At 38.1% G+C, this 144,179-nt stretch overlaps 1 protein-coding gene, 1 non-coding gene and 2 pseudogenes across 3 annotated transcripts; 2 read left to right on the top strand and 2 right to left on the bottom strand.

Annotated features, from left to right (window-relative positions):
• Positions 1 to 28,387: 28,387 nt before the first annotated feature.
• Positions 28,388 to 132,548, bottom strand: RAB28 (RAB28, member RAS oncogene family). Of its 2 annotated transcripts, XM_025998359.2 has the most exons (8): positions 132,238 to 132,542; positions 127,532 to 127,628; positions 122,114 to 122,202; positions 109,129 to 109,258; positions 50,964 to 51,067; positions 45,670 to 45,747; positions 30,590 to 30,684; positions 28,388 to 29,332 (listed from the first exon to the last, which is right to left on the bottom strand). In XM_025998359.2, exons 1-7 carry the CDS (start codon positions 132,310 to 132,312, stop codon positions 30,595 to 30,597), a joined length of 663 nt encoding a protein of 220 aa, XP_025854144.1. In that variant the 5' UTR covers positions 132,313 to 132,542; the 3' UTR covers positions 28,388 to 29,332; positions 30,590 to 30,594. The 2 variants fall into 2 exon arrangements, with proteins under 2 accessions (XP_025854144.1, XP_025854137.1); XM_025998352.2 differs by lacking the exon at positions 30,590 to 30,684 and having other exon boundaries at positions 132,238 to 132,548.
• Positions 64,716 to 67,473, bottom strand: LOC112918536 (secretory carrier-associated membrane protein 3 pseudogene; annotated as a pseudogene).
• Positions 75,438 to 75,775, top strand: LOC112919869 (DNA-directed RNA polymerases I, II, and III subunit RPABC4 pseudogene; annotated as a pseudogene).
• Positions 114,198 to 114,314, top strand: LOC112923569 (small nucleolar RNA SNORA25). The gene has a single exon (XR_003235708.1). It is a non-coding gene; the product is annotated as a small nucleolar RNA SNORA25 (small nucleolar RNA).
• Positions 132,549 to 144,179: the final 11,631 nt, after the last annotated feature.

The raw sequence follows: 144,179 nt of genomic DNA, 5'->3' as shown, positions 1-144,179 counted from the left end.
GATGAAAAATGAAGGTGGAGGTGAGGGCTCAGAAGGTGGAGGTGAGGGCAGTTTGAAACAGAGTGTTCACTCACAGTGAATCCCACTGACCAGACAGCATTTGAACATAGGGAGTAGCCCAAGCCCAGTGGAGCATCTGAAATTCTTCCTTTTGGGGGCTCAGCCCTCTCTTCCTCAAATCCTTAAGAATCACTTCTGTCTTCCAAGCACCACCACCAACCAAGACTTTGTTGAGCTCCAGCTTCAGGAATTTACATTAACAAAACAATATCCTGGGTTGTTTTGTTTTGTTCTTAGCATTCTAAACATAAAAGTATGTTATAATAGTAAACAATCTCTTCTAAATCCAACAGCCACTGCCCAGAAATTCCGTTAGACTCTGTCTCCAAATAACTGCCTTTTGGAATCAATATGCACAGCAGGTAGTATTCTTTGGGCTTCTGTCTTTTTGAAAACTCTGAATTTTCACATCCGCTCTCACTCACAGACATTTTTGCACGTGCCTGGCCTTTTTAGTAGCAGTCAAGGAATAGTCTGAAAGATACCCGGCAGGTATTTCACAGAGGAAGGAAAATCTATTCTAACAGAACCACTGGGAGAGCTGAAGAAGTGAGCACCAGGGAGGGCTTCCCCCAGCTCTCCCATTCACTACTAGCTTTGAGAGGATCCGAAGTTGAAGGAGTGAAGGAATGATCATGGATGACAACCGAGGGCAGCGAAGAGGTCATTCGAGGGTGACACCTGAGGCCACCACGATGCCTCTTGTTGACCCACACATTTGCCCAGGGCTGCCAGAGAAGCAAAGGCATTGATTTGGCCTCTTCATCTTGTAAGTCACGCTTTAGTGCCTGTTGTTGATGACAAAATCTAATCGCGAAGCTTGCTGCAAGGAACTCTGGGAAGTGTCATCCCAAGCCCCAGGCCCTGTGATTTAGGGCTGAGCCTGAAATCTTCACCCTAGGTGGGAGGCAGTGGTGCTTACCTTGACGGGAGAGTCTCCTGAACAGTCAATTCACCATGATTTCAACCGACAGATGTAACTCATGTTGATAGCTCTTCCCCACTTGGAGAGGCTCACTTGAGCATCTCAAGCAGAGGAGAGCCTCATCTCCTGCGCCTCCTGAGCCTGACAGGTGACCTGAGAGGAGGCAGCAGGTAGAGTTCTCCCAAAGGCGGAGCTTAGTTTCCTGGAGGGAGGGCTACCGATCCAGTACAGGTCCCCCTCCAACAAGAGAGCTGAGCAGGACACCCCCTGCCCCCTTCCTCCCCCTGCACCCCCACTGTCCTTGCAGCTCCATCACCCCACCCCATCCCACCTGACTTCCCATACAGAAAGCCCTGGAGTTTAATATCCCTCTCAATACACCCAGATAAGCCATCAGAAAGAGCTTCTGTTGAGCATTAACATATCAATGGAAGCTCCTGTCCTTGGGCACCACCTATGCAAAACATTGTCTAATTTCCATTCTCCTGGGTAGATGTTTTTTATCAATCCAAGGGGAGATTACTCCCCTCTTTAGAATGGCCCCAAATATTCCTTCTTGTAATTTCAAAAAGGAAGACAAAACACGTTGAGCATTCCTATAATTCTGGAAAAGTGTTGAGCACCCCACCCCTCCCCATGCAGGACTTAGTGGGGTTTCCAGGCACCTAGACTGAGGGAAGTAGTGGTTGTTCAGGGAGATCTCCCCGCAGGAAGTTGCTCCTGAGTTCCCAGAGAAGGGAACTGTGGAGATCTCTGGGGAATGACAGTAGTCGCAGGCAGTCAGGCTATAACAAAATCACATGGTGTGCAAATTACATCTTACAAAGAACACAACTGTTTTATTGATTCCAAGTAAATTGACAATGACCTTATCAGTATAATGTGCAGATGAAGTGAAGCCAGACACAATATGTCTCCTTAATAAGGACCCGAAGTCACAAACACATTTACACTGCAGAGTGAGTACTCAAAGCACACCTGTGTGTGAATGAAGCAGAACATGTTCCTGGGTAAAAAACAAATGTCCTATCTCCTTGAGTTAGGCCAGGAGCGTGTTTAGTAGGAATAGGCCATAATATGGCCTTTGCGCTTAAAAATGCCTGAAGTTCTTAAACTTTTCGATCACAGATCCCTTGAGAATGTGTGAACAGCAACCTATGCTCCCGGTGCTTTCCTGGCCCCCTCCTTCTGGTGCCTTTGTGGACCTCCTCCCCCCCTGTGGTTCAGTGAGACAGTCAATATCACTGTGTACAGATAGGGTGCAAAAGGGCGACCCAGGCTGATCAACCAGAGTGGCTCAAGGCCCTAGCCCAGAAAGTGGTGAAGGCATATCTACATGACCCGTGCAGAAGGGATTGAGAGTCACTCTTACCGCCTGGAATACTAATCTGGGAGGGGTGAGCATGGAGTGGTTGATGGCTTTTCTGTCTACCAAGTGGAAAGAACCCCAAATCAGGATGAAGTGACAGGCAAGCTGAGTTGAGAGGTGGAAAAAGAGAAACAGAATAACCATATCCAGCCATTCTGGAAGCTATTAGTGCCCTGGGTATGAGCCCATGAAAAATAAGCCCATAAATTACCTTTATGTTCAAGGTTTCTGTCTTATACAACCAAGAGAGTCCAGGATAAACAGATCCTCTCCCTAAAGAAAACACACACACCTACCCGTGCATAAAATAATTCATATAATATCAGAGACTGAAGTCCTTCCAAGGACCCTAGGTAGAGAGCCCTGCCCACCCCGTTCTCTAGATGGTCTTAGAGTAGAGCTGATTTTACCATCAAAACCTTCTTCCTCTGCATCAAGTTTCTGTTCCATGTTAAAATGTTAGACCCTGGAAAGGTAAATACCACGAGTCATTACTAGTCAGTAACAACCATTTACAAACAGTTCAAGGATAATAACTATGATTCAGGACTACCCACATAGACTTATTTGGCCACAGATGATGGACAAGTGACATTTGGCTCTTAGGATTTGAGTTCAAGCAAGTCATTTTCCCCATTCGAGTGGTTTCCCTATTTATATAATGAAAAGTCTGGACGTGTGTCCAAAAGTCCTTTCACTAACGGATCTGTTAAATTAGCCACAAGTGCTTCTTCCATCTTTGATTATAATGCCATTTAAAGCCAGGTCAAAAAAGGAAACATTTCTTCAAGGAGCCCAGCACTTTGCCTTCCCCCATCCATGAGTCCCAATGTTACACAGCTAGCTTTGGGTTCTTCTCCCTCAGAGTTGTTTATTAAAATAGTACACAGAGGAGCCTAGCAGAATAATCAGTGCATCCCGTTACCCTTTAATGGCTGTTCTTTTAGTTATTTTAGGAAGACTCTAAACTCAATTAAATTCTCAGTGATCTCCCTGGGAGGATTGGGAAATGAATGTAGTAGTCGGCATATATTTATATACTTAAAAAGAGAAAAAAACAAAACAAACAAACAAACAAAAAACAGAGCAAAATATTTTAAGATACAATGCCCAAATATGTGGAATATTCTCATTGGAAGGATAAAATTTAGACCTTGCAATTTGAAACATGGAAGTGTCTTTGTGTTAAAATCATCTCCAGAAAAAATGAGCAGATGAATCACTGTAGCTGAAATATAGTGTCTTTCTCCTCAAAATAATATCCTGGGGGACTCCTGGGTGGCTCAGCGGTTGAGCATTTGCCTTTGGCTCAGGGTGTGATCCCGGAGTCCCAGGATCAAGTCCCACATTGGGCTTCCTGCATGGAGCCTGCTTCTCTCTCTGCCTATGTCTCTGCCTCTCTCTCTGTGTCTCTCATGAATAAATAGATAAAATATTTAATATATATATATATACTGGATCCTATTCTGAGCCTCATCTGTGCCCACCCTGAGGTTTATTCACAACTGGCAATGATGGAGGAACAATGGGGCCCCAACAGGAAATATATATATATATATATATACACCTATAAATATATGTAGGCTTCTAGCCCAGCATGGAGCCCAACATGGGAACCTGAACTCATGACCCCAAGATCAAGACCCAAGCTGAGATCAAGAGTCAGATCCTTAACGGACTGACCCACCAGGTGCCCCACAGACAGGATATGTTTTAATAAGGTAGAGAGATAAGAGTATCTTGGTAGAGAAAAGGTCACCCTATGAGTTTCTGTACACAAGTTTGACCAGAAAGCAATGTATTTGTATCTGCGGGTGAGTCTAGGTACAGCTCATGTTGTCAATTAGACAGCCCATAGGTCCTATACTCAGGGCTCCGGCCAGATTGGGGTAAGGGAGGCTGCCACGGAAAAGTAAATCCAAGTCGGAAGAATGGGACAGGTTCAGGACAAGGTACCTGCAACCTTGATGCCAAGAGCAGATGCACCAGCTGGACCTGGTGTGTTTGAGGCCAGTTTCAGCAGTCTTGCGCAGGCACTTGTAGGCATCTGCAGCCCTCCTGCAAGCTTCAACAAGCACTACCCAGAAGATGTACGGCTCTAAAAACCAAAAGCAACAGAGGAACAAGCTAAAGCTGAAGCCACACAACACCAAAAGAACAAGTTCCCAGAGGACACAAGATGTAGCCGCTTCTTGGGGTTTTCTGGAAGACTCTGAGGGGCACTTAGAGGCTAGAGTTTCTTCTTACTCCACTCTCACTCCCCCTCGCCCCTGACAGTAAGGCAGACTTGCTTTAATTTTTTTTACATTCCATGGCATTTTATTCAGAGAGCCACCTTATTTTCCCCCAAGATGGCATAGGCAGCAGAAGTGCCAATAAAGTAGGCCAAATGGAGCTTTGCCCAACAGCGGTCAAAAGACAATTAGAACATGGAAATCTTGGGTCGGGTTCTACCATTTCGGGCCCTCTGTCCACATCAACATTATAGAGTAAACAGACCAGCTGCCAGATTTCTAATTCTCCTCTCTCTGGATTCCCTTAGTTCTAAAACAATCCCACATCATCTTCATGGATAGCTTTTAACTGAACTTCCCAGTGATTACCAAGGTGACAAAATGAGATTGGAATATTCCAGACACAAAGTGATGTAGGTGAAACTTTAAAATCTTGACCTAAAATGACGGAAGGGTGGGCAGGCCTGTTTACTGGTGGGTGAATACTCAAAATGTCACGTTTATCACTGTACCCTGGTCTGTTATTCACGAATCTATACTGTATAGAACCTGACAACAAGAAGTAAACAACCTGGTTAAAAATGAGACAAAAGACACTAATTGACATTTCTCCAAAGATGAGCAAATGGGCAATAAGCACATGAGAAGATACTCAAAATCACTCATCTTTAGGGTAATAGAAGTCAAAACCACAATGAGACACTACTTCACAGGTGGATGAATGGATAAACAAAATTGCATATACAGCGGAATATGAGGTGGCCATAAAAAAAGGAACGACACCCTGACATATACTGTAACATGGATGAATCTTGACAGGAAATAAAACAAGTATGAAAGGACAAATATTGCCTGCTCTACCCAGAGTGGCCACGTTCACAGAAATAAGACAGTGGAATGGTATGGAATGGCGTCTGCAGGCAGTGAGGAAGAAGGAGCATGAAGAACTATTGCTTAATGGGAACAGAGTTTCTGTTTGGGAAGCTGGGTAAGTTCTGGAGATGGATGGTGGTGATGGTTGAACAACAGTATGAATATACTTAATGCCACTGAACTGTACGCTTAAAAGTGATTAAAATGGTAAATGTTACGTCATATATATTTTACCACAATTTTTTTTTTTAAAGAGCGTGTACTTTCCACACTTTTCACATGTCTTTGAACAATGATCATGTATCCAAGTTGAGAGTCTGGATCTGCTGGCCCCACACCATTTGTTAAGATGGATGCCCTGTCACCAAGACATGCCTTAAATCACCCGGATGAATAAAGGTTACCCTCCAAAGGCTCCCATTGGCAGCCGTGAATAAGTGGATTCACAAGATCCTGTGCAACCCAGGCTACCACCACGTGGCAGAGAACCGGAAGGGACAAAGAAAAATGGGAGGTGAGGGTCAAAGGGGTGGGCCCGGGCCGTCTCCAGCGGCTGACGGGGCCAGCAGAGGCCTGGGGCTGGCTCCAGGGGAGCCCGGGATCCTGGGCCAGCTCCTAGCCTGCTCAGCTGCAGCTGGAATTTGCCGGCTTCATTTATGCAGCACATGCGGTTTACAAAAGGGAGAAGCAGCAGCAAAAAAACCACACCACTCCGTATGCATATGAAGCCCTTGTTTAGAGAGTCTCAAAAGGGAAGTTCATAGTCTATAATATCTCTTCCCTGAAATTCCTTCCGGGCCTCCTCCAACCTCAGCACCATATAGAGACATCAAGTGTTTACCCAGATCGCCTCCTGCTTCCTGTGGCTTCTCAGGCCTCCAGCCCTAGGATGCCAAGAGCTGATTTGCTACCCCGACTCTTGCTTGCCCGCTCTTTTCATCTTCACATTTCTTTTTATTTCACCTGTTTGCCCAAAAGACTGGGGAAGAACGTAGACACGGAAAGGTTAGCAAAATAGGCATGATCTGGACTGCGGGGGGGGGGGGGGGGGGAGGAGAAAAAATACTTAAACTATAAAAAACACAGCTGCGGTAGCCTCACTTCAGAGAGGCATTGTCACATTAGCTGTCTTCATCAAAATGAAGAAGCCTAGACGTTTCTAAGTGAAACGAAGCTTTCGAAGGTGGTAAATCCTGACGTTTCTTACCTTGTAAAAGGGATACTGAGTGACAGAGTCGTGTTCCAACTTCCGGTGCTTACCTGCTGGAGATTTACCTGAGTGACACCACAAGACCACTTTCTCTCAGGTTCTACCCTCTTTGCAGTGGCTAAATTGGGGATTAAAAAGTCTCCCAGTTACAAACTTTTCTAAGACATATTTCCTGTCATGTGGAAAAATTCAGGTACTGTGGTAAAGCCAGTGAGGAGCCATTGTGTCCTCTTGTACCGTGCAGTCCTTCCCCCTGAGAGGTAAATCTACTCTCCATGTCACTGTATCCAACTATGAGACGCCTGTGGCTACCTAATCCCTTGCCTACTGACTCATCCCATTACAGTGTCTAAACAACTGAAAAATGGATGGAAGTGCCATGTGGGATAAATTTTCCCCACAAACGATTAATGGTGGATCGTTGGCAGCAACTGGCCATAATGCTACACCCTATTACCACCTCCCTGATTTGAAGAGAATAGTGGTAAACTTCTCACCCACCCTGGGTAAGACACAAAAGTGAGCCCAGAAACTCACCTCATTGTCTTTTACATGCCAAGAGATTGGCGAGAAACCTGAAGCAACCCCACACAGGAAGAAAGAGAAGAGAGAATAAAGAAAAGGAAAGGCAAGCAAGGAAGTAAGCTTGAAAATGACCTTTCAATTAGTAAACCCACCTAATACTAATTTAGGATAGCAGCCTATTTAAAAAATAATAATAATTACATTGAGTCAAATAGCAGACTTCTGGATGGACCTGCTTGGCTATTTGTTAATTATTTCCCAATGTGGTAGACACTGTTGGTTGATTGACCCAAGTGCCATTTCCAGGTGCTACTTCCTTATTTATGTTTTACATGTTGTTCTTAAAGCTAAAACTTGACCTTTTGGACTATCCTGTACTTGGGTTGGCTTTGTGACAGTTCAGCTCTGAACTGGAAGGTAGGAAAAAGCCTATGGAGAAGATGCCTGTGGTGGGCAGGATGACAGCCCCCAAAGCCACTCATGTCCTAGTCTTTGGAACTTGTGAATGCTACCTTCTCTGTCTCAAAGGGACTTTGCAGATGGGATGAAGGTAAGGATCTTGAGATGGGGAGATTATTCTGCATTATCCAGTAGGCCTAATGTTACCACAAGGTCCTCATAAGTGAAAGAGGAGGGCAGGGGAGTCAGGGAAGGAGATGTGACAAGAGAAGAGTAAGAGCAATGTGAGGAGAAAGTGACCCACCTGGCCATTGCTGGCTTTGAACACAGAATGGGACCACAAGCCAAGGAACACTGTAGCTTCTAGAGCTGGGAAAGGATTCTCCCCTAGAGCCTCCACAAAAGAACACAGCCCTGCTGACCCCTCAACCATAGCCTGGTGAGAATCATTAAGGACTTCTGACCTCCAGAACTATAAGAGAATAATTTTTAAAAGATTTTATTTATTTATTTATTCATGAGAGACACATAGAGAGGGAGAGAGGCAGAGACACAGGCAGAGGGAGAAGCAGGCTCCATGCAGGGAGCCTGACGTGGGACTCGACCCCGGGACTCCAGGATCACACCCTGGGCTGAAGGCGGCACTAAACCGCTGAGCCACCCGGGGTGCCCTAAGAGAGTAAATTTGTGTTGGTTTTAGCCACTGTTGCTTTTGTGTGAAACTTGTGATAATTTGTTACAGCGGCCAATTGCAAACCATACAGTGTCTCTTCCCAAATAAAGACATGCCACCCTTTTTCTCCTACCCCCTTCTTGCTGCACTGGGATGTGAATATGGAGTCTGGAGGGATAGCAGCCATCTTGCAACCTTGCAGCAACACCCATGAGGATGAAGGGACCATACTCAAGATGGCAGAGCAAAAAGAGTCTGGGTCCCTGATAACTTCACTGAGCCACCAGCCCTAAGCTACCCATCCCTGAATTTCTTATCACATGAGAGAAATAAAACATGAGCGTTTAAGTCACTAGAGTAGGACTTGTGCAGGGGTGTGCTGCAGCTGACTGAACCAGCTCCTGAGAGAGAATTGTTAAATTTTCAGAAACTTAGTGGGCCAAATTCAGACATTATTAAAAAGTAAGTTATGTAAACTTACACTCAAATGATTAAAAAGTAATAAACTCAAATAAACTCAAAACTCATCAATTCCAAATATTTTCCAAATTTTGCTATATCTATGCTCACGAGGCTATAGAAATGAATTATATCTGAATGTGGGGATAGCATATATCTCTTGACTCCATACTACATGATAGTACGCTCTACCAGATACTATATATCTTCCCCACCTCCACATTTGGTGACATCACAATGGGAGCTTGAAATCAGCCCTGGTGGGAGTATTTCCACCATGAAAATCAGCAAAAACTACAAATCAGCATTTTATTTTTCCCCAGAGAGTCACTTGTTAATCATTTACTGGCTCGCCACTGGTTTATGTGTTCTGCAGCCAAATATATTTCTAATTGATGCATCCCTAATGGTTTTTCATGCTACTTGTAGTAGGATAAAAGCCTCAACTTGTCAACTCAAATTACACTTGTAGGAAACTGAGTTCTCCTAGTTTCTGTCTTAAGTGAACATTTAGGTACTAGGTGCTATGTGGTCGGCAGACTCTCTTTCTTATTCTACCTCACAAAATCCTTCCTATATTCCTGAAAGGTAAATATGCAAAACCCATTTCACACATGAGTATACCAAAGCTCAGGGGGAAGAGGGGCTTGCCAAAGTCCAGCCAGTAGGGGCCAAGATAAGACGTGAACACCCTTCCATCTGACCCAGAAATCTGTACTCGTTCTCCAGCAACATGATGCATTTTGAACATGGCAGGCACTGAATAAATACTTGTGAAGTTATTGAGACAAATATTAACTATTTATTCCAGATAGTTAGGGACCCAAGATATTGAGCTCATGTGCCAGGCGGCTTTCACACCATATGTGCAAAAGACGTTGGCACCAAGCTACTTTTCCTGAACATCAAAGAGAGCTCTGAAACTCTTATGGTTAGAAGATTGAGTTTCATGAAAGTATTAAATTTATGTTTTTTCGAACAGCATCACTGGGGGAGGGACCGTGGTTACAACTCTCTCATCTTGAAATAGACACAGAGCAATTTCCTCCATTGCTGGTTGTCAGCCTGGCTCCCAATCGTTGCCCCCAGAATTGGCAGAATTTCAATGACTCTAAAATTAATCTGCAGGGCAGAGAGTTTGTCCAGAGCCTTGAAATTCTGGGAGCTTTGCTGTGGTCAAAAAATGGGTGCCTAAAATGGGAAGTCAGGAGGTCAAAGGTGAAATCCCAATTCTGGGCCCAACTGGGAACTTTGGATAATCTTGTGGACACGTTTCTCCCCTGCTTTCATGACGAGAGACGGCACAAATTATTCTGAACTAGAGTGACCGGTTCCTAACAAAGAATTTCTAGGTACATACACGGGATTTTTACAATTAATTTGTTCAACATTTGTTTGAATTCCTCAGGAAGACAGACATGTGAACAGATAAACAGTGTTGATGTATATAGTGGAAAAGACATGTACAGGCTGCTAGGATTGTACACAACCTGGGGTGACCAAGCCCATGACACGAGGAGGAGACCAGGCAAGGCTTTCTGGGATGATGAAGCCTGAGGTTAGATTTAAAGAAAAAATTGAACTGGAGCAGTAAGACACGAGTATAATGGATTTCAAGTAAAGGGAGGAATGTCTCTACTAAGCAATTATGACTGTTAGACTACAAGAAGTTCAGTGTTATAAAGCATGGAGTGTAAGACACAGAGTGGCAGAAAAATAGCTAAAGGGCCAAGCAAGGGCCGGGATGCCCTTGGATGTCTCCAGTAGGATAGGGAACTTGGATATCACAGGAGAGTACTTAAAGTGTATCCCATATGCAACAGGAAGCCATCAGAAGTTTCAACCAGGGGATGATTCAGCCATATTTGTGGTTGGGAACATCCTAAAGGCCCCCAAGTCCATTAAAAGGCAATTTCAGCAGCACCAGTCAGTTAAGCAATCGATTCTTTATTTCAGCTCAGGTCATGACCTCAGGGTTATGAATTCAAGCCCTCTGTGCTAAGGGCAGAGCCTGCTTAAGATCCCTTCTCTCTCTCTTACCACCCCCCCCCCCCCCACACACACACACTATTTCTCTCTCTTAAAGATAAAAAGAATGAAAGAAAGGTAACTGCAAAAGAATAAATAGGAGATGAGACCCAAGGATAGGGCTACAGTGGGAGGGGAAATGGTCAGTGTATAGATTCTGAAACATTCATTGACAGAGTCTTCAGGATCTAGAGATTGAGGTTAGCACTAGTAGTCTGGGATAAGCCCTGAGTCTCTGCCTTGGTCACCTAGCTGGGGTAGCTGGGGGTAATACCAGTAACTAAGCACAGTCATGGGAGCTGGTCTGGGCAGGAGAGGAGTCATAGAATGTGTGTGCATCATCCAAGGGGAAACATCCAACAGCAAATGGACATATAATTTTCAGAAGCCATACCTTCTCCATTTTTGAAGCCAATCTAGTGCAAATCCCAGCACACATAAAGCTCTTGACAGGTATTTGTAAATTCTAAGGTGGAAGCCTGAACAAGGCTTAGAAGAATGGTTCAAGGCGATAACAGAGGTTAGCAACTACTGGGAGTGGTTGAAACTGAAAATGAATGAAATGGCAAAGAAAAACAGTCTCTAAAGTGAGAGGATAAGACAGCCCAGAATGAGATCCTTGGGAGCACCAACATGAGAAATGGGTGAGACAGCCCAGCACAAGGGGATGGAGACCAAGGTACAGAGAGATTGGAGACAGGTGAAGACAGCAATGTCATGAAAGCCAAGGAAGTCAGGTGGAGCAGTAGGGTCCTAAAAATGCACACAAAGAAAGGTCCACAGGAGCCATCTGAGGATCTCTGCAAGAGCAATCTCAGTAGAATAAAGGAGACAGAAGCAAGAATACCCTGGGATGTAACATGGGGGTGAGGAGCGGGAGACTAGGTGGGATCATAGGTGGACTCAAGGTCAAGGGGGGGATGTTTTAGGACAGGAGAGCCTTACACATGGCTCGCAGGGTTAAAGGGTTAAAAATACAGGCGAGAGATGGGATCATCCACCCTCTAAGATGCCACGGGAGGTTCCCAGGGAGGAGACTGGCAACAGATGTGGAAAGGACTGGTGCTGTGGCTTCCTCTGAGATAGTACCTAGAAGACACAGGTAGGCAGTGATTCCTTTGCAAGAACAGAGGACAGAAACGGCATCATTTACATAGCTTAAAAGCTGGGGAAATCCTCTGTGTCCAAAAAGAGGGAAATGGTGGTATATCTACCCAATAAAATATTTTATATTCATAAAAATAATAGTTACAAGACTATATGACCATATTAAAAAAGAGTTATAAAGTGATGCTAAACAAAAAAGATGAATGATTACCAATTCAAGAGTTAAAATTCTCTTCATAAGAAACTTCAGAAAAGGGGTATCTGGGTGGCTCAGTGGTTGAGCAACTGCCTTTGGCTCGGGGTTTGATCCCAGAGTCCGGGGATCGAGTCCCACATCGGGCTCCCTGCAGGGAACCTGCTTCTCCCTCTGCCTCTGTCTCTGCCTCTCTCTGTGTGTCTCTCATGAATAAATAAATAAAATAGGTTTTTTTTAAAAAAGGAACCAGAAAGATTTCTAAATGATTTATTATCAACTGTGATCATGTTACTGTGTAGAGATTTTGCAGGTGCTTGCTTCTTAGTACTATGCTTTTTATTTTTTACAAGTTTGTTGAATTTATTTTGAAAATTTTTTAAAATAATAAGACTTACTTGACAAGTTTTTCCTAGGTGATAATTCCCTCCCTTCCACATTAATGTCTCCAAGAATCAGAGCTCCAGACAGCATTTCCCTCAGCTAGAAATCTTTCTCCCATTCTTCACATTACACGTGATGGGACCATCCATCTGCCTCCTAATTTACTCCCCTTTTCCTTCGCTGCCCTTCTGCTGGAGAATCTGAAGACTGCCTCTGCCATGAACACAAGGCTTTCAGTTGCTATGTCCAAAGAGCTGCATCCAAACCACAGGAAAGCTTCTGTCCTCACCCATGGGGCAGGTGCAGAGGTGCCAGCCAGCCCTGAAGTTAGCACGTGTTCCATTGGATACTTTGCCAAAGGTCTCACCTAATTCTACAAATATAATTGAGTCAGGGACTTTACAGGGAGAAGCCAGGGGCTGGAGGGAGACAGACCTGGGTTAGAATCTCTGTGCCCTCTTCTTACTAGAATAAGTCACAAAACTGGAGCTTCAGTTTTGACAAATGTAAAATGGGGGTAATGAAACCTGCCTTGCTGACTTTGCAGAATCATGGGGCACTTGGGTGGCTCAGCCATTTGAGCATCTGACTCTTGGTTTTGGCTCAGGTCATGATCTCATGGGTGTGAAATAAAGCCCCATATTAGGCTCCACCCTCAGCACAGAGTCTGCTTGGGCTTCTCTCCCTCCCCCTCTCCCTCTTCCTCCCTTTTTGCTCCTCTCCCTACTCACATGTTCTCTCTCTCTTTCTAAAATAAACAAATTTTTAGAAAAACAATTATATGTATATACTTATTATATCTATATGTGATAACATCTATATCTAAATGTCTATATTAGAATTTAGATATTTAGACTTTAGAATTTCACAGCCTGGGGTTTGTATTTCCACGTGGTCATTTACAAACTGTCTGAGACCGTGAGCAAGTTACTTAACCGCCAATGACTGAGGACAAGACAGGATAACAAGGGGAGTCTCTGTGGATGCTGGTGAGGATAAATGGTAGTAAAGACCAAAAGAAACAGCACCTTAAAAATCTTCCAGAATTTGACTGTAAGCCTCGGCAAAGGCAGAACACACCATTCAAATGTACAAGGGGCTTGAGACAAAAGTTAAGTTTGTTGTAGAAAAATAAGGGTATATATCTGGCTCCGTAGAGCTCGTGCACTGAACACTGCATGGTTAACTTGTGTGGAAAGGTGGCAGTAGGCTTAGCTGCAAGGGTGGGAGAAGGGCAGCAAGACAAGTCCATGTCCCATTCCTGATCTAATACTCACATTTTACGAAGCAGTCAGTGGAAGTCCAGACAGATGAAGCAAATTGTTCTTAATCACATAGCAAACTAGAATTTAGGTCTCTAAATCTCAGGCTCACATTGCCTCCCAAAATAGCTTGTTATGGTTTTACCAAAAGCAATAGAATGGGAATGTGATGCCTTAAGTTGGACTGAACCAAAGCACTGAGGCTGAGCCATTTCCCCAAACTGCAATTGCTTGAAGGAGGAGTCATTATGGGAAAGGCAAAGCCAACAGTTCCTTAGTTATGCCTGAGGACACATAACCAGTGCACCCAAACTGATTGACCTGAGAGATTTTCACCTACAGAGTATACGAACATCAGGGTTTGCTGAAGCAGTGACAGTCCAGGCCTGTGGGTATCAACTCATGGCTTCAGCTCTACAGCCACTCCCATATCCTTCAGCAGCATTCATTCTTAAGGCAGGATTGCCTGTGAGGATCTCTGCCAGTGGGGCTCTCTTGAACCTTCAATCCAAGTGACATGGGGTCATTTTCTATCTAAATTATTGTGTTTGTTGCTTAAGATTACTTTGGCTGCAAGTAAATGAAGTTTACCTTAAGTAAGCCTGTGAGTTTCTTGTAAGGATACTGAGTCTCACTCAAGGACAGACAGGTCTTTGGACTCTAGGATTTGGAAACCAGGGGTCTGAATGCCATCAAAAACTCTGTTTCCATCTTTCATTTCTAAGCCACATTCCATTTCTAAATTCAGTAATCCTAGAGAAGGAACTCACTGGTCCGTTTGGGTCAAGAACCCACCCTGAGTTGACCAAGGAGGCAAGAGAGGGTGAGGTGCAATTAAATGTTCCAGTTTCTGCTTTCATTTAAGGATGAGCTGGGGGCAGACAGGCACTGAATGTTCGTTTTAGTATTTATTAAGTGTAGGGCTCTGTGCTAGGCTCCAAGAGAGAAGAGTAGCAAGGGAAACAAAAAGTTGGTGAAGAATCAGATTCCTCCCTTAAGGAGACTCCCACTTTGGGAGGGAACATGACATAATACAGCCTATGCAGTGCCACTGCCATGGGGGTGAGGGGTAGAGATAGAATGAAAACCCTTCTTACCCAGGGCTTGGATTCTGAAGTTAGGAAGCAAAGCAAAAAAGGTCTGCAGTCAAATATGATTGCCCTAAATACTTGAATTACAGCCAACACAACAAGATCCTCAAGACAGGAGACAAGCAGAACCAAACCGACTCAGCATAGAGCCACTCACTCCAGGGTATGTGCTCAACCGCATGGACTGACAGGCAAAGCCACCCACATTATTTATAACGTTCCCTTCTTTTCATGCTGTTTTACCAAGTGTGTGGAGTTAAAGCTTCAGAAATTAAAATACATTAGGATGCGACTCATTACCTTGCCAAGCCACACAGCATGGAGCTTGAGAACCAGAATCAAGTTCGGGGTTGCTTGATTTCTCAGTCCACGATCATGCCCCTACCAAGTGTCTCTCAGAGTTACTTCATCCCCCATTCTCTGAGCCTTTTAAAGTGGAGGGCCTCTTTAAAGGCCTTTCTCCTCCTTGGAAATCCCTGGCCCCCAGCCCAGGAGAAACACAGAGCGCTGCTCAGGTAGGTCCATGTGAGTAGGGTTAGGTTGGGCTAAGCAGAATCAGGGGGCCATCTGGGCAAGCACAGGGGTGGGCAATTCCAGGGCAGCTGGTGCAATCCCATTCACTTTCCTGGGTTGTATATGCTATAAAGAGCTTATCAAGGAGATGTTTACAAATGGGGTGTGGGTGGTGGGGAGCATTGCTGTTTTTAACAGATTAACTATAGCATGTTGGTTCAGTGACCTCTTAGTGCATTTCCATGAACTGCTAGTTTACTCTTGACTCTTTCCTGGGTGGTAGGCAGATAAAGAGGCTGCCGGGTTGACAGCAGGGAGGCTGGCCATGCCCAGAGCTTGCATTAAGCAGCAAAGCATGGACTCTGCAGGCTCTGGTACAGCCTAGAATCCAGCCAGAACTCACATTTCGCTCTTTCCTATGTGGCCATCAAAGACCTTTCACCTACTCTCTCCCCTCCACTGCCCCTCCCACCCCTCCCAGGGTGCCTCTCTGGCCCACTCTGTGCTGGGACTCCTGTCCAAAGAACACACTAGAACTTAGCTGTTGCTGCCTCAGTCAGATACATATTCCGGTCACAACCACTTGGGTCAGGCCCAGAGGACCCCAGGGCAGGTCCAAGTATATTTTCTTATCTGGAAAAGGAAAACCCACTGTCTGCAAACATTAACATGTACTGAGTCCTAATCTGTGCCGGCTGCTCTCACTGCACTAATTTTGCTTAACCTCAAAACTACCCCAACAGGTAATATTCTTCTCCTCATAGTTCTCGATAAAACCGAGGCTCAGAGAGTCAAGTTAACCAAACTGATGCAATTTACAGGTGGTAGAACCGGAGTTCTCACTTAGTCTGTCAGATTTTAGTATATGTTCTTCTCACAATGTCGTGTGCCCTAATCCATGTATCCTGACTTTTCTAGGAAAAGGAGGCATTTGTCATTTTCAGAAGGCTTGTGGTAACGGCGCCGACAGTGAAATCCAGTAGGCAGTTTTCTTGAATCATCAATGAGCGTAAGAATCAACTAGGGAGCTTGTTAAAAGCACCAATTCACAGAGATTCAGAGACACTGGATCTGCAGTTCAGCCAGGAAGCTGCGTTTTCAATCATAAGCAGCCGTGGTCATGGTGGTGCAGGCTCTCCAGAGGGCATATCACAGCTGCAGGGGGGCCCAAACCCCAGGAGTGCAAGTGTCTCAGATGAGAGGGGTTATCAGCTCCTATTCCATTCCTTCTTTCCAGAGCTTCCCTAACTCCCTGTAGCTGCACCTGTGTTGGCAGATTCCTTTGGATGTCTAAAGAGCCACACTTACCTTTCCAGAATTTCAATTTGGCTAAGATATCCTGTGGCCATGAGCTTCAGTGAAGGCTAAGGCACTCCACATACGAGGGGCTAAAACTTGGGAGAGTTACACCGACGATTCTTAACCGTAGATGATCATCTTGAAGTGTGTATGCACATACATGCTCACCTGAGTACACAACAGGGCACAACCGTGCTCAAGTAAACCAATCTCTAAGGGTACAACGTAGGCATCGGTATGTATTTTAAAAGCTTCCCAATTCTCTCTCCTCCAGAGTTGAGAGTCACTGGCCCTAACCTTTTCCATTACCACTAGTCTGGGCTGAGCATTTGATAAAATTCTGGCCAACAAAAGGAATGAGAAGTCTTCTGGGAGGTGGGGCTTTGAGGATATTTTTCTTCTTTCTTTAGAGGAGACATGAGGATGGGATGGACCCCTTTTCCTATTTCTGACCTTTGGATTTTGCGGTATAAAGATGTAAAGCCTGGAGTTACTGCAGCCATTCTGGGACCACAAGGCAGCCAGCCTAACTGCCAACAGACTGAGAAAGGCAAAGAAGAAAGGAAAGCATCTGGGATCTTGGTGGCGTCTTTGAGCAACTTAGTTTAAAAACCCTGGAATCAGCTTACCCTGAGGATATTTGTTATAAGAGGTGATTGATATTGTCTAAGACACTTTAAGTTAAATGCTCTGTTACTTAAAGCCAAAAAGATCTCAACAGATATGCCCTCTAATTAGCTTTACCTGCCTCCTGCCTGAGCCATTTCTAACTGGGGCAGAGGTGCATCAGTTGCTGGGGCCCACCAGACAGTAAGGCCTAGCGAGACGAAGTCTTGCTGCCCAAAAGACTAATAACTAAAGTGAGCCCGGGCACGTCATTAAATAACTAGTTACCTTGAGAGCTATTCCAATAATAACTCTGACATTTATTATGCACTTACTTCATGCCAGAAATTGTGCAAAGTGCTATGTCACTTCATTTCGTCCTTAAAGTTATCCAGTCAGCCAAGTATTACCTATGTTTTACATTTGGGAAACTGAGACCCAGAGAAGCTAAGGAATTTGACCAGGTTTGCATGGCTAGAGAGTGGCAGAGACAGAATGCTAACCCCAATAAGTCAGGCTCTCAAGACTTTTTTTTACTTTCCAGGAGACCATATTGTTTCATTTCCCTATGACTTATGATGCTCCGTGTGTTCACACATTCACTGAAGTGCTTAACGATGCGAATAAAAGGCATTCATCATTGTAATCCCTAATAGAGATAACAGAAATATTAGCAAAGGCTGCAGGGGAAACCATTCAAGTGAGGCCTAATTTTTTACAAGGCCAAGGAATGATTTACTTTATCACAGCAAAGAATTTTATTTGACAAATGCATACTTTATCATCTCTGGTCTGCTGAAAATGTAAGTTTACATTTTTCCTAGCCATAAAATTAAAATAATTTTGGCTCCAAAAACTCAGAAGAAGTCCCATGCTAAGTTCAAGTGTTTCCTTGGAAATATAAAGGCTAACTATGGAGCGTGAATAAATGGCATTCCCGCGGGGCAGGGCAGATTCTGGAGTCACTAAGAACAGGGTTCAAATCCCGGCTCTGCCTCTTGCTGCCCGTGTGATTTTGGACAGAGACCCACCACTCCTCTGAGTCTCTGCCTTCTGATCCGAAAGATGAGAATCACAACTGCCACTGCAGGCGGGGGACAAGGATTCAACCAGATGGCCTGTGTAAATACTGCACGGCAAAGCAGATGTGCAAGAAAGGTCGCCTGTTGTGAAAAAGAGGTGCAAAGTGCCTGGCTTGGGACCTGGTGCTGAGAAGCTCGTCACTCAGTAAACCCCTGATACCCTCCCTCTACCTTCCCCTCCCGTCCCCCATTTTCCACTGTCTTCGGAGGAGGGGGGGCTCTGAGGACAAGCCAGACCAGATCCGCTCTGTGCAGGGCTAGGGAAGGGAGCTGTGAGACAGAGCACACATCTTGGATCACTCAGCTGTGTGTCAGCTTCTACGGGATCTTCCCTCCACCCCGACCCAAACACAGGGCAGCTAGCCAGTCCGTTCGTGGGCCACCTGCCAATGTGGAAGACAAATTTGAGAAAGTGTCAGAGGATTGGGATAGGGACAGAATGGGGGGTGGGGTGGAGTAAGAGGAAATGGTTAAGCTGGCTCAAGAGCCAAGGGTCTTTGGAAAGACAGGAGGAAACAACTCCTCACCTCCAAATTAGAAACAAATGAGGAGATTTCAAGGGAATCTGGACTGCGGGTGAAAGAAGCAAAAGAGGGGCCTCAGCAGAAGATTGCCTATCCAGGACAAGGGGTGGGGGCGGGGGCTCCCCCAGGCTCTGTGAGCCAAAACCCAACTCCAGGTCACACCAAGAGAAGCATACAGAAAAGACCAATAGTTCACATGCTTGTTTGGAATTGTTAGAACTTTTCCAAGTCCTTCTGCCCATGATTAGACTCTCACGTCAGCCCCAGGAAGTTCCTAGGATAATCACCATGGCTATCATCCCATTTTACAGATTTGCAAACAGAGGCTTCAAATTGGCAATATGTTCTTGGTCACACAGGGGAGCAGTAGATACGTTCTATTTGGCCAGTGGTTTCCAAACAGAATCTGGGGCCCTGCAACTAGCATCAAGCTCCAGAATGGGTATTTGGTCAAGCTTCTTAGGTCACTCTGATAGTCAGCCAGTTTGGAACCACAGAGAGCATGTAACAAACTTGCTGCAAATAAAGACACGGAGCCTGACAGAGGTGGAGGAATTTGCCCAAGGTCATAGAGTGGGCCAGCAGCTCAGACAAGGTCAGGCCTTTGGTCCACAGAGTCCAGGATGGAGCTCTTCCCAGCTGTCCCACGGGTTACTGGATTATTCCTGACAACCTATCACCCAGTGAATGTCACTGGGTGCTCCTTCAGTGTCTGGCACCAGGGAGACAGAAACAACAAGGCTCTTCTCTCATGGTGGGAAGGGCAGCAAGGCAAGGGGAGTCACCGGTACAGGATGGCATGGTGGTGCCACACGGGCTCGACCGGGTGCTTCCAGCCCGGGGTGTATGGGGAGGATGCAGTCAGATGAAAAGCTGGAGGACTCACCTCCATGCATGAGTCCGGGGCACCAGGGGCTTAGAAACTTCTACCCGGTGGGAGCAGGGTTGAGGGTGGAAGGACAATGAAGACTTCAGAGGAAGGCAGAGAAAAATAAGGAAAACAAAATTTTTTGTTGTTGTTGTTGGTTTTTTTTTTTTTGAATGAAAGCTTTCTAAGGATATTTACTGGGTATGTAGGGCACCACCTGACATCTAAACCATGTTAAGACCAAAATAGAGCAGCAGGAAAATGTTACTGTAGACTCAAGTCTTCACTGTCACATTGAGACCGTATCTGCCTCTACTCACGGTTGTTGATGATTGTTCATGAAAGTCAGTCCACATCAGTGCTGGGGAGGGCATGAGGCAAGTCAGCGAAGCTGCTAAATTTACATGAGGAATTCACTAAGGACATCAAGGTTGCGGGGAAGTGGACACTTTCACTTGCCATTAGCAGGATAAGTTGTACAATATATCTGAAACGCAGTTTGGTAAAATTTATGAAAATATACAATTTTTATATGAATTCTACTTCTAAAATTTATTCCACAGATAAGTATATAAAGGCAAATAAAGAAAGTTATGTACATAGGATGTTGAACAAAGCATAGTCTCCAATAACAGTGAAAACAACAAATATCCATAGAAAGAGGAATGATTAAATGAATGACCATATTATACTCTTGAAAACCAGGAAGCCATTGAGAACGATGATGTGTGTTTATACTTATGGATGTAGGAAAATACCTGTACTATCACTTAGTGTTAAGCACTAATTTCAAAATTAATATAATGCAACTCATTAGTATAGCTTCTGGACTTGCAGACTGATGCACAGAGGCATCTGGAAGGTGGCTTTTCATCAAAATGTCAACAATAATGAGCAGGGCAGGGGTGATTTTAATTTCTTTATTGTTCTCTGCATCATTTTACAGTATTTTAAAATGATTCTTAAAGTTTTATCTTATTTACAGCTTGAGTGGACTTGCTTGAGGCAAGGATCCAGGTTATGCTTATTCCTCATTGTTGGCTGATTGTCCTAATATCACTTGTTGAATGATACACCCTTTCCCTACTGAATTGAAAAGTCATCTCGTGATTATTGCTGAGGAATAGGACAGTTATTAGGCTTTTTCAATATATATATATGTATATATATATAATTGGCATACAATATTATAGTAGTTTTTTTTTTTTTTTAATTTATTTATGATAGTCACAGAGAGAGAGAGAGAGAGGCAGAGACACAGGCGGAGGAAGAAGCAGGCTCCATGCACTGGGAACCTGATGTGGGATTCGATCCCGGGTCTCCAGGATCGCGCCCTGGGCCAAAGGCAGGCGCCAAACCGCTGCGCCACCCAGGGATCCCTTATAGTAGTTTTAGATGTACAAGATAGTGATTTGATATTTGTATACATCATGAAATGATCACTGTGACAGGTCTAGTTATCATCTGTCACCATACAAAGTTATTACAGTATTATTGAATATATTCCCTATGCTGTACATTCCATCCCCGTGACTTAATTATTTTATAATGGGAAGTTTGTACCTACTAATCCCCTTTACCTATTTCTCCCATTCCCACACCCTCTTCCCCTCTGGTGACCACTAGCTTGTTCTCTGTATCTAAGAGTCTGTTTCTATTTTGTTTTGTTCATGTATTTGGTTTTTTAGCTTCCACACGTAAGTGAAATCATATGTCATTTGTCTTTCTCTGATTTATTTCATTTAGCACAGTACCCTCTCAGTCCATCACAAATGGCAAGACCTATCCTTTTTTACATCTAATGTTCCACTAGACATATATACCACATCTTTGTCCATTTGTCTATCACGGGACACTTAAGTTGTTTCCATATCTTGACCGCTGTAAATTATGATGCAGTGAACACAGGGCACATATATCTTCTCAAATTAGTGTTTTTGTTTTCTTCAGAAAAATACCCAGAAGTGGAATTGCTGGATTGCATGGTAGTTCTATTTTTAATTTTTTGAGAAAATACTGTTCTGCACAATGACTGCACCAATTTACATTCCTACCAACAGTGAATGAGTATTTTAGAATATGTAATCAGAAAAAATGATAGGAGTCTTTCCATTGGAGATTAAAATTTTTAAATAAATTAGTCTTAGGCAATAAAAAACTCCAACCTGATTTAATGGAGATTGCAAATATTCATTTTATATATATGTATGTATATATATATATATATATATATATATGCAATTCATTTATATGTTCAGTTGTCAAAGTAGTTGTTCATTCATTTCAAAGTGCTTAATAAGCATAAGCACCGACTGTGAATCAGCCACAGGGACACTAATAAGTAACGAATATCACACAATAGCTAAGAAGCTAGGCTTTTGGGGCACCTGGATGGCTCAGGTGGAGGAGCATGTGAATCTTGATCTCAGGGTCATGAGTTGGAGCCCCACATTGGGTGTAAAGATTACTTAGATAAACTTAAAAAGAAGAAGAAAAAGTCAAGCTTCTGAGCCTGGCAGACCTGGGTTTGGATCCCTGTCTTATCACTCCCCAACTGTACAACCTCTAAGTTATTAAACTGTCCTAAGCCTCAGTTTCCCCATCTGTCAGAGAGAACAAAAATACCCACTGCATTAGCCACCTAGTGCTGTGAAGCAAATTGTCCCAAGATTTGGTGACTTCAAACAACATTAATGATTTATTAGCTTCTGCCGTTTCTGTGCACTTTGGGGGCACCTCTGTTGGGGGCTTCTAGCACAGGGTCTCTGATGAAATTGCAGTCGGATTAAAAGCCAGAAGATTCACCTCCAAGCTGGCTGCATCAATAAGCTGGCAAGTGGATGCTCACTCTCGGTGGGATGTCTACTTTCGGTAGCCCTCTCCCCAGGGCTGCTTGAGTGTCTATGTGGTATAGTGTCTGGCTTCCCTCAGATGGAGCAATTTGAGGGACCTCCTCCTAGAGATCAGGCTCCCATCATGTCTGCAGTATTCTATGGCTCATGTGGGTTAGCCCTAATTCAGCATGAGAGGAGATAACACAGGACGTGAACACCAGGAGATGAGGGTCGTAGGGCCATCTTGAAGGCTGATTACCACATACACCAGATGAGAAGATGTTTACAAAGAGCTCAGTATATACCCACACTGCATCCATAATAAGCCCTGGTTAAGAGCAAATATAACTGTTCTTCACAAATGGGTCTCAGGAAACTAAGCCCAGAGACATTAACTGGTTCGACTAGTCAAACAGCCAATTGGTTTTGAGCCAGTAGAAGCAAGTTTTCTAACTTGCTTCTTCAGGGTTCCTCTTTCTATAGAAAAAATCCCAATAGAGACACAGAGGTGAGGGACCACTTGCTAGAATGACGTAGTCACCAGAGTTGAAGATGAACAGATGTCTCAGAAGAAAGAATGGGGAAACTGTTAGAGGATTCTGAATGTCAGGCTGAGGAAGTCATTTTCCTTTCATGGAAAAGGCCATGGGGAGCCATTGAGGAGTTTGGAACAAGAGTAACTTAATTCAAACCCATGGGCCAAGTTCATTCTCACAGCTGCATGAGCAGCAGATTGTGGAGGTCTCTGAAGGAAGCGAGCCTTTGGACAAATGCAGGCACCAGGGATGAGGGTAGCAATAGTGGGAAAGGAGAAGGGGCTCGGCAGACACAGTGGCTAGGAATCCCATTCATGGGCCACCTGTGGATGTGGGTTAATTAAGGCCTGAGGAGGCCAGGGCACAAGGCTTAGGTGAGAGTGGCTAATTAAGCTGGCCTGTGCGTGATGCCAGTGAGATCTGCCTCTCCAGCCCAACCTCCAGCCCTGAGCCTCACTTCAATCTACAGCGTGGGAGGCCTAGGGACATTCAATACAACTTGGAAGCAGGACTTTAAAACAAATAGTCTGCTTTCCTCTCATTTCCAGCTCTCCAGTGTGGAAAACTGATGCGATGAAGGACCGGACAGAGTGGAATGTATGTGGTTCTGAGCTCAGCCCAAAGGGCCTAGTCTACAGAAAGTTGGCTTAACTCGGGGCTGAAGGTGTCAGGAGGGAGGGTGTCTGGGCCAGGTGGTCAGTCGGGGCCTCACCTTTCCTAAAAAGTCTGTCCTGACCACTCCTTCATGCTGGTCCAGGCAGAGCTCACCTACTTTCAGTGCCCCTCCCACAGGAAGGAAGCACGGCTTCTCCCCTGACCCCTAGGATGCCTCACTCAAGGCCCTGAAGACGTGAGGCCAGAGACCATATCCCTGGGCAGCGTATGCCCCCAGGGCCCAGTATGAACACAGTGATTTTGCTTTCCAAGTAAAAGTTTGACAAATAATTTTCTCTTCTGATTGCATCCGTCTTACATCCAGACATTAAGGTTTACAGTCCTAAGGGTTGCAGCCTGGCTGCCATGGACATCCATGGGCTGCCATTTAACACAGGTAGAGTAGATTTATCACCTATTTTCCAGGATGATAAAATGCCTCATTCTAACAAAACAGTGTGGCAATTTTCTAAAAGAGGGAAGATGATCTCAAGTGACTTGAGAAAAGCACATTTTGTTTTTCCAGTTGGCACAACGATTCTATATGGGCTAGAAGTGGCTCTATATATACAGAAGTTTTATTGGGCTGAAAGGACTTAAAAACTGGATTGGAATGGGTTTAGACAGGGCATTCCAGCTTAACACCCACTCCTTACTTCTTTATATCTTTATCACGTTTTATTCTTTTATTTGCCCCCTGATGCCACATGAGTTTGCAGACCTGAGGTGTGATACAATACTTCCATAAAGCAATCTCTTCCTTCCTTGGGAAGCAGATGTTTTCAGTGTTCTTTCTTGGGCTGGATTGAAATCTTCTTTCTACAGCTTCTCCTACCCATTCTATTTCTGAGGTCCTATAGGTTCTACAGTAGAAGATTAATCTTTTTCTACAGCTGTCTTTCTTTCACCTACTTAAAGACCAACATCAGAGTCTGTCTGAGGCCCTCTTTTCCGTATTAAGCATACTGTCTTCCTTCAACTGTTTTATATGACATCGGATCCCCTCATCACTACCCGGTTGTGCTCTGTCATCCTCTTAAAGAGGGGTACCTGTTTAAGGGGAAATATATTGCAAGCATAGTCTTGCAATTACACTTGTAATTCAAAGTGTAATCCAAAAGCCAGCAGCATTAAATATTACTTGGGAGCTTGTTATAAATGCAGAACCTCAAACCCCACCTGGGATCAACTGAATCAAGATTCTCCAGGTGATCTGCATGCACAAATCACCTCAGAGAATGCATCAATGTAGCCTAAGATTACATTTCCTTTTGAAGGTAATTATGTTACATGGGTGACTCTGATTCCTGTTACCTGAAATCCTTATTTGACCACACTCACTGATAAGCCACATCTTCCCGTATCATATCAGTTTTATTGATGCACGTTAACAGTCTGATTACATTTTGGTGAGTTATACATGTGCCTATATAGACTAAGATCTTAAGGACAAAACACAGATCATGTTTACCCCTGTCTTTGATGCCAAGCCAAGGCCCCGGTACATCATAGTTGTTTGTGTAACAATTAAGAAAAAAATAAACTAACAGTAGCTGAAATGATAAAGGGAATTGAGTCATGCTGTTAAAACAACTTGTGATATGGGCTCAGTTTCAGGGACTGGGATTCTCTCACTTCTCACCTCTGCCCCCTTGGCATCAGCTCTGTACCTAGGCAGCCCCCTCCCTCGGTGTCCTCAAGATGGTGGCCAATGTTGCCCAGAGCCATAGCCTTCCTCACTCAAGGCCAGTGGGCAAAGAGCAATCTGGAAACTTCAGGGGATGGAAGCTTTTTTTTCTTCTCTCTTTTCTTTTTTAGAAACCTCAGTAAATGTCCCTTCCAGTTTCATTAGCTTTCATGGAGTTACCCCCTCATTTCTGAGCCAATCCTTGAGGCAGGGGAAACATCCTGAGTTCAAGCCAATGAGGATCCACTCCCAGAGCTATGAGTGGCTGAAAATGGAGGAAGATCCACCAGGCAATGAGGAAAAGCTGCTGGGAGGAGTGGAGACGTGGATGCCAGGGAGGCTGCAAACAGACATCTATTATAGTGCTCAGTAGGTCTGCATTTCCATTGCCTTTGAATCTTGCAACCGTTCTCCAGGATGTCCAATGTTACAGCAGTCACCATGGGTTATGGCCAGAAAACTTTTCTATTTTTAAATGACACACAAATTATTATGCTCCATCACATTGTTTCAGTGATCGACTTTAAAGGGCCCTGGCTTACCTCCTCCTGGAATAATAAAGCAGTCACAGGAGTTCTTTGGGCCACTCCAAAAACCACTCCAGAGCGGTTTGCCACACATAATAGAGGGTGCACTTGAAAGGCAGCATCCAATGACCAGTTCTGGCTGAAGACTTTTGTGTTTTTTGAAAGTTCAATAAGCACCAGAAGTGACCACAATGTGTTTGAAACTTTATAGCATGTGTCTTCAGGAGACAAAGTGCCTAAAACTAGATGGAAAGACTTATAATTTTTTAAATTAAAAACTGTAGACAGGAGAGGTAACAGTCAAAGTAAAATAAGCATGAATCCTACGTTTTTGTTTCAAAAATAAAAAACCGAGGTATGGGGAAAATTGTAATATGGAATTCAGAAATCTGCTTTGGCCATATGCTCTATTGCATGTTCACTGTGCCTGCTCTCCTTGGACCAAAAAGCTCTCAATGATGGGTCAAGCTTAGCTGGGAAAGCCATGAGGCCGATGGGAAAAAGGTGCAGAGTGGGGAGGGGGGACATTTTCTATCCTCACCTTGGTGATCAGAGAGGAAACTTACCACCACCAGACTCTTTGGACCACACTACTGGCCTCGGTGGTCATGTGAGAAGATGCAAGGACCATCACTACTTCTTGAAACAATCAGGCTTGGTCAGCTCCCAGGAAGGAGGTCAGGTGTATGATCTTCACAAATGGAAGCGAGCCTAAATCGGTACCCAGCCTTGTCCATCCTATCTCAGAAATGGTTTGTGGGGATCCTGGTTCTACCACTTGTTCTCTCAAGGCGGGAATTAGTGCACTCACTCACTTACTCTCAGCTTTAGTGTCCTTATGTGTAAAGTGAGGGCAATTATACTGTCACAGATTAATTTGAGAAAAAAAAAATAGCTCATGTGACAAGTGTCTGAAAATGTCCAGGACAAAGCAACCCAACAAAGGCCATTCTTCCTACTGCCCCCTGCTCAGTCCCATTCAGTGCTCGAATTGCATAAACACCCAACTCAAGTGCTTTGGTGTGATCACAGACCTCTCATAATTCTCTCTGCCTCCTCCAGAATGCCTGTAGCACTTAGCTTGTACAATCATATGCATGTGTTAAATCATACCTGCAGTAATTGGATTAGGAAAAAAAATCTGAAAATCTTCCACATAGATGTAAAAACAACACAAAATGACCACAAGAGCATGGCCTCATCTCTTATTGAACATACAATCTAGGGCAAGTTTAGTTTAGTAGGAGACTCCGTCACAGCTTTTAAAATAGCAACATCAAACATTTCTCCTATTAGACTGTAAGGTCCTTGAGAGTTGAGCTATTTTTATTCAAATTTATATTCTGAGGAATATATGGAGAATATCCTGTCCCTAGAAGACTGGCCAGCATGTTAGGAGATGCTGAAAGGAAGGATAAAATGAAATACTCTGAAGGGCTTATCACCTTGAACGGCATAAAAGGCTGCTTAATTTATCTATAAAATAAAAAGTATAGAAATCAGATCTGAGAAAGATTGGACTTGCTACCTGATGACTACAGAAGTCACAATCTTTAAAATTTCTTCAACTTCAAATCACTCTTGAGAAAGTGTCAGGGTCACCCTGGCCTTGAGACAGATTTCCTATGGGATCTAGCTTTGATACCATGACCTCTGGCGAGTTCCTTTTTCTCTCCAAAGTACAGTTTCCTTAGCCACACAGGATATGAAATAACAAGTTTTCTAAAATCTCTTATAGCTGTAAAATTAGGTGTCCAAAATTTAGGTATCCATACCCGTGGCAAGTCCCTGAGAAAGGCACCCTGCTAGGCACTCCAGAGAGGCGTGAAATAGAACAGACCAGACTGTTCTCAGTAGGTTCATGGCTTATTAAGTAATGAAACAGGAGGACACAAGTAACTGTGATTCGAGGCAGGATGGGATAATGGCCATCCAGGAGGTACTCATGTGCAACTTGCACTGTATACATGAGGACTGGCTTTGCGGAGGGATGGCCTTCATTCCTGTTTTGATGCAGCAAATACGAAGCACCGACTATGCCAGGCTTTGTGCCTTAGTACAAAAAACACAACACAACTGTAACCAAGGGAAACAGAGCCTGCCTTCATGGTGCCTGAAGGGTGGCTGGCAGAAGATGGACGTTCAGAGGGGGGCGGATTCCAGGCAGAGGGACCCGAGCATTGACAGGAAGGCAGAGCATCATAAAGCACACAGGAGTGAGGCCAGGGCCCAGAGGTACGCAGTGCACAGGAGATCAGGATGAGAAAATGTAGAGAGGTTGGATGCCCCTCATGTGGACCCCTGACATGCCAGGCTACGGCCTTGAATCAGTACAACAAAATAACCTAATGACTCTAAGAGACAGAGCTTACTAAACGTGACAGGATCCTTCATTGTGTATCCATATACACTTTGTTTACTGTAACTAAAAGGAAGACGCCTGAAAGAAAATTCTTCCAAAAAAGTAATTGAAATAAGTTTATTTGCAGGAGAAGAGCATCTGAACATCAGGTACAGTCTGATCCACAATGATCCAACAACAGTCGGGACTCATTCTGGGAGTGCTCTTGGGCAGTTTGGAGGAGGAAGTCCATGTGGAGCAACAGCTGAACAGTTACCAAACTTCATAAAGCCATCCAACCTGAGTATTACACGATACATAATGACCATGACATGGTAATAAAAATACAATAGCAAATACTCACTACTTTGTGAGTTACAGTTACAATATAAACAGTTTAGGCCCTCTTTAAAAAAATGAAAAAAATATATCTATTACAGCTTTATTTCAAGCATTTTCAGTTGGATACAACTTTATATATTTTCACTCACAATAGACAGCAAAAGAATGCCTTCTGAAGTATCTGTTGATTAAATATATTACTTGTTTGTGTTTGCACTCTGAAACGCACTTTGCCAGGTAGTTCAGATAAGAGAATGAAACTGTGCAGTGCCAAATCCTGGCTGCTGATCAAGACTTGTATCGTTTTCATATTTGTCTAAAAAAGTTCATGTCGAAGAAAAAAGAAGGGAGAATGTAAAGAGAACCAAAATTATTCTTTTTCAGTAAGCAGTTTAATTCCAGAGAAAAGGCTTTCCATTTTGGATTCCAAGCGTGTTGTCCCAAAGTTGAAGTTGATCCTTCAGGCCAAGGAGCTGCGTCAGCTGTGGCGGCGGTGTGCACTGAGGAAGCTGGGAGAAGGTGTTAACTGAATGCTACAGAGATGGCCACTGATAACACAGCTTTCTAGAGGCCCCTGGCCATGGGGGCGGGGGTGAAGGGCAGCCAGGAATACTGGTGCAAAGGTAGAGTGTGCTCACTGAACTGCACACATAGAGCTCCTAGGAGGGTTAACAGTTCTTGACATAGGTTCCTGATTGTAGTTTACAATATCTGCCTTCACCACCCTCTGTCATAAAAGAAAACAGAGTTATTATCAGAACATCAGAACATTTAGAAAGAGCTCGTTAAAGTATATTTTTATTTTCTAAACTATGGTGAACTCCTGATGACAGACATCATAAATGAAGCCAGAGTTGAATCCATCAGAACAAACTAATGTAGAGCTGAGATGCTGAGGAGTGAGGCTTGGGTTTGTTGTTTTTTTTTTTTTTTTTGCTTTTTAAGAACAGAATAGCAATTCCTTTACTCAGTCTTCCCTGGTTTTATGACATTAACTTGAGGTTACTACAAGTCTAACACAAAATTAACAAACCAGTATGAAAAATTAAACCCTGGTTATAATTTAAAGCAAAGGAATTAGAATTAGTCATTCACATATTTTAATTCATACGCAAGACCTCATAATTTCAAAGTAAAATATGTCATCATTTATTAATATTTAAATAAACCATTATATCCAGCCATAACTTTTTTAGAATGTTTGCAGCAATTTGTGAGTAAGAAAACATGTAAATGTTAAATAGGAGTCAAATATAAAGGAGAAATGTACTGAGCAACCCAATTTTTAAAACTTTTCCAATTTTAAAACTTTCCTCCCAAATCCCTAACTTACTTCCAAAGAGCTCACTATTGGGTTATGAATAATGACTCTAACAAAATACAGAATGAAATATTTAGAAAATTACCTCATATTCATGTTTTTAAAATAATTTAAACCAAAAGACACTTTTAACTCTTCTTTCCACCCCCGTAACCCACATTTCAAGAAATATCGTCAATGATGAATTTAGCAATGTGCCCTAAGTAATAATTTAAATTAAAACAGCTCTTTCACTGTTCTCAACTCTATTACTAAGTCTGCACACAGAGAAGCAGACAAAGAAAGGTAATTCAAGGCAAATTTTAAAAATACTCTTTCAATTACCATGCTATTTCAGGAAAAATGGGAAGGACTGAATAATGAAATAACCGTCTCAACTCTCCACTTCACTGCACATGTGATAAACACAACCATAAAGACAAATATGTTTGAAAGCAACTGAAATGTTATTTTAATTTGTTCCAATTCCTCGTTTGTCAGTCTCCTGGCACAGAATCAATTTTTCAAAGTTCTAAAACAGGACTTACAATTAACAATATTAATTCCCAATGATGTACAATAATCATTTGAATTTCTCTACTCATAAGGAATAAAGAGCAAGACAGCATCCACTAATTCTCCCACCCTCCTCCCCCAAATTATAACCAATTTACCCATTAATACCTGCACTACTGTACTGAACAGATTCTACTCTGAGCAGAGTTGGTATGTTGATTATCTTCTTCCGGGTACTTCACTATTTCTGCCCTGACAATATGCTGCCAATTCCGTACAACACAAGCAAGAGGAGGAAAAAGGAGGGGGGGTAGGGGGGGGGAGAAAGAAAAAATGGAAAGTATGTTCAATGACTGAAAATAGAAGGGAACGCCAAAGCAGAAAAAGAAACACAAATTTAAACATGTCACAGAAGAAACAGCAGAATATATGCATATAAAAGAAAAGAAAATGAATGAACATCCATGAAACATTATTCTTTGCAACTCTATTTAATTACTGAAATAGCCTTGTCTACTGAACCTCCTAGACAAGTTGGGAGTTCTACTTTTGGTATCACAATGATACATAACATCTATAACACCCAGAACTACAAAGGACAACAGAGAATTACAAGCCTTTTCCATACTAAAGTGCGGTAAAAGTATTTAATTCTATCTCTTCCACAAATATTACTGAAGATCTCTCTACACTACATGCCAGTCATTTAATACTGGTAATGCACAGGTAAATGACACAGGCTCTGTCCACAAGGTGTTCTGGACTAAATGCTGAGAGAAATGTGTACACAGCTAATTGCCATAGGAGATAAGTGCTTTGCTAGTTGACTTTAAATACATTGTGGGGTTGACCACAGGGGAAAGGGTAATTAATTTTCTCTGAAGGTAGGGAGTGGATGCATAAATCTGAGGAAGCCATGTGCCACTTACAATCTCTACACTTAATAATAACTATTACTTGTCAGAGACTTCTTTTTGATGCTCATTCCCTTGTCCCACACAGCCCTAACCTCCATGCTTCCAAATTCTATATAGAAATAAACAAGTTCAAAATATACTTTTCTATCATTTAAAAAAAGTCCTGACATACAATATATAAGCATGATAGCTACTGTTTCAAATATCTAAGAGTTTTGCTAAACAAAAAATCAAAACTACCTTGTTAGGTTTTTGATTGCAATAACCCTCAGGATGAAGAACACATATGACAAGTACATATGATAGAGATAAGACGCTTCCCTCAAATTTTTTAGACTCGAAATTAGCTTCACCTTTTTTACGCTTTCAAATATTTCAGAAAATCTTTCTTCGTATTAGTATCTATTAGTTAACACATATAGAAAAACATGTTAATATAGGCAGTTGTTTGTGATAATATTTATAAAGATTGAATAAACAACTCAGAGTAAATGAAGAGGATGCTATGGTATATTAGCCTTGAATGGGCTCTGCTCCAATTCTCTAGCAAGCAGCATTAACTTCTGGACAAGGCTCATGATTTACTAGGCATTCAGCCTGATGCTATCAACAGAAGCATTACCAACTGCCACATGAGGTATTAATGTGGAACACCATTATCTGACCTCCCCAAACCTAACTGTTTCATGCCAAACTATGGGTTACAATAAAGAAAAGGGATTTTCATAATCAGTAAGCAACTCATTAATCCTCCACAATGTTGGTTTAAACCCTATCCTATAAACACAACCAGGTTACTGACCTGTGGTCAAGACATTTTGGTTGAAGTATTGACTAACATAAATGAGTTGGATTTTCACCATTAATTTTCATCAAATTAATGATGAACTAACAAGGCAACATCTTTCTTGGAAGCCTTGGCTGTCTGACATAAAGATCTGTACAAAGTTTCTCAAATGGAAGCCAGACTAAGGCTTCGCAGATTCAAAACTCTACTTTCTATGAGGAGAAAAACATTGATTTCCATGCCATAAACTTCATGGTAGGTGACTTCATAGTAGTTAGCTTGTTTACAAGTCATTCATTGATGTTTTCAGAGAAAATGTTACCTACAAAACACCAACTTTTAGTTGTGTAGCCACAAAGTACACTCTGCTATTATTCTCTGCTATTAGTTAATGGAGTGAAAATAAAGAAGTGGCCCTAAGAGGAAAAAAACCGTTGTGGCTGAAACCAGCCTAACCCATATTTTGTCAGAGTATTTACTTGTGCGTGGATATTGGAAATGGAAGCGGCAGCTATGCAGAGGGTAAGAAAGCAACTTAGGAGCTGGGGCAGTAGGTATAAAGAGTAGAGATGGACTCTTGGGAGGACAGTAAAGATAAATTAGGATAATTCTGCAACTGTGTCTTAATCCAGATAGTAGTAACATATATACCACTGCAAAAGCTGTAGTTTGTCATGTTTAGGATATGCAGTAAACATACCTTGAAGGCTTAAACACTTGTCACTATCACTAATTCAAAGCTAATCACTATTCTAGATATTGAAGAAACTCAGATAAATAATACATAGTCTCTGTTTCTAAAATGCATAAGAGTCTAGCATGGAACACAGAGATATAAAATATTAAAGAATATTATGATATAAATTCAAAGTGCAACAAAATTACAGATTACCATTCAAAGCATGGTTATAGTATTATTAAAAGCACAGAACTCTGCACACAGTAGGAACTTCCACTACTTTTCTTTTCCTTCCATATAATTTGCCCTTAGATGCTGCCAGTAACTTTCATAACTTTGGGTGCAAATTACTTTACCACTTTGATGTTCACAATCTCCTAATCCGTAAACCAGATCTACATGGTTTATTAAGTCTCACCTTAAGACCTTGAAACTATATTAAAAAAATAACTCTTTTAAAAGGTGAGGAGAAAAAGAAAAATTTGGGATATGATACGGAAATCCACTCAATGTTCAGTATCTGAGGATTAGAATAGTATGTACAAAGCGAGTAAATATGTCCTGCAAGAAAGGCAAGTGATGTTTAGGGTAAGAAAGGAATCCCAGTGCCGTTTTTGTAAACAAATTGGAAAAAATGATAAAGATTAACATCTAAGTAAGAAAAATCTAAGTTCCTGTGATGCCTAAGTGGCTCAGCAGTTGAGCATCTGCCTTTGCCTCAGGGCGTGATCCCGGTTTCAGGATCGAGTCCTGCATCGGGCTCCTTGAAATGAAGCCTGCTTCTCCCTCTGCCTGTGTCTCTGCCTCTCTCTGTGTATCTCTTATGAATAAATAAAATCTTTAAAAAAAAAAAACAGAAAAAGAAAAATATAAGTTCCTTTTGGCTTCTGAAGGAAGGCCAATATTCAGATAAAGCTGAGGAGAAGGCCCCTAAGATCAGGGGTTAAATGGGTGCTCGAGTTGTACAGTTATGTATATGCCTACTACATGCCAGGCCCTGTACTGGATACGTTCATATATAGTATGAAAATATTCAGAGAGGACATAGAGAATATATATATATATACGCACACACACATATATATATTAGCAAGTTTAGTATCTCACACAAGTGAGAAATTTTTGTTTTAAGGAAACTAATGCTTACCAAGTTCAAACAGAAATTCATAAGTTTATTAACTGGCAAGTGAAAATGTCAAGGCTTAAAGAATGTATCAAGTACTCTTAACACCAAGTATATAAGGAAAAACTCCTTGCAATTCAGACTGAAAGAGAGAAGACACAGGAGTATGCATTTTCTACTTGGATTATCTGATGCATTACCGAAAGGCTGAACGCTGCACCTTTGAGAGAACAGTAATTGGAAATTCAATTTTTGTCCCTAAAGGTTTGACTACTATGTAAACAAACAAACAAAATGGGAAATGAGAACATTTGTTAACAATTAGTCCCAACTTTTACATTATCTTAGAGGAGAACAGTTGGGGGAGAAAAGAGAACAAATAAATGATACAAATGCCAACTATTGCTTAAATCAGGGGCTGTGGACAAGTCATCTTAAATGGACATAAGTGTTTAAATAGCTGTCTGCCCCTACTTGTTCTGGTAGCTCTTTGAGGACAAGGACTTTCACACATTCCTTTCTGTACCCCCAAATTCTACTGTGGTCCCTGCTAAGAAGTAGATCACCAAACAATGTCTGCTGTATTAATAAACTGTGTTCCCTTTCTTTCCTCCCTTTTCCCCTTCTTCCCTTCTTGTAAAGCTTACAAAAAAGTGCTGGAAATTCATTTTATAGAACTCCCTAAAAGGAACAAACTAGGTTAGAACTAAATAGCGGAATCTCTTTAAATAATCACTGAATGGAACCAAGACTATAACCTGATTATAAATAACTATGTCACAAACTGAATTACTATGGGGTCAATTTCCATGTGACTGGTGAATCTACCAAATAGCTCCTTCTCCATAAAATAATACCACTTTCAAATGTTATACCAAATTCCCTCAGGAATCTTTCAAAAAAAAATACAGAACATAAGTGTGCATTCTCTTTCCCTCTTTGCCTTGCCTCCCTTCTCCACCTTTTTCTCTCTCCTCCTTCTTTCTCACTCACCAGTTAGAATAGCCATCATCAAGAAGAAAGAGATAAATGTTGGCGAGGATGGGAGAAAAGGGATCTCTTGCACTACTGGTGGGAATGTACACTGGTGCAGCCGCTAGGGAAAACAGTGTGGAGGTTCCCCCCAAATTAAAAAGAGAACTACCATATGATCCTACAATTCTACTTCTGGGTAAAAAAAAAGTAAACGAAAACACTAATTTGAAAAGATATATGCACCACCCCCATGTTCATTGCAACATTATTTGTAATAGCCCAAGATATACAAACCACCTCAGTGTCCATCAATAGATGGATAGAAAAAATGTAGTACATATATGGGGCATCTGGATGGTTCAGTCTATTGAGCATACAACTCTCGGTTTCAGCGCAGGTGGTGATCTCACAGGTTGTGATCTAATGGATCATGGGATCGAGGTCCATGTCAGGGTCTGCGCTCAGTATGGAGTCTGCGTAAGACTCTCTCCACCCTCTACGTTTACCCACCTCCCCACATGCACACTTGTGTACTTTCTCTAAAATGAATACATAAGTCTTTTTTAAAAAATGTAGTACATATACATACAATGGAGTATTATTCAGCCATGAGTAAGGAAGACATTCTGTCATTTGTAACAACATGGATGGACCTTGAGCATGTTATGCTAAGTGACAGATGTCAGACAAAGACAAGCACTGTATGATATCACTTACCAGTGGAATTTTAAAAAGTTAAACTTATGAAAACAGAGAATAAAATGGTAGTGGCCAGGGATCGGGGATGGGGAGGACCAAAGATGTTGTTTAATTTACAAATAGTAAATATGCCCTGGACATATAATGCACAGTACAGAGAAGATAGACAACAATATTGTATTATAATCATCAAACGTGTTAAGATGCTAGAACTTAATTATTCCACCTGCTAAAGAGAAAGGATAATTACGTATTATGATAAAGGTGCTAATTATCAAATTACAATATATAAATGTACCAAATTAACACGTTGTAGACCTTAAGTTTATCCACTGTTATATGTCAAATACATTTCAATTAAAAAAAAAAAAGAAGTAACTGTGCTCAACACAGCTTGTTGGCTTGCATGTAGGGTCTTAGAGACTTCTTCAAAAACTGAGCTTTCAAAAACATTTCCACTGAGAAAATGTTAATTGTGAAATCAATAATCTAATTAGCAAAGGCATCAAATTCATCAGATTCAAGAAAGAAGAAGGAGGCCTCCCTACACAAAGGATTCTTACTAACATAACAAAAGAGGGCTCTAGTAACTTGAATTCCTCTTTAAAAGAATGAATTCAAAGTAAATTCCACCAACAAACTGAAGATTGCGTTGTCACTGCATAATAAACAAGATGGGATGTGCTTGAAAAGTACAGTGTCCAGAAAGGGTAGAGAGCTATGCAGTGAACATATCTGATGTTAAGATATGCGAAATATTAAGTCCATCTCTAAAATCAAGATAGTAGCTTTCTGGCTCTCATGACTAAGAGTGTGCCAAGAACATTAATAAAGCCTCCCTACAATTTTGCCTTTCAAAAGTATCCAGGGTTAGCCCATCTCTCTGGAGCTATTCCTTAATCACCATGGGAATGAGGGAGTACATAGAATTCTCTCCCTGAGACGTCCTAGCACACCTTTGCCTCTAGGGAGGGCCCACCAATAACGAGAGAGCTCCCCTTTATCCATTCCATTAGGAGAGAAATCTCAAAGTAATCTGGGATTTCTCTCCTTTATCCAATCATTCCACAAGCCTTGATTCTGCTCTGCTACAGCCATTGTTTCTCTCCTGCCTTGATTCTGCTCCTTATCACATGAAATCAGTAGTTTCCTTGCTCTTTCCCAACCACACACACACCCCGCCACTTGATTAACCTTACCTAAAAACTGCCTTCATGTATTTCTCTGCTTTAAAAACTATTTCCCATTATCAACATGTTACATAAAATTTATCAACTCGGCATTCATAAGTCTCCATAATCTTCTCTCAATCCCTTCACACTACAACGCAGTGGTCATTTATTTTAAGCAAAAAGCTCTTCTGCTTTCAAAATATAACCTAAACTTTTCAGCTTGTTCAGGCCAGTTTCTCTTCTTCCCACTTCAAACTGCTCAGTAAATCTTCCCCCAACAGAGCAGAGTGGGAACAGTAGGGGCAGTGCTGTCAAACAAGCCTGAGTTCAAATCCTACCTCCACCACTGGCTAACCACAGGTCAGTGGATCAAGTTACTTAATCTCCCAACAGTTTCCATTTCCTGCCCATAAAATGATGAATTACCACCTGCCCCACAGAGTTATGAAGAAAGTGAAGTGAGATAACACAGTGCCTGGCACATAATATTTTCTTCACCTAAGGCAGGGACTATGCATCTTAAACTCCTTTAAAACTTCTTTAGACCCATACACCATACATATGTATGATCAATAAACCGCTTATGATTAGTTTGATAATAACTCATGAACTCTCTAATTAACCAGAGACAAACATCATTTAGAAAGAGAAGCTATGGGATCCCTGGGTGGCGCAGCGGTTTGGCGCCTGCCTTTGGCCCAGGGCGCGATCCTGGAGACCCGGGATCGAATCCCACATCGGGCTCCCGGCGCATGGAGCCTGCTTCTCCCTCTGCCTATGTCTCTGCCTTTCTCTCTCTGTGTGACTATCATAAATAAATAAAAACTAAAAAAAAAAAAAAAGAAAGAAAGAGAAGCTAAACAGCAGTGGAATCACTTGACCTCTGGAGTCTGCCAAGTTCTGTGCAGTCAAGCAAATCACAATGATTTTTCTTTTTGTAGCTTTCCTCCTAGGCCAAATCCAAGCACAGTTATCTTTGAACAACATAGGTTTGAAATGTACCAGAGTCCATTTATGTGTGGATTTTTTAAATAAATACCATACTATAAATGTATTTCCTCTTATGATTTTTATAATTTATTTTTATATTGGAGTTCAATTTGCCAACATATAGCGTAACACCCAGTGCTCATCCCATCAAGTGCCCCCCTCAGTGCCCCTCACCCAGTCACCCCCACCCCCGCCCACCTCCCTTTCCACCACCCCTTCTTCGTTTCCCAGAGTTAGGAGTCTCTCATGTTCTGTCTCCCTCTCTGATACTTCCCACTCATTTTTTTTCCTTTCCTCTTTATTCCCTTTCACAATTTTTTAAATTCCCCATATGAATGAGACCATATAATGATTGTCCTTACCCAATTGACTTATTTCACTCAGCACAATACCCTCCAGTTCCATCCACATCAAAGCAGATGGTGGGTATTTGTCATTTCTAATGGCTGAGTAATATTCCACTGTATACATAAACCACATCTTCTTTATCCATTCATCTTTCGATGGACACCGAGGCTCCTTCCACAGTTTGGCTATTGTGGACATTGCTGCTAGAAACATCAGGGTGCAGGTGTCCCGGCGTTTCATTGCATCTGTATCTTTGGGGTAAATCACCAGAAGTGCAATTGCTGGGTCGTAGGGCAGATCTATTTTTAAGTCTTTGAGGAACCTCCACACAGTTTTCCAGAGTGGCTGCACCAGTTCACATTCCCACCAACAGTGCAGGAGGGTTCCCCTTTCTCCACATCCTCTCCAACATTTGTGGTTTCCTGCCTTGTTAATTTTCCTCATTCTCACTGGTGTGAGGTGGTATCTCATTGTGGTTTTGATTTGTATTTCCCTGATGGCCAGTGATGCAGAGGATTTTTGCATGTGCTTGTTGGCCATGTGTATGTCTTCCTCTGTGAGATTTCTGTTCATGTCTTTTGCCCATTTCATGACTGGATTGTTTGTTTCTTTGCTGTTGAGTTTAAGAAGTTCTTAATAGATCTTGGATACTAGTCCTTTACCTGATACGTCATTTGCAAATATCTTCTCCCATTCTGTAGGTTGTCTTTTAGTTTTGTTGACGGTATCTTTTGCTTTGCAAAAGCTTCTTATCTTGATGAAGTCCCAATAGTTCATTTTTGCTTTTGTTTCTCTTGCCTTCATGGATGAATCCTGCAAGAAGTTAAGGGCCAAGTTCAAAAAGGGTGTTGCCTGTGTTCTCCTCTAGGAGGTTGATGGAATCTTGTCTCACATTTAGATCCTTCATCCATTTTGAGTTTATCTTTGTGTATGGTGAAAGAGAGTGGTCTAGTTTCATTCTTCTGCATGTGGATGTCCAATTTTCCCAGCACCATTTATTGAAGAGACTGTCTTTTTTCCAGTGGATAGTCTTTCCTCCTTTGTCGAATATTAGTCGATCATAAAGTTGAGGGTCCACTTCTGGATTTTCTATTCTGTTCTGTTGATGTATGTGTCTGTTTTTATGCCAGTACCACACTGTCTTGATGACAACAGCTTTGTAGTACAACCTGAAATCTGGCATTGTGATGCCCCCAGCTGTGGTTTTCCTTTTTAATACTCCCCTGGCTATTCGGGGTCTTTTCTGATTCCACACAAATCTTAAGATGATTTGTTCCAACTCTCTGAAGAAAGTCCACGGTATTTTGATAGGGATTGCATTAAACGTGTGAATTGCCCTGGGTAACATTAGCATTTTCACAATATTAATTCTTCCAATCCATGAGCATGGAATATTTTTCTATCTCTTTGTGTCTTCCTCAATTTCTTTTAGAAGTCTTCTGTAGTTTTTAGGGGATAGATCCTTTACCTCTTTGGTTAGGTTTATTCCTAGGTATCTTATGCTTTTGGGTGCAATTGTAAATGGGATTAAATTTCTCTTTTGTCAGTCTCATTGTTAGTGTATAGAAATGCCACTGACTTCTGGGCATTGATTTGTATCCTGCCACACTGCCAAATTGCTGTATGAGTTCTAGAAATCTTGGGGTGGAGGCTTTTGGGTTTTCTAGGTAGAGTATCATGTCATCTGCGAAGAGGGAGAGTTGACTTCTTCTTTGCCAATTTGAATGCCTTTTATTTCTTTTTGTTGTCTGATTGCTGAGGCTAGGACTTCTAGTACTATATTGAATAGCAGTGGTGCGAGTGGACATCCCTGTCTTGTTCCTGATCTTAGGGGAAAGGCTCCCAGTGTTTCCCCATTGAGAATGCTATTTGCTGTAGGCTTTTTGTAGATGGCTTTTAAGATGTTGAGGAATGTTCCCTCTATCCCTACACTCTGAAGACTTTTGATCAGGTGTGGATGCTGCATTTTGTCAAATGCTTTCTCTGCATCTATTGAGAGGATCATATGGTTCTTGTTTTTTCTCATGCTGATATGATCAATCACATTGATTACTTTATGAGTGTTGAACCAGCCTTGCATCCCAGGGATAAATCCCACTTGGTCATGGTGAATAATCTTCTTAATGTATTGCTGGATCCTATTGGCTAGTATCTTGTTGAGAATTTTTGCATCCGTGTTCATCAGGGATATTGGTCTAGAATTCTCCTTTTTTGGTGGGGTCTTTGGTTTTGGAATTAAGGTGATGCTGGCCTTATAGAACGAGTTTGGAAGTATTCCATCTCTTTCTATCTTTCCAAACAGCTTTAGTAGAATAGGTATGGTTTCTTCTTTAAACATTTGATAGAATTCCCCAGGGAAGCCATTTGTCTTGTGGTTTTCCAAAAATGCGTCCCTTTCTTCTACATTGTCTAATTTATTGGCATATAGCTGCTCATAATATGTTTTTAAAATCGTTTGTATTTCCTTGATGTTGGTGGTGATCTCTCCTTTCTCATTCATGATTTTAGTAATTTGAGTCTTTTCTCTCTTCTTTTTAATAAGGCTGGCTAATGGTTTATCTATCTTATTAATTCTTTCAAAGAACAAACTCCTGGTTTTGTTAATCTGTTCCACAGTTCTTCTGGTCTCTATTTCATTGAGTTCTGCTCGAATCTTTATTAACGCTCTTCTTCTGCTGGGTGTAGGATCTATCTGCTGTTTTTTTCTCCAGCTCCTTTAGGCGCAAGGTTAGCTTTTGTATTTGAGTTCTTTCCAGTTTTTGGATGGATGCTTGTATTGTGATGTATTTCCCCCTCAGGACTGCTTTTGCTGTATCCCAAAGATTTTGAACAGTTACTTCTATCTTCATTCTCGTTAGTTTCCTTGAATCTTTTTTAATTTTTCCCTAATTTCCTGGTTGAGCCTTTCATCTTTTAGCAGGATGGTCCTTAACCTCCACACTGTGAAATCCTTCCACACTTCTTCTCACAGGTTCCTTAGTTCTAATTTCAAAGCATTATGGTCTGAAAATATGCAGGGGATGATCCCAATCTTTTGGTATCGGTTAAGAGCTGATTTGTGACCCAGTATGTGGTCTATTCTGGAGAAAGTTCCATGTGCACTTGAGAAGAATGTGTATTCAGTTGTGTTTGGATGTAAAGTTCTGCAAATATCTGTGAAATCCATCTGGTCCAGTGTATCATTTAAAGCTCTTGTTTCTTTGGAGATGTTGTGCTTAGAAGACCTGTCGATTGTAGAAAGCGCTACATTCAAGTCACCAAGTATAAGTGCATTTTTATCTAAGTATATCTTAACTTTGGTTATTAATTGATTGATATACTTGGCAGCTCCCACAATCGGGGCATAAATATTGATGATTGTTAAGTCCTCTTGTTGGACAGATCCTTTAAGTATGATATAGTGTCCCTCTTCATCTCTTACTACCAGCTTTGGGATAAACTTTTTATTTGATATAAGGATAGCTACCCCTGCTTTCTTCTGAGGGCTAGTTGAATGGTAAATGGTTCTCCAACCTTTTATTTTCAGGCTGTAGGTGTCCTTATGTCTAAAGTGAGTCTCTTGTAAACAACAAATAGATGGGTCTTGCTTTTTTATCCAGTCTGAAACTCTGCACCTTTGAAAGATATGAATTTAGTGTCATCATGATACCTATTCAGTCCCTGTTCTTGTGGACTGTTCCCTTGGACTTCCTCTTTCTATTACAGAATCCCCCTTATATTTCTTGCAGAGCTGGTGTCGTGGTCACATATTCTTTCAGTTTCTGTCTATCTTGGAAGCTCTTTATCTCTCCTTCTATTCTGAATGAGAGCCTAGCTGGATAAAGGATTCTTGGCTGCATGTTCTTCTCATTTAGAACCCTGAATATATCCTGCCAACCCTTTCTGGCCTGCCAGGTCTCTGTGGAGAGGTCTGCTGTTAATCTAATATTTCTCCCCATAAAAGTTAGAGATTTCTTGTCTCTAGCTGCTTTAAAGATCTTCTCTTTATCTTTGAAATTTGCAAGCTTCACTATTAAATGTCGAGGTGTTGAGCAGTTTTTATTGATTTTAGGGGGGGATCTCTCTATTTCCTTGATCTGAATGCCTGTTTGCCTTCCCAGATTAGGAAAGTTTTCAGCTATGATTTGTTCAAATACATATTCTGGACCTCTGTCCCTTTCGGCGCCCATGGGAACCCCAATTAAACGTAGGTTTTTCCTCCTCAGGCTGCCGTTTATTTCCCTTAATCTATCTTCATGGTCTTTTAATTGTTTGTCTCTTTTTTCCTCAGTTTCCCTCTTTGCCATCAACTTGTCTTCTATGTCACTCACTCATTCTTCTACCTCGTTAACCCTCATCATTAGGACCTCTAGTTTGGATTGCATCTCATTCAATTTATTTTTAATTTCTGCCTGATTAGATCTAAATTCTGCAGTCATGAAGTCTCTTGAGTCCTTTATGCTTTTTTCTAGAGCCACCAGTAGCTTTATAATTGTAGTTCTGAATTGGCTTTCTGACACTGAATTGTAATCCAAATATTGTATCTGTGGGAGAGAGGACTGTTTCTGATTCTTTCTTTTGAGGTGAATTTTTTCTTCTAGTCATTTTGCCCAGTGCAGAGTCCAAAAACAAGTTGTACTGGGAAAAGGAGGAAAAGAGAGAAGAGAAAAAAGAAAAGAAAAAGAAAAAAAGGAAGAAGAAGAAGAGAGAAGAGAAGAAAAAAGAAAAGAAAAAGAAAGAAAGAAAAGAAAAAAAGAAAAGAAAAAAGAAAAGAGGAAAAAAGGGAGGGGGAAGCAAACAGAAAACAAAAAACAAGGGGGAGTATCCTCTGATTCTGTATACTGTAAATCCCTCGACTTCCCCTGGAACTTTCCAGTGCTGCTTTGTCGATAACTTACTTTTCCCCTGTCCGTCTAGCTGGTCTTCTGGGGGAGTGGAATTTGCTGTGCTGATTTTCAGGTGTGAGCACATGGGGGTTGCTTCTCAACCCCCTGCCTGGTGCAGGGCTCAGTGAAAGTTGTTTAAGCTGTTTGTTCGGTGAGGCCACTGTGAGGGTCAGTGGGGGTTGTTTATCCTGTGAGGCCCCAGGAGGAACAACAGTGGCGGCAGCCAGCTCTCCAGCCCTGGAGTCAGATCCAGCAGGAACTACCACAGCTCCCAGTCCGCAGGGGCCTGGATGCTCCGGGGGCGTTGGCCCGCCGGTCTACACAGCTCGGAGCTGCCCAGCGGCAGGACCCTCCTCGCTGTCCTGGGCCCTCCCGGCCTCTGCCTGTCCTGGGGGGAGTGCTGGATCCTGGCCTGTGTCCCCCGGGGCCCTGGGCTCCAGGGCCTGAGCGGCTGGAATCGCGCTGGGGACCGCGCAGCTCCCTCCGCGGAGCCTCCGCCCGAGCCGCGTCCAAGCTGCTCCCCGCCCCACCCCGCACGGGCTGCAGCCCTTTAGGGAGCTCTACCGCCGGGTGTGGCGTGCTCTCCCCCAGGGCGCAGGTCCTCTGTTGGTGCCCCTGGGAGCCTGAGGGCATCCCCGCCCTCCTGGGATGCTGCTCCAACTCCCGGCATGCGCCTTTCTTTCCGGGAAGATTGGTGAAGCTCCTGCTTCTCCCGGACTGTGCTTTCCTGTCCTGGGGGCTTTGCTGCGTGGCCTTAGCCCACTCCTTGCTGGGCCCCTCCCCCTTGGATGCTTTTTATTTATTCCCCTCCCCACCCCCACACCCCCATCTTTCTACCTTGATAGAAGCTCGAACTCTTCTCACTATGGCATTCCAGTTGTTCTCTTTTTATTTTTTATTTTTATTTATTTATTTTTATGATAGTCACACAGAGAGAGAGAGAGAGAGAGAGAGAGAGAGAGAGAGGCAGAGACATAGGCAGAGGGAGAAGCAGGCTCCATGCACCGGGAGCCCGATGTGGGATTTGATCCCGGGTCTCCAGGATCCCGCCCTGGGCCAAAGGCAGGCGCTAAACCGCTGCGCCACCCAGGGATCCCGCAGCTGTTCTCTTTTTAAATCTCAGGCCGAATTCGTAGGTTTTCAGGATGATTTGAAAGTTATCTAGGTAATTTCGTGGGGGACAGGTGACTTGGGGATCCTACTCTTCCACCATCTTGCCCCTCCTCCTCTTATGATTTTTCTTAAGTAAGTACCACACCCAGCATGGAGGCTTGAACTCACAACACTGTAATTAAGACCTGAGCTGAGATCAAGAGTCAGAAGCTTAACCCATTGAGCCACCCAGCTGCTCCTCCTCTTCAGATTTTCTTAAAAACATTTTCTTGTCTCTAGCTTACTTTATTGAAGGAATACAGTATATAGTACACAGAACATACAAAATAACATAATCAATTGTTTATGCTGTTGGTAAGGCTTCCAGTCAACAGGAGGCTGTAACGCTTAGGTTTTGGGAGCATCAGAAGTTACACATGGATTTTCAACTATGTAGGGGGTCAATGCCCCCAACTTCCATGTTGTTCAAGAGTCCATTGTAATGATTTTTATGTGTCTGGGAGTAATTTACATGGCATAAGATGCCATAACACTGTGCCTGACCATAATAAGTGCTGAAATAAATGTCTTTTGTAAAATGATTAATAAAAATATATTTCCGGAGTTTCAAATATTGCAATCAAATCCTAGAATCAATCACATCAGCATAAAAAATTTTCAGCTGAAATTTGCTGTTTTCTCACACACACACACACACACACATACACACACACAGTGACCATGAAAATAAGACACAGAACACTGAAAGAATTAAAGAAAAAATTAAGGATGGGAAAAGACAATTATATCTTTTTAGCTATCTGGGGTAGGCATAGAGTGGACAGAATTGAGGAAAAATGTAATTTATTTGTTGCTTCTCAGCAAACCAAAAGCTTAACTTTAAACTCTAGGCTCCTACTCTGATTTTTCGTTCTATCAAACATGTGAATTGGTGTACTATTATGGTGGTATTTTTAAGTGCTTAATCATTGGTATTTACATTTGTAAGAACTGTGTAGAAATAGTGAAGGAATTCAGAAATCTTCAACAATTAATACCATTATTAAATTGTGTATTAAATTACCAATCAAATAACACCAAGAATTAATGTCATTACAGTGGGGGATATTTTAGAGAAGAACAGAGAACACAGACTTAAAGAAAAAATAATGTTTCACCAAAGTGAACACAGAGGATGCCAAATGGAGTAAACTCTAAGACTGAACTTAGATAAATTGTTGGGATTATGTATGAAATAAAAAAGGATATTGTAGTACAATAATCCTGGAAGAACTTAAATAAGGAAGTATAAAACAATATGGTCAGCATCTTAACTCATTATTTAACCACTGATGAACTTTGTATTATATTAATCTCAATTTTAGGACAATATGAAGTTTTAAGGGTATCATAATTGGGCAAAAAGTTAACATCTTCCATCTTCCACAAAAAACACTGATTCATTCATAAACACAACTTATTCCTAAAGCTTTTAGGGATATGTACATAGGATGCATAAATGTGATAGGAGTCAGTGGTGAAAGTTAATGTCTTTTAGGAAATAAATTGTTTTGTAGAAATATAAAGCTCAATATAATCACCTGTGACTGTTCTATTTCTGCTTTGTTTAACTTGATTCCAAGGATTTCAGCAGCAACCTTCTGAAAACACAGGAAGACCTACATAACAAAAATAGGTTTAAATGATTTAAAACAGGCATGCTTAAGTTACCTTTAAATAAATTTAACTTTCTTTAAAAATGATAAACATCAAGAATTGTGAAAATATGATGTACCAGGTTACTCCAAAAATAGCTTTGTTAAATACAGTAACATTTTAAGTGTAATAATTTTAGATGATTAAATCATAATTTGAAAATCATGCAATTCACTAAATTAGTCTAAACACAGACATTTATCTCTAAAAATTTACATTGAAACTTTTTTGTTTTATTTTTTTAAAGATTTTATTTATTTGAGAGAGAGAGAGAGCACGCAAGAGTGCGCAAGCAGGGGGAGGGGCAGCAGGAGAAACAGACCCCCTGCTGAACAGGGAGCCCAACACAAGGCTCAACCCCAGGACCCTGAGATCATGACCTGAGCCAAAGATAGACACTTAATGACTGAGCCACTCAGGCACCCTTACATTAAAAAAACTTTAACATAAGAGAATTAATTACAGATACCACATTTAAAAAAAAAACGACTACTAGCATAACAGACTCCTGAAAGTCCTGGGAAAAATAAATTAGTCTGTATTTTAGCACCCAGGTTTTCACTGGCAATTCTTTATTGGTCTTTTGATCTGGCTTTAGCCTATCTTAAAAGATCACCTTCCAATACTTTAATAATCTTTGTGGCTTTCACCAATTTCAATAAATTCTCCATCATTTCTTGAACAAAACAACTTAGTAATCTGTATTCTTTTTATTGGTGCAGGAGCAGTATAATCTGTTATCCTTAAACAAAAATCAACAGTACTTTTCTGTAAACAGCCTTTCATACATACCTAGCTTATGCTGGTCCCACTATGATTCTAGGACTTCAATCCAGACATTGCCTATAATGTTATACTTGTTTCTGCTTCATAAATGTCTTATCATATTCTTATCCCTACTTATCTTGTGATTACTTACTGAATATTGCAACTAATTTAATTTTGATTTCTAAAAAGAGAGAGAGAGAGAGAGAGAGAGAGAGAGACAGAGAGAGAGAGAGATACACATATCCCCAAAAGGCTTATGTCCTTTACATTCGAAATAGCATTATACATTATAGTTCACTGATGGTCAACATTCACGAAAAATAAGAAAGCTAGCATGGTGGAATGGAGAGAAAGAGAGGGACTGTAAGGAAAATAAGCAAAGTGGTTAAGGGAGTATAAATCATATAAGATCTGGTAGGCTATGGAAGGGCTTTGGCTTTTACTCTGAGTTAAATGGAAGCCATGGGAAAGTAGCTTGATGACCTCTATTTTAACAGGGTCGATCTGATTATTGTATTGAGTACTCTCACTACAGAAGAACAAAGGTACAAAAAGACAAGCCAGAAGGACACTAATCTAAGAGATGATGGGGGCTTGAAACAAAGTACTAGCAGTGGAGAGGGTAGAAATAGTCACCAGGTTCTGGATACGTCATGAAAGTAGAACCAACAGGACTTGGCAATAGATAGATGGAGTATATAAAAGAAAGAGGAGTTGAGAATGATTCTAAAATTTCCTCAGCCTTAGCAACTAGCAGAAGATCTGCCATTTATTGAACTGAGGAAGACTATGGGAGATTTCAGGAGACACTATCAAGAATTTAGTTCTGAACCTGAATAAAATTAGGGCTGCTTATTAGGAATCTAAGTGGAGGTGATGAACAGCCAGTTGGAATATATGAGTCTGGGTTCAAGAAAGATGTCTGGTCCAAGCCTTGGGACTAAATGAGGTCACTAAGGAAATAAGTTTAGAAAAATGTTATCCAAGGGCTAAGCTTAGGGAACTGCAATATTCAGAAGTCAGAGTGAGAAGGAATAAAAAAAAAAAAGGAACTGAGAGAGAGTAGTTAGTGAGGAAAGAGTAAACCAGGGGTTGCAGTATCCTGGAAGGTAAACAAGGAAAGTATTTCAAAGAAGAGAAAGTGATCAACTATTTTCTAACTCAAGGAAGATAAGGACTAACAGCAAACCACCACTTTTAGCAAAAACAAGGTCACTGGTGACTTTAATAATAGTAGTTTGGGTGAAATACTGGGTGAAGAAGTCCAGCTGACTGTTCAAGAGAAACTGCAAAGAGAGCCTGGGAGACAATTCTTTCAAAACACACTCCACTGGAACTAAGGGAAAGAAAGAAGGCAACAGCTCGAGAAGGATGTAGGATCAAGAGTTTCTTGTTTTTAAGATGAGAAGCCATAATATTTTGTATGCCGATAGAATAATTCAGTAGACAGAAAAAAAGTCATGATGCAGGAAGGAAAGAGAATTGCTGAGCACTGTTCGTTACTAGGCCAAGAGAAATGGGACTAAAGCACAGTGGAGGCGCAAGCCTGAGCCAGGAGCACAGAAGGCTTGTCTCACAATAATCGTACAGGAGACAGAAGATGTGGGAACAGAGACAGAGAGCAAGAAGGGTGGGGGTAAAGGTGGTGGCAAGAGTATGCAGTTATCTTCTGTTGGCTTCAAATTTCTGTAAAATAGGAAACAAAGTCATCAGCTGAGAGAATGGATGAGGAAATGTTGAAGATCTAAGGAGCGAAAAGAAGCTATGAAAACAGTCATCTATGTGAAAGGGAGAGATGATGGCCTACGGAAACGTGGTATAACTACCGAGCAGTATTAAGGGCCCACTTGAGGTGATTGTGGATTTTAAGTGAAACCTCCAGGTCTCTGATCATGTTTCTCTGTTTCTCTCTGATCATGTTCAAATGCCTAGATGCTGCCACAAAGTTTAAAACTTTGGTTTAAACCAGAGTTCAGGTTTAGCCAAGTGAGTCCAATAAAGTCATAGAGGAAAGGGAATTAAGGGCATATGCATGGCAATGATTTTGGTTGGTCATGAGATTTAAGTTAAAAAATTAGGAAAATGAGGACATGAAAGGAGGTTAGGGACATTAAAAAGGTTAAGATCAGCATCTACCAGGTCCTATCAGGACTGCAGATTGATGGATTAGGGAAGTCAAGGGTATGAGCTGGACAGACAGAAGGGTGGTCAGTGACCAGGATGTCTGACATTGAGATAGAAGGTAACAGAAGAGCTGTAGTGATAATGAGAGCCTGGGAGTGAGTGGCTGGGGTGAGGTAGAGGACAAACAAAGATATTGAAATTACTAAGAATTATGACAAAGGTAAGTATTAGAGAAAGTACAGTTAGAAGCTCAGGTGATGAGGGGAATAATCTGAAGATGGGGATCACTAAAGTCTTAAAGTGGTTCCATAAGAATAAACCACTTCAAAGTTGCATTTCAAGACAAAATAACAAGAATTTTTAAGGAGGGCTCAACACAGTACACAAAAAATCTGAAGTGGTTAAACACAAGCCAAAATACTGGAAGTTAAAATAATTCTAGGGACACTTGGGTAGCTCAGTTGGTTAAGCTTCTGACTCTTGGTTTTGGCTCAGGTCATGATCTCAGGATAATGAAATTGAGCCCCACATCAAGCTCTGTACCAGACATGGAAGATGCTCTTAAGATGCTTAAGATGCTCTCTCCTTTAAAAATAGAACTGCCCTACGACCCAGCAATTGCACTGCTGGGGATTTACCCCAAAGATACAGATGCAGTGAAACAGCAGGACACCTGCACCCCAATGTTTATAGCAACAATGTCCACAATAGCCAAACAGTGGAAGGAGCCTCGGTGTCCATCGAAAGATGAATGGATAAAGAAAATGTGGCCTATATATACAATGGGATATTACTCAGCTATTAGAAACAACAAATACCCACCATTTGCTTCATTCAATGTGGATGGAACTGGAGGGTATTATGCTGAGTGAAGTAAGTCGATCGGAGAAGGACAAACATTATATGGTCTCATTCATTTGGGAAATATAAAAAATAGTGAAAAGGATTAAAGGGAAAAGGAGAGAAAATGAGTGGAAAATATCAGTGAGGGTTACAGCACATGAGAGACTCCTAACTCTGGGAAATGAACAAGGGGTGGTGGAAGGGGAGGTAGGTGGGGGGATGGAGTGACTGGGTAACGGGTACTGAGGGGGGCATTTGATGGGATGAGCACTGGGTATTATGCTATATGTTGGCAAATCAAACTCCAATAAAAATATACATACAAAAAAAAAAAAGATGCTTTCTCCTTCTCTCCCTCTGCCCCTCCCTACCCGCCCTCATGCTCTCTCTCATACATAATAAAATAAAATAAAATAAAATAAAATAAAATAAAATAAAATAGTTCTAAAATGACAGAAGACCCCCTAGGAAGGTAAGTGAAGGTAGAAGATCAATCCATGGTACTGATTTTATATATTTTTAAAGGCATGTGTGGGTATTGCCCATGTTTGCATTATCTTGGGAGAAAGTGTTCTGATAATAATCAATCAGAAAATAAACAGGTAATGAAATTTTAAAAAGTTCAACCCTGATAGCAATCAAAGAAATTCAAGTAGCAAGATATCATTTTTTTGTCTTTTTGGGGTTTTTTTGGCCTACGAAATTGACAAAGATGTAAAAGGAAATAAATAAATCCTGGATGTTAAAAAAAATACTGCAGTGATACAGTACTCATACAATAATCTGCTGGGTTATTAAACCTATTTAGTAATATTAAATGACATGGCCAAATTTTCTATGTGCAAATATATTAAATTAAAAAACTAAAAAAAAAAAAAAACTAAAAGACTGAATCATTTCTATATTATAATCTTACTTTTTAAAATATTTAGTACAATTAATAACCCCGGAGTGTCACTAATTAGGTTTGCAAATCCTATCCCCACCACTCCTTAACTGTGTACCCTGGACTCCCCTTACATAATCTCTCTAGGACTCATCTATAGCACAGAGATAATGAGAGCAGCACAGCACTTGCAAGTCACGAAACAAGTATTCAGTGAATGCAATTCACTAGCAGCAACAGCAATAGCATGAATATTTGAGAGTATCAGAAACTATCAGGAATCACATGAAGTTGTGAATGGTCATCTCTGGATGCTGAGATAGGTGATTTTTATGTTCTTTTTTTAAATTTATGTTTTTTAACTCTTGTACTTTTAAATTCCTTAAAATAACCATATACTTACATTAAATGAATTATAAAGATAATATAAACAGCATAAACATATCTATTTTATGTCTTCAATAGGAATTAATTTGTTCCAAAAATTAAACCTAGGAAGTACGCTTCCAGTGAATATTATTATTAAACAAAATATTCAGTATTCATTATTTTACTTACAGAGTCTCCTGTCTTTGCTGAGACAAAGTGGCTACTAAAACCATTTTCCTGGCAAAGCCGTAAGTGTTTTTCAAGTTTTACCATTCGCATATGCTCCAAATCAACTACAAAAGTGAACAAAAACAGAACAAAACTCGATTATCTGAGTCAATCAATTCACTGTTAACATGCTTAAATTTGACTTACTTTCCAATATTATATACCAGCTTAGACACTAGCTGTGTCATCACCTTGAGCAATTTCTTTAAACTTTTTATGCTTGACTCTATACATTTTTTTAATAATAAATTTATTTTTTTATTGGTGTTCAATTTGCCAACATACAGAATAACACTCAGTGCTCATCCCGTCAAGTGCCCCCCTCAGTGCCCATCACCGGTTCACCCCCACTCCCCGCCCTCCTCCCCTTCCACCACCCCTAGTTCGTTTCCCAGAGTTAGGAGTCTTTATGTTCTGTCTCGTCTTTCTGATATTCCCTACCCATTTCTTCTCCCTTCCCTTCTATTCCCTTTCACTATTATTTATATTCCCTAAATGAATGGGACCATATAATGTTTGTCCTTCTCTGATTGACTTATTTCACTCAGCATAATACCCTCCAATTCCATCCATGTTGAAGCAAATGGTGGGTATTTGTCAAATTTAAAAAACTAAGAATAACAAATATGCCTATCTTATGTAGAGTTATCTGAGAGTGAATCCAAGGACAGTCCACAATGACCAGCACATGAAAAGTACTTGAAAAATGAAACTTATCATTCTAATTACCTACAGCTTCAGGCACATTGATGAGACCCAAAAAAGATCTAATTAGTATAACATGTTTAAACATAATGATTACAGTTGACCTTTGAACATCATGGGTTTGAACTTACATGTGAGTTTTTACAGTACAGCACTGTAAAAGTATTTTATCTTCCTTGTGATTTTCTTAATAGCATTCTTCTATTTTAAGAATATAGCATATAATACACATAGCAAACAAAACATGTGTTAACTGACTGTTTATGCTATCAGTAAGTCTTCCAGTCAATAATAAGCTGTTTGTGGTTATGTTCTAGAGAGTCAAAAGTTCCACGTGGATTTGACTGTGCATGCAGGGGATCGGCACTCATAACCCCCATGTTGTTCAAGGGTCAACTGGAACTGAAAGTAAGATGCACTTACCCAAGCATATTTACTCTGAAACAGTTTAACTACTTTAATAATTACAATAGCTCTTTAATCTCTATAAACTTTCATGTTAAACAAATACAGAATTAATTTTGTGCCAAAAGATAGCAATATTTTGTTGCGTGTTTACTTTATTTACAACCACAGTTTAATTTCACAAACATACATCTCAGTTGCTTTCCAAACCTAAAGTACACATTTTGAAAGTAATGGGTAAGGGTATATTTCCTTGAATAGGTGTAGGTGCTTTAAAGTAAAGCATGGTACTCATAGCCAATACTGGTTTTATCCAGCATAGTCTATTTTTTCAAATGTGATCCTTTATTGGATAGTTTCTCTTTTTATAACACTACAGACTCTATAAGGGTGTTGACTCAATGCCGTCAAATTATAAGGCAAATATATTCACAGGATTTAAGGACAACTAGGCTCTTTGAGTCAATATAGGAAAAAAAAACTTAAACTGATTTCCTGAGGAAGGGACCCAACTGACTTGTAAAAACTTGTAAATTTGCAAATCTACTAAGCCTACATAATAGTGGCAATTGATAATCAACTAAAAAATGCTCTCATACTACATAAAAGGCTTTATTTAAAATTATATTGAAGGTCTTTAGTCTGTAAGCTCAAGAGATCTTTCTCTAGTAGATTTTTGATCTAGTGAGGGATTTCTGAGTCTCATTTATATTGCTTAGCTTGGATAATATGGAGCTTTTTTCTTTTCTGGCCACAAGCTGCTGTTCCTTAAACATCACTGAGACCTTATTTACAAGAACAAGCCAAAAAATGTCCAGATACCACAGGCATCAATTTGTAGAAGACTAAAATACTAAGTTATTAGCACTGACATTTATACATCTAGTTTATCATAATAATGAGGCTAAAATGCTTTCCTAATTCAACATGAGTAAGAACAAATCATGTCACTAAGAAAATTACCCAATGATGTCACTGTCCAATTAAAAATAAAAACAACACATGAAGTTTGTCATCTAACATGTCTGTGCACTAATCTTTTTGAATGGAATACTCTATCATTGTTCTGTTTTTCCCTTCTCATTTTTCCTCCCTCTCTTCTATCTCCCAACTCCCTAACTACTACATACACTTATCTATAGCACTGGGAAATTTACTACCCAAGCAAAAGGTTTTTCCTAATGAAGATAACCATGATGGGGCACCTGGGTGGTGCAGTCAGCTGAGAATCCAACTTTTGGTTTTGGCTCAGGTCATGATCTCAGGGTCATGAGATCAAGCCCCACATCAGGAACTGTACTAACAGGGAGGGAGTCTGCTTGTGATTCTCTCCCTCTGCATCCCACCCCTCCCACGCTGGCTCACACTCTCTCTGTCTAAAATAAACAAATAAATCTTACAAAAAATATAAGATAACCATGAGAAACTAGTACTATCACTGGTCAACTGAAAACAACATTTATTCAATAAACACTCATTGAGTACCTATCATATGCCAAGCACTATGGTAGGCAGTGGGAACCCAAAGGTAAAAAACATATAATCCAGGTCCTAAAAAAGGCCACCACCTATATTTTAGGAACATAAAAAACCATCAGCAATCATAACAGTTATTTTAAATAACTGAGATTCTGACAAAGGAGACAGCAGATACAGAACAGGCCCTCACAGAACTTCACTACAAAGTTTTCTTCTGTTCTGTTAAATTTAGTGGGCAATGCTTAAGAGGACTCAGTTCCTCGAATATTTAATTCTAAATAATCCAGAAATGTATACTCCAAAGAAAAAGTTATAGTGAGATGCTGGTTAAATCTTTCTTTCTTCATTTTTAAGAGCATCTTTAAAATTATTATCCAGTACCCATCTAATATACATGTGATAACACTCTCTGCTCACTGCCTTGATTTAATTTCTGTTATGTCCTTCAGTGAACCACACTTTCTATTTCTCTTGTTTTGTTTTTGAAAGTGGAATAAAAATTTCTTAATAACAGTAATTACCCAAATACTCGGAAAAACAATCATGAAATGTAAAATGCTATTAACTAGAGACAACTACTGATAATACTTTAGTATATATCTTTCCAATATCTAAGCAACTGAAGGTAAAAAAGGCATTAACATTGTACATACATGCAATTTCTCTTAACTCAACCATTCTACAGCCTCCATAAACACGTGCTTAACAATTCCAAAGGATAACCACTTTCTAGATCATTTATTCGTTCAGTTAACAAATATATGAGTGCCTGTTTGGCCAGGCACTGTCCTGGGTGTTACAGATACAAGGAGCTTACATTTTAATAAAGGCAAGAGACTAACAAGTAAAATACATAGAACTGTAAGTGCAACGGCCCTATGGGAAGATTACGTTTAGCAGTAAAAGAAAAGCAGGAGGCCAGGGTGGCTGAAATGAGTTTTAAAAGCTGGAACCGTGGCAGTGCCAGTGGCTCAGTGGTTTAGCAACACCTTCAGCCCAGAGCATGATCCTGGAGACCTGGGATCGAGGCCATGTCAGGTTCCCCACAGGGAGCCTGCCTCTTCCTCTGTCTATGTTTCTGCCTCTCACTGTGTCTCTCATGAGTAAATAAATAAAATCTTAAAAAAAAAAAAAAAAAAAAAAAAGCCAGGAACCAGATCACACAGGGTGCACTGGCCATATTTCAAGAAAACAAAGAAAACCCAGTGTAATATGACATTTTAGAAGGTTCATTTGGGCTGTTTTGCTGAGAATAAACTAGAGAAAGTCAAATGTAAGGCAGAGAAGCCATTGAGGAAGCTTTTGTAAAAATCTAAAAGAAAAAAAAAGAATCTCAGGGAAGAAAGTGGAGCCAAGAGAGACTGGGTTGCAGTGATATACACATATTTTTTGAGTCTCTGGATCACACCATACCTAAAGATAGAATAGTTACTGGGCTTTTCAGTTATGTGAGGCGAAGGCAATAAAATTCCCTCCATTTTTGGTTAAAAAAAAAAAAGTCTAAGGAAGAGAAGATGATAGTTTGGACAATACTTGGTAGCAGTAGAGATGGTTAAAAAGTAGGGCAGATTCTCCTGCCCTATGACCCAGCAATTGCACTGCTGGGGATTTACCCCAAAGATACAGATGCCATGAAAAACCAGGACACCTGCACCCCGATGTTTATAGCAGCAATGTCCATAATAGCCAAACTGTGGAAGGAGCCTCGGTGTCCATCAAAAGATGAATGGATAAAGAAGATGTGGTCTATGTATACAATGGAATATTACTCAGCCATTAGAAATGACAAATATCCACCATTTGCTTCGACGTGGATGGAACTGAGTGAAATAAGTCAATCAGAGAAGGACAAACAGTGTATGTTCTCATTCATTTGGGGAATATAAAAAATAGTGAAAGGGAATAAAGGGGAAAGGAGAGAAAATGAGTGGGAAATATCAGTGAGGGTGACAGCACATGAGAGACACCTAACTCTGGGAAATGAACAAGGGGTAGTGGAAGGGGAAGTAGGTGGGGGGTTGGGGTGACTGGGTGATGGGCACTGAGGGGGGCACTTGGCGGGTTGAGCACTATGTGTTATGCTATATGTTGGCAAACTGAACTCCAATAAAAAAAAAAGTAGGGCAGATTCTCAATAGATTTTTGGGATAAAAAGTAAATCCAAATGCTAATGGATTTGACATGGGATGTGAGGCATTCAGAGAAATCACTTGAAGACAGTTACTTGGATTTAAAATGAGACACGGGGACACCTGGGTGGTTCAACGGTTGAGCGTCTGCCTTCAGCTCAGGACGTGACCCTCAGATTGGAGATAAGTCCCACATCAGGCTTCTGCGGGGGGCCTGCTTCTCCCGCTGCCTGTCTCTGCCTCTCTCTCTGTGTCTCTCATGAATAAATAAATAAAATCTTTTTTAAAAATTGAAAAATAAAAATAAAATGAGATACAGTATATTATAGGAATGTTCTAGCCACACTCAGTTGCATGGATGGAAGTGTTGAGCAGATAAAGGTTTGCATTCAAGCAGAGAAATTACTTAAGTAATTAGGCAGAGAAACTGTACCATGTACAATTACTGAAAAGAAGGGCAGGTAAGCTGAAGATAGTAAATGTAAGGAAGCGATTATATTGATGGAGCATGAAATCTAAGTTGAGTAAGGAGGGGTTCAGGAAAATTGAAAATTGTTAAGATGTAATTGGTAACTGATGTTAAGTTTTTGTGTGAGTCTAAAAATAACTGGAGTTGAGTTACTCAAGGAGCTTAGCTGAAAAGACAGGAGGTAACGGATAGACTGGGATACATGAAATTGATGTCAACATTACAGAGAGGGCACAGAAACTGATACTAGGTCTTCAGAATAAGTATGTTAGCATAGGTCAGGGGCAGGAAGGCTAGAAGTAAAGGACTCAGGGAACATGAGAGAGCAAGAATACTCTGTGTGGACACTGAAATTACCAGGAATGGTGACAGCAACAGTAATGGAGCAACCGTGACCTGGAATAAATCTCTGAGAAATTCATGGAGTTGATTCAGGCAGGGGTTGGCTGATATTGCCAACAAATACAAGTAGCTAGCAGGAGGTATGAACATATAGCTTGATATTCAAATCTAAGGTATCTTAGGGAAGACAAAAAAGAATGTTCTGGAAAGAGCAACACGGAACAAGGTCATCTATCCCACCTCCAGTCCTGACTGATAAGGTAGATACAATAGGGGAAAATCAACACTTGAAAGAGCTTCAGGAGGGGTACTTGGGTGGCTCAGCTGGTAGAGCACGAGACTATGTGACTCTAGATCACAGGGTCATGAGTTCGAGCCCCACACTGGGGATAGAGTTTCTTAAAAAATAATAATAAAATAAAATCTAAGAAGAAGAAAAGAGCTTCAGGAGAAGGCAGCATCATCCTTATAGAAGATAGACTATTCCAACAGAAAAGACAAGTGAAAAGACATACATTAATTAAATGGCAGAAGTTTTAAAATTTTTGTTCAAGGAAAATATTAAAAATACAGGACTTTATTGATGTGGAAGGGTCTCAGAAATTATGAAAAGATCGAAACTAGGGTCTGAAAACAGGAGGTCAAGACTCTATAGGATAAGAATGCAGGAAATAAACCAATGATATCAATGTCCTAGGCCTTCTGGTAAAGTTAATATCAATAGGGATAAAAAACACAAAGATGAAAAAATTCTAATACTATATTAGACAAGAAAATCCAAATTTTTTTTACTATCAAAACCAACTATGAAAAAAAATTACTTGGCTCATGCATCCTGAGCATCCTAACTATACATTAAAATGGAAAAGGAAAAAAAAGTTGGTAAAATACTAAGTCTATATCAGTCATGCTCCTAAAATGACATGGTACATGAAACAGAAATTATATGTGAAGCTTAATTAATTTTGGTTAGCAATAATAACTTCAATAAAACTTACAAAGTTGTTTGAAAGAGTAACACGCAAAATTTTTGGTTTAATGTATTTTTAAAATACAATTTACAATATTTCATATTTTAAAATTTAGATTTACATCAAGAGATACCAACAGGGTTTCATGGAATATTAATAATCCAGTGAGAGTGATATTTTCTCAGAAAGGTAACTAATAATTATATTTGACAGAATGTTAGGCTATCTTAAAGGCCTTTTTAAAAATGTTTCACATAAGCCTGTGAAAGTATTGTTCAATCTTGGTATGCAAAGAAAAACAAGTAAAAAAAATAACTGAAATTTGCCTTTCCGGTGGTGACGACCTCCCCACGAGAACATGCCCCTTGTGAAGGATCAACTGCACCCGTCCCTGGAAGAGAAGAGGAAGCACAAGAAGAAGCGCCTGGTGCAGAGCCCCAACTCCTACTTCATGGACATGAAGTGCCCGGGATGCTACAAAATCACTACCGTCTTCAGCCATGCACAGACAGTAGTTCTGTGTGTCAACTGCTCCACCGTCCTCTGCCAGCCCACGGGAGGAAAAGCAATTCAGGTGGATGCAGCACTAAAAGCTCCCTGAATCAAGATGAGTGGGACACTATCCCAATAAACAGATTTTGGATTTAAAAAAAAAAAAAAAAGAACTGAGATTTACCTTTAAATGGTAAAGTTGAAAACAAAACAAAAAGCATGAGAACACCCAGGGTTGATGAAAAATGGTATTACTAGGTTTTGAAAAGCAACTTGGAAATCTGTGCTGAATCTTACATTTATACTCTATGACCAGAGAACACAACTTGGAAGAGTTTATCTTGAAGAAAACATCAGAGATGTGTAATAGTAACAATTATAAATTAAGAACTTCACCACAGAGTTATTTGTAATATAAAAAATATCAGAAGAAAGATAAATGTCCCAAAAGAGACATGCACAAACTCTCTGGCTTAAAAATCATAAAGACTATTAACTGATGTCTTAGCAATGACTTTTGGGGTCTGACACCAAAAGTAAAGGCAACAAAATAAAACATAAACAAATGGGACTAAATCAAATTAAACTTCTCTACAGCAAAGGAAACCATCAAACAAAAGGAAAAGACAACCTACAGAATGGAAGAAAATATTTGCAAGTCATTTTTCTGGTAAGGAATTAATATCCAAAATATATGAAGAATTCATATGCCCAACAGTGAAAAAACAAACAACTCCATTATAAAGCAGGCAGAGAAACTGAAGAGATATTTTACCAAAGAAGACGTACAAATGGCTAACAAGTACACAAAAAGATGCTCAATATCATCTGGGAAATAAAAATTAAAACAGAATGAGATACCCCACATCTGCCAGAATGCCTATCATCAAAGAGACAAGTGCTGGTGAGAATGTAGAAAAGGGAACCCTTTTGCATTGTGGGTGGGAATATAAAGCAGTATGAAGTATGGAAAAAGAGTATGGAGGTTCCTTTAAAAATCCTGCTTCTTGGTATATAACCAACAGGAATAAAAACAGGATCTTGAAAAGCTACCTGCACTCCCATATTCACTGCATCATTATTCACAATAGCCAAGACATGGAAACAACCGAAGTGTCCACCAACAGATGAATAGATAAAAATGTGGTATAGGGGCACCTGATTGGCTCAGTCAGTTAAGCATCCAACTCTTGATTTTAGCTCAGGTCGTGATCTCACAGTTCTGAAATCAAGCCCCAACACTAGGCTCCAGGCTAGGAGTGGAGCCTGCTTAAGATTCTCTGTCTCTCTCTCTCCACCCTTGCACTCTCCCTCTCCCTGTGACCCTCTCCCTCCTAAAAAAAAAGATGTGATGAGTGTGTGTGTGTGTGTGTGTGTGTGTGTGTGTGTGTATAGATTAGATAAAGATATATATAGAGAGAGATGTGTATATATAGATATCTATACATACACACACACAATGGAATATTATTCAGCCATGAGAAAGAAGAAAATCATGTCATTTGCAAAAGCATGGTTGAAACCTGTGGACATTATGCTAAGTGAAAAAAGACCAAGAAAGACAAATATTGTATGATATAACTTATAGGTGGAATCTAAAAAAGTGGCAGCCTGGGTGGCTCAGTGGTTTAGCGCCACCATCAGCCCAGGGCCCGATCCTGGAGACCCAGGATTGAGTCCCACGTCAGACTCCCTCATGGAGCCTGCTTCTCTCTCTACCTGTGTCTGTGCCTCTGCCTCAATTTCTCTCTCTCTCTCTCTCTCTCTGTGTGTGTGTTTCTCATGAATAAATAAATAAAATCTTTTTTTGAAAAAAAAAAAATCTAAAAAAGTGGAACTCAGAGAAACAAAAAATGGTGGTTACCAGCAGCTGAAGATTGGAGGAAATGGGAAGGTGTTGGTCAAAGGTACAAACTTCTAGTAGAAAGATGAGTAAGTTCTAGGATTCTAATATACAGCATTAAGCTGCTAAGAAAGCAAATCTTAAATGATATCACCACAAAATGAAATAATAATTATGTGAGGTGATGGAGGTGTCAGCTAATGCCTTGGTGGTAATCATTTATGCATATGTAAGAGTATCCAATCAATATGTTGTACACCTTAAATTTATACTATGTTAATTATCTCCCAATAAAGGTGAAGAAAAAAGACTCAAGTGAAATAAGCAATAATATAGGATGTTAAATTTAAAAGTAGGGTGCAAAATCATGCATTTAATAAAGCTCCTGTTTTGTAAACATATTATAGATGTATATATGTGCATAAATATATGACAAAAATATACTAGAATTTGTTACACAATTTTTGAAAGAATTTATTTATTTCTCAAGCAGGGGAAGGGGCAGAGGGAGAGAGAGAATTCTCAAGTAGATTCCACAGTGGAACCCAACACAGGGCTTGATCCCACAACCCTGAGGTCATAAAATCAAGAGTCAGACACTCAACCAACTGAGCTACCCAGGTACCTTTGTTATATCATCTTTTAAATTAAAATTGGGAAGAGTAAAATTTTTAAATGACAGCTTTTATTTTGGACTACCCTTTCAAAGATTTTTTTTTGGCAAGCAGCCAACATAGAGATAGTGCCTTCCTCAGGGATATGTGTAAGTCTGTCCATTGTCTATTATAATGAAGATAGTATCTCTCTCTACACCAAAGTTCAGAGGTTTACTTATAATCCATTACAAAGGATTTAGGTTTCCTAAGCTCAGGGTTCCTCAGCTATGATAAAAACCAGTGCATGCACATCACCTACATAGGCTTCCTCACACTGCTCTAGTGGAACTTAGGAGCAAGTAGAACTAGTGCAAACAGGGAGCTGACCTTGCTTGTTTGCTGTGCTTTGAGTAACAAAGTCCTTTATCTCTGAACCAGGAGCCGCATGCCTTCTACCAGTGTCCACAGTGGTAGCAGGCTAACTTATTAGCTCGCAAGCAAGGTAAAATCTAAGATCCTTCACTGTTCTTAACACAAAGAAGAATAAAATAGATAAGATGGCCAGAGTAGATAGCTGTTCTTCAACCTACCCCACATTTCTCAGCTCAGCTTGCAGTCAGGTATGGCCATATCACTAACTTCTGACCAATCATGAAGAAAGAAGTGACATGCATCACTACTAGGCTTGACCCATATAAACCTCCCACGTGCGGCAGTCCTTACTCTCCTTTTTCATGGTAACCCATGAAGCCATCTGTTGAAAACAGCAGTTCCAGGAAAATCAAAGGAGTCTAGGTCTCTGAAAGTGGGATGAACCACTAATGGTCAGCATTACCTGATTTGGGTCTTTACACAAACAAGAAATAAATTTCTATTGTGCTAAGATGTTGAAACTTTAGGGATTGTCTGTTTATAGCAATTAGCATTACCTTAACTAATATAGATTACCTAACATAAAATATAGATCTATATCATTCTTGCTAACAATGAACCTCTTCCTGAGTATACATTGAGTCTTGAATTATTAACTAATGATAACTTAAAGTTATAATTAGCAAAATAACAAAAATCTAAGCATTACAATTGTCTCTTTCATTATGGTTATGTCATACTCGAATATCACAAAATTACATTAAACTTAATTAAAAATTGAGAAGTCTTTTTTTTGCATTTTTTACTTACTAGGGAAAATAAAAACAAAACATGAAATATTGGAGAACTATCCTTTCTTCTGCCATTAAATGGCTCTGACATTAACGAGGGAGAAAGACAGATAAACAAGTAAACACAAATAAACAAGGCAATGAAACAATTTTCATAATCTGAAATTGGGGGAGGAGCAGATAGAGAGTGACAGGAACCAAGATAGTAATTCTGCCAGTTTTATATGGTAGCTATGGAAGACCTCTTTGATCTGAGATCTAAAGGATGAGGATAAGCCAACCATGCTAAGAAGAGACAGGAGAAGGAAAATGTTTCAGTTACTCGAACAGCTGGGATAAAACCTGAGTTTTGAAAAATGACTGAGTACAACTGAGAAAAACCAAGAAGCATAATAAATAAGAGTAAGGACATATAGCAGGTATAACATGAGGATATTATCCAAATTCAGCAATGAGAAGCCCTTGCAGGGTTGTAACCAATGGCACAATGTGATCTTGCATTTTGAAAACACTACTTTGGCTACTATGAGGAAGAAGGATGAGAGAGGGCAAAAACAGAAAGAAACGAACCTAGGAGATTTGGGAAACTATCTAAACTCTGTTTCAAAATTTGCAAAACATTTTGGGACCTTGTAATACTCCTGGCAAATAGGTAAAGCATTGATCTCTTTCACACATAAAAAAAAAAAAAGTTCAGAGTAACTCAACCAAAGTCCCAATGCTAGTCATCAGCAGCACCAGAATCAGAACCAAGCCATCTAATTCCAAATCCACCTAGTGTCTCACAAAGAACAAAGAGCATCAGTTTGGGGGATGATCACTCAGCAGTCTTTTATTGAGAGTTTTAGTTAAAAGAATAAAGACATATAAGCTTTAAATGCTTGTCATTATAAAAAAGTGAACTATTATATACCTAGTTATTTCTTATCAGTACTTTAAAAGTATTCTTTAATGATATTAAATCATAAAACTAAGCCCATCAGCATTATAAACTAAGATACTCTTTGCCTTAACACTTGATTTTTTTTTAACACTTGATTATATAAAGTCCTTTACAAAGTACTTGCAGCTGTACAAATTGTGAAATTACATAATGTTTAAAAATGATCCATCATGATTAGCCCAAATATGACAAGTAAAATATCCTTAATAATGTATTAAATTTTATTTACATGTCCTTAAAATATGTATATATTTTGACTTCTAAAACATACACACTAATATTAATTAGCCAAGTACATGATAACTTCCTTTTTTAAGTCCTATTTGTTTACTGGCATTCAGGCATTCTTATTTAAGAACTCCACTGCATCTACCTATAGGATTACTGAGGTAATGAACAGAACAGTCTTTAAAGTTATAGTACAAGTGTAATAAATAGCTTATAAACTACGTGTATCAAATATGTAATACTCAAACCCACTGATTAGACTAAGTGATGAAAAATCCTAAGATTTTTAAAATCTGAAAAACATCACAATAGTATCATTTACTTTTTTATTTTGGCCTGACACTTTATAATATTCCTGTTTTCCTAAATATTCATTTTCAACATGCTATAAAAAAACTATTCGATAACAAATATGACTTTTTCGTCCAAACCAGAATGTACTGTTTTTACAAAAAGGGAAAGTGCTGTATGATGCTGATCATTAATGTCTATTCCCTATCAATGGAAAGAAAGTATTAAAAGGATAAACTATATTTGCTCCTCAGTTCATATATGATATATAATATCATATATGATGGCCAAAATGAAATATTCTCTGTCAAATAATTATAAAATATGTCACTGTCTAACTTACAGAAATATAAGCAAAATACAAATATAGCACTTGTACAGATTTTCACAGTAATTTTTAGGGTATCAAGGAAACATCTAGAGTGTTGATCTGGTTATACTCAATTCAAACAAACTACTTGTCACATTAACTACCTCCAGGAAGTTACTCCAAACACAAAATAAACTGTTTATGCCCCTACTCAGATAGATAACATGACAGATTGTTATTAGTTGAAGACAGATGAAATACATTAATTTGATTGTGAGCATGTGTTTAATTTTACCCTGCCATGCACACTCTCTAATGCTGTCTTTCTCTGATGACATAGTAAATCATACTGTATTAGAAGAATTGCTAATGCCACAAAATAAAAAATGACCAGAACTTGACTTTGACTCTGCAGATTCTAAAACCAACCTTCTTTAAAAAACAGAACTACCTGAAGATCACTGTTCCACAGATTAAAAAAAAAAAAAAAAGATATCATCAAAGAAACAACTACTTTCTAGTATAAATTTAAAAACCTCAGTGCAGTTTAACATTGTTCCTCCATATTAGTTTTTTTATTTATTTAGCAAATGTCTCTTCCTTTTCTATTTTCTACTGTGTTTTAGTGTCTAACCTTATCAATGTGCATAAGTACATTCTCTAATAAGGAAAATTGCCAAATTTGTTCCAAGTATTCCCCTCGTTAGGATTTTCCCTTTAAATGTTTCATGCTTTAGAGACACAGAAATGAAGTTTTATAAAATCAAATGTATTGATATAATAAATTCATTATTTAAGCCATGCTCATTTGGTTCTTTTATTCAATGTAGCTAAAAACAAAAGCAGATAAGCACCCAAAAAAGCATATAATACAATAGCCACTTAGAAAGTATGTGTTGAATAAAGACAAAAATATTTTTAAGCCTTAAAAAATACAAAGTATCAACTGTGTTCTAAAATAACATACAGTTGACCCTTCTACAACTCGGGTTTGAACACTACAGGTCCACTTACATGTTGGCTTTTTTTTTTTTTTTTTTGAGTTCCATTCTACTTCCTTATATTTAAATAACCAAAGCCATTGCCTTGGCACAAGAGGGAAGCTGGACTGGAGTGTGTAAGAGGTGGCAGTGGTGTGGCCTAACTAGGAAGTGGAGGAGGGAAGCAGTGACTGGTCACAGGGGGCTCTTGGGATGGTGGGCAGTGGGCAGTGGGCAGGGGCAGGGGCAGGGCATGAGAGAGGAGACCTCAAGTAGTGAGTGATCTCTTGCCAAGTCCCAGAGATCTCAGGGGTGTGAACTAAGCCAGCTCCCTCCAGTGGCAGAGCCAGGGCATCCCAATCAGGGGTCATGGGGCCTGGAAGGCATTTTTGAACCCCAGTGGTTGCACTGACAGCTACAGTTTGTACCACCAAACTGAAGACACCAGAAGCAAATTCTGGCCAGGCCTCCTAAAAGCTGGCATCTGTGCAGCAGTACAAGGAGTGGATCTGCCTGAGCATCACAATTCCCAGTACACTGATGCTAATGAAGAACAGGGCAAGCAGCAGCATGAGCACAGCAACAGCCACTGAAGGCCGACAGTGTCGGCCTTCAGCACCATCAGAGTAGAGATCCAGCCACTGAACCCCCAACCTGGAATGCCTATGGCCTGGAGGACAAAAAAAAAAATCCTGGATGAAGACAATGAAGAAAACAAAGAAACTGAATGAACTATTGCTCCCGAAAGCCTTACACATGGGGCAGTATCAGCACACAAAGGAGCAGTGAGTGCAAAGGACAACTCAGAGGACAGACTGCCCAAGCCTGGGCCACTTCTGGTCTCCATGAAAAGCTGGGCAGGAGAGGAAATTCAGGAGAAGAGTCAGAGAGCTGCCCATGCAGAGGTCATACATGGTACATAGGGTCTTCTGAAATTCTTGGAGGATCTCCATGGAGATGTCCTGTACAAAGTAGGGCCAAGCTAAGCAAAAAGAGGGGCTAACTCTTCTGTCGAGGAGCTGTGTTCCTCAAGGCAGCATGCTGCAGCCCTAACCTTCTCTGATCCAACTCCTCTGCCTTCCAGCTGAGCTGCTACTGTGTCTTTAGCAGGACAGCTGGGACTGCTGAGGGGAAGCCTGGGTGCTGTAGGAGTCCCACCGTAAGCTTTCTGGAGGACCATAAAGGAGTGAGCCAAGGGTGGAAGCAACAGGCCAGAGGCAAGAGGCTCTCAGACTAGTGGTAGCTTCCAGGGCTCAGAGAGTTGCAGGCATCAAGTGTGGCATTCTGTGGGCTAGGTGAGTGCTGGATCACACAGCTGGGACCTTAAGAGGGGTTGGGAAGCTTGCGCTGAGCCCTATTTGTAACTGCATCCCAGGCTGCCCCCTACTGTCCAAGCCCTTGGACAGTAGGGGGCAGAGACAGTAATAACCCTTAGAGCTCCCTTCCATGTGTAGATTTTTTTGGATAAATACAGTAGAGTAAATGTATTTTATTTTCCTTATGACTTTCTTAATAACACTTTTCTCTAGCTTACTTTACTGTAAAAATACAGTATATAACACATACAACATACAGAATATGTGTTAACCAATAGCTTATGTTATCTGTAAGGCTTCCAGTCAACAGTAGGCTACTAGTAGTTAAGTTTTTGGTCAAAAGTTACATGTGGATTTTCGACTGCGTGGATGTCATTCCCTAACCCCTACATTGTTCATGAATCACCTCTATATCCTTTCTTGTTTTGCAGGAATACTATACAGGACTGAAAAATTAATAGAGTCTCACTTCATAATAAGAATGAATATCACAAAAAGGTGTGAAAAATAGACATAAGCCACAAAGGAATACACATAAATGACATCATTCATATGAAATTCTTTAAAAAACCAAAATAAATATTATTTAGTGAAGTACATACAGATAATAAAACTAAAAACAAGTAAAAAATATATATGTAAAAAATTTTTTAATTTAAAAAAATTAAAAATTTTTCAATTAAAAAATAAAAAATAAAAATAAATAAATAAAAACAACAGCAAGGAAAAGATCAGGAAAAACGAATACGAGTTATCTCTAACATTGGCAAGAGGATTGTTAAAAGACACTTCAGAGGCCTCTGGGGTGCCTGGCCACACTCTACATTCTGACGCAGGAAGGGCTATTCTTCTACCTATACATATGTCTTATGGATTCTTATGTATGTATAGCCCACTATATTAAAACTTCCTATTAAAATTAAAATGACAATCTTCTCTTCAAACCTTATTTTTCATATGATCATAAAGAAGTCACTGTTGCTAAAATATTCATAGTTTTTACATTTTTCCTTTACCAGATCAGATTCTTTTGACCTCCTGTATGTGCCATGAGCCTCATGGATTTACTTATTTATCACCTGACTCTGCCAGATCCTCATTTGTTAACTACTTTACTTCTAATAATTCTCCCACACCTTTATAGATTCTCCATATTATTACAAAATTTGCCTAATCACTTTGCATTGCATATCCTTTGTAGTCATATATATATCACAAACCAACGTGTAAGAATTCTGAAGCAGTAATGAACATGAACTCTGTAGAGCCACCAGAGCAACACCACCAGCAGCCAGGATCAAGAGGACAGGAGAGAGTACGTGCGAATTCATATTATTTCCTCAACTTATTTAGCCTCGCTATTTAGATTACCCAACTTCTTTCTGGGGATAGATAATGGATAACTCCTTCTCCTCTAACTTCACACTAAAATGATAATAATAGGTCTGAGAACATAGCACCACAGAATAAGTAAATCTTTCTATATTTGTGGCTGTCTACAACTTTTTATTGCTTTCTATAACATGTGTGCATAAATCATCAATATTAGGATTTGCCCAAATGCCAAAAGCCTAAATGAACTGGAAAATTAACTAATGTTTTGAATATTCTCCACAGGAATTCTTACTAGAGAATTTCATACCTGCATAGAACTGTACAGGTTCACAAAATTCTGCATCATATATAGATATAATAGGGTCCAAATTCACTTATGCCTTTCATACACAGATCTGCATGGAAAAAAAAAAACTGTATTTGTCCTGTCTAGATACCAGCATACCTTGGGATCTTGCAAAGAACAGAAGCCATGGTAAGAACTGCCTCAATTGGAGGTGCGTGGGTGGCTCAGTGGTTGAGCATATGCCTTTGGCTCAGGTCATGATTCCGGGATCCTGGGATTGAGTCCTGCATCAGGCTCCCTGTGGGAAGGCTGCTTCTCCCTCTGCCTATGTCTCTGACTCTCTCTTTCTCTCTCTCTCTTTATGTCTCAATCAATCAATCTTTAAAAAAAAAAAAAATTGCCTCTATAGGCAATTACATTACGGTTATTTAAGTCTTTGTATTTTTCAATTCCCCATAATATATTAGATCTACTGGGAGAGGAAATAAAAGATCATTTAAATAACAACAAAAAGAAAACAGTGAAAAGTGCCTGATGGCAAAAGAACTCAGTAATAAGAAGACATAACATTTCTAGAGCAGTAGTTTTACAGTTACTCTATACATATTAAATCACTTCATCCTCACAACAGCCATCATTTGACTGATGAAAAACCTGAGGCACAGAAAGGTACTTATGTAAGAACACACATCTAGTAAGCAGGGGAGTCAGAACTCAAACCCACAGCAATCCAGCTCCAGAGTCTGCATTCTTAACACTCACACAACTTTCTCTTCACATATGTACACATGTCGTCTTCTGGGACTGCCTTATCCATACCACATTGTTTCGTGCACGTTATCACAAGTAGAATAGTTCACTTTTTAAAATATTTTATTTATTCATGAGCAACAGAGAGAGAGAGAGGCAGAGACACAGGCAGAGGGAGAAGCAGGCTCCATGCAGGGAGCCCGATGTGGGACTCCATCCTGGAACTCCAGGATCACGCCCTGGGCCAAAGGCAGCCGCTCAACCGCTGAGCCACCCAGGTGTCCCAATTCACTCACTTTCAATGCCATATAAGATACCTTTGATAAACATACCACAATTTGTATCTCTTTTCTCCTAACTAATGGACATTCTACTTTTTTCCAATTGTTAGCTATTACCAATGACGCATTGTGACTATTCACAGTACCTGTCACCTGATACGTATGTGAAGCAGTCTGAGATATACAGTAGAAGAAAAAAAATGTTGAATCTATGAATGTTCATTGGTTCTCAGCCTTTGGCTGAGATCAAGCATAGTCTACAAATGTTCTTTATAGAATAATGCCCAATTATTCTCAAAGTGGTTGTGCCAATTTGTAACCCATCTAGCAGTGAATATGAACTCTTGTAGATCCTCATTACGTCTCCATCACTATTTTTCTTAGGCCTCTTGATTTGTACCTTATCACGTACTTGTGGTCATATTTTGCATTTCTTTCTCAGTGAGGAGACTGTATTTATTTTCATGTCTTTGGGCCATTTGTCTTTCTTATTCTGTTTTATGTCCATTTCCCTAGTGAGTTGTATTTTCCTTGTACATTTGTAAAAGTATAGTAATCTTTTGTCATTTACTTTGTTATAAATATATTTTCCCAATTTGTGCCTTATCTTTTTCAATTCTTTAATGTGTCACTTGGTAGAAACAAACATACTTATCTTATGTGATTGATGTATTATTTAAATTTAGCAACTGCATCTTGTTTAAAGACTCCTTCCACATACCAAGATAGGAAAGAAATTATTGTATTTTTCCTTCTAAAAATTGTGCCATTAACATTTCATTCCAGGTGAAGTGATTTTTTGTGTATGGGGTTAATATAGGGATCCACTTTCCTTTTCAAATAAACTGTCCCAGGATTACTTTTTAAATATTCTACTCTTTCTCAAAGATCTTCAATACCACTTTCAAAAGAACATCCAAGTTCCATCTACATGGGCTCTGTTTCCAGCATCTCTATTCTGTTTCCTTGAGTGAATTCTGCACTGTCTTTATTATAAGCTACTTATAAAAAATCTTGATCAGTGGCATGGTAAATGTTCCTCAGTTTGTAATTCAGGAGTAGAGTGACTTATTCTTGGCCTTCTACCCTTCCATATACACTTTAGATATGGTTTGTCTAAATACCATATGCAAAAATACCATCAGGCTTTTACTGAAATTATGCTGAATCAGTAAATCAATTTGAGAAGAAGTTAACATTCATAATATTTAGTCTTTGTCGCCTTTAATGTGATATTTGTCTTATTTTATTTGGGTCTTGTGCTTGCACAATTTTCTCAACGCAGGAATTTTCAACATAATCATATTTGAAAATTTAGTCATTTTGCTTCTTCATTTTTAATCTGTATATCTTATCTTTTTCTTATTGGCTAGGACCTCAAGAATGATGCTGAACACAAGAATTGTTGAGAGCAGACATCCTTGCCTTGTACCTGATTTCAGGAGGAAAGCATTCACTCTTACTCAGTATAATATTAACTATTTCTTATAGTTAGGCAACTATAAAAGACAACTAAAGATGCCCTTTACCAGACTGAAGAAATTCCCTCTCATTCCTAGTTTGCTGAGAGTTTTTTTAAAACATGAATTGATGTTGAATTTAGTCAAATGACTTTTATTACATCCGTTGAGATTATCAAATGGGTTTTCTTCTTTAGCCTATTGATATAGTAAATTATATTAATTGATTTTTGAATACTGAATTAGCCTTGGATTACCAGTATAAATCACACTTGGACATGATGTAGTATTTCTTTTACACTGTATATTGTTGAATTCATTGTTAGGATTTTGTTAAGGAATTTTTTGGGTTATGCGTCTATGTTCATGAGGGATATCGGTCTGCAGTTTCCTTATAGTGTCATTATCTGATTTTAGTATCAGATTAATGCTGCTGCTGTGAATTGGAAAGTGTGATATCTTTGGTTTTCTGAAAGAGTTTAAATATAATGGGTATTATTTCTTCTAAACATGTTTGGTAGAATTCACCAGTAAAACCATTCGGGCATACAGTTTTACTTGTTGAGAACATTTTAAATTATGAATTCGATTTTTTCCATAAATATAGCAGTATCAGTTTAATCTAATTCTTCTTGAATGAACTCTAGTAGTTTGTATCTTTACAGGAATTTATTTAAGCTATGTTGTCAAATTTACGGAAGTAAAATTTTTCTTAATATTTAAGATTCTCCTTTTAACACCTGCAGGATATGTGGTAAATTCACCTCTTTCATTCCTGATGTTGAAATTTGTACCTTTTTTTTCATGCTCAATTTGGCTAGAGGTTTATCAATTTTGTCACTCTTTTTAAAGGACCAGTTTTTAGTTTCATTAATTTCTCGGTTTTTTAAATTTTTTTTCAGGGGGCAGGGCATGGAGGGAAATAGGGACACAGGGAGAGAGAGAATCTTAAGCAGGCACCATGCCTAGCACAAAGCCCAGTGTGGGGCTTGATCTCATAACCTTGATATCATGACCCAAGCTGTGATCAAGAGTTGGACACAACCAACTGAGCCACTCGGATACCCTGATTTCTCTGTTTTTGATTTCTACTTTTGCCTTTACTATTTCCTTTCTTCTGCTTGCTTTAGGTTTAATTTGCCTTTCATTTTCTAATTTCTTAGGGTAGAAGCTTGGATCACGGATTTTGAGAATTTTTTTTTCTTTCCAAATATAAGCATTTAATAATACTAACCACTTATCTCTAAACACTAGTACTTCAGCTGCATCCTATAAATTTTGACATGTGTTTTCATTTTTGTTCAATTAAAAATCTTTGGACCACTCATTACTTAAAGGTGAGCTGTTTAATTTCCATATATTTTGGCATATTACAAATATCTTTCTGTTACTAAGTTCTAGTTTCATTTAACTAGTGACAAACAACATTTTCAATTCTCCTAAATTTGTTAAGAGTTTTCTTTATAGGCGAGAAAATGGTCTATCTTATTCTGTGTGCACTTGAAAGCACATTTACTCTGCTGTTGTTGAATGGAATGTTCCATATATGTCAATCAGGTCCAGCTGGTCAATGCTGTTCATGTCATCTATGTCCTCCTGACTGATTATTTGTCTATAGGCCCTACCAGTATTCAGAAGGGTGTTGAAGTCTCAGCTGCATTGGTGGATTTGTCTATTTCTCTTTTCTGTTCTATCAGTTTTTGCTTTAAGTATTTTGAATATCTCTTTATGGGTTTATAGACATAAGGATTGTAATGACTTTCTGGGAATTAACCCTCTGAATGTTATATTTTCTTTTTTAATACCTGCATTAAATTCCTTACTTGCATTAAATACTATTAATGTTGCTGCTCCCATTTTCTTTTGATTAGTATGTGCAGAATATTTCTTTTTCATTCCTTTCACTTTTAGCTTCTCTGAATCTTCATATTTTAAGTGGGTTTCTTATAGTCAGCATCTAAGTGGGTCTTGCTTTTTTATCCATTCTGACTACCTTTATATTTTAATTGATGTATTTAGACAAGGTTTTGGCATACTTTTCTCTGTAGAGTCAAATAGTAAATACATTAGAGTTTGTGGGTCATATGGAGAACCCACAGCAACTACTCAACTGTGTCATTGTAGTGAAAAAACAGCCACAGACACAATGTAAAAGATGAATATGGCTCTCTTCCAATAAAACTATATATGGACAATTTTCATATCACTTTTGGAATATCCTTCTTTTGATGTTTTCCAACCATTTAAAAATGTAAAAACCATTCTTATATAATGGGCCATACAAAAAGTGGACGCTTATTCTACACTACTGGTCAAAACCACTCTTCTGTTTAAAATTAAAAGCCTTCAGAGGCTTTCTATTGCTCTTAGGAGAAAATCTAAACTCCTTAAAACATTATCTGTTTCTCAGCTCTCCTTGCCTTACACCCTAACCTCCAGATAGGACAAATAAATTTACATTATATTTCAGGCTCTTTTCTAGCTTCTAAGGTTTTACTTCACCTGGACTGCTCTTTCTTGCCCTTTTTTGTATGCGACATTCCTGCATATCTCTTAAGATTCTGTTTATGCATTTACTTCTGCTGTAAAAGTCCCGTTATGTACTAAGCACATCATTCTAAAACAACACTATCATACGGTCTCCCTCACCATTGTGCTTGGTACAGCAAAGATACTCATGAATGAATGAATGGATACTTTTAAATACAAGAGGAAACTGAATGTGTGCAAATATTTACAATAATAACAGTCAAATTCCCACACATCGTTGTTTTTAATGGTCCTCAGCATGCATTTTAACCAAACTGGTTTTAGAAAAAAATCTTCATTCTCAAAAAAACTGAAAGCATGTTCTTAATTACTAAGTGTCCCTTAGACTTTGATATTAAACTATTATGTAACAAGCTCAGAAGACTGTGCTAGCCCAATATGTCAATAAGCAAGAAAAAATAAGTTAAGACAACAAGCAAAGAAAACACTTCCTCTAATAAAAAAAGTCTCTTCTTGGGCAGCCGAGGTGGCTCAGCAATTTAGCACTGTCTTCAGCCCAGGGCGTGATCCTGGAGACCTGGGATCGAGTCCCATGTCAGGCTATCTGCATGGAGCCTGCTTCTCCCCCTGTCTCTCTGTCTCTCATAATAAAATCTTTAAAAAAAAAAGATTTTAAAAAGTCTCTTCTTAAGGAAAAGGCACAAATATAGATAATTCCTAACAGGAATCTTCCTTTGAAAGAGGAAAACTCACTCCTGAATCTAAGAATAAATGTAAAACTTAATTTTTGTCAATTCTTACTTAAATTTCAAAGAATGACTAGTAATCTATAATACTTAAAAAAAGAAAGATCCCAAAGAAAGAAGGAGCTTTCACTGCAAACCTAGAAAAACATTCATCTCCACTGACAAAGATTTCTGCTCACAGTCTCAACATATCAGTATATCAGGTTATAACTCTATGGATATAAGCAGCAGTGACGGGGAATAAGATAGAATAAAGAACAAATTTTTTTTTTTAAGAACAAAATTTTTTATACAACCACCTTTGGTGTTCAGTTTTAAACCAAAAAAATACTTTACTGAAACAAAAACAGACACATTCAGCAGCTAAATTTTAATAACACTTGTTTTTTGTTTTCAGGTATCTGCCATTTTTTTGTTTGTTTGTTTGTTTTTTGTTAAGACTGCTGTGTACTTTTTGGCTAGTTCCAAATTAGAGAAAAATTCTGAAGTAGGATTTAAAAAGGACTCCTGAATATTTTTAAAACTCTACATTCAGGTATTCATTTTCAAAAGATTTAACATTTTTGTGTAGAATATCTCTGTCTCCTAATGAAAATGTAAACCTATATTTGAGAAATAAATGGCTTGTGTTGGAAGACTGAGTGAAAATTTTCTGGCTTAGTAGGAAACAAATGCATATAGCCAAAATCTCAAATCTAAGCATCTGTGACTTAAAACTAGCAGTATTTCTTTTATTGAGGTATGTTACCATATGATACATTCTAATTTTAAAATACTTTCAAATATAGTACATGGTACTTCTTATTTAAAATTAAACCCCAGAGGGGAATCTGGCTGGCTCAGTCAGTAGAGCATGCAACTCTTGATCTCAGGGTTGTAAATCTGAGCTTCACGCTGGGTGTAGAGATTACTTAAAAATAAAAAAATAAAAAAATAATTGAAAAAATTAAACCTCAGAAATATATCTCATGAGTACAGTATGTTCAATGAAGCTGAAACAATAAACACAAGAGTTTATACCCAAAAGAGGCAAAAGAAAGCTGTCAACCTATATAAAATATACTATAAGTTAAAGAGACTATAGAACTATTAATATACTATATGTTAACTAAATTGAATTTAAATTAAAAAAGAGACTGCAGAAAATCTACCTGAAAACTGTTTTCATGTTGACGAATCATCTAATTCTGAGACTGTCAAAAAATAGACTTATTGACTACTCCAAGAGAAAAACTTTTAATAAGAAAAGCTGACAGCATTCCCTCCAATTCTATGTCCATAATACAATCAGTAAATGATGGGGCATCCAATCAGTAAAAATTTTAGGTGGCTCTTCCAAATATAGCTTTTAAAAAGTCTGCATACAAGAAAGATATGTAGGCTTAAAGCCTTAAGTGAAAAGAATATATACATATGCAAAGAGATTGACAGAATACATGTACATATTAACAACTGGTTGGTTCTGTGAGGTTGAATTAGGAGTGATTATTTTTTTCTTCATAAACTTCTGCATTTTCCACATTTTCTAAATTGAATATGTAATGATTATACTTTAAAATCCTACATAATATCTATTATAGAATAATTGTAGAATAACTTTAGGATAACACTATAACATCTTAAAATACATTACACACGCATTATATTTTAAATAATTCACTATGCTAAAACATCAATGAGATACATGTACTGAAAAGGTGATTTTTTTTAAACAAGTAAATCAGTGGCATCTTTGGCATCAATGGTACTCTACGAAGTTATGAAATTACTCTCCTAACACTTAATAATATTATGTTAAAATTTAATATTTTCAGATCTCCTCATTGGAAATTAATCCAATCTGCAATTATTTATTATATCATCTTTTAAATATAAGTGTCTCAGAAGAAAATAAGCACTATCATAAAAATCTCACTTGGGGCATGAATTAAAATGAATGCCTATAAACAATTCTATCAATTGCCAGCAAAAAAGTCAATTTCAAAAATCAAAACATACTACCTCTGATACTAAACAACCATAATGAAAACAAAAGATACGCAAGCCTTTTCCAATAAAGAACCACATGTCACTGAAACAAGCATTTGAACTTTAAAGTTGCTGAAAAGTTTCAGACCTAACTTTACAATGACCACATCACATTATATCACCCATCTATAGTTTAATACAAAAATATGTCTGAATATTGGTTGTCAAAACATCTCTCGCTATGCCTCTGTCATGGTGTTGATGTAAAATACCACTTCTGTCTCACTCTAGGCAATTTACATATACAAACTTCTTTGGGTTTTTGTAACCTCTCCAGCTCAATGTTTTGTTAAATGAGTCTTTATTGGTAAAAAGACTTCAACTGTCTTTACAAGACTATTAAGTCGTTTAAATGTTTTTAAAACCAGTACTTAAGAGTAGGAAGTTTCTCCCGGGCTGCGTGGTCAGGGAAGTGGTTGGTTAGGATTTGGAGGGACTATCAATGGACACCCAGAAGGACGTTCAACCCCCAAAGCAGCAGCCAATGATATATATCTGCGGAGAATGTCACACAGAAATGAAATAAAATCCAGGGATCCAATCAGATGCAGAGAATGTGGATATAGAATAATGTACAAGAAAAGGACTAAAAGATTGGTGGTTTTTGATGCTCGATGAAACATGGAGTTCAGAGGATTATCTTCGTTTGTACCTGGATTTGCTGTTAATGTTGTATAGCCTTTGATTAGTGTATATATCTTTATGAATACAAATACACATGATTTCATTTTAAAATCCATCTTGTATTTAGGTATCAATAGTTTCTATAAAGAAAAGCTTTTTGTTCAATAATTGATAATAATTTACTTTTATTGTATATATAATCTGACACAGGGTGAAAAAGTGCTTCCTTAAACCACACTTTTAATCAAGGCTTAGAATCTTGTGGGGGCCTTGTTAAAAATGAAGTTTTCTAGGGCTCTTTGAAGATCTGATTAAGTAAGTTCCTTGGAAACTACTGTTTTATATCACCAAGTCTGTAAACTCTCCAGCATCATTTTGTTCTGTGTATACTAATGTACTTAGCATGAATGCATTATTTTGAGTTAAATTTTTCATTTTTCCTTGATATAGGCCTTCTGTATTTGTATATAATGCTTGACTATGTTTTTAAATATTGGCTGAGGGTGGGACGCGCAGGTGGCTCACCAAGTGAGCATCTGTCTTTGGCTCAGGGCGTGATCCCGGAGTCCTGGGATTGAGTCCCAAATCAGGATCCCTGCATGGAACCTGCTTATCCCTCTGCCTATGTTTTTGCCTCTCTTTTTGTGTCTCTCATGAATAAATAAATAAAATCTTAAGTAAATTTTGAAAAAAAAAAACAGTACTTAAGACAATAAGGATTTTTTTAACCCAAACTATTATTTAAGGTTTAAAGTATCACTGATATGCCAGATGAAATATTAAAAATGAGAATACACACAGTATTTTTAAAAATAAAGAAAAGGTGCCAAGAGGAGGAGACAGAAAAAAAAATTCTGGAAGATAAAATAAGATGGTAGAAATAACTCTCTAAATATGGGATCTAACGTGAAAGGTTTCTAGTATGAATCCTAGAAGGGCAAAGTGTATCAATTAGGGTTGGATCAAAGCAACAGAACCCAGTATGGGTGATAAAGAATTTATTGTAAGGGTTACACCTTAGAATAAACTGTGGAGGGATCCCTGGGTGGCGCAGCGGTTTAGCGCCTGCCTTTGGCCCAGGGCGCGATCCTGGAGACCCAGAATCGAATCCCACATCGGGCTCCTGGTGCATGGAGCCTGCTTCTCCCTCTGCCTGTGTCTCTGCCTCTCTCTCTCTCTCTCTCTGTGTGACTATCATAAATAAATAAAAATTTAATAAATAAATAAATAAATAAATAAACTGTGGAGGCTGTTGGAGCAGTAGGTACAGGCTGTTGCCTCTGAATCTAATCTTGAGCCTGAAGTCACTACAGGTCAACCTGACCAGCAGTCAGGAAGGGAACTGGATAAACAGAGGAGCAAAAACAAATTGGAACCTATGAGGATGAGCTAGAATTGATAAAGACAACTGAAATCTACAAGAACAAACTGGATTCTGAGAGGACAACAGAAACTGGCAATGACAAACTGGAACTCACACCTGCTCTCACCAACTTTAACCTTGATGCCAAAGGTGAGCTATGTACAAGTGGACAAGTACTCAGAGACAATGAAGGGAGAAATCTGGCAGGAGCTAAAGGAACTGCTGATCCTCGTGCAATCCCACACCTACAAGGTAAGCTAACAAATCAGTGATACTGTAAGAGAGTTGACACAGTGTCTGGTACTCAGCACTGGCCCTCAGAGAGACAAAAAGCATGCCTGCCACTTCCTTGTGTCTCTTGTGACCACTACTAACTAAAACAATACAGGGAACAAAATCTGGGGAAACATTCCAGATTAGCCAAGCAGACCTAGTATACCACCACCTGAGACAGAAAACAGATCAGTACGTCCACATAACCTTGAACTATTACAAAGGTATAAAGAGTGAAGAAGGACAGCTAGACAGACTGGTAAATCAGTGGTAAATAGGTCTAAGGAAATTCCTTTTCTTCTACAATGGGCAGGGGATTCAGTTATAGCCTGCCTAGGTACCCATGTTTGAAGCCTGACTTGACAACATGCCACCAATACTCTATAGTTAGGGTGAGAGATACTGCAAGCCTTTAGGTCCATCCTCACATTCAAGGTAACAACTGCTGAGAAAATCCAACATTAACTATCATCATAAATTTAAAAACCCAGATCAGCTACTAATACAATTCTATCTTTATATTTTAATAGGAATAAGCAAGCATCCACAGATCATAAGGAATCAAAAACATGAAAGTGAGGCCACAGAGCTATTGGCTCTCAAGAAAATAGTAAATAAAGAAAATGAAGTACAAAAAAGAAAAAAAAATGCATGCATCCTGTCCTCTTCATCTCCAGTTGCTTCCTGTCAGGCAGCTGGGGCTGCTGCTGCTAATTCTGCTTTCACTTCAGCATCATGGCAGAGACAATGGCTGCAGTGGGATACAGAGGGCAGTGAAGAAGGCTGGGCTCATCTAAGATGGTAATCTCCTGTATTTGATAAGGATTGAGTTATACAGGTGTGTGAACTGTCAAAATCAACAAATGGTACTTTTGAGATTTTTTTCATTTCACTGTAAGTAAATCTCACCACCAAAAAAATTAAATTCTAGGTAATGACATGCACAATGAAATGTTTAGGTGTTAAAAGCACTGTCAGCAACTACTTATTTTGAGATGCTCCAAAAAAGTAGATGAACTTCTAGACTGATAGAGGGATGGATAGATGGACAAATTTGTGATAAAGCATTATACCAAAATATCCATTGCAAACTCTAGATCAGGGGTCAGCAAACTATATAGCCTGTAGGCCACATCCTCTGGTCTGCCACCTATTTTTGTTATGGCCCATGAGCTAATATCAGGTTTTATATTTCTTAAAAGTTGAAAATAAATGACTAACCTATGACATGAATGTGAATTCTGAAATACAAATTTCAATGTCCAAAAAGTCTGATTGGAACACAGCCACATTTATTCACTTACATACTGTCCACGGCTGGTTTTGCACTATAATAGGACAGTTGAATAGTTGTAACAGATACTGTATGGCTTGCAAAACCTAAAATATCTACTATCTGGATCTTTTCAAAAAAGTTTGCCAATCTCTGCTCTCGGCAATGAGTATACAAATGTTTAATTCTTTCAATTTTTCTGTGTGTTTGAAAATATAATAGAATGCAAAAAGTATATAATAAAATCAGTATCTTAGCTGACTCTACATTGGCCCATTGGGAGGTTAAGGGACTTAACCTGAGGTTAATCTGACTTAAGTGCTGTAGGCAGCTTTTCTAAAACCTACCCAGAAGAAAAAAATCATGTGTTTAAGAATCTCAAATGGAGAGAAAAATAGCACCAAGACTCTTCTAAAGCTGAGAATCCTAAAGAGATGCCCCTGTCCATTAAAACTGGGCAACAGCCAGTGAAAGTATCAAGGCAAACTGACATCATATGAAGTCTTAGGTCAAAGAAAGAAAACAGACATCCATAAGAAATCAAAACATCAAGCCTTCCTCCACTCTTTCTCAGTTGAAGACTGGTAGCTTCCAAGGGCTGCCATTTTTTTTTTATAAATTTATTTTTTATTGGTGTTCAATTTACCAACATACAGAATAACACCCAGTGCTCATCCCGTCAAGTGCCCCCCTCAGTGCCCGTCACCCATTCACCCCCACCCCCTGCCCTCCTCCTCTTCCACCACCCCTAGTTAGTTTCCCAGAGTTAGGAGTCTTTATGTTCTGTCTCCCTTTCTGATATTTCCCACACATTTCTTCTCCCTTCCCTTATATTCCCTTTCACTATTATTTATATTCCCCAAATGAATGAGAACATATAATGTTTGTCCTTCTCCGATTGACTTACTCCACTTAGCATAATACCCTCCAGTTCCATCCACGTTGAAGCAAATGGTGGGTATTTGTCGTTTCTAATGGCTGAGTAATATTCCATTGTATACATAAACCACATCTTCTTTATCCATTCATCCCATTAAAAAGGTATCACAATCTAGGTTGCTTAAAACAAGAGAAATTTATTCTCTCACAATTCTGGAGGCTAGAGGTCAGAAATCAAAGTATTGGCAGGGCTGTGCTTCCTCTGAAGGCTATAGGGAAGAATTGTGCCTTGTCTCTTCCTAACTTCTTGAGGTTTCCAGCAAACCTTGGCACTCTTTGGCTTATAGCTGTATCACTGCAAGCTCTGACTCCATCTTCACATGGCTTTCTTCCTTATTTTCCTGTGTCTCTGTTTAAATTTCTCTTCCTTAAAAGATACATCATTGGGGACGCCTGGGTGGCTCAGTGGTTGGGCATCTGCCTTTGGCTCAGGGTGTGATCCTGTGGTCTGGGATCCAGTCCCACGTTGGGCTCCTTGTGGGAAGCCTGCTTCTCCTTCTGCCTATCTCTCTCTCTCTGTCTCTCATGAATGAATAAATAAACTTTAAAAACTTTAAAAAAAAAAAGATACGTCATTGGATTTAAAGTAAACCCTACTCAAGTATGACTCACTTGATTATACCTGCAAAGACCCCACATCTATGTAAGGTAATACTTACAGTTACTGAAGGTCAGGATTTCAATTTATCTTTTTGGGAGAAAACAATTTAACCCACAACAAAGGCTATTCTATTTCACTAAGAAACTGAAACAGTCAAGAAACCTTCTACATGTGTCACCAAATCTGTACGTCAAATATGGTAGAAGAGGTGTGCCTGGCTGGCGCAGTCAGTTAAGCTTCCAACTCTTGATTTTGGCTCAGGTCACGACCTCAAGGTCATGAGACTGAGTCCTGCGTCAGGCTCCGCACTGGGAGTGAAGCTTGCCTATGATTCTCTCTCTCCCCCTGCCCCAGCCTCCCTCACCCCCACTCACATCCGTGCACTCACATTCAAGCTACTCTCTCCTCTCTCAAAAAAAAAAAAAAAAAAAAGGAAAACTCCTCAGAAGAATAACCTATACTTATTGATTCCAATCTGGCTTTTGTCCTCAGCACTTCACCAAAATTGATCTTATCAAGATAAATAATGAGGGCAGCCCCGGTGCTTCAGCGGTTTAGTGTCGCCTTCACCCCAGGGTGTGATCCTGGAGACCCGGGATCGAGTCCTATGTCAGGCTCCCTGCATGGAGCCTGCTTCTCCCTCTGCCTGTGTCTTTGCCTCTCTCTCTCTCTCTCTCTCTCCTCTCTCTCTGTCTCTCATGAATAAATAAAATCTTGTAAAAAAAAAAAGATAAATAATGAAAAGCTGCTAATCTAATAGTCAGTTATTGATATTACTTACCTATCAGTAGCACTTGAAGTAGCTGATTCCTCCCTCCTTGGAACATATTCTTCAACTAGCATCCAGAATATCATACTCAATACCAAAACTAGATAAGTAACATTTCTTTGAAATGTTCTAGAAGTACACTGAGATGCAGGACTTTAAGGCATTCTTTGAAATAACATCAATGTAGAATATCAGCAAAGTTACAGGATACAAGGTTAATATAAAAAACATCAACAGCTATATTCAAGTGATGAGCAACTGAAATTTGAAATTAAAAACATAATACCATTTACATTAGTAACCACCCCCAAATGAAGTCCTTAGGTATAAATCTAATAAAAAATGTGCAAGATCTATACCTTGTAGAGAAAATGTATATGTGGAGGAAAACTACAAATCTCTCATGAACAAAATTAAGTAAGAGTTAAATAAATGGAGAGATATTCCATGTTAATGGATAGGAAGACTCAATATTGTCAAGATGTCAATTCTATCCAACTTGATCTATAGATTCATTGCAAACTCAATGAAAATCCCAGCAAGCTATTATGTGCATATTGACAAACTGATTCTAAAAAGTTTACATAGAGGGATGCCTGGGTGGCTCAGTGGTTAAGCGTCTGTCTTCAGCCCAGGGCATGATCCTGGAGTCCCAGGACTGAGTCCCACATCAGGCTCCCTGCATGGAGCCTACTTCTTTCTCTCTGCCTAAGTCTCTGCCTCTCTCTCATTTTGCCTCTCATTAATAAATAGAATCTTAAAAAAATAAATAAATAAAGTTTACATAGAGAGACAAAAGGCCCAAAATAGCCAAAACAATATTGAAGGAGAAAAGCAAAGTAAGAGAACTGACACTACTCAAATTCAAGACTTATTATAAAACTCCAGTAATCAAGACACTCTGGTATGGCAAAAAAAGAGAAAAAATGACAGATAGATCAATGAAATAAAAGAGAAAGCCAGAAATAGGCTCATATAAATAGAGTCAACTTATCTTTAACAAAAAACCAAAGACAGTCTTTTCAATAAATGGTGCTAGAACAAGTAGACATCCATATGCAAAAATAAATGGATCTAGATACAGACTTTATGTTCTTCACAAAAATTAATTCAAAACAGATCACAGACCTAAATGTAAAGCACAAAACTATAAAACTCCTATAAGATAACATAAAAGAAAACTGAGATGGTAAGTTTCTAGATACAACACCAAAGGCACAATCCATGAAAAAAAATGGTAAGTCAGACTTCATTAAAATTAAAAACTTCTACTCTGGGAAGCACAATGTCAAAAGAATGAGTAGACAAGTCCCCACACTAGCAGAAAATACTTGCAAAAGATACATCTGATAAAGTAATGTTATCCAAAGTATACAAAAAACTCTTAAAATTCAATAATAAGAAAACAAATATAAAAATGGACCAAAGACTATAACAGACACCTCATCAAAGAAGATATACAGATGGCAAATGGCATATGAAAGTATGTTCCACATCATATATCAATAGGAAAACACACATTAAATCATGATACCACTGTAACCTATTAGAATGGGCAACACCAAATTTTGGTAAGAATGTGGAACAACAGGAGCTCTCAATCATTGCTATTGTGAATGCAAAATAGTACAGCCCCTTTAGAAGACAGTTTGACAGTTTCTTACAAAACTAAACATACTCTTGATCCAGCAATCGTGCTCTTTAGTATTTACTTGAATGAGCTGAAAACAAGTCCACAAAAAAAACCTGCACACCAATGTTTTTAACAGCTTTATTTATAATTGCTAAAACTTAAAAATAACCATTCAGTAGGTTAATAGAAATAGACTGCATTAAAATGAATGAGCTATCAAGGTATGAAAAGACATGGAGGCGATTTAATGCATATTACTAAGTAAAAGAAGCTAATCTGAAAACACCGCATACTGTATGACAAACTATATGACATTCTTGAAAAGAAAAAACTATGGAGACAGTAAAAACATCAGTGGTTGCCAGAAGTTGGGCAGAGGGGTCGGGGGGTGGAGGAAAAGGTAAAGCACAGAATATTTTCAGGGCAGTAAAAATAATCTGTATAATAACCACAATGATGGACCAATGTCATTATATATTGCACAAACCCAGAGAATGTATAATATACCAAGAATGAATCAGGGAACTATGGACTTTGAGTGATACATGTCAGTGTAGGTTTGTCAAATGTAACAAATGTACCACACTGATGGGGTGTTAATAATGGGAGAAGCAACGCATGTGTGAGATATATGGTAGGGTATATGGGAAATCTCTGTATCTTCACTTCAATTTTGCTGTGAACCTTAAACTGCTCTTTAAAAAAAAAATGTCTTTTTTAAAAAAGATTTTATTTATTTATTTATTTATTTATTTATTTATTTATTTATTTATTTATTTAACAGAAAGAGAGAGTGAGCACAAGCAAGGGGAGCAGCAAGCAGAGGGAGAAGGAGAAGCAGGCTCCCCACTGAGCAGGAACTTGACAGGGGCTGGATCCCAGAATGCTGGGATCATGACCTGAGCTAAATAAAGGCAGATGCTTAACCAAATGAGCCAACCCAGGTGCCGCCAAAAATCAGTCGTGATGGTAATATATTTAAAAAAAAAAAAAAAAAAAAAAAGACCATCAGCAAGAGTCAATTGATTCTGGAATTAAATAAACTTGCTGGATATTACTTAAATTAAAGACTGAAACCCAAATAAAAACTATGTCAACAAATGCCATTTTCCTGAAATACTTCATAGTAATTCAATACAGATCGTTCCATTTCAAAAGCAAATATGAGCAAATTCAATTTCTAGCCTCATGAAGAGCACTCAAGATCCTATATCAAAGTTTTGTGTGTATGTGTGTACACATTCAATTCAATAGGAAGAATTCTTAGAGAAAGCCAAATTTGATCTACATACATTTTTTTCAAGATCTTGATGAATCTGGCATTATAGGAGGATCAACAGAAGCTTCTAATCTCCAGCAAAGTTCTTGGTTCTAATAGATCCTGGCAGTTTTGGGGGTTTTGATTTTTTAATTTCCCACATGTATACAAAGTTCTGTGGCAAGAAAAATATGACAGTATGATAGAGTTGATTCAATTCTAAGCAATACATAAGTGACTATCCTCATAGGATATCACTACTTTTCCCCTTCCACTCCCCCTCAACACCTTATATTCTAGTAGTGAAATATAAAAGAAAAAGAAATTAAAGCTTAGGTTAAAGACTAGATTTCAAGTTTCACACTGACTTTAGCTTAAGTTAATTTATGACTATCATATTAGCCTCGTATCTATTTTCTCTAGAGATTTAAACTTGAGATAACATTCAAACTGATGAGGACAAAAATTTGCCTGATTGCTGCTTCAACCTGGAGACCCTCTCTCTTTAACATCCCCATCTTTTGAAAAAATTCCTGTTAAGACTCCATAAAGATTCAGTACAAAGAGCCTTACTGGGGAAGAGAGGACAGAGCAGAATTCATCCTCTTCTTAGCCTCAGGTTATCATCTGAGCCAATCTGATAGGAATCCTGCACAATTCCAGAAGAAACCTTGGAGAAGAATCTCTGAGGAGAGGAACCTGGCATGAAACCTCAATAGAATGAAGGCCATGAGGAAAAAAAGTAAATGAACTCATAAAACCCCAAACAATACTTCATCAATATCTATGACTTTCTTATTTCAGAGTCTTCACATAGTACTGATCCTTTACCTTGATCCCCATTTAATATCCCACCCTCCTCTGCCTGCCCATACATCCAGTCTCATAAATCCAACCTTCCTCGAAATTTCATGGCCATATCTTGAAAAGTATCAGGTCTTTAAGGGTAGACCATATCTTACTCTTCTTGTGTTCCTAGTGTTTAGTATGATTCCTAGGCAAAGCAGGCCCTTAACAGATGTTTGCTGAATAAAAGCATACTACCATATTGCACTGATGAGATGACAGTCATGTTATTCAATAGTTAGTCAAAATATTTGGCTGACCTTTAAAGTGCTTAGTTATTAGTATTAGTCTTAGTAATCTTTATTCTCAAGATTATGACTAATGACATTATTTTCACCCTATGGGTAACAACAGTACTTCAGAAGTTTGGATTTTCAAGGCCACTTCCTTAAAAATTTTGTATATTTTTTAATCATCAATAGCATGTCCTTCTCCTTGTTTTCCATGAAATTAAGATATGCATGGTGTAAGAAAACAGCTCAGCCTCATGGTCCAAATGAATAGATTCTCTATAGATCTGATATTCTGAAATAAACTGATCTATTTTTGAGCTTCTCTATTTCTAGTTTTGAAATTCTCTTCATTAAAACATCTAACACAGAACACTGATAAATATAATCTATATTTTATTTGATATGCAAACTGTAAAATACAAAACATTTTGAAGATATAAAATACTTGAAGACTTAAAACCCTTCTGAAAGTACTATCTTCCAGGTATGAGAGAATACCTGGGACAAGATTTTCCTCCTGCCACAAACCACCAGAGAATTGGACAAAATATATAAAGCAGACATTGAACATCAGGCTGGATGATCCCTGAAAGATGAGATACAAATAAATGACTTTATAGTCACTCTGACATTCTACCTGGAGATACTTTCTGGACCACACAAAGGCAAAGAACTAAAGGCAAGCACCACTAGTCCGTGACTGGGGAAAACTGAGAACACAGTTCAAATAAGGGAAGCACTTGAGACTCTGTGAAGCAGAGTACTGGAAAGGACAACTCTACAAAGATAAAAAGGTCCAGAAATCTTTATAAGGGTCTCTTTGAGCCTGTTCTTGATTAAGCTACACGTATACAGAGTAAAACTCCATGAGGCTGGGCAAAGAGGAACTAGAAAAACTCCCAGAATGCAAACAGACCTGGGAAATATTCAACTTCCTACAAACTACAGAGGAAGGTACTCATGGAATACCCAAGCATTCAGTGGAGAACACAAAAGGATAACATCTTAGGAATGGAAATAAACTAGCCCTAGAGATAGGCACTCTAACAAAGCTCAAAGACTAGCAAGCTACAGATAATTTAAGTGCCTATCAAAGTACAAAAGATAATAACAAAGTACAACACTCAAGAATGTCCAGAGCCCAAAACAAACAAAAAAGTTTGAAGTCTAATAAGAGAAATATTAGCTATATAAACAATAAAATCTGAGCAAGCTCAGGGGGAAAAGAATCAGAGAAACAGATGCAGAAATAATAAAAATCATGGGTTAATTATCAAGTACTAACAAAAAATTTACTAGAGAGATTCAATAGCAGATTCAAGCAGGCAGGAAAAACAATTGTGAACTTGAGATAGGTCAATTGAGATTATTCATAATCAAACTGTAATAGAAAAAAAATTTTTTTAAAAAGAAAAAAGAAAAAAATTACTGTCTCCACAGATACAGTTGCATTTCACAAAATCCAATACTCTTCCATGATAACAACATGACAGAGATAGCTGCTCTCATCATTTTTGTTCAATGGAAGTTCTAGCTACAGCAATTAGGCAAGAAAATGAATTAAAAGCCATCTACATTGGAAAGGAAAAAGTAAAATTATCTCTACCTAGAGATGACATGATTTTCATAAGTTGAAAATCTTAAAGAATCCACACTCTAATGTAAGACTATTAGAACTAATAAACTAGTTCAGCAAGGTTGCAGAATATAAGATCAATATACAAAATCATCTGCATTTCTATACACTGGCAATAAACATGAAATTAAGAAAATGAAATTAAGAAAGGATTTCAATTAATAATAGGATACAATAGCACTAAAAAGAACAAAATACGAATAAATTTAACAAGTGTAAATTTTATTCTCTGAAAACTATACAACATTGTTAAATGAAATTAAAGAAAAACTAAATAAATGGAAAAACTTCTCATGCTCATAGATTGGAAGACTTAACATGGCTAAGATGGCATTACTCCCCAATTAATCTATGGATTCAACATAATATGTACCAAATTTCCAGTTGATTTCTTTGCAGCAAATGAGAAGTAGATCCTAAATTCATACGGAAATGCAAGGAACTCAGAATAGTCAAAACAATCTTGAAAAAGAAGAAAATAAGAGGAATCACACTTCTTGATTTCAAACGTACTACAAAGCTATGTGGTAATACTCAACGTGGTACTGCCATAAGGACAGACATAAAGATCAATGAAATGCAAGTGAGAGTCCAGAAATAAATCCATACATCTATGGTCAACTGACAGTCACAAGTGCCAAGACCATTGGAAAAGAATATTTTCAGAATATTATGCTGGGACATACGCAAAAATAATCTCAACTCCTATTCACATAATATAAAAACTTATTCAAAATGGATTAAAGACCTAAGCCAAAGAGCAAAAACCATAAAACTCTTAGAAGAAAACATAGGTACAAATCTTCATGACCCTGGAGAGGGCAACAATTTCTTAGATATAACACTTAAAGTGCAAACAACCAAAGAAAAAAATAGATAAAACAGATTTCATCAAAGTTTAAAACTTATGTGTATCAAATGGCATTACCAAGAAAATAAAAAAGTAAACTGCGGGAATCAGAGACTTATAAATCACAGATCTGATAAAGGTACAATATCCTATAAAGATCACTAACAACTCAGTAATAAAAAGTCAACCCAATTTAAAAAGTGGACAAATGATTTGAATATACATTTCTCCAACGATAAGCAAATACACATTAAGTACATGAAAAGATACCTAACATCATTAATCATTATGGAAATGCAAATCAAAAACACAATGAACTATCGCTTCACACACATTAGCATGGTTATTTTTTAAAAAGGGTACAATAATAGTAAGGATATAGAGAAATTGCAGCCCTCTTACAATGCTGATAGAAATGTTAAAGGGGGCAGCTGCTATAGAAAACAGCTTGACAGTTCCTCAAACAGTTCCTCAAATATGACCCAGCAATTCCATTCCTAGGTATGTTCCCAAGAAAAATGAAAACTTCTGTCTATACAAAAACTTATGCACAAATGTTCATAACAGCATTATATATAATAGCCAAAATTTAGAAACAACCCAGTGTCCATCACCTGATGAATAAATGAACAAAATGTGGTGAGGTATATCCATACAATGAAAAGAAAGGAAGTAGTGATACACATCATAACAGAGTACCTTGAAAACATCATTACAAGTGAAAAACCCAGACACAAAAGGCCATGTATTTCACGATTCCATTTGTAAGAAATTCTCAGAATAAGCAAACCCATAGAGATAAAAAATAGATTAGTATTTGCCAGGGGTTAGGAATGGGGGAGAGAGGGAAGAAGGGAAAAAGAGCAGTGACCACTAATGGGCAAAGAGTTTCTTTTTGGGGGTAACAAGTATGTTCTGTAATTAGATAGTGGTGATGGTTGCATAACCTAGTGAACATACCAAAAACTATTTACTTTAAAATGGTGACTCTTATAGTATATGAATTATTTCTTAATATAAAAAAAATCCCATAACTATAGTATCTTAAAATTGTAAAAGTATAAAATGGTCAATAGTCTCTTGGAGTGATAAATACATTCTGATTCCTATTTTACCAATCTGAATGAATACATGGACAATAAAACTTTAAATAATGCATTCAAAACTCCCAGATCCTCTCTTAATCCTTAAATTTTTCTCCAATTCAAAACCCAGTGAATAATGCCATCAAACACAATTATGTATGTACAATTACTAAAGCACTGACTGTATCTCCACCCATTTCTCTCTCTTTAGCAAGCATATCAAAATATAAAGTAATATATATGTTACATTACATATATGTCACACATTACATATATATCTGCTTCATTATTAAATCATTTGTAATACAGAGCACAACTGATCACATCAAGTGTATCATGCCTGCCTTTATTGTACCTGATCTCTGTGATGATCCACTTGAAAAGACAGCTTTTGTCTCTTCAATAAACAGTATTTGGAAAACTGAACATCTACATGCAAAAGAATGAAAGTCAACTACATTTATACATCACACACAAAAATAAACTCGAAATAAATTAAGGACCTAAATGTGAGACCTGAAACTATAAAAATCCTAGAAGAGAACACAGGCAATAATTTCTCTGACATTGGCCATAACATCTTTCCAGCTATGTTTTTTGAGGTGAGGGAAACAAAAGCAAAAGTAAACTACTGGGACCACATCAAAATAAAAAGCTCCTGCAGAAGAAAGAAAACAATCAATAAAAACTAAAAGACGACCTACTGAATGGGAGGAGATATCTGTAAGTGATATATCTGATAAAGGGTTAGTATCCCAAACATAAAAAGAACTTATACAACTCAATACCAAAAATAAATAAATAATCCAATTAAACAATGGGCAGAAGACAAGAACAGACATTCCTCCAAAGAACTCATTTATATGACCAATAGACACATGAAAAGATGCTCAACATCACTCATCGTCAGGGAAATACATATCAAATCCATAATGAGAGGGGTACTTGGATAGCTTAGTCAGTTGGACATCTGACTCTTGATATTGGCTCAGGTCACTATCTTGGGGTCCTCGGATTGAACCCTGAGCCAGGCTCCCCATTCAAGTGAGGAATCTGCTTTTTTCCTTCTGTCCCTCCCCCTGGTCACATGTGCTATCTAAAATAAATAAATCTTAAAAATAAACCACACTGAGATATCACCTCATAACTGTCAGAATGGCCAAAATCAAAAACACAAGAAACAAGTGTGGGTGAGGATGTAGAGGAAAAGGAACCCTTGTGTACTGTTGGTGGGAATGCAAACTGCCGCAGCCACTGCAAAAAGATAGTAGAGAGGTTCCTCGAAAAATTAAAAATAGAACTACCCTATGATCCAGTAATGGCACTGCTGGGTACTTACCCAAAGAATATGAAAACACTAATTCAAAGGGATGTTTACTACAGCATTATTTATAATAACCAAAATACGGAAGCAGCCTGAGTATCCAACAAAAGATGAATGAATAAAGATGTGGTATATATAGACAATGGATTGATCAGCCATAAAAAAAAATCATGAAATCTTGCCATTTGTGACAATATGAATGGATCTAGAGGATATAATGCTAAGCAAAATGAGCCAGTCAGAGAAAGAAAAATACTGTATGATTTCATTCATGTGTGGAATTTAAGAAACAAAACAAAGAAAATGAGGAAAAAAAGAGACAAAACAAAAAACAGACTCTTAACTACAGAAAACAGAGAGGGTTACTAGAGGGAAGGTGAGGGAGGGATGGGTGAAACAGGTAAAGGGGATTAAGAGTACACTCCTAACTCTGGGATACAAACAATGGGTTGCAGAAGGGGAGGGGAGGATGGTGTAACTGGGTGACCTGCACTAAGTAGGGCACTTGATGGGATAAGCACTGGATGTTATGCTGTATGTTGGCAAATTAAATTAAAAAAAAAAAGGGCAGCCCGGGCGGCTTAGTGGTTTAGTGCCTGCCTTTGGTCCAGGGCGTGAACCTGGAGACCCGGGATCGAGTCCCACATCGGGCTCCCAGCATGGAGCCTGCTTCTCCCTCTGTCTGTGTCTCTGCCTCTCTCTCTCTGTGTGTCTCTCATGAATAAATAAATAAAATCTAAAAAAAAAAAAAAAAAAAAAAAAAAAAGAGCAAAGAGCACACTTGTTTTGATGAGCACTGAGTAATTAATGAATTGCTATATTGTGCCCCTGAAACTAATACAACACTACGAGTTAACTACATTGGAAGAAAAGAGAAAAGAGAAACAACTATTGACACCAAAATCTTTGATCATATGAAGACTGATAGATTATAAGACTAGAGATTCTTCTTAAAAACAATTACTTTTAGTAAATGTCCAGTAGCTTTTTGGACAGGTAGTTCATTTGTATCTCATCATCTACCAAAAGTGACTAAAAACTAATAGTTTCATACATATCACATTTATTAAATTGGAGAAAAATCAATAGAAAAGTATTAGTTCAAAAAGAGGTAAAATAATCAAACTTTTGGAATTAAACCTACCTTTTTTAACTCAGTAAAAAAAAAAGTGCATTTGAATTTTAGATATGCTTCTAAAAGTTGTATGTAATACTGTATTTCTGTAAATCAACTCACTTTCATCCTTCCTCTGGCTTCCATTATAATTTGAGAAGTACTAGAACAGAAAAAAAAGAGGGAGGGCACCATTTACTTTTAGAAGCATTCTTCCTTAATTTGCATAGTATATGCATTTGAATATCCTAATACCAAAAAAAAGTTATTCATAACTTTTATAATCTTTTATAACTTTTATAATCTGATATTTCATCACCATAATAAATTACATTTTTATATACTAAATATTTAAAGCTATGTTAAAAATTTAATTCTGACTCATTTTTGTTTTCAAAAGAGCTCTAATTTTGGTTTTCTCATTAGTAAGTAAAATAATGAAATTAGAAGAGTTCTAGATTCTTCAAGTTACAACTTCCATGATTGAGATTCACTTCTAACATATTAAACATAATGGTTCTGTTTTTTAGTTAACTGTGTCACGCTCATCTCACCAATGTGACTCTGGAGATAGGGCCTTCAAAGAAGTAATAAGGTAAGTCGAGATCCTATGGATGGACCCTAATCCAAAATGACTGGTGTCCTTATAAAAGTTAAGACCCTTAACCGATACCAAAATATTGGGATTGTCCCCTGCGTATTTTCAGACCATAATGCTTTGAAATTAGGACTAAAACACAAGAAGTTTGGAAGGATTTCAAACACATGGAGGTTAAGGACCATCCTGCTAAAAGATGAAAGGGTGAACCAGAAAATTAGAGAAGAATTAAAAAGATTCATGGAAACTAATGAGAATGAAGATACAACCATTCAAAATCTTTGAAATACAGCAAAAGCAGTCCTGAGGCGGAAATACATCGCAATACAAGCATCCATACAAAAACTGGAAAGAACTCAAATACAAAAGCTAACCTTGCACCTAAAGGAGCTGCAGAAAAAAACAGCAGATAGATCCTTCACCCAGCAGAAGAAGAGTGTTAATAAAGATTCGAGCAGAACTCAATGAAATAGAGACCAGAAGAACTGTGGAACAGATTAACAAAACCAGGAGTTGGTTCTTTGAAAGAATTAATAAGATAGATAAACCATTAGCCAGCTTTATTAAAAAGAAGAGAGAAAAGACTCAAATTACTAAAATCATGAATGAGAAAGGAGAGATCACTACCAACACCAAGGAAATACAAATGATTTTAAAAACCTATTATGAGCAGCTATATGCCAATAAATTAGGCAACCTAAAAGAAATGGACGCATTTCTGGAAAACCACAAACTACCAAAACTGGAACAGGAAGAAACAGAAAACCTGAACAGGCCAATAACCAGGGAGGAAATTGAAGCAGTCATCAAAAACCTCCCAAGACACAAAAATCCAAAGCCAGATGGCTTCCCTGGGGAATTCTATCAAATGTTTAAAGAAGAAACCATACCTATTCTACTAAAGCTGTTCAGAAAGATAGAAAGAGATGGAATACTTCCAAACTCATTCTATGAGGCCAGAATCACCTTAATTCCAAAACCAGACAAAGAGCCCACCAAAAAGGAGAATTCTAGACCAATATCCCTGATGAACACGGATGCAAAAATTCTCAACAAGATACTAGCCAATAGGATCCAACAATACATTAAGAAGATTATTCACCATGACCAAGTGGGATTTATCCCTGGGATGCAAGGCTGGTTCAACACTCGTAAAGCAATCAATGTGATTGATCATATCAGCATGAGAAAAAACAAGAACCATATGATCCTCTCAATAGATGCAGAGAAAGCATTTGACAAAATACAGCATCCATTCCTGATCAAAACTCTTCAGAGTGTAGGGATAGAGGGAACATTCCTCAACATCTTAAAAGCCATCTACGAAAAGCCTACAGCAAATAGCATTCTCAATGGGGAAACACTGGGAGCCTTTCCCCTAAGATCAGGAACAAGACAGGGATGTCCACTCACACCACCCCTAAGATCAGGAACAAGACGGGGATGTCCACTCGCACCACTGCTATTCAACATAGTACTAGAAGTCCTAGCCTCAGCAATCAGACAACAAAAATAAATAAAAGGCATTCAAATTGGCAAAGAAGAAGTCAAACTCTCCCTCTTTGCAGATGACATGATACTCTACCTAGAAAACCCAAAAGCATCCACCCCAAGATTGCTAGAACTCATACAGCAATTTGGCAGTGTGGCAGGATACAAAATCAATGCCCAGAAGTCAGTGGCATTTCTATACACTAACAATGAGACTGAAGAAAGAGAAATTAAGGAGTCAATCCCACTTACAATTGCACCCAAAAGCATAAGATACCTAGGAATAAACCTAACCAAAGAGGTAAAGGATCTATCCCCTAAAAACTACAGAAGACTTCTAAAAGAAATTGAGGAAGACACAAAGAGATAGAAAAATATTCCATGCTCATGGATTGGAAGAATTAATATTGTGAAAATGTTAATGTTACCCAGGGCAATTCACACGTTTAATGCAATCCCTATCAAAATATCATGGACTTTCTTCAGAGAGTTGGAACAAATCATCTTAAGATTTGTGTGGAATCAGAAAAGACCCCGAATAGCCAGGGGAATTTTAAAAAAGAAAACCATAGCTGGGGGCATCACAATGCCAGATTTCAGGTTGTACTACAAAGCTGTGGTCATCAAGACAGTGTGGTACTGGCATAAAAACAGACACATACATCAATGGAACAGAATAGGGAATCCAGAAGTGGACCCTCAACTTTATGGTCAACTAATATTCGACAAAGGAGGAAAGACTATCCACTGGAAAAAAGACAGTCTCTTCAATAAATGGTGCTGGGAAAATTGGACATCCACATGCAGAAGAATGAAACTAGACCACTCTCTTTCACCATACACAAAGATAAACTCAAAATCGATGAAAGATCTAAATGTGAGACAAGAGTCCATCAAAATCCTAGAGGAGAACACAGGCAACACCCTTTTTGAACTTGGCCACAGTAACTTCTTGCAAGATTCATCCATGAAGGCAAGAGAAACAAAAGCAAAAATGAACTATTGGGACTTCATCAAGATAAGAAGCTTTTGCAAAGCAAAAGATACCGTCAAAAAAACTAAAAGACAACCTACAGAATGGGAGAAGATATTTGCAAATGACGTATCAGATAAAGGACTAGTATCCAAGATCTATTAAGAACTTCTTAAACTCAACAGCAAAGAAACAAACAATCCAGTCATGAAATGGGCAAAAGACATGAACAGAAATCTCACAGAGGAAGACATACACATGGCCAATACGCACATGAGAAAATCCTCTGCATCACTGGCCATCAGGGAAATACAAATCAAAACCACAATGAGATCCCACCTCACACCAGTGAGAATGGGGAAAATTAACAAGGCAGGAAACCACAAATGTTGGAGAGGATGTGGAGAAAGGGGAACCCTCTTGCACTGTTGGTGGGAATGTGAACTGGTGCAGCCACTCTGGAAAACTGTGTGGAGGTTCCTCAAAGACTTAAAAATAGATCTGCCCTATGACCCAGCAATTGCACTGCTGGGGATTTACCCTAAAGATACGGATGCAATGAAACACTGGGACACCTGTACCCCGACGTTTATAGCAGCAATGTCCACAATAGCCAAACTGTGGAAGGAGCCTCGATGTCCATCGAAAGATGAATGGATAAAGAAGAAACAACAAATACCCACCATTTGCTTCGACGTGGATGGAACTGGAGGGTATTATGCTAAGTGAAATAAGTCAGTCAAAGAAAGACAAACATTATATGGTCTCATTCATTTGGGGAATATAAAAAATTGTGAAAGGGAATAAAGGGAAAGGAGAAAAAATGAGTGGGAAATATCAGAAAGGGAGCCAGAACGTGAGAGATTCCTAACTCTGGGAAACAAACAAGGGGTTGTAGGGAGGTGGGCGGGGGGTGGGGGTGACTGGGTGACGGGCACTGAGGGGGGGTAGTTGATGGGATGAGCACTGGGTGTTATCATATATGTTGGCAAATTGAACACCAATAAAAAATACATTAAAAAAAAAAAGAAAGTTAAGACCCAAGAATGCACAGAAGAAAGAACATATGAAGACAATGGAAGATGACTGCCAACTACAAGCCAAGGAGAGAAGTCTCAAAAGGAAACTTTGATCCTGGACTTCTATCCTCCAGGGAAGAAATACATGTTTAAACTACCCAGTGTGAGGCACTTCATTATGGCCCTGGCAAACTAACACAGGCTCTAATTTTTTCAGTTATTTAGATCTCCTTAGTATGGAAATCAACACCAAAATAAAGAACTCATATTTCAAGAAACTGTAAAATAAGTTCTTTGGAGAAATAAACATGTAAAAAGGCTCTGGACATCCTTTCTTAGAAGCTGAGTTATTTTGGTTGCAGCAGGACTATAAAAATAACAATTCCACATCTTAAAGCAAAAGTTAACTTCCTACTAGCTTTTTGTGTTTTGGTATAGGTATACATGTTTGTTTAGCTGGGATTTTTTTAATTGCAAAGAGCCTATGTTAAATTCCAGACTGGTAGATACCCTTGAGCTGGATCAAAACTTAGCTGTAACAAGATGGAGAGAAGTGAGGTATTTTGGAGGAAAAGAGCTGGGTTCAAATCTTGACTCCACCTCCTCCTAGCTACTTAACAATAATCAATCTACTCTCTCTGAAATTCAGTTTCCTCAGTTATAAAGGGAGATCACTTAGCATGATGCCTGGCACATAACCAATGCTCTATAAAAAGGGGTATCATTTTATCACTGTATTTAAACAACTCAACATTAGCCAAAAGGAACAGTAAGCTATCTACCTAAGCAGCATGTGTGAGTGTGTGTGTGTGTGTGTGTGTGTGTGTTTGTGTGTGGCATCAATGTGCCATGTACTATTATCTAATTTTTACTATAACTTAAGTAATAATAAAGCCCAAATATAATCAAATTGACACAACAGCCTATATTGCTTTGAAAAATAATAAATACCTAGCATAGGTTCTCTTTAATGACTCAAATACTTAAGGATTCGAGATTTCTGCCAATTTCTCCCTAAACAGACTTTATCTTAAAATGCTATATTTTGCCTGAAATTCAGTATTTCTATTTATGCACCCAAACTCTACTAGTTTTGCAAAGACTTCAGTTTTAAGTTCCACATTCCTCTTAATACTTTGGTGACAATTTTTTCCCTCCCATTGATGCAATAGTACTAAATTATATGTTGTCTTTCCTTTATACTTTTTATGTTAGTCTTACTTCTACAACAAGACTTGAAGTTTCCTGACAGTAGGATTCATAATATATGGACCTAGAAAGCAGCCATGTACTCATAGAAAGAATTTACTACTTTATAGACTGTGTTAAGCAGTTATAAAGAAGTTTGCTACTGCCTTTCTATGTTACTTAATTTAAAGGTATTTCAAATTAGGGACCCCTGCGTGGCTCAGTCAGTTAAGTGCCTACCTTAAGCTCATGTCATGATCCCAGGGTCCTGGGATTGAGTCCCACATTCAGCTCCCTACTCAGTGGGGCGTCTGCCTCTCCCTCTGCTCCTCCCCGTTTGTGCTCACATTCTCTCTCTATCTAGCAAAACTAAATGGATAAGATTTTTATTTTTTTAAGAAATTGCATTTGTAATTTTTTTAAAGATTTTATTTATTCATGAGAGACACAGAAAGAGACAGAGACATAGGCAGAGGGAGAGGAAGAGGAAGAGGAAGAAGGAGAAGCAGGCTCCCTGCAGGGAGCCTGGTGGGGGACTCAATCCAAGGACCCAGGGAGCACGACCTGAGCCAAAGGCAGATGCTCAACCACTAAGCCACCCAGGTGCCCTAGATAAAATCTTAAAAAAAAAGAAAAACAAAACAGAAAAAACATATTTCAAATTAGGGGGAATGTAGAATATATATAGAACCGCATATAGATCTGAAAGCATCTTAAAGAATCACCTAATTTAGCATTAATTAGCAAATTCTTTTGAAGTAATTATTAGATAAAATACAGATTACAATAACATTTTTCTCATTTTTTATTTTTTCCATTGTTAGCAATATATCTCTTTTATAGTCTACAGCAGTTAATCTCTACCATTCCCTGAATGATAATGAGAATATATTTTCACAGTAGCAACTGGTGACATTTCAATAAATCAATGTGCTGCAGTGATACCTAAATAAAAGCTTATTTCACTATAATGATGCTTCCAGGCTTCCCTCAAGTCAGGTGGTTACTTGCAGTTAATGATCTGTGACATACCACACAAGTAGTCCTAAAAAGACTTATTATCCACTGCATGTGCAACAATATTTGCTTTATGGATGGCTACATGAATGAAGACATTCAATGTAACTGTAAAAGTAAAATCAAAAGAAAACTTACAAGTAACATGTTTTCTTTAAGTAAAAGGGCTGTGACCATTTTCCATTAATACTTAACCTTTTGCTGGAGCAGTGCAACCACATATAACGCTCAAATCCATAAAGCCCAAGAGCTGTTCTGGGTTAATGCTAATTAACTGCCCCCAATCAAAAGACCAGTAACTTTCCAAAAATGTAAGATCATCAACCTCTATTGTTGACATCAAAGTCATAAAGCAAAGCTTAAAGAACAATAAAAAAGACAAATATGCCTTATATATGTTAAGAACCTTTTAATCAAATCTCTATATACCTGTACAATACAAACATGCTGAGAAAAGAATTATTATGCTGCATACAAATTTGCTAATCTCAAACAATACTCTATCTTTCATAGCTGCCAGACATTGCAAGCATTCACATGTTTACCATTTATAATTTTATTTCATTCACTAGACTCGGCTTTTGTCCACCATATGTCCACTGTGGATTAACTATTCCCTTAGGTACAATTAAGGCCTTTCCATTTGTTGTAAGAAGAGCTAAGTATGAAGGACACGGCCAGAAATAACATTTATACCTCAACCAAAAACAGAAGCACATTGAAACTCACACCATCGTTTATGCAGCATCTTTTTTTTTTATTAGACACATGTCTACATAGCAAAATAAACTTGAGATAAAAATTCATGGCAACTATACACCAGCTTTCACCATTGAGATTAGATATCAAAATCATATCACCACCAACTGAGTTCAAATAATTTTTCAGAAAAATATATTTCTAAAATATAAGTTAAATGAAGGCTAACTTCCAAACATTAATTATAACTGAAACTTTCATCATTATTTATGTATTTTCAAGGACATTTCACACAATTAATAATGTTTTTGACTTTTAAATCCTTAAATTAAATATATATATGTATATATATTTATACACACTTAGCAATACCTCCTCCCATTACCCATGACTAGAAGAGAATCTGAGGAGATAGCAGGAGACACAATAATCACAATGAACACATATAGCACCTGTTACATACATGCAGTGATTCTAGGGGCTTTATATATATATATATATATACACATACATATATATATATATCTTACAACAACCTCCCTATAATGTAGGTGCTATTGTTACTCTCACTTTACAGATGAGAAAATTGAGCAACGAAGAGCGTTAAGTACCTTACCATGGTTAACAATAAATAAATGAGCCCATACTTGAACTTAAGTGGTCTTACTTAGAAGTCTGTGCCCTTAATATAAATATCCATAAAGGAAAATACAATTTCTCATCATTTTAAAAATAAAATTTTTATGGAAATTAAGAGATTCATTAGAGTTAGGAGTTCAGTTTTCAAAAGAAATTATGTGTGTAATGTAGCAGATGTCTTGCGTGGTCTGATGAGGTAGAGTGACTCATAAGCAAAAAATGAGTCTGTCATTATTAAACTCTTCTTCCAAATGAAAAACACCCAGGGTCAGAGCTGTACAGAACCTAGAACAGTATTATTTTCACTTTATCATCTCAAGAGGTCTGTAATTCCATTTTTCACTGAGATAGAGAATTAATACTAGTCATTCATAACAAGTACCTATTGACCACTTCCTGTGTGCAGGGACTAAGCTAGATACTAGAGCAGCAGCCATGAACAAGGCAGTCTCTGCCTTCATGGAGTTTCAACTACAGAACACCTGAATTAACTGTGGGGCAGGGGGGGATCTTTAAATAGCTAATAATTATTAAAATCACATGAGAAACCACCTAGTATCCTGTCCTAGTCCTTCTATTTATTTGTTTCTCTGAAGAGTTTAAGATTTAGGAAAGTCTTCGTGGATCCCTCAGGTTCTACTTTTTCACTAAATCAGATCAATGCAATAGACCGAAGATTAAGGAATGGAGATGACTCATTCAAAATTATATCTAAAAACAGAACAAGTTCAAAAACAAAAAGATAAGCATTTTTATATAATCAGGTGTTTGTTCACATACCCTATGTCTTTCTCTTCCTGTGAACATAAAACATGCCATAATATATCCCATCCTTAAAAAACAACACCACAGAGTTCTGACCTACATTCCTTCCAGCTGCTGCCCCATTTACCAGCTCCCTTGTAGAGTGGCATTACATATACATATCACATCTATTAACTGTCTACAATTCACTGACTTCTCTCTTTAACTTACTCTCCTCAGCTTTCACCCCCACCACTCCAATGAACCTGTTTGCCAAGGTCACCACCCATCACCTCTACATACTTAATCTAATAACCATTCTAGGTCTTCATCTGTCACTCATCCCCTTCTTAAAACATCTTTAAATATAGCTTCCAGGATACTACACTCTCAGGATTTTCCTCTGAACTCCACTGGCCACATTCTAATTCCTTTGTTGATCTTTATTTCACAAAACTTTTAAAACATGGCTATAACCCAAGGATTAATCTTTGGGCTTCTCATTTTATACTCACTCCTATGTAATGTTCATCCAGTCTCAAGGATTTAAATACCATCAATATGTTGTAGACTCCCACACTTTTATCTCTAGACTTCCTCTTGCCCCTGAACTCCAGATTCATATATCCAACTACCTATTAAATATCCCCACAGAGATAACTAACGTAAGTACCTCAAACTTATAGCATGTCCAAAAGCAAACTTGTGACCCTCACCCAAAACTGGTTCTTCCTGGACTCTTTCTCAAGTCAGTAGATTGATCATTAGCCTTCCAGATGCCTAGACCAAAAATCTTGGCATTATCTGTGTCTTCTCTCCTCTAACTCCACAATCTATGAGAAAATCCCTGATGCCTGCCTTCAAAATGTATCCAGAAGCCAATTCCTATTCACTACTTGTACTGCTGTCACCCTAGTCCATACCACCATTATTTCTCACCTGGATTATGTCAAAAGCCTCTTATCTGTTTACTTTATTTCCACGCATACCCACTACAGTAAATTCTCACAACAAGAACTGTAGTGTTCCTTTCAAGTTAAATAGCTTCACTCCACCGAAATCCCTCAGTGGCTTTCCATCTCACACAGAGTAAAAGTTGAAGGCCTTAGAATGGCTATACTGATCTGTCCTCTTCCTAGATCCTTTCTTCCTTATATCTAACTTCATGTCCTACACTATTCTTTCACTGACTGTTCCCTATATATACACACACAGCTACAAACACACACACACACACACACACACACACACACACACACTCCCTTCCTTGTAGTTCCAGAGAAGGGACAAATACCAAAATAATACCTCAAAGATTTTGCTCCAACTCTTCCCTTCTACTTGGATTACTCTTCATCCAGGTATCTATGTGGTGCTCTCTTCCTCTCTTTGCTCAAATGTCATCTTCTCAAACTTTCCTGCTACTATATTTAAAATTTTAACACCCTCTTCCAAATCTTCCTTTTTCTCCCTTCCCTGCTTCATCTATACACAACTTCTCATCACTTAACATTTTATATATTTCTTATTCGTTTATTTACTATCTTCCTCTACTGGAACCAGGCTAGATAAGGACAAGAATTTTTGTCTGTTCATTACTATATCCCTAACACTTAGACAAGTATGTGCTAGTAACTATTTGTTAAATGAAATTGAATAAATGAGAGAAGACATAGAAAACAAAAAGGAAATACCTGCCGAATTGATTTATTTATACTGCAAAAACTAGACATTCACGTGAAATTTTAGAAAATAATGTCACAGAAAAAAGTAAAATTTAAGCTCAGGAATATTTTTAAATTAAAAAGCAGCACTATTTTTAGAGTCCCCAAAACACTCCAAAGTTGACAATATTTCCAAGGTGTGCCTGGCAATTAATAAGAACTCAATAAATCTTAGCTAGAGTCATTATTATTACTGTTATTATGTATATGGACCTACCCATGTATAAAGAAAATAGATCCTTAATCTAACAATTGAATAAAATGAGCCTAAGAAATCATCTGCAAAGATAAGATGACAGGGTTTACAGCACATATAAAGTTAAAATTAAACTCTTTTAAAAATTATATGCAGTAAATTTGTTCAATTAAGCAGATTTATTACTAAACATGTTTGGGTCATCATATTTTAGGAACTGAAGGTGCTTATGATTACCAAGTACAATCCTTTATTTTATGCATGAGAATGATCCTATGTGATGTAAGTAAATTGCCCAAGGTGACATAATCAGAAAAAACGCCAGCCCCAGGACAAAAGCTAGAGTTTTCTGATCCCCACTCTAAGTGTTTCTTTAATCTGTATTGGCTTTGTTCCACAATCACTGCAAATTAAATTAATTATTAAAGGGGCTTAAACGACATTATGAAAATTTTAAATCTCCTTTTCATAAAGAAATGTGTCTATAGCTATAAATTTTTTAATTTATATATTTTATAAAGCTATACATTTTTATAATTGTAATTTAATGAATTAAAATTAAATTTAATATTTAACAATTTCTTCTAACTTTTAAAATCAGAGACTCACCACAGAAAACAAAAAGTAAAGTGGATGATTCTTTCTTTAGCATTTAATGAACTTTCTTTATCATGACAAGAAGAAGATGGACAGAAATTTCATAAACAGATTGTTACAACAGAAATGCTTACACAATACTTTAAAACAAACAGGACAAAACCACAGAAACCGTAATGTTTCTCAGGCTAAGGACATCATAATACTGTCAAATGGTTTGTAGTAGGCTATCTAAAAAAAAAAGTAACTATGAAATGACATAATAACATTACTGCAACACCTGTGAAAAATGATTTTGATGAGTATTATGAAAAAGCATTCATTTGACATCTTCTTCCCCAATAAGTATCAGTCCTAATACCAGTCTGAATGCAATCTTATGCATTTAATTTGAGGAAACTACTCCACCAATTGAACTGGAAATACTAACAAAATATTCTGAAAGTAGAGCAGGAGTATGAAGTATTATGTAAAAGAACAGCTTTTTTTTTTTTTAATTTTATTTATTTATTTATTTATTTATTTATTTATTTATTTATTTATTTATTTATGATAGTCACAGAGATAGAGAGAGAGGCAGAGACATAGGCAGAGGGAGAAGCAGGCTCCATGCACCGGGAGCCCGACGTGGGATTCGATTCCGGGTCTCCAGGATCGCGCCCTGGGCCAAAGGCAGGCGCCAAATCGCTGCGCCACCCAGGGATCCCCTAAAAGAACAGCTTCAAGAGTATAAATTAAAATACTCTCGCTATACAGAATACTGATGCTGTATCAGAATCAGATGCTCTTAGCATCTTCCAGTAAGTAAATAATCATAGCTCTGTTAACAAATTTACATGCAAAGTGAGGAAAAAGAAAAAAAGAACGAAGCAATAGAAACAAAAATATAAAGTCCATCTGAAAAAAGAGAGGAAAAAGAAAAAAAATGAAGCAATAGAAACAAAAATATAAGTCCACCTGAAAAAGACACTTGGATTTGATACTTTGGGAATACTATTCCCAGAACAAAAAAAGAACCAAAGTAATAAAATAAATGGATAAGAAGGCAGAATGTTTTAAATCACAATGTATAAACAGAATGAACTTTTCAAATTCTCAAAAGAGTTTCTGTTCATGCTTTATATAAATTATAAACTCTCTTAAGCAAACTGATAATGAGTCATTCATTCACTTTGTTATAATATTGTAGATGATAACTTTTATAGAAGTTGATATGAATCCTCCAAAATAGGAACCAAAGTAAATGTTACCTACTTCATATTTTCTACTCTCCAGATAAAATAAGAATTTTTGAACACTCAAAAGAGTCACAGGATAAGCAAGCACATTTGTGTAAATTCCCATGAAGTTTTTCAAACTGAATGTATAACCATTTCTTATACTCCTCTGTCACTAAGAATAATCTTTTACAAATTTTGTGGTAATTTTATTGAGGACATCAGTTAAATTTTTCAATCTGAAATTTACTTGTTTTACTAATACATTTCCACTGAGTTCAGGGAACACAACTACAGAGTACATTAAAATGTAACCTTTGAACCTCGCAGTGTAAAACATCACTTCCTGGGCAGAGATAGCACTCCAAGAACAATCAATCACTGTTAAGAAGAATATACACTCAACATTGTTAATTAGTGTTGATGCACTCTCCTCTATGCCCTCATCTGTCATGAAGATTGTTTAAAAATCTGAGTTATTAGTCTTTATTTGGGAAAGGATCTGGTTAATATCTTTAAGAGCAGAAATCATTCATCCATCCACTCTATCCCAGAGCGTGATAATTCCTACCCCCAATACAAGTTACTGATAACCACCACCCCTCCACTAACTAAGAAGCTATAAATCAGGAAGAGGGCAGCTTCTATGCAACCCCTGTTAATTTCTGTTTACAATCTATCCAACTGAGAATGTTAGCTAGTCAGAGGAGAAACTAGCTGATGGATCAGATAGTAGGAAAACATAACAGCTTAAAGATAGAAAATAACAAAATGACAAAACGCCATTGCTTATAAAACATGGATTAAATTTAAAATTAATCTTTAAAAAATTAATATTCCTGAATGTTCATTTCAATGGGAGCCTTTCCTAAAACACTGAAAGAAAAATTAAAACTGTTACTTCAACACAGATGGTTTTTGGAATTAAACACAAAAATTAACCAAAAAAGAGTCAAAACGTGTAGGTTTCTACCATTACATAAAAGTCACATTAGGAAAAGGCAAAATTACTAATTCTTTTATATTTATTTAACCTAAAATCATGATATAAAATCTATGACAGTTTATCTCAAACATGATCCCGCATAATATAACTTCAATATACTACCTAAGAAATACTCTGACATTATGCACCACGGTAAAAATTCAGTAGGCCAGTTGGGCCCGAAAGCCATCTAACAGATTCCCTGTATCTACCCATGTATTTTTCCTCATTAAGAAAACCATTTTCCCTTAATAACACATCTCCGGCCATAAACACTTCTAATTTCAACGGAGGCTTCATGAAAAGGCTTTTATTCATTCATTCAGGCACTGTTTTCAATGATGAGTTTCCTAGGTTTCATTGAGCTTGGAATTAAGTGGGGAAGATAGACAAGACACAGACAAGAACATCAGATGGCACTGAGGCTCCGCAGATAACTGAAACCAAAGAGAAAGGGACTGCAGGGCCTGTTTAGGCTGAGAGGCCAAAAAGGGGAATTCTGAGGGGATAACATTTAAGATGAGATCCAAATGACAAAATGGAGCCAGTCAAGCAAAGACCAGAAGTATTTCAAGCAGAAGAAATCCTATGGTACAAAATAACTTAGAATGTTTCAAGTACAGAAAAAAAAAAAAGAAATGTGTGCCTTAGCATCTAGTGGATGAGGGAATATACAGTAGAAGAAGTCTGAGAGGCAGGCAGGGGTCAGATCACCTAGTGCTTGGCAAACTTGGATGAGGAGTTTGGAATTCGTTCTAAGAGTGATGAGAAAGTACTAGAAGAGTCATAACAATATGATTTGCCATTTGGGAACTAGATTGTAAAGGAGCAAACCCAAGAGCAGGAAGGACAGTTAGGAAGCTACTGTAGCAGTTCACATGAGAAGTGATAGTGGTGTGTCAGGCCATGACCAGGTCTACCTGTTATAAGCCCAGAAGCAGACAAAATGAAAAACCCTGAGGCTCCATGGTGTAGGCTCTGATCAAGTGAGAGAGCAAGACCTTCAAGGCCAGGAAACCAGGTACCAGACCTGGTAAATCTGGCTCCGCGAATTGCAGATACTGCCTCGTATGGTAATAAAATGTTTTTCAGGTGCTATCAGTTGTTTCCTTTCACATTGGGCTTCGGACACCATCAAACTTCAACAGAACTTCTGTAAAGTACACAGAATAAGTAGATGGCACCCTCTTTCCCATTTCGGAAGTTACTGACCAGGAATTTATGCTTACCTTGCTAGGGAAAAGCAGGGCCTTCCATGAAGATCTTTGACATAATTGTATTTATTAATCCCAACAACCAAACAGAACAAAAGACAGGCAGTCAGATTTTTAGAAAACTTAAAGGGAGCTAAGTAAAATAATAAAATTAAGACTAAAGTTAGCAGGTCCCTATCACTCCTTAAGCACTCTCTTCAGCCCAACCTTCATGCAAATGAACAAGTTAACCAAATACACATAGCTGGCACTCCAGAGTGTTTGCTGAATTAAAATACTCTACCCATCATATGGTATGGGAAGTATCAATCTAAAAAATAAAAATAAAAATATGATGATGACAAAGAAATTCTCTGGGAACCTTTCCCTCTAGGCCACTTTTTAAAAATATGTTTCAGTTCTTTTAATTTGTAATTTGTGATCATTCAAATTGAAGCTATAGCCAGTGTTTTTAAAAGGTTATTATAAGTAATAATAATAATAATAATACTTCTGAGCACTTACAGTGTACAGGCTAATGTTAAGGGCTTTCCATGTAATATCTCATTTAATCTTTACACCAGCTTTCCCAGACAGCAGCTATTATCCTTACCTGCAGACAAGGAAGTTGAGGTGTACAGATACAAAGTAACCTGTTTGTCACACTGATGTTAAGTGAAGAAACTGGGCTTGTAAAAGCAAAATATACAGACATTCAAAGCCCTATGATCTTAACCACAATTCAATACTTCATTTAAAATCAAAAAGAGTACAAAGACACTAACAAGTGTCTTAGAGCCTTTCAGAATAGAATATAGAATAAAAAATTTGTTTTAGGCATTATACACTGAAATAATTTAGTCATTACCAACTCTATTTTGTAAAAGTAAATCTTTTCCTCTACTGGCTACTTCATTAACCTATTCTAGTTACTCTTTATATTTAAACAAAATAAAACACAGTTTTTAATAAAAAATAAACTCATAATTCATCTTTAACCTAAGAATACCTTCAATCCTCAGCCCAAATTTCTGTGAATTTACTATATTTTAATAAAAAACAAATGATTTTATAACATTAATTATAAGTTCTTCCTATAAAACAAATTCACACATACATACATATATGCATACTTCCTCTCCTCTCCCTCCCGCTCTCTCCCTCTCTCCTTCCCCGTCTCTCTTCCTCTCTCTCCCTGTATAGAAATTTTCTATCTTATACTTCTGCTAAACCTTGGCTAAAAATTGGCTACTGTTGGAATACCTGGGTGGCTCAGTCATTAAAGCGTCAGACGGGGGATTTCGGCTCAAGTCATGATCTCATGGATTGTGGGATTGATCAAGCCCCACATGAGGCTCCTCACTCAGCATGGAGTTAGCTTGGGATTCTCTCTCTTCCTCTCTCTCTGCTCCAGCCTCCATGCTATGCCTCCCCCACCCTACTCCCTGCTGCCTACTCAAACATACAGGTGCTCTCGCTCTCTAAAATAAATAAAATCGGGATCCCTGGGTGGCGCAGCGGTTTGGCGCCTGCCTTTGGCCCAGGGCGCGATCCTGGAGACCCGGGATCGAGTCCCACATCGGGCTCCCGGTGCATGGAGCCTGCTTCTTCCTCTGCCTGTGTCTCTGCCTCTCTCTCTCTCTGTGACTATCATAAATAAATAAAAAAATTTTAAAAAAAATAAAATAAAATAAAATAAAATCTTCTTAAAAATAGAATAAAATGAAAGTTGGCTACTGCCACCAATATTTTCATAGCCTATACATATTTCTTTTCAACATATGCTTTCTATTTTGCAACTTAGAAAGTTGCAAAGAACAGGACACAATGATGAGTTTTTAAAAGCACAGTTAGGTAGATGACTCCCTGTAAATAAGGAACATAATAATCCAATTTCAGATGCCTTCCCATCATGTTTCCTTTGCTTTGCCTTTAATCCATATGTAAAATCTTTGCTAATATAATTTTGTTCCCCAAAACAGAAGATGAGTACATACTACTACACTGATATAACATTAACTTGGAAACACAGATTTCCAAGATCTTTTGTTACATGACCATATGAAATCAGGCCAGTGACAGAGTATGCAATAAATAATATCCAGGAAAATGTTCACCTTATAATCTCTTCATTTTACAAATGTAACATTATATGTAACTGCACACTTTATTCTATGATCTCATTCTGAAAAAGGGTATTATAAATACAAGGAAAGGGCTAGAGCTAAACCAAAAGCTAAAAAACTCAACTTTTTATGCTATTAAATCTCAAACATAACACTATAATATTTTTTTTGCATAAATTCATATAACTTATATAAATGTTTGTTTTTAAATCTTAGGAATTGCATCACAGCACAGTCCAATAGCCCATCTAGTCTAACAGCCTCTCTTTGACAGTGACCAATGGCAGATGCCTCACAGGACAGCATAAACACATAACATAATGTATATAATTATGTGCCACTATACCATTACTCTAGATGGTAGTCAGATTATGTCTTGAAAGAAATGAAAACAATTCTCAACCCCCATCCTTTTCCTGCTCTACAATTTCCTAAAAGGTGATGAGAAACTGCCAATAAAGCACAAATTTAACCATAACATAAGCCAGTGGCAACTAAGAAACAATCTCCTAAAAATGAAAAGTTGCACTCAGAAATAGAACTAAGGTCATCAAAACTTATGATTTCTGAGCACTGGGTATTATGCTAGATGTTGGCAAATTGAACTCCAATTAAAAAAAATTAAAAAAAAATTTATGATTTCTAAAGGGGAATTTCAATGAATTGAAAAGCATCTGATTCATTAAATTAGAATCATTTATGAACAGAAGAGCAAAATTCAACTAAAGCTTAAAAAAAAACTCTATCTCTTACCCAAGTCATCCATTTCATGATATATAATACTATTTTCTAAAAAAAAAAGTATTATAAAATTTATATTTTTAACTCTTCAGAGAAATGGTATCCACACCTGTTTTATAATGGTTTTAAAGTAAGGCTTGGATTTATTAAATGTTCATCTAAGTGTGCAAAACCACATAATGAAGAAATTTTGGTTTAGTCCTTCAGGAAGTACTATTTCCTAAATAATTACAGACTAAAAAAAATGCACTATACTTTTAAAGACCTTTGGAGAAGATAATTCTCTTGGTAGTATACTTGGTATTGGTTTAACAATGCTTGTAGTCAGGAAACTATTCCTGACCTAAATCCTCCATGGTATAATTTAAATTCATTTTCTCTTTTTCTGACCTCAAATAGTTGTAGAAGATTAGGTCATATCATAATATTTTATATATTTAAAAACCCTTACTAACGTCTCCTTTTCCAGGTAACTACATTGCAGGACTATGAACCAACTAACAGTCTTGTACTAAATTCAGTCTTATAATTTCATATGCTGTATATTATAGCCCAAGAGACAGATCTCAAAAATTACTTACCCACCATTTTTATCAATCACTACTCCTCCCCAACATACTCTCTTAAAAACATACTTTACAACAAACGCCAAAAATTTAGAAAGAGAACTTTATGAGAAATGAGAGTAAGGAACAACACACACAAAATTCCACTGCTTTCTTTCCTAGAAACAGAGGATCACTAATGAAATCTATCTCTCAAAATCTCTAGGGCAGAGCTGAAGCTGCAGTGCAGTATCATAAAATCTGCAGCTGTGCTGCTGTTCTTAACAGTCCATGCTGCTTCCTCAGACCACAGGAAGCCAAAACACACACCATCAGAACAGAACTTACCTGAACAAGAACTGGCCAAAGCAGCAGAGCAGTTACAACAGATCAAGCATCAAAACTGTACTGAAAACATTGTATACATCTTTAAATATGGTCTCCTCCAGCAATGTACTTACTCCAGGAAAGCTGAATCTTTTATGTTTCTAAACATCAACATTTTTGTAAAAATAAAGACTATAGGATAGTCTATGGACAGGATAGCTACCATCCATAAATAAGCATTAATAACTTACTTTTATTGCCCACCAACGCAACCAGCGGCTGAGTTTCTGACTCCTCGCTCACTTTCTTCACCACAGAATACCAGTCTTCCAAATTCTCAAAGCTTTGATAATTTGTAATATCATATACCAAGAGAATTCCCTGTCACAAAAGAGTTACAGAATCTTTGTAAGGTACTTGGCATATGCATGGTAAGTTAAAATAAATTCAAGAAAATTGTATCATAGAGGTAAAAAAGCTTCACAGTCTACAATCCTGCCTGTAACTTTCACGAGGTCAAACATTTAAACCTTTCAATAAATAACCATCTGCTGCTGCTCTTTTTAAATATTTTCAAAAATGGAGATTCCATGACATCCCTTGATAGTCAATTTTAATGTTTAACACAATTTTCTTTAAATGAAATAAGTCGATTTCCTCTGTTGGCCCTCTGTGCATTTGGAGAACAACATGAGAGTATCCTCTTTATAATAACCCTTCATGTACTTGAAGATAGTTAAGTAACTCCTTTACCGTCTCCTTTCCAGAATAAACAAACTCAATTCCTTAAACTTGCCTCAAAGGACCTATTTTCTATCCCTTTAATCATAGTTGTTGGGTTCTTCCCAGGACACACTACATACAGCTTTTTGACATCCTCTTTAAAATGAGCAATGTAAAACTGGACATGATACTGTAATAAGAGCCTGAACAAAGCCAAATATAACAGAGGGATTGCTTCCTGCCTCTTATATATCATATTCCTTTTAATATATCCCATTATTTTGTGTGGGAAGGAGAAGTATGTACATACACAAAAATAACAGTGCCACATTCTTGATTCTCATCCAGTTTGTGGTCAAACACTTAATCAAAGTTCTGCATATAGTGTAAGTCTGGACCCTAATAGCATTATGTCTCCTTCTTCTTAGGTTATAATCATAAATTTTAACTACATTTTTGTACCTACTATGTACCTTGACATATATTTAGACCTTTTCATTAGGCCTTACAGCAATCATGCAACAGTGGTATTCTTATTCTCATTATACTAATAAACAGACGTTATAATAACCAGGTCACACAGCTAGGCAAGTGATGAAGCCAGATATGAATCAAGGGCTGAATGAATATAAAGCCCGCTCATTCGTTCTATAAGCATTTGTCTGCCAACTATATGCCAAGCATTGTGCTGGGTCCTAGGGGTATAAATTACAAACCTCAAGACACTGTCTTGCAGCAAGGCCAGGTACGTAAACAGACAAGTATAGAACACACATACCAGTGATATGCCGGTAAATATTAATCAACTGCCTAGGGTTGTGGTAGGGGTACGGAATTTCAGAGTATGATTTGTAGAATTTACCCATTTTTTATGGTGTAAATACTCCACTAGGGCCATTTTCAAGCTACTGAGGTCACTTTACTGAGGAGAGCTGGGTAGGACACCACCATATTACACCTGCACCATACAAATACACTAGACATAAATAATCTCAAAAACATAAATAACAAAAATATATGATAAAATAATTAGTAAATGACGTATTTGTGTATGTATCTTTGTTTCTAGCATATTTTATGAGTTTATATATAATTTTTAAACATGAATGTATTCAACTGGGTCACAAAAATTTCCAAAAACTTAACGACTGACTTTCTCAAGCCAGTTATAGCATATTACTCTTATAACTTTCTAATACCATGCTCTTTTATTAAATTATACCTGGCTCCCAAGTCACTTAGCTTCCCTGGATCTCAGGTTGTTTTGCCTCTAAAATTAGATCATTAAAAGTAAATGGTCTGTAAGATCCCTTCCAGTTTAAAAATTCTAAAATTTTTATGCAAAATCACTTGACTGATTCATTTTGATAACTCAGACACCTATCTCTATTTTCCCAAATGCTTTGAAATAATGCCCAACATAGAATTATTTGAAATACTCAGCAAAAGTCCACTTTTCTTATTAAGAATAATGCCACAGGGGTGCCTGGGTAGCTCAGTCAGCTGGGCATCTGACTCCTGGTTTCAGTTCAGGTCATAAGATCAAGCCCCGGGTTGGGCTCCGTGTTCCATGGAATCTGCTTGGGATTCTTTCCCTCTTCCTCTTTCTCCCCCTCTGCCTCTCCTGTACACACATGCATCCATGCGCACACACGTGCACTCTCTCTCTCATACATACGTACATAAAATCTTAAAGAAAAAAGAAGAAAAATGCCCCAGAACTGGCCTTTGAAGAAAACTAATCTTCAACCTACTGACTCTATGTCCAGTTGACTTGAATGATACAATATATTGTGTTAAAAGAGCTTTGCCCTGAAAGTCAGATTGTTATTGGATTGCAGTTTTGGCCCTACCACCTGCTGATCTTGGGGAATGCTTCTGTCATTCACCTTTATAATACTTGCCATGTCTACACAATTATGTGAAGTATAAAAATAGACTTATTCTTTTTTAAATATTCTATTTATTTATTTATTTATTTATTTATTTATTTGAGAGACAGAGAACAAGAGAAAGCTTGAGTGGGGGGAGAGGTGAATGGAGAGGGAGTAGAAGACTCTCTGATGAGTAAGGAGCCTGATGCAGGACTCAATCCCAAGACCCTGGGATCCTGACCTGAGCCAAAGGCAGATGCTTAACCAACTGAGCCATTTAGGCACCCCAAAACAGACTTATTTAAAAAAAAACATGCTACATAATTGCTGGGAATATCTTATTATTCGAGTAAGAATCACATTTTCAAGGCAACTTTGAGATAGTTTTTACACTCATAGGTTGAGCCATTGACCTAGGATACCTCTTAAACCTTAAGACTGGGATGCCACTGTGGCTCAGTGGTTGAACGTCTGCCTTTGGCTCAAGTCGTGATCCTAGTCCCAGGACTGAGTCCCATATCGGGCTCCCCGCATGGAGCCTGCTTTTCCCTCTGTCAGTGTCTCTGCCTCTCTCTGTATGTCTCTCATGAATAAATACATAAAAGCTTTAAAAAAATAAAAAAATAAAAAATAATAATAAACCTTAAGATTTTTGTAACTCTTCTAAATCAACATATGAAAATCTTCACCTCAGCATGGGTCAGTATGTGAATATGATAGAATATGCAAATAAAATGTGGTCACCATCCGTTTGTTATCAGTACTAGAGCAGAACTACAGAATAAAAATTACATACTACTGGGGCACCCAGGTGGCTCTGTTGATTAAGCCTCTGACTCTTGACCTCAGCTCAGGTCTGCATCTCAAGGTCATGAGTTCAAGTCCCACATTGGATTCCATGCTGGGCATGGAGCCTACTTACAAAAAAAAAAAATCAGGGCACCTGGGTGGCTCAGTCCATGAAGTGTCTGCCTTTGACTCAGGTCACTGTCCCAGGGTCCTGGGATGGAGGACTCCCCTGCTCAGCAGGGATTCCACTTCTTCTTCACTCTCTTCCTCTGCCCCTCCCCCACCACTAGCAGGCTCTCTCTCTCCCTCTAATAAATAAAATGTTTTTAATTAAATACTACAGGAGTTAGTAAACTATGGCCCCAGGTCAAATTTGGCTCAAAGACCATATCTATAAATAAACTTGCATTGAAATATAGTCATACTTATTTGTTTAAGTATCATCAATGGCTGCTTTTATACTACAACTAACTGCAGAACTGAGTAGCTACAACAGAGACAGTATGGCTTGTGAAACCTAAAATATTTTTTATCTGGTTCTCTAAGGAAAAGTTTGCCAATTCCTGATCTAGATCAATGTGTCCTATATTTTTCAGAGAGCAATACTTAGGAATCTTCCAGAACTCATAAGAAAGGGAGAAGAATAAATGCCTCTCATTAATCTAACTATCCACCAACCCGAACATCTGTTCACATACTCCAGTCTCAATAACACCTTAACGTAAAAAAAAAAACATGATTCCATCTTTGCTCCTAACATGACAATCTTTCATCGGTTCTGACCTACACCAATGAGGTCAAAATCTGAAAAGGGAAAATGAGAAAACCAAAAAGGCATTAAAATACAAAAAAAGTTCTAGAATTTTCAGTTTCAACTCTGACCTGTAAAAAGCCTGGAAGTCATCACGTCTATCCTTACAGTAAGAAAAAAACTAGACAAACTAAAAATCAATGACTTTTCTTGGACAAAGCAGAAAGCTGAGTTTGCAGAATAAATCACCACTCTGAAATATGGGAGTTGGATGAATCCAAAGAGTCAGAGCCAAAATGAACTTACCTGAAGCAGAAGCCACTATGGCCAGTAAAGGGTGGCAACATCTAAATAACAATTTTGATAAACTGCTGGAGGCTGCGTGTGATCCACTTTGAGAATGAAAAACTGCAAGGCAACACTGTTACGGGGATAAACTCATGGATTTTACCTGCAGAAATCCCATCAGATCCTCTTGGTAAAGCATCAAGAAAGATTGCTCACATGGCTCTGACATGGTGAGGGAGAAATGAACCATTTTAAAATACACCCAGAGTACTATCCATTAAAAAAGGCATACTGTCCAGGAAAAATGCTTAGTCGGTGTCCTATTTCACACAGGGAGAGGACTGGTTCCCATCTCCAGGCCCTTCTAGCCATCCTGTCTCATCCAAGTGGGAAGAGCTAATAAATACCTGTGACAGTCACAGCCAAGGAACACAGGTCCACTATAACACTGTGACTTAATCATAAGAGTATAGAATGCTTCCCTGCCTCCATACTTTACCATAACACCAACTGGGATCCAGTGTAATAGTAGTATATTACACTTGAAAGAGCGGCAAAACAAACTTCAAAGGAAGAGTTCTTTGAGAAAGGGGAGAAAAAAACAAGGATATTAGAGGAACTGGATGTCTCTGGCACCTAGAGCCTCAGCAAACATTCAGACAGACCAACTCCTGGCCAATTAACATAAAACCTCACACTAAAGGCCTATTTACCTGAGTTCTTATTACTCTACACATCATATCTCACTTTCAAGAAAAAATTAGAAGACACACTAAAAGGCAGTTTGAAGGAAAAAGCATTAGAACCAGACTCAAATATGATATGGATTTTGGAATCATCAGATCAGAACTATAAAACAACTATGATAAATATTTTTAAAAAGGTTCCAATGGCTAGGTCATTTCAAAAAGGGCTTTGTGGAACTAAAACCAAGGGCTCTTAACTCTGTGACCAAATATTAGAGTTCTCCATAGGATGTAATAGTGCTATGTTTTCCTGAAGAGATACAAGATTTAGCTGCTTCTATCCAGGACTGGTCAAGTAGGAAAGAAGAAATGTCTTTCAAATATACATTTGTCCTCAGGGCTATTTTGAAGATTATGGTTCTGACTTCTAGAGGAACTACAGTGATTGGCAGCAGAAGGAAATAAAAATTTAATGACTTAAAAAGTTCCAATGGAAAAGGTAGACAAAATACAAGAACTGATGGATAATGTACACAAAGAGATGGACACACTAAGAATAATAAAAAGGAAATGCTAGATATCAAAACTACTACAACAGAAATGAAGAATGCCATTGATGGGCTCATCAGTAGACTAGACACAGCCTAGGAAAGAATTTGTAAGCTTTAAGGTAACAGAAATTTCCAAAACTGAAATGCAAAGAGAAAAAGAATGAATAAAACAGAACATCAAAAAAACTATGTGACAATTCTGAATGGGATATCATACATGTAACTGTACTACCAGAAGGAGAAAAGAGAATAGAACTTAAATATTTGAAGTAACAATAGCCAAGAAATTTCCACAAATCAATTAAAGACACTAAACCACAGATCTAGAAATCTCAGAAGACAACAAATAGGACAAATGCCAAAAAAATTACATGTAGGCACACCATATATTCAAACTAACACAAAACACTATGAGGGGCACCTTGGTCGCTCAGTCGGTTAGGTGTCTAACTCTTGATTTTGGTTCAGATCGTGATCTCAGGGTCATGAGATTGGCATGGAGCCTGCTTAAGATTCTCTCTTCCTCTCCCTCTGCTTGCCAACCCTCCCCCACAGCCTCTCACTCACACATGTTCTCGCTCTCTCTTAAAACGAATAAACTGGGATCCCTCGGTGGCTCAGCAGTTTAGTGCCTGCCTTCGGCCCAGGGCGTGATCCTGGAGTCCCAGGATCGAATCCCATATCGGACTCCTTTAGTGCCTGCGTTCGGCCCAGGGCGTGATCCTGGATTCCCAGGATCGAATCCCATATCGGACTCCTTGCCTGCTTCTCCCTCTGCCTGTGTCTCTGCTTCTCTCCCTCTCTCTGTGTCTCTCATGAATAAATAAATAAAAATCTTTAAAAAAAAATAAATAAACTAAGAGAAAAATCTTAAAAGAAGCCTGGGGTGAGAGAAGGGTTGATGAGAGGAACTACTACGTTATCTCTAGAGGAACATGGATAAGAATTACAGAGAAACTATATAAGAAAAGAAAGGAGCGAAATATTTAAAATGTTGAAAAAGGAAAGGACCAATCTAGAATTGTATATGTAAAATTATGCTTCATAAGTGAGAGAGAAATAGACTTTCTCAAAATAAACAAAACCTGAGGGACTTCATAGCTAGCAAACCTACCCTGAACAAACATTAAAAGAGGCCCTCAGGGAGAGAGAAATGATATGGGTCAGAAACTGATTTCTATATAAAGAATGGAAGAGTATCAGAAAAGGAGTAAGTAAAGGTAAAATAAAAGCATTTTTTTATTCTTAGATTATATAAAATACTTTTTTTAAATACAACTTTTTAAAGCCATAATAATAACAATGTATCGAATAATTACAGCATATGGGTGAGTGAAATGAATGACAGCCATGTCATAAAGGATGGGGGATGGATTAAGAATATGCTTTTATCAAGTATCTGAACTATACAGGCAAAGCAATACAGTGCCATGTGAAGGTGGACTTAACCTAGTTAAAAATATATATATTTGGAAACTCCAAGGCAATTGCTAAAAAAAAAAAAAAAATTTTAAAAAAAGTGTTTAACTAATAGGCTAAGAGTTAAAATGCTCAAATAAAACAATGAAAATTTTAAAAGAAAGAAAACAAAAGACTAGCACAAGAAATAGAAAACAAGTATGACAGAAATTAACCAACCTGTATCAATAATCACTTTAAATGTGAATGGTCTAAATATACCAATTAAAGGACAGGATGCAAAAATAAAAATAAAAATAAAATAAAAATAAATAAATAAATAAAAATAAAGGACAGGATGCCAGAGGATACGAAAAAACAAGACTGAAGATTCAACTATACACTGCCTACAGGAAATTCACTTTAAATATAAAGACACAATTAAAAGTAAAGGGATCGGGAAATACCATGCTAACACTACTGATAACAAAACTGGAATATTCTATTCATATTTATTTCAGACAAAACAGACTTCGGAATAAGGAAAGGTATTAAGTATAAAACCTGGCATAATGATAAAGGGGTCAATTTTCCAAGAACGCGTAACAACCCTTTATGAATATACATCTAACAACAGAGTATCAAAATATGTAATGCCAAAACTGATAGAACTGTAAATCCACAGATCCATTAGTACTGTTGGAGACATCAATGCACTTTTTTTCACTGACTGATACATTAAGCAAGCATATAATAAGTAACTCACATGAAACATTCACCAAAACAGACTACATTCTGGGCCATAGATCATACTTTAACAAATTTATAAAACTAGAAATAATACCAAGCATGTTCTTAAACTACAAAGGAATTAAGCTAGAAATCAATAACAGAAAGATAGCTGGAAAAACTCGAAACCTTTGGTAATTAAACATCATGCTTCTAAATAACACATGGATCAAAAAAAAAAAGAAGTTTCAAGATAAGTTTTAAAATATCTTAAATTAATAAAAACACAACCTATCAAAACTTGTGGGATATAGCAAAAACAGTGGGTAGAGGAAAATGTATAGCATTGAATGTATATACTAGAAAAGAAAAAAAAAACATCAATAATCTAAGTTTTTACTTGAAGAAACTGAGGAAAAGCAATTTAAGCTTAATGAAAGCAGATCAAAAAATTCATAAAAACTAAAGCAGAGATCAAGTAAATTTAAAAGAAGAAAATAATAGAAAAAATCAACAACACCAAAAGATAGTAAACCTCCATAGCCAGGTTAACCAAAAAAAAAAAAAAAAAGAGAGAGAGAGAGAGAGAGGAGGGAACAGAAAATGCAAATTAATGAGGAGCCATCCCACAAACATTAAAAGAATAGCAAGGCAGTAATATAAACAACTCTTACGGCCAAAAATTTGATCACATAGATGAAAGGGACCAATTCTTTGAAAGACACGAACTACCAAAACTCATACAAGCAGGCATTGACCCCCGCCCCCCCAAGGCCTCTACACACCAGCTTCAATATACCAAAGTCAGACCTCTGAGTACTCACCTTTTCAGGAGCCTATAACACAAGCACCCTCAAAGCCCTGAATCTCTCACCACATCCATCAATCAGGACCTCCTCTGACTGCTTTCAGAAAACTATCAGAATCTTCTCAGCCACAAGAAAGTATAACACCCTCAGAAATGTAACAACTTGGCAACAACTGAAGCAATCTACTAGGAACCGCTGGAAGTAATTTTCTTGGCAGCCTTGTGGCCATCAAAACCCATCTCCCAGTCTCATGTCTCCAATGCACTTTTATCACCGCACTTTTATCACCTATCTGCCATTCATCTTTCTCCTGTGTCTTTTCCCCATGCTGCCCCATGCTTGCTCTTCCCAATTTACCCTCCAACTGTTTCCCTTCATCCCAAATCTTTTTGCTGTGACTTTTGGAAATCAGATTTCAAGCTTAATACATCCTTCTATATCTTCAAATTCTTCAACAAAAATTCCCTATATTTTCTATGCCTTAACTTCACCTTTTCCCCTTGCAATTCCTAAAAGATTCCCACCCCTTCTCTTCATAAACCTCAACTTTTAGTAAATATGACATAAAGTTTCTTTATACAGTTCTTTGTTTTCATCTATTTTACTTATCACCATATCTAACGAACATGATGAGCCATTAACCAGATAGACAGCATCTTCAAAGGAATACTGAAGTCTTAAAGGACAATACTTAACTACTGTAAATTTTTGTATGGATTTAGTTCTGAAATTTAACAGGCACAGTACACAGACAACTACTTAACCTTGCCCAAAATGAAAGGTTCCCAGTTCCCATAATCCAGGTACCTTTTTTCTCCCTGATTTGTATGACAATCTACTTTAGCTTTTAATAATATGTGGAAATAGGTTAAATCATATAGATGGTACCATAGTCCTTACCATATATACACTTTGCTGAAAAAGTACAACTTGTAGGAAGAAACACTAATGCAAGAGAGGTCTGTATAATCAGTTATAAGCTGGCAAATATCCAACTAAAAAAATGCACAGTAAAAGACAGCAGAGGGTCTCAGAGAGTCCAGCTTTGAGATGCACTCTCCGCAGCTGCCATACAGGCAGCCAAATCCTTTTGTTGGTAGCTAACAGGCTGCCTCATCTGTGTGGGGCACTGGCACACAATAGTAGTTATGTTCTGCCTCACAAATGACTACACTTCATTGAGTTTATACTCAGTAGGGCAGTGTTTGCAAACCACTTAGATTCCAGGACGGAAAGAGCTACAAAAATGAAACACCCAGTCCTTCTCTGAGGTTTGTTATTAGCCTCTGTTAGCCACAGGTTACAGGGCACTAAACACTATGTACTGTGTGTTTGCTCGTAACCACTATGAAAAATAGCCTATAACATCTTTCTGAAGACTCCTAGAAAATTTTAAGTTAATTTAAAATCTGGGAATTTAACTGGGAAATACTTCAATTCTTAGAACTAGTTCTTGTCAAAATACCTCACTAATTCTTTCTTGGGTGTCAACCCAATTTTGTTTCAACCAACACTGTTCAATAGACGACTGCTAAAGTTTAATCCTACTGGGGGGAAAATATGAACAGGGTACAATAATCAGTTCTATTTGAATCTAAGTCCATTCCCAGCCCACCAATAAGCTTCTTAACGTTAAGAAATGCTTTAAGGAAAATAGATTCACTAGCTTAATAGCCCACATATGCATATGATAATTCTTTCTATATACAATACAGAGAACCTAAAGTAAAATCTTAAATAATACATTAAACTGATGTCCTCAAAACAGTCTGTCAAAACATCATTTCTTGGCAACCTGGGTGGCTCAGCGGTTTAGCGCCTCTTTCAGCCCAGGGCGTGATCCTGGAGACCCGAAATCGAGTCCCACATCAGGCTCCCTGCATGGAGCCTGCTTCTCCCTCTGCCTGGGTCTCTGCCCCTCTCTCTCTCTCTCTCTCTCTCTGTCTCTCATGAATAAATAAATAAAATCTTAAAAAATCATTTCTGAATGATCTCTATCCTGTGGCACATAGACCAAAATGCAAAGGACTCATGAATAATATAAGCATCTACAAGAACTCTAGAAGCAGTAGCGATCAACTTTGAGGAATAATTATATGATTATGTAATATAAAGCTATTAAGTATAGTTTAATATTGGAATGTTTTTGAAATCAATGTTTTTGAAAAGTAACATCCTCCCCCTCCAATTTACAGTAGTAAATTGTCATCAGAGTTTCTCTGGTTTAGATAAAAAATTTACCTATATTTTACAAAATAAACTGTTGGTAAATGTATTTTATGTATTTTCCATAATCTAATTTAGAATCTCTGAAAAGCAGAGAAAATTTATTATATTATCATTAATTTATGATAATTAATTTTATCATCTCAGAATTCCTAGTTTCCTGGTAGAATTTCATGAAAATGTTCATGAACTCAGAAATACTGTACTTATGTTGTTATTCAATAAAACAGGGTATATACTCTTATTATATCCAAAGAAATTGTGAAGTATAAACAATATAAGGCACCATCAAGAGAAAAAATCATCATATGTACCTTCAAAACAGAAATATTAGACAAGTTATAAGAAGGAATATAACATGCTCTTTCTCACAGGATATGAGGGACATCAGAAGAGAATATAGACATTTTACTAAACTCAGGTCCTCTCAAAAAAGATGAAATTTTTTAAAATTTCTACAAATTTGACCAATAATGTCTGCTGATTTTAAGCAGTTACATAATAGCATAAAATACTGCAAAAAAATGATTTAAAAGAATGGCCACCTAACATTGTGAGTTATAGTAGGTAAAAAACTATACATTAAAAGAATGGCCACCTAACATTGTGAGTGCAATAAATGTCACTAATTATATACTTTTATAGTGGTTAATTTTATATCATGTCAATTTCACATCAACATTAATTTTATATACAATTTTATATTAAGCAAATAATAAATAAATCAAATAATAAATTTTTAAATGATGTAGAGGTAAAATTAAGAGAATCCAAATCACGGGCATTATATTCCCTCAATTTTTAGTGAAAAAAAAGATTTGTTCATTGAATTTTATAGTACTATTTGCTTTGAGATTCATAAAATCTTCCTGTTCTAGAAGAGGAACTCGTTCTAGATCATCTATAAACAATAACAAGTTATTTTATTTGACATTGAGAGTCAAATATTATGAGAAGCTTGACTAACCTAATCCATTTTTTTAAATCCAATACGAACCTTTAAAGGTAGACTTTAATGGACAAAGAGGAAAGAGATTATTTTATCAAATAGGTGAGTGAAAGAAAGAACTGTGACTTCCACAAATCTCTGTCCGGCAATTTTTCTTTATCTTAATATCTACCTTAAATTAATCAGTTTAAAACAGAAAAAATTAAACAACGAAAAAGCCAGACACAAAAATTTGAGGTATATCTTTTAAGAGAAAAACAAACATGCATAAAATATCAAATCTTATGGTCACAAGCAAAAATCCTAAATGAGCAGGAAGATTTTCCAGGAGACAAAGGACAGCATAGAAATGGCATAGGAAAAGTAATCCTAAGAGCCAAATCTATTTGTCAATAATGCAAAAAAAGGAAATTCTGGGGCCTTCACATATGATTTAGAACCATGTAAGCTTCATTTATCCTCCTCTAAATGTTTTAGAAAATAACTCAGAATCTATTTTCCATCCAAAATTAAGGCAATCATATAAGTAAAGCATTAAACTTCATACAGAACAGTGCTTAACATTCTGTCTTTGTCTCCTGGACTCCTCAGAAACAACACAGTTTCACAGAAGCAAGGTAAGACTCTCCCACTTAAAACATTTAACTCCAATAAAGACCTAAAGAAGGATTATGACTATTATCCCCTCTAATGCCTCATGACGGTGTGAAAGACACACAGTAGAGTAGAAGAATAAGCAAAAATAAATAGCAGGTCAATAATTAACTTTTTGAAGTATATCACTATCATGCATATTTTCTGTTGGTATAATAATTTAACAGCTTATAAATTATGTCTATATAAGCTCATGCTGCCAAAGAATTTTGTCATATTATTATTTAAGCAGTTTTTCTCCACCTACATAGATTTTCTTCTGAAAAGACATCATTATCATGTAAAAACATTGTTATGTGCTTCATATATAGAATTATTCATAGTTTGCTGCTGCAATATACTGATATGTATTAAATCTGAAGAATTATAAATATTTAGTAAACTAATTCATAGCACAAAAATATATAAATATGCTTTTTGTCCTTATAACTTAAAATGAAATTTCCCCTTCTATATTTTTCATTCAGTTTACACATTCTGAAAGCAGTCTCTATAACCAAATCAGCTAATAAATATAAAATATCACCTATCACTACATTTACTGAACTGCTGACAAAAATATCTAGCAATATAAGGAAGCACAGGAAAGCTATTAGAGTCACACCAATTCCCTGACCCAAATCATTTCAACTATAATCTGGGGAGGATGAAACCAAAGGATTAGCACAAAGATAAAATCAGTTTCTCTAACATATCAGATAAAAATCAAGTTATAAAGAGTGTGTGTATGTGTGTGTGTGTACCCAGTTATATGTGCTTGTGAGAGGAGTATTTTCAGTATTGGAATAATCATAGAATTTACATCGTACCTGTGCTCCATAGATATATTTATCCAACATCTTGCCTCCTATTGTCTGTCCTCCTATATCCCAAACTTGAAGAGTAACATTCAAGTTTCCTTAAATATAAAAACAAGAATACAGAAAAGGTAAGTAACGAAATAAGAAATGAATACAGTTTCAGGAAATACTAAGTCACAATGATAAACTGTGGAGCTAATTTGCCTTTTATTCTGCATGGTCAGATATTTGGAATTGTGAAACAATATCAAAAGAAATCATAATGGGGAATTTAGGTTTACGCATTTACCCCATTTCTATAGAACCAAATTTATAATCACCTTCAAAACAACAACAACAAAAAGCTTTAATTCATAATCTACTCAAAACTTTTTTAAAAAAGTTCTCTTAAACAGAGAACGGAATGATAAAACACTTGTACAGTGGGTAAAAAACTATACATTAAAAATAAACCTTATATACTAACCTACCCTGTAGCACATAATGAATTTTACTATAAACTCTAAACTCTATAGGTTCTAATACAGATTAATAAGACTACAAAAATGGACCCAGAGTTTCAACTTAAATTGATGAACTTCTAAAATTTAAATGTCACTTATGATATGCAATAGAAAACATAATTTTTAAAACTACATGTTTTCAAATTTAACCTATAAAATATAAACACATACGATAGCCCTCTTCCTAACAAGTATAGGATACATACCCAGTATATCACTAAATATTATGAAGCATTTGTAATCGTTCAAAGCATTTCCATTGAAACAAATTATAACATGTGCTTCAAAGCCTTCATAATGCTGGAACAAATCTCCACACAATCATTACAAAAGCATTTAGAAATACTAAAAAGCAATCTTTAAAATTCTTGTGTCTATTTTTTAAAATATTTGGATGATATAAAAATTTACTAGATAAGCTATTCTCTCTTATAAATGCATAACCCCAGAAATTAAAGACCATGTCCAACATACTTTTTAGTTTAACATTTCAAAGTATTTCTCCTAATAAAATAATGCAATTTTTTCCACAAGTAGACAAAGTCTCAACTAGCACCTTCAAAACAAACTCCCATACTAAAAAAGAAACCTTTCTGAATGATTTGCAATCAAGAAAGCTTAAAACAAAAATGTAAGGCACTAAAAAAAAATGTGTTTGCTTCAAAAACAATAAAAAAAAAGATTATAGACCTGAATTTTTATGCCAATGCCAAACATTAAAATCAGAGAATGTTAGTCACACCATTTAACTGAAAAGCAAGTACAACACTGGATTAACCAGGCAAGTTTTACCCTTAATTCTAAGTTGTGTTGGGTTTGTATTACAATCTTTCCATTATTTTGAGATAGGTCTCTGCTTCAGCCAACGTGCTGAGATTTACATGAGGAACTTCCATTAGCATTAATGAGAGTTCCTGAAGTTTATCACCCATCATCATTCCCACATACACTTTCAACGCTCACAGAGTAATGCAAAAATGTTCTTAAAGCTCTGTGAAGACGAAAACCAAAATGTCACAGATCAAGTAAGACTTATTCAACAACTGGGATAAACCCACTTACTGAAAAAATCTAAATTTTTCGCGTTTCAAAGCTGATCTCATTCTCCTATGACACTGTCTCAAATTAAGCAGGTGAGAAAGGACTAGCAGTCACTAGCAGTATGTTAAATCTCTTCTGAGGCCCCCAGATAAATAGGCAGTACTCTATTCATTTTATTTGCACACTCTTTACAGTCATTTGTTTACTTCAAAAAAAAAAAAAAACAGTGCTTAACAATATAACTTTCTTACAGTAAGACTGTAGGCAACACTTCATAAAAGGCACTGACTCCCATAAAAGGCACTGACTCCCATTTTCTTCAAGGCCAATAAATCTTATCCCTTAGCTTCATATCAAAAATTAGAAAGCTTTTCTTCCTTTAAATTCTGACAGATCCCATCTAAGTTAGTTATTGTGAACACCTTAGCTACAACTTTACAACATGATATTCATATTTCCAAATCCTGACTACATCACTTCAAGACTAAATCATTTATTCAGTTGCCTCCCATCTGAGAAGTTTATATTTATATCATGTGTTGCAGGGGTTTTTTTTAATTTATATCTTTCTAAATAAACACTGTTGTTGTTGGCTTATTTTTTTAATATACATATTCTAGTGCCTCAGAAATAAAAATAGTTATGTATTACTGATAACCCACAAAACTAGCCAAAAAAAGCACTTTTGCCATCATTATAGCTTCAACAAATGATACTAACTTCATAGTTATTTCATATGTCTAGGAACATATTTTTAACTTCCACATTTGAATTTTAGACTTATTAACACATAAAAATAAAAATAAACAGGGGTTCTCTATTTGGGAAACAAAAATCACATAAAGATGGAACTCCAATCAATATTCATTTTAATTTCCCCAAACATAAATATAAAAAGTCTCCATGTATATTTTCAAAATGACATAGCTAATAACCTATTAAAGAGTATTCAAATAATCAATACTATAAAATTTTTAAAAAATCAAGAACCCATCTAATATAAATTTCCAACTAACAAAGAACATTAAGGAAACAATGTTCACAATGTCCACAATATAATCTCAAATGCAAAATGCTACAAAATTCCTGTTTCTCGGTAAGAAATGACATGTAACCAAGGGAAAAAAAAAACAAAATAAATGAGGTGACAAAATACAGGTAAGTTGCTTTTGGTATGAATCAAAGCCACCAAGAGGATTCAACAGTGACCTTGTAAAAGTACACTTGGTGCCTTGGTTAACCTTACTTAAAGTGCTGCATAGTCAAGATGGAACTAAAAACACAAGTCTGCCCACTTCTTGTGCTAAAGACTTAGAAATCCTTTTCACAGTAGAACGCTGTTTACTGGACTGTACCCACAAGCTTCCTGAAAGTATTTTGACTAAGGCTCTTAAGAAGCTCTATCAGCAGAATCTCTGACTAACAGATACACTATTTTAAGCAGTAAACTCTGCACAGTGGTTGCATCCAGACTATACAGCATACCGGAACATGAAATATACTAAAATGGATGAATATTTACAAAGTAATGACCTTGAAAACTTGCATGAAGAGAATGTCAATAGATGGACAGGAGGTATTCACCTCTAACAATCTAAATGGACAGAAGACTTACTAGAATACTTAACAAACATTAGATTCACCCAGTATGCTCTTTAAATTCAATAATGCTGCCTCTGATGTTTTAGCAAATGATACAAATATTAATCATCCTAATTTGACACTTACAATGAATTAAAATTAAGGTTAAAATACATAAAGTTTATACTATGCACCTTGTAATTTATTTATCTCATTTCTCAATGTACTTACTATATAAAATCAAGTCACATTAGAACAATTTTTTCAGGCAGCCTAGGTGGCTCAGCGGTTTAGCACTGCCTTCAGCCCAGGGTGTGATTCTGGAGACCCGGGATCGAGTCCCACGTTGGGCTCCCTACATGGAGCCTACTTCTCCCTCTGCCTGTGTCTCTGCCTCTCCCTCTCTCTCTCTGTGTCTCTCATGAATAAATCAATAAAATTTAAAAAAAACATTTTTTTTTCCTACTGATATTGCTAACACAATTTTGAATCCATTAAGTAACATAAAACCAATTGCCTTAAAAAAATTATTTTTTTTTTCTGGAACTTACCCATCAAAATAAAACTTAATCAGGAATTCATTAAAATATACATTTGTTAAGAATATAAATTTCCTAACATTTTTAATGCAAGTATTTTCTAACTCTAAAATATTATACTATAAATTTTGATTTCAAAAATTCCAAATATTTTTTACAAAGTAATCAAAACTTTAAAATGGGTAGTATTGTGCAACAGATTAGAAATCAGTATATGTATCACCTACATAAAATGTTCAAAATCTGTCCTAAAATAGTTTTAATGATTGAATGGTACTTGTTGCCTTTGAACTAAAAAAAGTCAGAAAAATGAAATAATATTAATGGTACAGAAAGCTGATGCTCTTGCTAATTAGCAACAAAAAACAACAGTCAATAACTAAATGTATATATTAAGGTTCTCTGTGTACAACTAGCATCAGTTGACAGCTGTTGCAATAAATAAGCTTTCAGCATGTACATTATATATTTTGTGCATGTATTCTTCTAGTGACCTCTATAAATACTCTGAATGTAGCATTAACCTATCCAAACAAATGAGAATAATAAAAATAAAATGAGATTTTTCAGTTTTGAATACATTAAAAGGAAATACAAATGAAACAAAATATACATATGCTTCTCATTAAGCCTCTTGCTGAACAATAACATAGTAATAGAAAGTTGGAATTCTTTTCTCATACTGTATCTTTCAATTTATTTTTCATTGGTAGCTGAATATAGACAATCACAAAATATAATAGAGCATATTACTAGTAAGATATGCAGAATACTTTCAATTACCAAGAGTTTTCATTAGCTGCTCTAAAACTTTCATGGAGAATTTTCTGACAGATGGGGTGTTTGAGAGGTTAACATATTTCAATAATACTGGAATTTATTAAACCCCTTCCCACTATATCACTCATGCTCCAGTATATGAATCTGACACTACACTTGCAACCGTTTTTATTCAAATGTGTTTCCTCAGAGAGGAGAGGGATGGACTGGTTTAGAAAGTCAATCAAGATAAACTGCTTTTAATAAAATACTTTAAACATATAATTTAACCATCACAAATGAATGGACAGAGCATTTTAAAGCCCCAATTGTTCAGAAACTAACTTAAAACAGAAACCACTCTCTTTTTGTTATTATTTCCCTGTATTTCCCACAAAATGTGCTGCAACTGGCATCTAAATAGTTTCTTTGCATGGTGAACTGAAACATCTTGAATGCTCAAACTGTATTTTTATGAGTGCCTAGGGACCCTAAATTTTAGTGGTCTATTAAATGCCAGCAATTTCATGCTGCCTTGCATAAAACAGCATTCACATATTAGAGCACAGAAGTTCCATAGCTACATTATACTTCTGTTCCAACTTTCACTCGAACAAAAAACTGAAGCAGAGGCTAATCAAAATAATATTTTAAAAAAATAATCCTTTCCAGTCTTTTCACATTTAGTTTACATGATATCTGTTTATAACTGTATAGCATTTGATTTTTTTTAAACTTCTTAGAATTTTATAAGCAACTATTGTTTATCCTTGAAAAATGCGTGGAGTGGTCAAAAACAGCGGGAAAGTAGGGGAATATATAAACTTTTCTCTCACACCCATGGACAGTATGTCTTCATGGTAGATGCTAATTAAAGCTAATCTAAGATGGATTTGCTAATTATATATATTTTCATGCAGATGCAGCCCCCAAATTTATTTTACACATTTCTGTTATTGTAAGATATGTACCATTTTCTATGTTAAGAGTTTTTACTCTCTTACCTGGAAGTGTTATCCTTCTCAAAAAGAAATCCAGTCCTATAGTTTGTTTGTACTGTTTCCCAAAAGTTTCTTGAGCAAAGCACGTAGCTAAGGAGGTCTAAAAAAATTGATGCACAGAATATCAAAATTAATGACTCTGTTTTAAAAATATAAACATAAAATCATTACTAAACCTTACTAAGTAACCTTAGTAGTTACACTACCATTAATCCAACAAACAACTTTAAGCAGTTCTCATCAGTTACAAAGGGAGGAGAGACTTAACACTCCACCAGGTAAATTTCACTTGCCAACAGCTATGAGTGGGAACAAAAGACTAATCTGTTAGATCTCCTTAAATCCCTTGATAGTCAAGCTCCTTCTCCTTGCTGGAAATTAGAATTTGAGATTTATCAACAAGAAAAGTAAAACAACACAACTAAAGATCTGAATCCTATATATCAATATAAATCAGTTCCAACACAAATTTCAAAGAACTCTAAATTTCATGTCTGAGGTTAAATATTCTGAATATCTGTGCTCTCAGCCAATAATAAGAAGTACTAATTAAAAGGGGAAAGCCTATTTATAGAATTTTTCTTTTTTCCCTACAAAAAAAGTATCTTTAAATGTCTAATTTTTCTCCAAATTAAAGATGTTAAATGAAAATGATCCTACAATATGATTGAGATATTTATCTTTAAAATTTAAAAGTCAGTACTTTTAAGACTAATATTAGCAAACAAAGTAAGTATTTTCCATCCAACAACCATAAAGATTAATGAATACTATAACCAGAACACACATACATATATCTACACTTTTTTTTTTAATAAAGTTGTATTCAAAACTCAGGAGTACCGTTTCCTATCAAAGAATTAAAATCATTCTGGTAACAACTGAAATAATAACTTAAAAGCTTCTTAAACATTTGAAATGCACTATCTGTAAACTTCACCAAAAAGAAGAAAGGCAGCTTCAAGAGAAGCTTTTATGCTCTTTAAGAAAGACTACCCAAGTGAAAATAGCCCTTTTCTATTTTAAAAGTTAAAATTAGATGTCAATTCCCAAAATAATGAAAACTAAAATAAAATTTCCAAAATAGCTTAGTATAATTAATTATGACATAAGTACAGCAATGCAAAAGAAAACTTGGCCAAATTTCAATTCCTTCAAACAAAAAACCTAAAATTCCTTTGGACACAAAAGTCATATTTTTCATACAGATGACAATTTGTACACCCTAACTCCAATTCTTTTATTAAATATTCAGCATTTGTAATAATTAAGATACACTGTCAAATATTTATTGAGCACCATAAGAAAGATGTTCTCCTAAGCACTTAGAAATAAACTCACTACACCCAAATGAAAATTTCTTTGGCTTCCTGAACCATGTAACAATAATATAAAAACTAAGAGACTGGAATAAAAAAAGGTAAGCGTTCTTTTTTAAAACTTTTTGGGTTTCATTTAGCTTTATTTATGCCATTGAGCTTGTTTAACTTAGGGTACAAAATCTTCTGTTAAGAGGCTCAGAGTTACAGAGAAAAATAATTGCCACTATTTATTACAGATATTTCAAAATGTTTAATATAGAGATGGTAGATAAAGTTCTACAAGACAAAGAGAAACTCAAGGTACAAGTAACAGCATAGTGCCATTTAAGGTAATTTTTCACTTTCACGTAAGGTTCTCGGAGTTCAGTACTTTTATATTAATGAATATTTTAAAAATCCAAAGGTTCTTTTTTTGGAAATAGGACTTTGAGATTCTGAAAGCCTTACCTTCACACTTTTGAGGCAAATATAAAACTAAGATTTTTGATTAGAATAAAGTATAATCTGTCAAAAGTAGGGGGCCTGGGAACACAGAATATTAAAATGGGTTCTTATACCATTTCTGGACATACCATAAAAATTAAACAGAGAATCAACTGAATCAGTGGTAGGCACTTCCTCTTTAATACTCTAGACTCTCTGGCCTCTTTCACATTCAATAATTTCTCTCAAGTCATTATATAAATACCCTTCTTAAATAATTGTGAGGTGAACAATCATCTACCATATCTGAAACATCTTTATCTGATCCTTTACATTGTTTTGCTTGGTGAGCTCCTGCTAACAATTTTTACCATACTACATTTACTAATACAAAAAAAAAAAGACCAGGAAAGAATATTTTGCCTCAAAAAAATCTTAAGAAATATGTAATAAAATCAAAAGTATGAATCAAAACAGAAAGAAACAGAAACACATGTTACTAGGAGGAGGAGCAAAATTTCTCTTGGAGAAACTATTAATGATGATTATCTCAATACTCGATTGCTTCCGTCAATGTGTATTTAAAGTCAACATGTACTTAAATGTCATAAGTTAAAACTGACAAGAGAAACTAATGCTAGAAAATATAGCCACGAGTTCAATCAGGATACAAATAAGAATGAAATGAAAGAGGCTGAATTCATATAAGGATAGTAAAGGAAATAGAATGGGACTGTTGGTAGCTGCCAATAACTTGAGAGCTGAATAGGGTATGGCGAAGAAAAAAGCTTGATAGACAAATAATGAAAAAAGGTTAGGTTTCTGATTTTGGTATCTGAAAATCTCTGGCAGAAAACGCCTTTACAGTTTTAAAAGAGATTAGTTAAGATAATAGAAACTAAATCAGAACCCCACAGAGAGTTATCACTCTTACCCTTTTAAGCAGAATGATAGTCCTAATTCAACAATATGGAAAGGGAAAAAAATCATGTCTTGTCCTACACTAGACAGAATTTTAGACAGATGAAAACCCACAATTATTCACACTAAATTAGCAAAGAGAAGAAAACATAGGACAGCCTAAATAAAAAACCCAGATACAAGGTGATGAACAAACTTCAACTGAGTGACACGTGTATGAAACTGATAAATACTGGGAGAAAAAAGAAATTAACAGAAGTTTAAAGAATTATGACAGAATGTAGGGTAATGGGCAATTTTTGTCTCTTTTAACAACCGTAATCAGTGCTATTGACTGTCGTGGTAATTTTAAGCAGAAAACAAATTCATTTATGAGTTGACCGTAAAAGGATTTAGGAAATGAAAAAATCAGAAGATATTCGAAAGAAAATCGAATAATAAAAATACTGTGCAAATACACCTTAAAGTTTTTATTGAATAAGAGTGTTAGAAACAATGGTGATGCATCTAAAACAACCGAACCATTCAAAAAGTTGCTTCCCCAAAACCTTTAAAGGTCATCAGAGCATGTTAGGTTTGCTTTCCCTCAGCAACAAAAAGCAGTGACAAAATATCATCCGGGAAGGCAAGAAGGACATAACAGACTGCTCCCAACTGTGCGCACGAAGGACACCTCTCCCGGGTGCCCTAGGAACTCCAGTCTCAGAGGCCACGACAGGAGCGGCTCTGCAAGGGCCAGCCGCCACCCCAGAAACCGAGGTCCAGGCTGCACCAGGAACGGGGAATCGTGACGCCGGAAACCGGTCACCACAACAACCTGCGCTTCTGGGGACTCTGGCTGGGAAAAGGGAGGGAGGAAGAAAAGGAGACGGACTTTAGCAATATTCCCAGAAGCAGTGTTGGCGCCTGGGGCAGAAGCGACAGGTGTGAAGACACCCCGGGCAGAGGCGCTTCACTCCATGGGGGGGGGGGGGGGGCGGTCGTTGACCCTTCCGAGGTCCCACGGACCCTCCCCCAAAGGGCCAGCGTCGAGACATGAGGATTCCATTTCCGGAGCTCCACAACCCAGAGTTAAAGACCCTATAGCCCAGCATGTAAGCAGCCCGGATGTCGGAGAGTCCCAGGCCCTCAGCCTCCTTTTCTCAGCCAGCAGGCACCACCCCCAGGCCCTAAAGTAGGACCCCCCACCGTCAGGAGCGCAGCTCTCCCCGCAGCATCCAGCCCCCCGGCTGGAGCTCGACAGGTATCTGCGGAATGAATGCTTGTGCCGACAGGTGCTGTGCCAGGAGCAAGGACCAACAGGTACGATGCCATAAAAACAGCAACTAGCGTTCACTGAGCGCGCAACCATGTCCTGAAAGCTTCACGTGGGTTTTCGCGTCTCACGTGTACTTCTGCACACCTCGCCCTTGGAGGCGACCCCTGGCAATACCCACCGGACCGCTGGAGCACAAGGAGGTCAGCGAGTTCGCCCTCCAGTGTCCCGACCCGCTAGGTAAAGGAGCCCCAGTGGTCCCCCAGGGAATGGGACTCCGGAGCCAAGTCCTGGGGAGCTGCCAGCGCGGGGGAGGTGCGAGAAGCCGTAAAGGGGCCGGGGGGGGGGGGGGGGCGGGGAGGGGGAGGGCCCGGGCACCGGGGGCGGGGGGCGGGGGGCGGCGAGGTGTGACCTGGACTAAAGTAAAAGGGGTGAGATGCCTTGGCAGGTCCTCCCAGCCCCCGGGGGCGAAGAGCTGGGAGCCTCCCGGGAGGGCGACGCTGGCCCGACTCTTGAACAAGCAGGAGTTCGCGCTCCAGGCGGGGAGGTGGGAAGTGACTTTTTTTTTTTTTTTTTTTTTTTTTTTTTTTTTTTTAATGTAAGGAGAGCTGGACAGCTCTCCTCAGCCTTCACCGGCGCCGACTGGATGCCTGGCCCCAGGCCACCTCCAGGCAGGCGGGCCCCGGCCCCGGCCCCGGCCGTAAAGAGGCGACGCCGAGCGGCGGGGAGGAGGCGGGGGGTGCCGGGGTTCCTGCAGCCCGGGACGGCGGGCCCGCTGGAGGACTGACCTTCCCGGAGGTGCCGTCCCCCAGCACGACGATTTTCAGTTGCCGGTCCTGGCTCTCCTCCTCCGAGTCCGACATGGTGTCCCGGGAACCAGGCCCGCTCCCCCACCCCCACCCCCACCCCGAGGTAGAGGGAGGAAGGGTAGGCGGGGGGGTCCTCCGGGGGCGGGAGGAGAGGAGGACGGGCGGCGGTGGGGGCAGGACCCCCCGCCCGGGTGTCTCAGCGGCCGCTGGACGTAACTAGGGTGAATCACTCTCCGGGCGCCATCTTGCCCGCCTCCCCTCCCCTCCCCCGCGCGCGCCGCCCCGCCCCCCGCGCGCTACGTCCGTCGCGCCCCCCTCCTCTGCGCCCACCCGCGCCGGCGCGAGCCGCCCTGGCAAGCCGGCCCATTCGCCGGCCTGGGATGGGGGAGGCGTTCGAACCCAGCAGGGCGACACGGGCGTTACTCCCTCAGGGGCGGCTGTGAAGAAGAAAAGTAAAATGTGGCACTCTCACCAGGTAGGACAACAGGAGCCGAGTAGCATTCGGATGTTCTATCATATTCCCGTGTTTCCATCACCCCCTGAGCAGGTCCCCCACTGAAGAGAATGGTTTAGCCCGACGGGGGGGCGTGGACGCCTGGGACGCGCGCCGCGGTTGCCATGGAAGCCGGGAGGAGGAGGAGAGGCGGAGGGGCGGGGCCTGTCTCCGGGCACCCGGGAAGCGGGGTGCTGCGCGCCCAGCACCGGCCAGGGGCGCCTGGGGGTCGCGCCCCGGGAGGAGCGTGGCGGCCGCTGAGGTTGCTGAGGACCTGTCCGCCTGCGGGAAAGCACCTTGAGTGGCCTTCAGTTTAACAGAGCTCTGGCTCTGCCTCTGGTTTTGACGTCTCAAACCGTGGATTCTCTGGAGGCAACAGAATTGGATGGTTCATTCATCAAGCAAGTAACCTAGAGCAGCAGTTCTCAAAGTGTGATCCGGAGAACCCTTGGGGGGGGGCTCCAATAAAGTAAAAAAACATATATTATTTTCATAATACTACACTTTTTTTTTTTTCTTTTTTTTTTTTGCCTTCTTCGCGTTCATTCTCTCACGAGTAGAAGTTTTCCTGGGGATGCATGATGTATATGATGTCATTACTCTGGCAGTTAAGGAAGCAGGTGCTTGTTACAGAGTTAAGACTTTTTTTTTTTTTTAAGATTTTATTTATTTAAAAAATAACGAGAGGCAGAGACACAAGCAGGCTCCATGCAGGGAGCCCGACCTGGGACTCGATTCCAGGTCTCCAGGATCAGGCCCCGGGCTGAAGGCGGTGCTAAACCGCTGAGCCACCCGGGCTGCCCAACTTTAAACATTTCTTAAATACTAATTTAAAAGCAGTAATGATACCTATAACTTACGTAAACAAAAACTTTTTGAGATCTACAAACATTTAAGAGTATAGAGAGGCCCCGAGCCCACAAAATGTAGGACCTGCTGTCCTGGATGATCTCGGTCCAGTACGGTAGGTAAAAGATGTCAGAAAAATTGAACAGAGTGAGATAAATTCTACAATAATAATGCCAACCTACTATGCTTGTCTCTTGTTGATGACAAGGATGACCACAGTTCATTCCTCATGAGAACCCTGTAAAGTAGGTAGAATTATCTCATTTTACAGATGAGTACGCTTAAGGCACAAGAAGCTTAGCTCAGAGGCGGTGGTCTTGGAAAGAATGTAGGAAGTAGACTAGGAAAGCAGTACGGTTTTAAGAAATGCCCAGCCCTAGAGGGAGCACTGGAGTTTAATCACAGGTACCTGTGCTTGCTAGGTGTGTGACAGTCAACCTATAAAATAGAGGTACTACCTCCTTCACAGGTTGAAAATTAAATGAAGTAATCAATGTAAAGCACAATGCCTTATTAACAGATGTAATTATCAACTTCACCATTGTCAGTAGATATGGTCCATGTTGGGGCATCACTGCTTCTTAGCCATGTTACTTTAGACAGGTTTCATATGTAGATTACATTTAATTATACATTAATAGTTCATTCTCCTCCTTACATATTATTATACATTAATGATATGCCCCATGCATATAAGCATGTATATATTATGTATGCCAGCAGGACCCCCATGTATTGTCATACATTAACGATACACCCCATGCAAATAAGCATGTACATACAATTATTAGTCTTGCATGAGACATTAAGCTAAACTAATCTCCATTAATACTTAAATTGGAATGCACTTCACTTATCCAAAAAAGACCTGATCAGCAAGCCTCAAAAAACCAGCAATCCTTGCACAAACGTGAACCTCTCCTCACTACAGACCCATAACATGTGGGGGTTCCTATATTAAAACTATACCTGGCCTCTGGTTCTTACTTCAGGGCCATGTAACTACTCCTACAAATCCTCTCAAATGGGACATCTGGAGGAACTAATGACTACTCAGCCCACAATCACACATAACTGTGGTGTCATGCATTTGGTACCTTTTAAATTTTAGGGGAAGAAAGCGCTATCATGTTCACCATAAAGGTCTCGATGCATAGAGCCTAGGTTCTTCATCTATAGGTGGGATTAGTCCACAATAGTAGCTACCCTATTACTGTTATTAGCTCCCAGTACTTTCCCTACTCCCAACCATCACCACTAACAACTTCCTACATTACCATGTGTGTTAACGAGGATTGGCAGGAAAAAGTACCTGAAAGGGCTTTGCAACGTTTTTTGTAAATGTTAGTTTGAGGAATCTGTTTCTCATGAAGACAGATTTAACCCCTTCTTGTCCATGAAGAGAGTTACTATTGCAGAAATTTGCTTTTACATTCGTCCTTAATGGAAATGATTATGTAACCCAGCTCTGACCAATGAGGCAGAAGAGGATGTCCTTTGGGAGACATCTGGAAAAGATTTTCCTCCCTGATTAGAAAAAGAAGAAGAGGAGGGGTACCTAGATAGCTCAGTTGGTTAAGCATCAGACTCGTAATTTTGGCTCAGATCATGATCTCAGGGTCATGAGATCAAGCCCCAGGTCATCGGGCTCCAATCTGGGCATGAAGTCTGCTTAAGATTCTTTCTCTCCTGGGCAGCCCTGGTGGCTTAGCGGTTTAGCACCGCCTTCAGCCCAGGGCCTGATCCTGGAGACCAGGGATCGAGTCCCATGTTGGGCTCCCTGTGTGGAGTCTGCTTGTATCTCATGAATAAATAGATAAGATGTTTTTTTAAAAAGATTCTTTCTCTCCTCTCCCTCTACCCACCTCCCTCGCCTACATGCTTTCTCTCTCTTTAAAAAAATATAATAATGAAAAAGGAGAGATGCAAAAAGAAATATCTTCCCCTCACTTCCCTTGCTGTCATTTTTTTGGGAATTGCCACAGCCTTCCAGGCTTCTCATAATGGTGCACTTTGGCTATGTATTCTATTACCTGAAGATAGAAAAATCCCAACTGGCACAACTACTTTGCCCCAAAACTAGACTTAGCTAACTAAGGTCATAAGACCAATTTTCATGTGTGGTTTCATATGAAGGGAAATTTAGAAGAAAACTTTGCATTTTCCTATCATTAATTTCCTAGATAACTGCTTTGATGGAGAGACATCATTTATTTGGATACGGATTCATCCCTGGGCAGTGCTGCTACATGAAACAAACCGATTGCATTATTTTAGTGATCATATTTTATACATCTATGGCAAGATTCCAGGCTGAAAATTAGATTTGAAGACTTGGAACCATATTTGTAAATTAAAAAGATAAAAAGGGGGCACCTGGGTGGCTCAATCAGTTAAGGTGAAGTCTGCCTTCAGCTTAGGTCATGATCTCAGGGTTTTGGGATTGAGCCTTGCATTGGGCTCCCGGCTCAGAAGGGAGTCTGCTTGTTCCCCTCTCTCTCTCTCTGCCTCTCACCCTGCTCATGCCCTCTCTCCCCCCTCTTTGTCTCTCTCTCTCTCTCTCTCTCTCTCTCTCTCTCTCAAATAAATAAAATATTTTTTTAAAAATATTCCTCTTGTGTAGAAGAGCATGCTAGCACTGAAAGCTTCTGGTACAGTGCTTTACCATTCTAAAGAGAAATAGAGCTGATCCACAGAAAAGGAAAATGTTCCTGTGGAGCTTATGTAAAATACCCACAACAGGATCATAAACCAAGGGAATCATTTTCGGTGGTCATAAAACCAACATATTAACAAAATGCTTAAAGATGAATTCTAGAAATTTCAGGAGATTGGGGTTCTTTAGATATGAAGAAGTAACAGTATTTACATAAGATAAACCTGACTGCTATCTACTATCACCTTCCCACCTAATTTTAAAATATCTTCTCTAGCATTGCTAATAGATGATAATCCAGACCCTGTTGGGATACATCTAGATGCAAGTTTATACCCTCACGAAGCAACTTGGGCTATGGACAGATAAGCCTGGTTATTAGAACATTCTTTCTGAGATGAACTGAAGCCCTTCACTACAAATTCCAACTAATGGCATCAGGTAGGTCTCTAGGAGGAACACAGAACTCCCCCATTCTGAAAGAAGGTCCTCAAATTTATTCATTATAATTAATGATTTATTTGACAAATATTAAGTGAATGCCTACGGTGTGCCAGGAATTCTCACTCACAGCTGTTTTAACCAATGAGAACACACAAAACATACAAAGGCTCTGCTCCTATGGAACTTGCAATTTGGTGGCAAGGTACAGTAGACTGAATAGTGGCTGGCCCACAGATAACAGGTCCCAATCTCTGGAACCTATAAATATTACCTTATTCAGAAAAAGTATCTTCCCAATGTGATTATATTAAGGATCTTGAGATAGAGAGATGACCCTGGATTATCAGGGTAGGCCTTCAGTGCAATCACATGCACCCTTAAAATAGACAGAGGGAAATTTGACCCAGACAGAAAAAGAGAAGGTAATGGGACCACAGAGGCTGAATGAGTGATACAGTCAAGCCAAGGAATGCTGGCCCCACAAGAAACTGGAAGAGGCAAGAAAGAAACTCTCCTTCAAGAACCTCTGGAGAAGGTACAGCCCTGTCAACACCTTGATTCAGTCCAGTGAATACGGATTTAGCATTTGCTGACTGTGAAGCTGTAAGAGAATAAACATTGTTTTAAGCCACCAGTGGCTTAAATTTGTGACAAATTACAATAAATTATCACAATGCCCACAAGAAATGAAGAAGGAACACAGAAATTTCATAAATCAACAGGAAAATTTTAGATTTGGGTAAAAAAAAGAGTAAAATGGTCAATGGATGGGATAAAGAAACTATCTGAACATTTGTATTTATCAACATAAAGGTGAAAAAAAGGTAAGTGAATCAACAAGCAAACTGATTTCAAAACCACCAATCTCTGCTATCATTTTAAATACAATAAATTATCCATTGGTTTTCCATCATCTTTTAAATATTTCATAATTTTTAAGATGTAGACCTTAGGATTAAAGCCCAAGTGAATATGGGACTTGGAAAGAAAGATAAAATATTGTTGAGTAAAGCAGAATAATGGCCATGCTTTCAGTTCATGCACTTGACATTGCTGTATATCTGCTGAAAACATAAGAAAAATACAGAAATGGTCCATAAGATGTATTGGTTGATTGAACTCCTACAGGACTAAATAAATAAATAAATAAATAAATAAATAAATAAATAAGGCTCTCTTCCTGAAATTCTCTTCTCCTTCGGTTATGTGTGTGTGTGTGTGTGTGTGTGTGTTGTGTATGTTGCATGTGCATGTAACCACCATTTAGATTAACATATAGTACAATTCAGAATCCCAGCAGGCTCCCTTCTGTTATCTCTTAGTCACCACCTCCTCAAAGATAACTGCTATTCTGAATTCTAGCACCATAAATGAATTTTACCTGGTTTTGAATTTTATGTGAATAGACTCCAGACAGTATGTACTCTTTGGAATCTGGCTCCTTTCACTAAATATTGTCTGTGAGGGTCATCCATTTCATGTGTAGCAGCTTTGCTTTTTCGTTACTGCATACTACTCCATTGTCTGAATTAACCACAATTTGGTTATCTTGCTCTACCGTTGATGGACAGATAGATGGTTTCAAGTTTGGGGATATTGTGAATAACGCTCTTTAGCATGTTTCACCCCTCCCCCAAATAAAACCCCAGTCCACAAATAACACTCTTCTCACACATTCTCACATGCTCACACATGTGCACATACAAGCACATACACACAAATCATCCATCTACATTTTATAGCCGGGAGGTGTTTGGATCATTTCATAATCATGGAACTGGTTTTTGGATATACCTTTGTAACATCTAGATTTGTTGATTTGCTCTTGGAGTGACTCATCCATTGTATCTACTGGTGTCCGATGGAACTTCAGTTTTCATACAGTGTTTTGTTCAGCATTATAAACATGCCAGTTCCACACAAACAAATTAAGCTCACTTTTAATCAAAACCTCCCTGACGAATAAAGGGGAAAGGAGAAAAAATGAGTGAGAAATATTAGAAAGGGAGACAGAACATAAGAGATTCCTAACTCTGGGAAACAAACTGGGGGTGGGGGAAGAGGAGGTGGGCGGGGGGTGGGGGTGACTGGGTGACGGGCACTGAGGGGGGCACTTAATGGGATGAGCACTGGGTGTTATTCTATATGTTGGCAAATTGAACACCAATAAAAAATAAATTTATAAAAAAAAAAAAAACTCCCTGACTTTTTTAAATGGCAAATGACGTTAAACTTCATCCAAAAGAATAAACAATGAGGAAAATTAAGAGAAGAAGCAAGAAATGAAAGGATCAACAGATATTTTTCTAAATTATTTTTTAAAGACTTTTTTTCTAAAATTTTTTAGAAGACAATTTTTCTAAAAGACACTATTTACATAATTTTTCTAAAACACAGATTTTACAATTGCAACTATACCATGTAATACCTAGGAATTTATCTTAAATATGTATATGGAAAAAATTATAAGACATTGAAAAACATTAAATAAACACTAAATAATGGCAAGATATCCCATGTCAATAAAGACAATATTGTAAATAGATCAGTTCTACCAAATGACCTACAGTGTCAATGCAATTCCAATAAAATTATTCATGGAATATTGAAATGATGCATATGGAAGGCAAAGATCCAAGAATATTGAAGATATTCCAGGAAAAGAAAGGCATACAACTTGCTTTACCAAGTTGTATCAAGATACCAAGACTTTGCATCAAGTTATAATAATTAAGATACAATATATTTATTATTTCAGGGATAAACAAATTACCATGATAACAAAATAGTCACAAAATTGACTCCGATATACACGAAACGTTGATATATGACACTAGCACGTAAAAAGGTAGTAGTTAGAAACCACATAGAAAAAGAAATGAAATTGGAATGCTACATCTTATCCCTCTCTCTTGCTTTCTTCACAACTCCATTGGAATCAAGATTCTAAATGTGAAAGTCAAAATTTAAGTAATTTGAGGTAACTATCTTATCTTGAGATAGAGAAGAATTTCTTGAAAAAGAAAGAGTTAATCATAAAAGGTTATGCATTATATATAAAAAATAGAGAGAGAAAATTACATTAAAATTAAAAACGATTCCATGAAAAGAAACCATAAAGAAAAGGAAAGTAGAAATTACAAACTGGAGAAGATACTTTTAACACACTTAAAATTTACAACCAATTGATATTCAGAATCTACAAAGAACTATAAATCAATTAATAAAAATCTAGGGGTGCCTGGGTGACTCTGTCAGTTAAGCATCTGCCTTTGGCTCTGGTTATGATCCCAGGGTCCTGGAATAGAGTCCCTCATCAGGCTCCCTGCTGATTCTCCCTTTCTGCTGCTCCCCCTGCTGTGCTCGCTCTCTCTCTCTCTCTCAATCTCTCTCTGTTAAATAGATAAATAAAAATCTTAAAGAAAACAAAAATCCTGAAGAAAAATGAGCAAATTCATGAAAAGTTGTTTCACAGAAAATGAAATACAAATAATAAGCTTATGCAAAAATGTCCAACCTTGAGGCACCTGGGTGGCTCATTCAGTTAAGCATCCAACTCTTGATTTTGTTCCAGGTCATGATCTCAGGGTCATGAGTTCGAGCCCATGGTGGGCTCTGCACTAAACATGGAGCCTGCCTGAGATCCTCTCTCTCCCTCTCCTTCTGCCCCTCCCCACTCACTCTCTCTCATAAAATAAAATAAAATAAAATAAAATAAAATAAAATAAAATAAAATAAAATAAAATAAAATAAAATAAAATAAAATAAAATAAAATAAAATAATAAAATAAAATAAATTTTTAAAAAATATCCAACCTCCTTAATATACCATAGAAACACACACACATACACAAAGAGCTGAATGAGATACCATTTTATGCCTAGTACACTGGCAAAAAATAAAAAGGCCAACACTATATCAGTCAAGAAAATAGAAGCCACATAATTATGTCTTCAGAGAGAATTTAACATACGGAATCAGTTACATGGTGTTAAAGGACTGAAAAGAACCAAAAGGAAACACTGAGGTAATACAAAGTTAGTTATTACAGGAAGCAGTTACTACCCCCAAGACCCAGAGGACAAAGGGAAGAGGTCGGGAGTTATCATAACATTGATGCTGAAAGGAGAAGGCCTGGGGAGTTGGGGTCCAGCCCACTGCCTCACTGTTGCTATGCTTTAGGGACACAGAGGAAGAACCCATGGAGCTGAGAGTCAAAGACAGAGTTCCACTGGCTGCTACTGGCAAAGCACTGGAAGATCTGCACAAGGCTCCCCAGAGCTAGAACTGTCTGCTGAGAAGAGAAAACTGCTCCGGTGCTGTGGTGTCTCCATGTGAGCACAACGAGGCTGATTCTAGGAGTGTGGAAAGAAGTGGGAAGCCAGAAAGAACCAACTTCTGCTGCTGAGGTGAAATGCCATTGTTGGAAGAACATTGATAGGACTACCCCAAAAACACAGGGAAAAAAGGCCCTTCTGCCTCCTCCTACCTTCCAAACTCTCTCTAGAACCCCCTGCCATTGGCAGAAACTAAAAGAAAGCAAATGAGCAAAAGAAAAAAAAAAGGGTAAATATTTATAACCTTGAATGGAAATAGATCCTGTAAGCATCATACAAAATTTGAAGTCAAAAATTAAATAGTGATCATTTGTGTACATACAATTTGAAATATCCATATGGCAAAAAGTACCAATGGGATCAGATAAGCTTCTAGCAAAAATAGATTTAGATGGTTAGGACCAATCTTCCCACGAAGGAAAACTCAAAAAGCTAGCCATAATATTTATTAAATCTGTTTGATGTTATCAGAGAGTTTCCTAAAGGTCTAAGGGATAAAAGGAAGTTCAAAAAGCAGAATCCAGCTTTGGGCCACTCTCCTCAGAAGGTATCTGCTGATTCAAGAGGCAGCTGGAAAGATGCGTAAGTAGTGCTCTCAACAGTCTCCTGGACTTGGGAGCAGAGAGCTAAACAAACATCACAGTTAAGCACACATCAAGGAGGAGGAGCCTTCGTAAACCAACTCCCATCTTTTTTAAGACCCTGAAAAGCTATGTTTTAGAAGGAAGGGTGAATAAACCAGGAAGAAATCATCTCCACAGAAACTAAAGTCAGTTTTTGTGTTATCTCAATCCCTCATTGAACTCAGGTGACTGGGGGTTGCTGTGCCATACGTGAACTACCAGAAGCAAAGTCATATCCTCTCTGGAGGAATATTAGATTATCACTACAATATTCCATAATCAATTTCTGGCATTCAATTAAAAACTTGGTATATGAAGAGCAAGACCCTGTGACTAAAACTCAAAAGAAATTATGAAATATAGAAGGACACCACAGAGGTCCAGATAATGGAGCTGTGGAACATGGACTTTAAATATTATGTCTGTGGAAGGAGCCATTATGTCCTTTGACAGATGAATGGATAAAGAAGACGTGGTATATACACAATGGAATATTCCTCAGCCATCAGAAAGGATGAATACCTACCATTTGCTTCAATGTGGATGGAACTGGAGGGTATTATGCTGAGTGAAGTAAGTCAATTGGAGAAAGACAATTATCATATGGTTTCACTCATATGTGGAATATAAGAGATAGTAAAAGGGACTCTAAGGGAAAGGAGGGGAACTGAGTGGAGAAAAATTAGAGTGGAAGACAAACCATGAGAGACTCCTAACTCTGGGAAACAAAGGGTTGCAGAAGAAGAGAGTCGGGGGGGGATAGGGTAACTGAGTGATGGGCACAAAGGAGGGCACTTGATGGGATGAGCATTGTATATGTTGGCAAATTGAACTTAAAGTATTTAAAAAATAAAAATAAATAGCTAGTATATGTAAGAGTTTATATGAGAAGATTGAGAACTCTGTTAGGGAGATGGAAACCATAAAAAAGGGCCAGATGGAAAGTAGCAATAAAAAATATAGTTTTATTGCTGAGGGACATCTGCGTGGCTCAGCTATTGAGCATCTGCCTTTGGCTCAGGGTGTGATCCTGGTCCAAGGATCAAGTCCAGCATCGGCCTCCCTGCAAGAAGCCTACTTCTCCCTCTATCTATGTCTCTGCCTCTCTCTGTCTCTCACAAATAAATAAATAAAATCTTAAATTATATATATATATATATAATAAATGAAAGTAACCCAATGAGTAAGCTTAATAGTAGGTTAGACATAGTGAAAGAGAGAAGTAAGGTATAAGTCAGAAGACAATATCTAGACCAAAGGACATAAAAATAGTGAGATAGAAAATACTGAGAAGACTATGGAATATGTTCAATATATAATTGCAGTTCCAAAAGATATGCTTTTTCTTTTCTAAAGATTTTATTTACTTACTTACTTACTTGTTTGTTTGGTTGGTTGTTTGTTTGAAAGAGACAGCACAAGCAGGGGGAGAGGCAGAGGGAAAGGGAGAAGCAGGCTCCCCATGAGCAGGGAGCCCAATCTGAGGGTCCATCCCAGGACCCGGGGATCATGACCTGAGCTGAAGGCAGATGTTTAACCAGTTGAGCCACCCAGGTGCCCCAAGATATACTTTTTCTTGATTCATCATAAAAGTGGCACTCCAGAACACTGAGAAAAGGAGTATCTTTGCAATAAATAGTCCTGGGCCAATTATCCATATGGAACAAAAATGAATCTTGATTCCTACCTTACATCTATTAAAAAATCAACTCCAGGCATTTTCTAAAGTCTAAAGTAAGAAAGCTTTCTGAGTGCCTGGCTGGCTCAACCAGTAAAGCATACGACTCTTGAATCTCAGGTTTGTGAGTTCAAGCCTAACTCTTAATCCTGGGTCTTGGGTTCAAGCCCCACATTCAACATAGAGCTGAATAAAAAAATAAATAAATAAACAAACAAACAAAGTAATTAAGAAAGCTTTAGAAAGGGCACCTGGGTGCCTCAGTTGGTTGGGTTGCCTGCCTAGTGGGGAGTCTGCTTTTCCCTCTCTCTCTGCTCCTCTTCCTGATTGTGCATGTGCACACACTCTCTGTCTCTGAAATAAATAAATAAATAAAATCAAGAAAGAAAAAGAAAGAAAGAAAAAAAAGAAAAAGAAAGAAAGAAAGAAAGAAAGAAAGAAAGAAAGAAAGAAAGAAAGAGAAAGAAAGAAAAGCTGTAAAAAGATAACACAGGGAAGTATTTTCATGATCTTGGGCTAAGTGAAGATTTCTTTTTTTTTTTTTTTTTTAAGTGAAGATTTCTTAAGACACAAGATAAACCAACCATTAAGGAAAAATTTAATTAAATGAGTTACAGTAAAGTTTTAAAATTGCACTCATCAAAAGACATCTTTAAGAAAATAAAATATGAAAACCCCAGAGTAGGAGAAGATATTTTCAATACGTATAACTCACAAAGGATTTGAATCTAGAATTGGAAAATATACCTACTTCAATAAGAAAAAGACACAAATGACCCAATAATATATTGGACATGAAGCTTGAATAAACTTCACAAAATAACCAATAACATAAAAAAA

Source organism: Vulpes vulpes, chromosome 14 (assembly GCF_048418805.1).
Source record: "Vulpes vulpes isolate BD-2025 chromosome 14, VulVul3, whole genome shotgun sequence".
NCBI classification, from domain to species: domain Eukaryota; kingdom Metazoa; phylum Chordata; class Mammalia; order Carnivora; family Canidae; genus Vulpes; species Vulpes vulpes.
This window is presented reverse-complemented; position numbering and strand designations above follow the sequence as displayed.

What these genes read in the sequence shown, in the direction of transcription:
- RAB28 (XM_025998352.2), bottom strand. Translation starts at nt 132,312, where the DNA reads ATGTCGGACTCGGAGGAGGAGAGCCAGGACCGGCAACTGAAAATCGTC. An exon ending in GAGAAGGATAACACTTCCAG is followed by an intron (nt 122,203 to 127,531) that starts GTAAGAGAGTAA and finishes TTTATATTTAAG; the next exon opens with GAAACTTGAATGTTACTCTT. An exon ending in CAGCAAAGACAGGAGACTCT is followed by an intron (nt 45,748 to 50,963) that starts GTAAGTAAAATA and finishes TTTGTTATGTAG; the next exon opens with GTCTTCCTGTGTTTTCAGAA.